A 144,179-nucleotide genomic window follows, 5' to 3' on the forward strand; every position below is an offset into this window, starting at 1 on the left:
CCTTCTCTTCTCTCTTCCCCTACCTCTTCTCATTCCTTTTTTTTGACAGTTAGATTTTTTATTTATTTAATTAACTTTGTAAGGATTATTTATTTATTTATTTATTTATTTTTATAAATTTATTTTTTATTCATGCTCAATTTGCCAACATATAGAATAACACCCAGTGCTCATCCCATTAAGTGTCCCATTCAGTGCCCATCACCCAGTCACCCCCAGCCCCCACCCAACTCCCTTTCTACCACCACTAGTTCGTTTCCCAGAGTTAGGAGCCTCTCATGTTCTGTCTCCCTCTCTGATATTTCCCACTCATTTTTTTCTCCTTTCCTTTTTATTCCCTTTCACTATTTTTTATATTCCCCAAATGAATGAGACCATATAATGTTTGTCCTTCTCTGATTGACTTACTTCACTCAGCATAATACCCTCCAGTTCCATCTACATCGAAGCAAATGGTGGGTATCTGTCGTTTCTAATGGCTGAGTAATATTCCATTGTATACAGAGACCACATCTTTTTTATCCATTCATCTTCCAATGGACACCGAGGCTCCTTTCACAGTTTGGCTATTGTGGACATTGCTGCTAGAAACTTTGGGGTGCAGGTATCCCAGTGTTTCACTGCATCCGTATCTTTGGGGTAAATCTCCAGCCCTGTTCTCTTTCTATATTAACTATTTAATTTTTCTTTAGATGATTCCTCTATTAAAATAGGAGCACACAGTTGGGACACCAGGGTGGCTCAGTAAGTTAAGCATCTGTCTTTGGCTCAGATCATGATCCCAGGATCCCTAGGAACAAGCCCCATGCAGGGCTCCCTGCTCAGCAGGGAATCTGCTTTTCCTTCTCCCTCTGCCCTTCCCCTCCCTTCTTGCTTGCTCTCTCACTCTCTCAAATAAATAAATAAAATCTTAAAAAAATATGAGCACACAAAAATATGAAATTTGTTTGACTTATTTATCATGATGTCCCTAAAACTTAGAAAAGTACTTGGCTATCAGTTAGAAATGGATTGATCAAATAACTCCAGTCTTAATGCAGATTTCCAATGAATTTTCCTTCTTTACCTATCTTTAGAGGTATCTTGAATAATGCTATTACTGGCAACCAAAAGAACCAAGACTAAAATAACACTAACCATTTTCAATATTGTTTGAAATTCAACACACTTAATACACTTAAATACACTATTTTATTATTAAGCTCTATTAAATAGTACAAATTCTCTAGGAAGTCCATTGTTTCTCAAGGTGAAACAATCTAAGTCAGAATGCTTAGGAGGTATCAGTAAGATATTCTGAAGGTGAAGGAGGAGATTTAGGTCACTGGGTGTTGTGAAAGTGGAAGGCCAGGTGAGGTGTTGCAGTGACACAAGGCCATGTATTTAGGGACAGAATGGAGGTGGCAAAAGGAGAAGAGGCCAGCTTCTAAACTCTGAACAGAATCACCTTGTTAACCTGATGCTTACACTTATCCTGTCCGTGGGTAGTGATAGAGATGGGAGGTGTGGAAGAGGTTTCAGGAGAGGGCAGTGAGAAATCACAGAAATTATGAGACTGAATTCACTTTCAAAGCAACTCAATGTCTTTTCCTTCTTCCCAGCTTATTCACAGGTTACATGACCTATGGAATCATTTTTTTTCTTGGGCCTTGGCCTTGTGGAGTACATGCCTCCCATCCAGAGATGTGGTGACAGGGTTAGTACTGCCCGGATCAGCTTCTGTTTTTTCTGTGGACAAACTCAGGTCAGAAGAAGTGTGCTGTGCAGATTGTCTCTTCTACCAAAGAGACAAAAAAGTCAAATGTGAAATACCCCCAGTGAGAAGTGGCTGCAAAAGTTTAACTGTGTGCTAATAGACATTTTGAAAAGAGGAACTCTAATACTTGTTGGAAATCTGACCTGTGTTACACTCCCTTCACTTCTGCACAGTTAGCTCTCTATAGAGTCATATTTATCTTATGGTAGAAACCAATAATAACAGACACCCACCCCACTGTGGAGAAAAGCAATAGAACTCCACAGTTGGAGAGATCATACAATTTTGATTACTCCAGAGTCCTCTGGATGGCTCTTCTTCAACTAGGAATGTGATCATCCCACTATATGCCCAAGTCCAGTGGGAACAAAATCTTCAACAAAACATTTTTGAGTCTTAACGGCAAAAATTATATGTTCAGTTTAGGGGAAAATGGCTATTATAACACAAAACTATTTCTCTAATTTGGGTTTCTTTAGCTTTGTTATTTCTGGAAAATTCTCTGTGCAATAGTCTCAGTTTTCTTGCTATCCAGTCTCTTCCATCTTTTCTGCAAGGTGTTAGAAAACACCTCCTCCTTCTCCAGCTCCCAGCCCTTTGTCATTGGTCCCCCAATCAGTCTCTTATAAAAGAGACTAATAAAAAATAAGATGCTCCATGTTAGCATCTACTCTCAGGGGACCTGAAGTACCACTCACATGGTACTGTGAGTGAGTGGTCTAAGGGAACAGGTGGTCAGATGAGGTTTTAAACACATCTAATGCATTTTCATCCCCAAGTCCCTGAGCTGATCCACTCTCTTGCAGAGTGGGCAGGAAGTGGAGTGGGGGGTGGGGGTATTCACCTTCTTATCTGTGTGGAAACAAAAAGACCACTCAGATGAAAACAAATAGAGTCTATTTATTCAAAACTTGATGTAGCAAGAGAGTCAGCTGCCATCATTTGCAAAGAGACTCCAAGGCAGAAAGAAAAGTAGAGAAGGTGTATAACGAAAAAAGGGGGGGTGGGCTGCAGGTCTCCCCTGCTTGGACAAAGTTGGCATGAGGAAGCTGGAGGCAGACTAACTAATTGAAAGTGAGGCCTGTTATGTGATTGGTTAGGAGAGCATACTTGACCTTCTCTGGTCGATCCTGAGTTGGAAGCAGAAGCAAGAAAGGATCGAAGCTGGTGGTCACAGAGCAAGTCCTAACCACTCTGTGTTAGTTGCTACAATGATTGTGGTTTGGCTTCCTGGGCTGGTTGCTGCAGAAATGATGGTGTCCTCTGTGGTCCCCTTTCCCCACATACCTCCTTGCTGTCCTCCACTGTACCCTCCAGAAGTAGATTTTGAAGGTGCCACAATATAAGGCTGAGTAAACAATAATTCATTGATTTGGGGGACCTTTTTCATAACACAGGATTTAAAACTCTAGCCAGTAGCCCAGGGGGATGGGGTAAACTCATACCAAGGGTGGCTCTTTATAAGCCTGGAGAAAGTGATGGCCAAAGGCAAGTGAAGTGGAAGTGCCTGAGTCTCCCTGGTGGAGGATAGAAGCAGAGAGAGAGATACATTAAAGAGTTAAGGAAGGGTCCAAAGGACATGTCACCTACCAAGACCATGAGGACCGTGCTGCTGAGAGGGATATTAGTACGTTCAGGGGCAGCTCTCAGCAGACTGGAGCTTTTGATAGGAGCAGTGGTCACAGAACTGGGCTCATTCTTATCCAAGGAATGATGAGGCCCTAGAGTGATAGAGACCAGGTGACAGGTTCTAAGTGCCGGAAGCCTGAAGTTGCAATTGAGCATCCATAATGACTCTCAAGGTCAGAGGGGCAGCCAAGGGGCCTTGACCCACAGGGATATGGTCAGTAGAACTTGGCATCCTAAGGGAAGCACAGATGGGCAGCCAGTGAGAGTGCTGCTTAATATCTACCAACAGAAAAGGCAAATATGAAATGCAGAAGGTTGACAGTAGCTGACACAATAAAAATCAGGGTCACTTGTTCAGTTTCTGAACTCAGGCCAATTGTTTTTGTCTTCATAGACTTTATTTTTTAGAGAAGTTTCGGGTTTACAGAGAGTTCTGAGATCCCCTCTCTCCCCTACCCCATAATGTCACGTCTCCACTGTTACAGTATTGTACAGAATAATTTCAGTGCCCTGTAAATAAATTCTCTACTCCATCAATTCATTCCTGCCTTCCTTCCTTCCCTGGAAGCCAGAGCAACCACTGATCTTTTATTATCTCTGCAATGTTGCCTTTTCCAAGACGTCACATAGTCAGAATCAAAGAGTGTATAGCTTTAGACTTACTTCCTTTACTTAGAATAAGCATTTAATCTCCTCTGTGTCTTTACAGGGCTTAATAGTTTATTTCTTCTTATTGCTTGATAATATTCCATTGTGTGGATGTACTACAATTTATTTATTCAGCTTTTGAAGGACATCTTGATTATTTCCAGTTTTCAGTGATTATAAAGTGCTCTAAATATTTACGTGAAAGAGTTGTGTGGACAGTTTTCAACTAATTTGGCTAAATACCAAGGACTGAGATTATTGCATCCTATGGAAAGAGTATGTTTAGTTTTGTAAGAAATTGCCAAACTGTCTTTCAAAGTGACTCATTTTGCATTCTCACCAGCAGGGAATGAGATTGCCTGCTGCTTTGGAGTTTAGCCATTTTAATAGGTGTGTAGTATTATATTATTTTAATTTGCATTTCTCTGAACACATATTATGTTGATCATCCTTTCATATGCTTATTTGCCACCTGTCTATCTTCTTAGGTGAGGTGTCTGTTCATGTCTTTTGCCCTTAAACTATTTTTTCTAGCTTTGTGAAAATAAAATTTACATACCATCAAGTAAGTTTGAGGTACAGAATGTGTTGATCTATTTATAAACTGCAAAGTGATTACCACTATGGCAATTAGTCAATACCTCCATCTTGTCACATAATTACCATTGTCTTTTTGGGGGTAAGATTTAAACTCTACTTTCTTAGCAACGTTAAAGTATATATTATTAACTGTAACCACCAAACTATATATCAGATGGCCAGAACTTATTTTTCTTATAACTGGATATTTGTACTGTCTGACCAACATCTCTCCATTTTTTTTAGCCTGAACCCTCCGGTAACCACCATTCTACTTTATTTTTCTGTTTGGCTTTTTTAGATTCCACATATGAACGATAAACATTATTTGTCTTTCTTTGTCTAACTTATTTTACTTGGCATAATGCCTTCAAGGTCCATGTTGTTGCAAACTACAGGATTTCCTTCCCTTTCTATGGCTATAATAATATCCTACTACTATACATACTATATCTTCTTTATCCATTCATCTGTTGATAGACGCTGAGGTTATTTCCATATCTTGGATTTTCAGATAATGCTTAAATGAACATGGGAGAGCAAATATCTTCAATATCTTATTTTCATTTCCTCTGGATACATTCCCAGAAGTAGGACTACTGGATGTTATGGTATTTGTTTTTATTTTTATTTTCTGAGGAACCTCCATACTGCTTTCCACAATGACTGTGCCAGTTTGCACTCTTACCAACAGTGTAGAAGGGTTATCTTTTTTTCCACAACCTCACCAACACTTATCTCTTTTTGATAATAGCCATTCTAATAGTGTGAGGTGATTTCTCATCATGGTTTTGATTAGAATTTCCCCGATGATTAGTGATGTTAATCACTAATTAACTTTTCATGTACCTGTTAGCATTTGTACATCTTCTTTGGGAAAGTGTCTATTTAGTTTTTTTGACCATTTTTAATTGGATTGTTGTTTTGATATTGAATTTTATGGGTTCTTTACATATTTTGAATATTAACTACTTATCCTATATATATTTTGCAAATATTTTCCCTCATTTGCTTTTTTTTTTTATTTATTTATGATAGTCACAGAGAGAGAGAGAGAGAGAGGCAGAGACACAGGCAGAGGGAGAAGCAGGCTCCATGCACCGGGAGCCCGATGTGGGATTCGATCCCGGGTCTTCAGGATCACGCCCTGGACCAAAGGCAGGCGCCAAACCGCTGCGCCACCCAGGCATCCCCCTCATTTGCTTTTTTTTAAAAAATATTTTATTCATTTGCTTTAGAGAGAGCACATGTGAATGAGAGGAGGGGCAGAGGGAGAAGGAGAAGAGAGTATCTCAAGCAGATTCCATTCTGAGTACAGAGCCTAATGCGGGCTCAATCTCACGACCCTGAGATCATGACCTGAGCTGAAATTTAGAGTTGGATGCCTAACTGATTGAGCCATTCATGTGCCCCTCCTTTATTTTTTAGAAGTCTTTTAGTTTGAGGTAGATCCTTGGTTTGTTTTTGCTTTTGTTGCCTTTGCTTTTAGAAAGAAATCCAAAAAATCACTGCCAAAATTTATGTCAAGGATTGTACCCCTGTGCTTTTTTCTAGAAATTTTATGATTTCAGATGTTACATTCAAGTCTTTAATCCATTTTTCTGTTGACCATTTTTAATTGATTATTTGTTTTTTCGTTATTGAATTTTAAAAGTTCTTAATTAGTATGGATACAAGTTCTTTGTCAGATGTGTGTCTTGCAGGGATTTTCTCCCAATCTGTGAATGTCTTTTTATTTTCTTAAAAGAGTTTTTCAGAGAGAATAAGTTTTTGAATTTTAATGAAATAAAACATATCTGTATTTTTCTTTCCTGCATAGTGCTTTGGATAGTGAGTATTAAAAGTCATTGCTGAAGCAGCTGGCTGTCTCAGTTGATAGAGCATATGACTCTTGATCTGGGGATCATGAGTTTGATTCCCACATTGTGTGTAGAGATTACTTAAAGAAAAAAAAAGCCAAACCTTAAGTTATCTAGATTTTCCCATGTTATTTTCTTGAAATTTTATATTTAGCTTTTTACATTTAGATTTATGACCCATTTTGAGTTAATTTTTGTGAAAAGTCTGAAGTTTATGTTTATATTAATATTTTTTGCATGTGGATGTTTAGTGTTTCCAGTATCATTTGTTGGGAAGATTATCCTTTATTCAGTTGCCTTTACCCCTTTGTCAAAAACCAGTGGACTATATTTTTGTGGGACTATTTCTGGACTCTCCATTCTCTTCCATCATCTATTTGGATCTATAGGTCTATTCTTTCATCAGTACCAGACTGTCTTGATTACTATAGTTTCAAACTAATTTTTAAAGTCAAGTACTCGGGAACCCTGGGTGGCGCAGCGGTTTGGCGCCTGCCTCTGGCCCAGGGCGCGATCCCGGAGACCCGGGATCGAATCCCACGTCGGGCTCCCGGTGCATGGAGCCTGCTTCTCCCTCTGCCTGTGTCTCTGCTTCTCTCTCTCTCTCTTTCTGTGTGACTATCATAAATAAATAAATAAATAAAAATTTAAAGTCAAGTACTCTCAGTCTTCTGACATAGTTCTTCTTCCTCCGTATTGTGTTGGCTATTCTGGGTCTCTGTGTTAACATGTGAAATTTAAAATCACTCTCTGGATAAAATAACTCACTGAAATTTTGAATAGGATTGGATTAAATGTGTACATCAAGTTGGGCAGGACTGTCAACACTGAGGATTCCAATCCACAATCATCGGATATTTCTCTAGTTATTTAGTTCTTTTTATTATTTCTTTCATTAAAATTTTATAAGTTTCCTCATATTTCTCTTGTACATATCGTGTTAGATTTAGACATATGCCTATGTATTCATTTTTGGGGGTACTAATAAACATGTTTTTTTTTTATTTAAAATTTCAAAGCTTATTTTTCATTCCTGGCATATAGGTGAGCAGTTAGTTTTGGATATTAGCTTATAACCTTGCTGCGATCATTTAGTTTCAGGATTTTTTGTGTGTGATTTTTTAAAGATATTCTACATAGAAAATATCATCACCTGTGAACATGACAGTTTTATTTCTTCCTTCCCAATTTATCTTTTATTTTATTTTCTTGTGTTATTACATTAGCTAGAAATTCTAGTATGAGGCTGAATAGGAGTGGCAAGGGGACATTCTTGTCTTGTTTCTGATCTTAGGAGGAAAACATCTAGTTTCTTACCATTAAGTATGATATTAGTTGTGTGTTTGGTAGATATGCTTTATCAAATTGGTAATCTTCCTTTTTTTCTGAAAGTTTTTATTATAAATCGGTATTGGATTTTGTCCAGTGCTTTTTCTGCATCAGTTGTTATGATTAAATGATTTTCATTCTTTAGACCACTGATGTAATAGACTACATTAATTGATTTTGAATGTTGAACCACTTTTACATACCTGGAAAAATCCTAATTTGGTCATGATATATAATTGTTTTTATACATTGATGGACTTTATTTGCTAATAGTTTGTTGAGGATTTTTACATCTATGTTCATGAGAGATATTGATTTGAAATGTCTTTTACTGTCTTTGTCTGGTTTGGGCATTAGGGTAATGTTATCTTCATGAAATGCGTTAGGGGGTATTTTGTCTGTTTCTGTTTTCTGGAAGAGGTTGTAGTGTATTGGAATTATTTCTTGCTTAAATGTTTGGTATAGCTTACTAATGTTATCATCTGGGCCTGGAGCTTTCTGCTTGGAAGGTTATTAGTTGTCATTTGAATTTCTTTATTAAATATAAGCCTGAATTGAGCCGATTTTCATATCTGGAACCCATTGACTGAAAAAGTGTTCAGGTCCCTGGGAAGAATGGTTCTGCAACACCATGAAGAATACACCCTACGCTTATTTTCTAACCTTTTCCCTAAAGTGTCTATGAACACTTACTTGAGTGTACTTTACATTGGGTGTGTTAGGTCCTTCAAGAAGTAGATTCAAGACTGGATTGTAATTTTGGAATCTGAGTTTTTCCTAGACATTCCTTCTAAAGTTTACTCCTTCAGGCCTTGCACATTATTTTGAAACTTTTGAAAAGCTTACAATAAATTACTTTCTGCTTAATCCATTGAAATACTATCTTGTTTGCTAGTGACTCTTAATTGATAATATACTTGTTCACAAGGATGGTTGCCAACTGCAGTTTCTAAAAGAAACTACATCTAGGATGGGGTATCTGACCTGACTGGAGTTTAAAGCAGTAAAAATCCTATTAGCATTTGCCACAGTATTTTGTGGCAAAGAGTGGTAAAATTTCACCTGTGTCAATATGAATTGAAGGATATATTGAAGGTGAAGTTTGGCGAATCAGCTTTTGCTGCTGTGAAAACCATTGTGGTTGAGAATGAGGAATTCAAGAAATGTAGCATTGGCTGGGTACAATTCTTGAAATAAATGACAGATTCAGACTATTAAATCTTGAGGGAGGGCACAGTCAAAGGACCAGGGAACTTTATGGTTCCCTAAAATAACCTTTGTTGATATCGTTGTTATTGTTATAGACTAAGTTTGTTTGTGCAATTTGTTGATTTACAATGTAGTTTGAATTCAAAGACTCCTTAAGCCTCTTGTAGAAAAGCTAGGACATTGCTTATGAGAGTGTGAGATCCTAAGAATTGGAATGGGGAATTGGGGAGCATTTGGATGACTGCAAATACCTCTAATCCCTGCTCCCAGCTTCCCTTGATAAAAGAAGTATCCCTTCCTCCTCTGATAAGCCTGATTCCACCTTGTCTGCCGATATGCAGTCATCCCACTTGTGTGTGCAAGCTTTCCTCATGCCTCATTCTGACCATCCTCATTGCATTCTGAACTATAAGCAGATCTGTGAAAAGCAAATGAATATGCAAACAGGATTTGCAACTATTTGCTAAATCATACCAATAGAAAATGGGAAATATGTGTGAAAATAAAGAGCCTAGTTCAGGTAAGAATAAATATAATTTTGAATTCAGTCGAAGATCTCTTTATTTTTGATCATTGAGAGGTTCTAACTAGTTGCTCAGTTTGACTCACTGACACCTAGACTTTATGGAGGCTTACATTAAATTAATTGGAGATATTAATAATGAAGAGGCAGAAGTTTAAGACGTAGGAATGTTAAAAAAAAAAGACTTAGGAATGTTGGAGTGGATTGTTTGGTAACCAAGACCAAATGGTAACCAGTATAATTTTTGGTGTGGTTTGTTTATTCTTCTCCTATTCTATATGAAATGAGATAGCTTATACAACCATTTATTAAAAAAACATTTAGAAGTCATTTGTTGAGAACGTCAGCATTCATATGAAATGCTAAATGGTTGAACTATTCAGACCTCACATGAAGTGGAGATGATGGTATTTCAAAGTGATCCCGGCCAGTAACCAAACGTAATTGTTAGAGGCAAGGATAGCATGATTACTATAATGTTGTCATAATAGTCAGCAAAGCCAGGTACTTTAAAGACCTTTGGTGGGCTAATGAAACTTGAGATCCATAGCTATAATAGAGGTAGGCCACTTAGGAAAATCCTACATGGCTTGATTTAAAAACAACAACAACAAAAACTCTTTTGGGTTGGGTGCCTATGCTGTTTGATGATAATGGTTTACTAGAAAATGGGAAATACCCAGATGCTGGTTCTAATCTGATATTAATTCTTGGGTATCCAGAAAATCACCATGGTTCTATCAGTCAGACATGGGACATATGAAGGTTAAGTGATACATGGAACTTAGATCCAAGTCTACTTCCCAGTGGCTTATAGATTCTACAAGACCATTTTGTGGTTTTCTACTGATGAATGGGTAGTTGCAATAGATGTACCCAGTGATTGGTAGTATCTTCACACTGATTCCCAATACATTAAATGAGTTCTATATGGGAGTGTGTCAGGAGGTCCTCAAAAGCATCCCTAGGCTCAATGATTTGATAGGAGACTCACAGGACTCAGCATATAGTTGTACCCATGGGAATGGTTTATTACAGTAAAAGGATACAGAGCAAGATGAACAAAGGGAAAGGATGCATGTAGCAATGTCTAGAGGAAACCAGGGGCATAGTACCAGAGTCTTCTCCCAGTGTAGTCACACAGGCACACTTAACTACAGCAATGAGTTGTGACAATCAGGGGAGATCCTAAGATATTCAGCGCCTTGGATTTTTTTTAAAGATTTTATTTATTAATTCATGAGAGACACACAGAAAGAGATGCAGAGACATAGGCAGAGGGAGAAGCAGACTCCATGCAGGAAGCCGGATGTGGGACTTGATCCTGGGATCACGCTCTGAGCCAAAGGCAGATGCTCAACCACTGAGCCACCCAGGCATCCCAATGCCTTGGATTTTTTTATTGGTGGTTGGTCATGTAGATAGTTTCTGCCTGGCACATATTAAAATTCTAGACTCCAAGAAGGAAAGCAGGTGTTCAGCATAAACTATATTTTTGTTTGCACAACTTAGGTATAGTGAGGGACTCAATCAGAATGGTGGGAACTGGTAGTCCCAGATGCTGGCCAAGGGCCAACATTCAAAGTCTGTCTTTTGAAGGCTATCACCCAGTCCTGCTACTTCTTTCTTCATAGGTAGGAATAAACAAAGGGAAACCCCCTGCCCCCAGGGAAATTGTGGAGATTGGTGCCACCATGGGCACAAATTCCTGTCAATAAGTTTGACCTGCCTTTTTGTCTTTTGCAAGAGTGGAAAATAATGGATGATTATTTAAAGTATAACTAGCTTAGGTATCTGATAACAATGCTCTTCCACATGCAGTTTCTTTACTGAGCAAGTCAGCAAAGTTCTGCCTGTGGAAAATGCATTTATTTTCTCTATTCCAATAAGCAGAGAACTCTAGAAATATTTTGTTTTCAATTATGAGTGACAAAAATATGCCTTCACTGCTATACTTCAGAGCACGATCAAGTCACTTGCTCCCTGTCATGTATGGATGCCAGGATTGTCTCACCATTGTACAGGACAGCATACTCATCATACTCATCTACTACAGACATGGCAATAATCTGACAGGATTTGGGGATGCCTGGGTGGCTCAGGGCTTGAGCATCTGCCTTCAGCTCAGGGCATGATACTGGGGTCCTGGGATCGAGTCCCACATCAGGCTCCCTGCAGGGAGCCTGCTTCTCCCTCTGCCTATGTCTCTGTCTCTTTCTGTGTCTCTCATGAATAAATACAATCTTAAAAAAATCTGACAGAATTTGGTAAGCACAGGTTAGCAGATTTTTAAAATACTTTGGAAAGGTTCATATATGTCAGAGGTTAGGTAATAAACCCCATAGGCATACAGTGTTCAAAAACATTGATGAAGTTACTTGTAGTAAAGAAAGAACTCTCAGAATGAGAAAAATTTTGTGTTGTTTTCCATATTATACCTCTAAGAAAGGTCTAGAAAACTTGGTTGGGTCATTTGAGTTTCAGATGCAAGCTATGTAAACCAAAACATGAAGCTGTGTGGTGCCCAATATGAGGCAGTGTTCTTAAGTTTGTTAAAACTTGAGGGTGATGTGCCTCTTTGTCTGCTTGACAAGAGTATGTCTGACTCTGTCAGAGACTCACATTATCTGTCCTGATCATTTTGGAGTAAATCCAGCAAATAGGTATTTGCTATTGGGGACAGTTTAAGATTGAATTCCTGACCACTAGACTAACAATGACCCTGCAACTTAAGCCACCTGAAAAAAGTTGAATGTGATTTTTTAAAAAAGATTTTATTTATTTATTTATGAGAGACACAGAGAAAGAGAGGCAGAGACAGAGGCAGAGGAAGAAGCAGGCTCCTCGCAGGGAGCCCGATGTGGGACTCGATCCCAGGACCCCGGGATCATGCTCTGAGCAGAAGGTAGACGCTCAACTGCTGAGCCACCCAGGTGTCCCAAGTTGAATGTGATGCAATTTGAGTGTGCCCAGCAACATTTCATCATCCGGAGAAGCAGTATAAACAATACCAGAACTGAGTAGAGCCTGAAATCTCAGATAAGTGCCAAAAGCGGATGGCTCACACTCTCAGGGTGTCTGTTCACAATGCTGTATCATTTATATATATATATATATTTTTTTTTTTAATTTTCACCTTTCAAAAAATTCATTTTTATTTTCTGATTTTTCATTGAATGTAATTGTCAGCAGAGAAAGTCATCTGGGTAACACCAGGTCTTTGAAATACATTGAAATGTATTTAATATACATTTCATAATATAAATTAATAAAAATTAGTTTTATGAACTAGTATTTTATTTCCATGTATTCCTGTTGGGTGCAGAATTTACAATATATCCTTTATTTAGGGTCTGTCAAAAACAGACTCCCTCAGTTTTTAATCATTTCAAAATTACTTTATCCCCCATCCTGAATAAACATTCAAATCACCTGTAAGTCTAAGTTCATTGTGTTTTTTTTCTTATCACTATGAAAACATTATTCCATTATCTTACATTTGCGACCTATACCATTATCTTAGTTCTACTGTTGCTGTTGAAAAGCTATCCACCAGTCTGAATAATATTCCTTTGTAGTTATGTTTTGTCTCTCTAATTGATTTTAAGAACTTCATTTCTCTTTGGAATTCTTCAATTTAATTACAAAATATTTATTAATATATTTTTAATTTATCCTGCACCCTGATTCATAGAATTCATGACTTTTTTCATTTCTGAAAAATTTTCATTTCAAATACTGCCTCTCCCTATTTTCTTTTATCTTCCCTATATGGTTACCTAGTCATGGGTCAGACTCTATCATTTATCTTCCAGCTTCTTAAACTATATTTCTTTCTCATATTTGTATACATCTCTTTGTTGCATTTGTATATTTTTTCATAAATGTCTTCCAATTGAATTTTAGTATGCACTTCTGGGTTGTTGTTGTTGTTGTTTCCCTGTTTATACCATCTCCATTGTTTTCATTTGAAATGGTTATGTTTTCCCTGGTAACTTTTACAAAATCATGCCTGGTCTTTTCTTCTTTGTGCTTATTTTTATATTTGATACATACATTTTTTAATACTAGTCATCACATGATACCAATGTATGAAATCTTTGGGTATTTAATTGTGCCCTTGTTCATTTGATTATTTATGATAGCTCTGAATCATAGAGACATGTTTGTCATTTGCCAGTTAATTTTTCACTGTGAACCTTTTTTTTTTTTAAAGATTTTATTTATTTATTCATAAGAGACAGAGAAAGAGAGGCAGAGACACAGGCAGAGGGAGAAGCAGGCTCCATGCAGGAAGCCTGATATGGGACTCGATCCCAGGTCTCCAGGATCACACCCTGGGCTGAAGGCAGGCACTAAACCGCTGAGCCACCCAGGCTGCCCTTCATGTGAGCCCTTATTTGGATGACCTTAATCTGTGGGAATCCTGACAGGGTCTTACAAAGGTGCCAGGAATTTTTTTCCCTAGCAAATTCTTCCTCTGGGTTTATGCAAAGGTATCAGTTCTAATTCCTTATCTTATGCAGACCTAAATTCTTTTGTTACCTGTCTCAGTTCCACTTTCAAGACTGGGGCTCTGGGTTGCTTTTATCTGTTGTACAGCTTCACTCTTTCCTCACATTCTTGAATCTTCTTTAGCATTAATTCTGGAATTTTTTTTTTTTTTAGTTTGTTTTGTTTTTTGTTTGTTTGTTTTTGTACCTTTGTTTGTTTGTTGTGATCTTACCACCATGAGATCAAGACCTGAACCGATATCAGGATTTGGACACTTAAGTGAGTCACCCAGGTGCCCCTAGAATTGTTCTGAAAATAGTATTCAGGCTGGTCATTTAGTAATAAACTCTCTGTTATATTGGCTTTACCTCCTCCCATCTCCCTTTCAATTCTTGGGATTTGTTTACATTTTGCAGCCTCAGGACGCAGTTATATATTATATATTTAAAAGCATTTTATATTCCACTTCCTTCCACATCTAATATTTTTATAGTTGAAAGTTGTCTCATATATTTTTATAAAAAATACAACTCACTGTTTTTTCCAAACTAAATGCAGCATGTGTACATTTTCATAAATATCTTATATCTCCTTTCTGAGGCTGTATGTTTTTTAAATCCGGAGACTATCTTATTCTTCACTGTATCCCTCCTATCTTCCTGACCCCTTTCCCAGTGTCTAGCATAAACAGGTGTTCAGTCTTTAAAAAGGAGAGAGAGAGAGGGAGAGAGAGAGAGAGAGAGAGAGAGAGAGAGAGAGAGAGAGAAACAGTGTGTCCACTTGAAAATGAATTGGCTCTGTCACTTTTGAATATCTTGCTGTTTGGAATTCTCAGAGATTTTTTAATGCCTCATGAAAATTTTTGGCTATATACATCAATTAAGATGATATGATCATTTTTTCCCCTGTCTTGGGTCATATCCGAGTTCCATCATTTAATACTTATGGGATCTTGGGCAATTGACTAATGATTTTTAAGACACAACAGCACATAATGTTTTGGACATAATGAGAAAATGTGTCTGTAGTACCTAGCACAGTGTTAGAACATTGGCATCTACAAGGTGTTTTTCCTGTCCTCAAAAAACTGGGCAAAGAAAACCCTCGTTGCTATCAGTATCTATTTATTCCTGTCCTTTTTGGTACATGTAGAGAAAAAGTGATACAGAAATTAGCAATTGAAAATAATTTTATTTTTTGGTAACAAAATATAAATTTGTCTTATAAAATATTATGCCACTGGATTATGCTGATTTACTTTGGGTGATTCCAGTTCATTTCTTGTCTAAATGATGAATTCCACTTGAAACAGTATATGTTAGTGTTATTTTTAGTAGGCAGAACCATTAATAAAGGAGTTTCCCAGCTGAAACGAGGCAATAAACAGCAGTGATGGCAACAAAATATGTGTTTTTTTTTTCTAAATGGAAAACAGTGAACATATACAATGTTATGGGCCCTGAATTCAGAATCAGGATATAAAACTGGAATGTTTTGGGGTTTTTGCATGTCTCTTTACGCTGTTGCTTTTTTCCTCCTCTTCCCCTCTAGTCTTCTTTCTTTTCCTCGTTCTTTATTCCTCTCTCTCATTTTTCACTCTCTTCTTCCTTTTCCTTCTTTCCTTCCTTCCTTCCTTCCTTCCTTCCTTCCTTCCTTCCTTCCTTCCTTCCTTCTTTCCTTCCCCCTTCCATAACTGGAGGCCATGTACCTCTCTCTCCCCTTGGGAAATGGGAAAACAACATTAAACACAAGAATTGTTTATTTTTTATATACTGGTGTTTTAAAATTTCACGTCTTTATTACATTTATTTATATGTGCCTAGTCAAACTCAACATGATTGCAAATCTCTCATTAATTCCATTCAACTAGCAATTAATTCTTGAGCAACTACTATCTGCCAGGAACTGTGCTAGTAGCTGGGGATACAATAGTGGAAAAGATACTGTCCTGCTTTATTCTCACAGACTAGTGGAGGCATCACTGAAGCAAACAGACAATGACCATCCCAGAGCTACAGGTGCTGAGACGGCTGGGGACAGTAGTCTGTGAAAGCATCCAGGAGTGAAACTTAGCTCAGCCTTGGAGAAACAGCCAAGATTTAGAGAAAGTCCCTTAAGCTGAAAAATAAAGAAAAAATAGTGTTAATTTTCTCTCTAGTGATTGGAGTGGTGAAGAGATCTCAGATCTGGAGTTAAGAGATGGTATGGTCAGTAAACTGCCAGCAGAGTAATTTGGAAATATTATGGGGGAGAGCATGAGGGAAGGCATAGCAATGAACCTGGAAAGGCAAGCTGTGTTTGTAAGTCCTGCTAAGGAATATGACATCTACACTGATTTCAGAGGAAAATACATAGGAAGACATTTGTACTTTAAAATTATGACTGCAGGATGGGAAATGAGTGTGGGTGGCAGCAACATCTGGTTTGGGGTGTGGCTGAGATGAGAATTGATAGAGTCTTTACCTGAAATACAGAATGCAGACTAGATGGTTGATAGGTAGAGTGAGTGAGAGTAGCCCACGAATATTGTATACTTTCTTGGCAGCGAATGGGACAAGGTACGGTTCATTGAAATATAGAACATGGGTAATAGCTGGTTGGGTGGGTAGGAGAAGGGATGGAGAGTTTAGTTTTGGAGATTTAAGCTGCCTGTCTGTGTGGTGCATGTACATGTGTGTGTGCTCATAGAAAAGGCTCATAATAAAGATTTGAGGAAAATATCATATCAGGACTTCAGATATGGATTTAGGACAATGTATAGATTATGCTCATAATCACAAGAGTGACGAAAAAGCCTAGAAAATAATGTATCATCTGAGCAGAAAGATTAACATGGAACTATAAGGATAATCAACATTTAAGAGACACACAAAGGAGAAAGTAGATTAGGTATTAATATTTATTTATAAAACAGAGGTAAGGAGAAGAAATATTTTTGAAATTGGAGTAAAACACAGAACAAGGAAATGCCAGATTACATGGAGGGCTCAACAATAAGGCAACATGATGGATTTTCCTCCCAGAATCCTGGATGTCTATACTTTAGACTTTAATGTATATATATTGTGGGTCTTTTTTTCTAGAATATGGGGAAGATCTTACTTTCACAATATTTTTATTAAATGTGCAGATGCATGCTTGTCCCTGATCTATGGTCCTGAATGTCTCTACCTTCCCTAATTGCTTCCTATAGTCTCATCGGGTGTCTTGTTCCTTGCCATTATATTGCAGAAATAAAAGAGAGTAGTTGAAAAAGAACTTGGATGTGCCTTTAAGAAATCAAATATAAAAGAATATCTTCAATATTCAACTTCGTATAATTTCTATGGTTATGCAGCTTCATAGAATTTTATTATGAATACATTAGCGTGTCCTGAGCTTCAGTATACTGTTCATTCTGAATATGCATTCTGAAATCATGTTTCAGTTGTAGAAGTAGATTAAGATGAATTGACAAGAGGATCAGTGTGCTACAGAAGAAAGAACACTGCTCTCTGCAGTAGGAAATTTGAATTCTAGTTTCTAACACCAAATTAGTGTATTTTCTCATAAATACTCTTAACTTCTTTGGGCCTAAGTTATGTGATTTGTAAAACAGTGGCCTCTAATGTCCCTTCCACTTTTAAAATCCTGTGGTTCTCTGGGCACCTGGGAGACTCAGTCAGTTAAACATCTGCTTTCAGTTCAGGTCATGATTCCAGAGTCCTGGGATCAAGCCCCAAGTAGGGCTTCCTGCCCAGCAAGGAGTCTGCTTCCCCCTCTACCTCTGTCCCTCCCCCTCTCACCCCATTTGTGCTCTCGCTCTCTCGCGCTCTCTCTCTCTCAAATAAATAAATAAATTCTTTGAAAAAGTCCTGTGGTACAATCTAAGCAAGCAATGTGAAGTTTCCCTTCAATAACTATGGTACACATTTTGTGCTAATAGAGAAATTCTAATAATCGGACCTGAGATATTTGAATGAATTTTAGTGACCTCAATAATGTTCTAAATTACATGAATGTGATTAAGTAAGTATGGAAAGTAGTACAGAATGTTGCTGTGTTCCTTATAACTTTATTGTGGTCCTCTCCTGGCTCCCCGCTCCATTTATGTGCCTGCCCTTTGTTTCTTAAAATTTTCTTTCAGGAGATGACATGATCATAAAGGCTTAACTTGTTTAAATATGGTATACACAGGACAATAAATAATCCATGTTTTGCTAGATACAGAAATGGTGCAATTGCTCAAGCTAAATATTTTCTAAAGACACTCCTCTGAAAGAGTGAATGAACTGCTCTGGGAGTCATTTGTTAGGGTTGCAGATAGTTACCAAGAGTCTAGTGGTAAGAGGCAAATCTGGAAAATAAAGAGTACAGAAAAGAGAAAGAATGTTTCTAATTATGGATTCACCTATTATAATTGCCTGATTTCCCAGAGACATATCAAGTGATGCTCTTCTGCTTGGCCAAAATGTTAGCATTCTCAAGGAATGAAGCTTTTTGTTTCCTTTGGATTTCTTGTGTTTTCCTCTCTACATGGATTCAGCAAGGAACTGAAGCCTTTCAGTTTGGCAATGGCTTGTCCTTGCCTCCTGACAACGTGTGTGATTTCACAGATCAGTGTGAGGACAAGAGTGATGAACAGCCATGTAAGTGTGATTCTTTTCCTTTGTCCAATTTCAGTTCCCTGAACACCTTCAGACCAGGGGCTGATGGGCAGCCCAGGGAGATTCGGCTAGCTACCTGGCCCTCGTGGATTTCACTCATATGCCTTTAGCATAAATCAGAAACTCAAATATACTTTGCAATAAAGAGATGTGTTCACATACCAAAATTACTCTAATTAAACAATATCAAGCTGCTAAGATTCTAGGTGGAGGGAATGTATTTTAAACAGTTTTTACTGATTATAAAGGAGGAAATGATATGCAGTAATGTAGCTTTTAATATATGGAAGCAAAATTCAAAAGCAGCTCATTACTAAAGCTTTAAAATGCTTTGGTGGAAATGATGAGCTTAAATTTGGATTCAATATGGAGATGTTTGAAATGAATTTTAAGTTGCAGGAGTACATTTCATTTTTGCTTGTATGACGTTACCTCCAAGTGAGTTTTACCAATTGCACACAGAGTACAACACTGGCTTGTATCCTTTGATTCTGGGATGCAGGAAACTGCATGTGCCAGCTTCAGAGAGTGCAAGACCTCGATTCAGATCCTGCATGAACCATGTACTAATTGTGTGATCTTGAACCTCCATCTCATCACAAGAGATTGTAAAGTGAAATAAATTGACTCTCAGTGGCAGGAAAATGCTCCGTTGCTTATTGGTATCATATGAAAAAAGGAAACTGTTCACCACCCCAAGATGTGAGTAAAGACATGTATGTTTCTGTAGTTTCTCTTGCAATCTGACATCCTGAAGGAAAACTGCATTTCTCCATTGGAACAAGTGCAATCACTTTTCATAGACAATGTTTTCATGAAATGAAATGGGTTCATTGTTGGTTCATAATAACCTCTGATTCAATTATTTGGATCGACTAATTCTAGTATTTTCAAGCACCTTTGTCAAACAGATTTTCCAGTTTATATTCAGATACTATGTTAATTCATGTTGATAGAATTCTTTATTTTCTTCAGCTAAAATAAGTTTCTATGTATTCAGTCTTGCTATTGTTGGCCTTCTACTTACATATTCACTTGTTATTACATTAGAACGAGAAGATTGAATCCTGAAAAATTTCTTCTCTGTGGAAGAAAACAAGCTATTGATTTGTCTCCCATAGTTTGGGATGGCGATCATTCTATTAGTAACTGCTAAATACCGAATACAACCGAAGACAGGGATTCATTTATATTTGTCCAATTTGCCCAGAGAGGCTGAATGTGGGTGTGCTGCCCTTTCTCTGACCTGTCTGGGAAAGCCCTTGCTATTCTTTGGTGAGCAGCAAAGAGGAACCACTTGGATGGTTTGACAAGAAGTGCAAAGTCCCTTCTCTTACTAATCTCTGTGAGGCTTCCTTTAGCACGCTTGCTGTGATAACATGCATGGTCCTGCTTGGGGAAAAGGTTAATGTGGAAGAGGAGAAAGCTGCTGAGTGCAAAAGGTCTCGGCTGCATGGCAAATTCTAATAACTTGCGGCCGTGGAGGGAAACGAAGGAACAGATCTGTCGAATAAACAGATTTCATTTTAAATGTTACATTAGGAGATCACCTTTTGGCTTTTTCACTTTTCATTTTCATTTCTGAGAACTATCCGCTTTGGTATTTTATTTAAAATGTGGACCATAATCTGTAGATAAAATTGAGAATCACTTTGAAGTGTGAGTTTCTTCCGTATACCACAGGAGGCGAAAATACTGTGCAGGAATAATGATGGCCAAGCAGTTTTTTTCATAAAAATTTGTGACGTTAAAACTTATGGATGAGTTTTTTTTTTTAAAGATAACTTTGGAATGATGTTAAAATAGTGCCTTTTTGAAAACAAAAAATCAACCAGGGCCCCTTTTTAGCATCCAAATGGTGTGACCTTTAAAGAAATAGATTACCATGCTGACTTTTTGTAATGAAATTGGCCTCATTGAAGTTGAATTTCAGATGCTACTGATTCTATTAATAGGTTTTTGAGAATTTTCCTATTACATGATGGTCCTCTTTTTCAGAATACTTGAACCTTTGTTTTAAATTGGAATTTATTTTAAAGAGACTGAATCTTTACAGTGAAGTAAATTCTATTTATACAAGATATTGAGCATTTAATATGTAGTGATTAAGAAAAATAATTTTCAGGTTTAACAACTGTTTGGTTCCAGTGTTGACAAGAACCTCTCTTCATTATAATTTACTGATGTCCTGAGCCAGGGAAATAAATCATGGTTCCAAACATTGCATTGTCTGCTTCCATGCTGATCACCATTGCCTAGTCTCCCTTATTCTCTTTGATTTATATTTGTTTATTTAAAGATCTGAGCCATTATATCAAGTACAGAGAGAGTCTAGCTTCTCTCCTAGCAATTTCTCAAAATTATTTGGTATACAAAGGCTTTACCTTGTGCATTTTTGCTTAACAATAAATACAGTAGTCTTGCTTATATTGCTACCATTCAGATCCAAGTAAACCAGAAGAGTATAAACTACTGTTGAGATATATCCCATGAAATGGATCCTCACCTGTTGAGGTGCTGCCAGAAAATATTTTTAGATAATTGCTTTTGCATACCTGAAGTCAGTAGTAAAATTAACTGTTACATACATTCACTTTTAGAGCTAACTCATGACTCAAAAGAAAAAAAAATGTATTCAGTTAATCTGACATTTTTTCTCTCCTACCTACCTACTTGCCACACCTAGGAACTTTCCATTTGGTCTAGTATTTTTATAAGGAGATAGGAATCTATTTTTGTACTTTGATTTGATGGAATATGTCATAAGATTTTGAGATTTTACCTTATTTCTTTTACAAACCTTTTGGATTTAGGGACAATAATTTTTTTCAAAAGGTAGTTACTTCATATAAATCTAAATTTATGAGAAATATGTAAAAAAAATTACCTTAGGGGTGCATTCTCAAAATCTGAGAGGTGATAGTGTTTAATTAGGTGATGCTAAGTACAAATGTTATTTCTTCAAAGGATGACATGTCAACTACTTTAAAAAAGTAATTGGTTCATTGAATTATTTGAAAGTAAAGAATTAATAAATTAAAATGTGAGATTTCATTCACAATGCTTATCTTATTACTATATTGTATGCAAAATGTTTGTTGCATATTTTCATGAAACAGCCAAAAATCCTAAGCAAAATGTCTGTTTGGGCTACTCTAACAAATACCATATACTGTGTGGCCTAAGTAAAAAGAACACTTAATTCTCATGGTTCTGGAGGCTGAGAAGTCTAGGATCAAAGTACTGGCAGATTTGGTGTCTGATGAGGACTCCTCTGGTTTGCAGAGAGCTGTTTCTTCTTTTTGTTTTTAAAAGAATTATTTACTTATTTGAGTGAGAGAGTGCACATGTACAGAGTAGGGGAGGGACAGAAGGAGAGGGAAAGAGAGTCTCCACACTAAGCAAGGAGCAGGACATGGGGCTCAATATTAAGACCTGGAGATCATGACCTGAGCAGAATCCAAGAGTCTGACACTCAACAACCCAGGTGCTGCTGCAGATAGCTGTTTTTTCACTGTGGCTTCACATGGTGGGGAGAGAGAGAGTTTTGGTTTCTCTTCCTCTTCTATAAAAGCATTAATTTCATTATCCACCTCTAAATACGTTAACCCCGGGGATTAGGATTCAACATAGGAATTTTGAAGGGATACAGATATTTAGTCCATAGCACAATAAAATCTAAGAAATATAATAAATGTATAGAGCTTAGCTGAAGAAAATTATACAAAATTACTGATGTATGGAAGAAAGACTCATGACAAGACTATTTTCTTAACAGAGTGTTTCAGTAGTGTAAATATATACATTTTCACAGTTATGAAATCAATCTAGTTAAATTCTAAAACAGGATATCACCATGATAAATTCTGGAATCTGATTAAAGTGACTTACAAGTTTATCCAGAAAAATGAGTGAAAACAGCTAGAAAGAGGGAGAATCAAATGATTAAAATGGGGAATAACTTTTATTAGTAGGTTTATAATAGGTATCATGTAAACTATTCCAAAATGTGAAAGTTCAAAATAAGAAAAGAATCTGATTGCTATAAATATTAAGATTTCTATATATAAGGAATATTAAGAAATATAATATCTATCATATATTAAAAAATAATAGTGGCATTCCAAGTCAGTTTATAGCACTCCCTATAAGCCGAGCACTGCTAAGAAATTTCCATAGAGTATCTCATTTAATCTTCACCAAACATCAAAATAGTAATAACTATTATTGTTCTCAATTTACAGCTTGGAAAAAAGAAGCTCAGATTAAGTAAACTAAAATGCCAAGGGATACAGAGTTATTCAGTGGAGAAACTGGAATTCACAACCAGTTTTGTCTGATTCTGGAACCCTTAATTATTTTTTTAAGATTTTATTTATTTATTTGAGAGGGACAGAGAAAGAGAGAGAGAAAGAGGGAGAATGCACAAGTGAGGGGGGTGCAGAGAAGCAGATTCCCCACGAGCTGGGAGCCCAAGGTGGGGCTCCTTCCCAGGACACTGAGATCATGACCTGAGCCAAAGGCAGACACTTACCAACTGAGCCACCCAGACGCCCCCCTGGAATCCTTAATTCCAACCACCATACAACACTGACTATGTTTTCATTTGTTACAAATGAAAATTAGGCAATTTTATGAAACAAATTTCTTATTTACTTCACACATCAAAGTTTCCAAAAGGTAACGTGTTAAACGTAGAAAATAAAACCGTAGTCTTTATTATTCTTTACAGTAAGTCTTGAAGTCAGGAAAAGTTTCTCTTTGCTTTGAGGTGTAATAAATCCTCAAAATATATTTGTTGAAATTGGTATGGAATAAATATTTGAATGAGGAAAGGCCTTTTTATGCATTACATGTAAGAAGAAAGTACAAAAATCAGAAAATTAGAATATATAAAATAACAGTTTTAATGTATCAAGAGCATTGTAAATAAAATGAAAGAGGAACAATGTTTTCAATGTATTTGACAAATAGTTATCTTCCAGGTAAATATATCAAATAAAAGATGCATTATCTCACAGAAATATGGGTAAAATTCCTGAAAAAGCAATTCACAAAACTTACAGAAAGGGAAACAACCATATATGATGAAGTGATCAACTTCACTGTTAATCATGTGCACAGTTGAAAATCAGAAGCTTCCAATATTTTAAAAATTAAATACACATAAATTACTTAAAAGAATGTCCATGGTTGTGAAGGGTATGAAAAAATAGCATTTTTATATACTGTAGGCAAGGGTGTTAATAAAATCTTACATTTTTGATAATATCTTTGAAATATGAATAAAGATTTTAAAAGTGTTCATGCCCTTTGGCTAGTAATTTCATTTTTAGGAATGTATTCTAGGAAAAAATTTAGAAAGAGTTCATGTCAAAAGTCTCATCACAGCACTATTTAAGATGGTGGAGATTTGAAATAATATAATTTTATAATATTAGGTCAATGCTTAAATAAGTTATGATACATCTTTACCATGGACATTTGTGTAGCCATCTGTCAATTTTTGGTGCTATTCAAAAATGGGGAAAAGCTCATGATATATTGTCAAAAGAAAAGTTATGATTACTGATCAATGCATACTCTTAAAAATAGTGTGGCAATTGCATAAAATACTAGGTAGAAAAATGTCTAGGTGTTAGACTTAAAAGTGACTTTTCTTTTTTTGTACATATTTATATTGCAACTTTTCCAAAATAGGATTTGTTGCTTTAAAAAATCAGAATAAAATGGCACTTTAAAATTAATAAAAAGCTTTCTATTAACTGCTCTATTCTGTTTATTATAGAAATGAAAGCAAAAAAAAAAAAAAAAGAAAGAAAGAAATGAAAGCAAAGTCATATTAGACCTGTAGGCCACATTGATGCCAAGCAGAATTCCTTTTTTCTATTTTGCCTTTTAATTCTCAAAACTCAACTGTGATATATGATTGACAGTGAAGTGATCACTTCAACATATGTGTTTTTTTTTTCTTTCTGTGTTTTGTGAATTGCCTTTTCGGGAATTTTATCCATATTTCTATGAGATAACTTCTATGAGATAATAAATCTTTTATTTAATATATTTACCTGGAAGAAAACTATTTGTCAAATATATTGAAAGCATTGTTCCTCTTTCTTTTTATTTACAATGCTTTGTTACACTCAATCTGTTATTTTATATATTCTAAATTTCTGATTTTTGTATTTGCTTCTGCCTGGATATCACAGGCATAACTGCAAGCTCAGAACTCTACTGTGGGCTCCACTGGCGGTTGCAAACAGTGAGAATTTTTCCTCCAGTTGGGTGATGAGCATTCAGGAGGGCACGTGATGTGATGAGTACTGGGTGTTACACACCACTGATGAATTATTGAACTCTACCTATGAAACTAATGATGTACTGTATGTTGGCTAATTGAATATAAATAAATAAATAAATAAATAAATAAATAAATAAATAATAGAAAAGGAGTGTAAAATACAGCCTTCTAGTTATGGAATGATAGGTCATGGGGATAAAAGGGACAGCATAGGGAATATAATCAATGATATTGTAACAGCATCATATGGTGACAGATGGTAGATACACTTGTGAGGAAAGCATAATGTATGTGTTGAATCATTGTGTTGTACACCTGAAACAAATGTAACATTGGCTGCCAACTATACTCAAATAAGGAAAGGTTTAACCAGAACAAAAGAGAATTATCTTAATTGGGTCTAAATCCCTATTTAATGGGGTCTAACGGGTCTAATCCGCAGAGGAATCCCCATTTTGAGGGAGTTGGATAAAATATACTGATGTGGTTTCAGAAGGGAACAGATCCTCATTCCAGAATTCTAGTCCTTAAAATGACCCAAGAGTGTTTTAGGTTCTAGATTCATAAGACCTGTACAAAAATACCTAAAATCTTCAAAGGCTCCAGTCTGCCTACATGGCTGTTATCCTTCCAGAGCTGCCAACAGTTTCATTAATATTTTGAAGGAGGTCATAGAAAAGCAAAATATTAACTTCATGAGGACAGGAAATTTACCTTATTCACTCCATTTCCTAGAAGACTGGTACATAGAGTCAATAAGTGTAAGATAGACTGAGTAATTACTGGTTTGCTAACTGGCTGGATTTGTCAGCTGCACTGTTTTCCTTCATTGTGGAATTCAATACAACCACTCAGTCCTGCAATGTAGTCTGCTCTTGTTTTGCTGCTCAAGTGTGCAAATTGACATCATCCAAGGAGGACATTAAGTTTATGAGTTCCCTTAAAAAATGTCAGGCACCTAAAAAAAAAAAAAAAAAAAAGTCAGACACCTGTTGACATCAATTGGCAAACTGTTTCTTCCACAAGCAAAGTATCTTCTGAAGCCCAAATATATACATAGCTAGAATTTCTGCAATTCTTGTTACCCCACATGCCTTTTCTGTTTGTCAATAAACATCATTTCTAGGGGAGCAGGTTGACACTAAAGGCTCAGCTAGGAATCTTAAGAGAAGGGTAGCATTCTGTTGTCAAATTACCAGATTTATGAAAGCAAGAACCTTGAATCAAAGCTTTTAAATGAGTTTCCATGAAAAAAATGGGAATAATATAATACAATGTTATTTATTACCCAGAAATAATTGTGACTTTACAGTGAATAAGTCTTCAAATGCTTGATTGGATTTAGAAGAAAAATTTTACTTATTTTGAAAGAAATTAAAAATCTGTTTAGGGAAAAAAATATGACAAGAGTTTTTTTTCCCCCTAAATTAGTTTATGTGATGCAGAGTTTCTTCATGCAAGATGATATAACTTTCTATTAGAGTCCTTGTATTCACCATTATAGAAACTACTGAAAAGCCATAAGGTACCTTGGCTAAGCTGCTCCTCTGGAATGGAAAATTATATGTAAATAGCTATGCAACATTTATAATACTCGAGTGAATACTGCTGCAGACTGGAGTTAATGCCATGCCTTGTCAATATTTCTTCAGAAATCACCAGACACAAACACGCCTTTGAACTTCTTTGAAGGTTATTAATCCTAAAACAATGTTAAAATTAAAATAAGGTTTCACAGTCCTTTTCTCATTGTCTTAGATACCATCAATGACTCAGCTCACAATCTCAATGTCAAAGACAGTCTCAATGATTTGAGAATAAAGGTGACTATAAGATAAAGAATCCATCCAAAAATAATATTGGATAATTCTGGTGTGAGCCACGAGAGTGCTAATTCCATTTGCTATCACATAACTTTGTGAGTTAGGGTTTTTCCTGTTTTTGTCTCAATGAAAATGTTAAAATTAATTCAGTGTGAAAGATAAATATTTCCTTGTAAAGATTAATTAATATTTTTAATTTTCCAGGCCAAATAATAGCAATCTTTCCTTGAAATTTACTTTTGAGTGTAATTAAATTTTACTTTTATTTAATTGGAATATTTTAGATTCATCTCATCCTTTGTAGGAACTGGCCATTAATTTTTACATTAAATGAGAGTGAGAGACAATTTTTTGTGAAAATGTTTTTATCTACATGAAGGAAATAATTTTCTAAATAGAAAAATGAATGGTATGTAAAATACTGTGGTAATGTAATACCTAGATTTTCTCAAAATTGGAAGGAACTAAAAACACTTAAGAAACTTGGAATAGAACAAAATTAGTGCAATAAAGGCTATATACGAAAAACCCATAGCTAACATCATACTCAATGGGGAAAGATTGAAAGCTTTTTCTCTAAGACCTGGAACATCTTTCATCTCTTCTATCAACATAGTACTGGAGGTCCCAGCCAGAGCATTTAGACAAGAAAAGTATCCAGATTGGAAATAAATAAGTGAAATCATCTGTTCACAGAAAATGTGATCTTAATGTAGATAACTCTAAAGATTCTTTAAAACAAAAACAAACTTGTTGGAACAAATAAACAAATTTAGCAAAGTTGCAAGATACAAAATCAATACCCCAAAATCAGTTGTGTTTCTGTACACTAATGAACAATATGGAAAGGAAATTAAAAAAACACTCCATTTACAGAAGCATCAAACAGAATGAAATATTTAGGAATCACCTCAACAGATACAGAAAAATCACTTGATAAAATTCAACATCCATTTATGATAAAAAACAAAATGGTTATAGAAGGAATGTACAACAACATAATAAAGGCCATATATGACAAACTTCCAGCTAACATCATACTCAATGGGGAAAAACTGAAAACTTTCCCTCTAATATCAGGAAAGATTTTCCTATAAGATAAGGATTCCCACTCTTGCTACTTCTATTCAAAATAGTGCTGGAAGTACTGGCCACAGCATCTAGACAAGAAAAAGAAATAAAAGGTATCTAAATTGGAAAGGAAGAACTAAGACCGTCACTATTGTCAGATGACATGATACTGTATATAGAAAATCCTAAAGATTACACACACACACACACACACAAACACACAAACATTAGAACTACAAAATGAATTCAGTAAAGTTGAAGGATACAAAATTAATATACAGAAATCTGTTGTGTTTCTACAAATAACAAACTATTAGAAAGAGAAATTAAGAAAACAGTCCAGTTTACAATTGCATCAAAAAGAATAAAATACCTAGGAATAACTTCAACAAAGGTGGTAGAAGACCTGCTCTGAAAGTATAGAATAAAACATTGATGAAATTGAAGGTGATACAAATGAATAGAAAGACATATTATGTTCATGGATTAGAAAAATAAATATTATTAAATGTCCATAGTACCCAAAGCAATTTACAGATTCAGTGCAATTCCTATCAAAATACCAGTGGCATTTTCCACAGAACTAGAACATATAAAGCTAAAATTTGTGTGGATCCACAGAAAAACCCAAACATCCAAAGCAATCTTGAGAAAGAACAAAGCTAGAGGTATCATGCTTCCAGATTTAAAGCTATACTACAAAGCTTTTATAATCAAAACATGGTGCTGCAGACACAAAAACAAACATAAATCAATGGGACAAAATAGAAGGTCCAGAAATAAATGAATACTTATATAGTCAATTAGTATATGACAAAGAAAGCATACACCATGAGGAAAAGACCGTTTCTTTAATGGATTGTGTTGGGAAAATTGGATTGCTACATGTAAAAGAATGAAAATGGAACACTTTTATATATAACATATACAAAAATGAACTAAAAATGGATTAAAGACTTAAGTGTAAGACCTAAAACCAGAAAACTCCTGGAAGAAAACATAGGCAGTAAGCTCTTTGACAGGTCTTACAAATACTTTTTTGTATCTGTTTCCTTAGGCAAAGACAGCAAAAGCAAAAATAAACAAATGGGACTACATCAAAAGAAAAAGCTTTTCCACAGTGAAGGAAAGCATTAGCATAATGAAAGAACAACTAACGGAATGGGAGAAGATATTCACAAATAATATATCTGATAGGGGTTAACATTTAATATATATGAAAAACTCATACAGTGCAATATCAAAAAACAAACATTCTAATTAAGAACATTTTTCCAAAGAAGACATACATTTGGCTGATGGGTACGTAAAAAGATGCTCACCATCACTAATCAGGGAAATGCAAATCAAAACAACAATGAAATACCATCTCACACCTGTCAGAATGGCTATTATCAAAAGATAATAAGTAACAAATGGTGAGAATGTGTGGAAAAGGGAGTCCTTCTACACTGTTGGTGGGAATGTAAATTGGCACAGTTACTGTGGAAAACAGTATGGAAGTCTCTCAAAAAGCTAAAAATAGAACTATCATATGATCCCCAAATTCCACTTCTAGGTGGTTATTTAAAGAAAATGAAAAGACTAATTTAAAAAGATATATGCACCCCTATCTATGTTCATCACAGCATGATTTACAATAGCCAAGATATGGAAGCCACCCATATCCACTAATAGATGAATGATAAAAAGATGTGGTATGTATATATAATGAAATATTACTGAGCCATAAAAAAGAACGAAATCTTGTCATTTATAAAATGGATAAACGTAAAGGGTATTATGCTAAGTGAAATAAGTCAGACAGAGAAAGACAAATACCATATGGTTTTATGTATGTGGATTCTAAAAAGCAAAATGAGTGAATAAACAAAACAAAACAGAAACAGACTTGTAGACGATAAACTGTTAGCTGCCAGAGGGTAGAGGAATGGGGAAATGGATGAAATGTTTGAAGGGAATTAAGAGGTACAGTCTTGGGAAGTGGGTGGGGGGATGGGATAATTGAGTGATGGGCAGTAAGGAGGGCACTAGATATAATGAGCTCTGGGTATTATATGCAATTGATGAATTGCTAAACTCTACCTTGAAACTAATAATACACTATATATTAACTAACTTGAATTTAAATTTAAAAAGAGGTATAGTATTCCAGTTATAAAATATAAAATAAATAAGACATGATGTAATATACAACATAGGGAATATAGTCAATAATGTAAAATTTCGTATGATGACAGATGACAACTAGGCTTATTGTGGTGATCATTTTGTAATGTGTTTAAATATTAAATCACTAAGTTGTACACCTGAAACTAACATAATATTCTATGTAAATGATACTTCAATAAAAAGTACATACTTTGCCTCTAAAAAATAAAGCATAACCAAGGAGACAACCCATATACCTAGAAAAGTAAACATTGTTGCTGAAAGAAATTAAAGAAGACACAAATAAGTGGAGAGACATCTCATGTTCATGGATAGGAAGATTCAATATTGTTTAGATGTCAATATTACCAAAAGTCATGTACAGAGTCAATATAACCCCTATCAAAATCCCAAGAATATTTTCTGCAGAAATAGTACAATCCATTCCAGAAAGCATATGGAATCTCAAAGGATGCCAAATAACCAAAACAACCTTGAAAAATAACCAAGCTATTTCCTGATTTCAAAACTTATTACAAAGCTATGGTAATTGAAAGAGTGTGGCATTGGCATAAAGACAGACATGGGCCAATAGAACAGAATAGAGAGCCAAGAAATAAGTTTTTATATGTGGGCAAATAATTTTTGATGAGGGTGTCAGGACCATTCAGTGGAGAAAGAACAGCCTTTTCAACAAATAGTGTTGTAAAAACTGTATATCTATGTGCAAAAAGATTAAAGTTGGATCCTTGCCTTCTACCATATACAAAATTAACTCACATACAAAATTAATTCAGTGGATTGAAAACCTAAATGTAAGGAAACTATAAAACTCTTAGAAAAAAAACACAGAGGAAAAGCTTCATAATACTGGATTTGGCAGTAATTTCTTAGATGACATGAAAACCATATATATCAAAAGAAAAACTAGATAAATTAGAATTCATCAAAATGAAAAACTTTTGTGTATCAAAGGACAAAAAGGACTATAAAGATGAAAAGGCAACCCATTGAATAAGAGAAATTATTTGCAAATCATATATCTGATATGAGATTGATAATGCACAATATATAAAGATCTCTCTCAATTCAACAAAAGCAACAAACAACCAGATTTAAAAATGGGCAAAGGACTTGAAAAGATATTTTTCCAAAGACAATATACAAATGTGCCTAGGCACATGAAAAGATGTTCAATATCACTGATCATTAAGGAAAAGCAAATCAAAACCAAAATGAGATACCACCTCATATCCATTAGAATGGCTATTATAAGCAAACAAAACCCAACCAATATCAGGTGTTGGTAAAGATGTTGAAATATTGGAACACTTGTGCACTTTGGTGGGAATGTAAATTTTTTTTAGCTTTTCTGTGAAATAGAATGGCAACTTCTCAAATAATTAAAAATAGAATTATCACATGACACAACAATTCTACTTCTGGAGATATATCCAAAAGAAATGACAGCAGGGAGTCTAATAGATATTTATACTCCAGTGTTGGTAGCAGCATTATTCCCAATAGTCAAAAGGTGAAAGCAACCCAAATACCCATTCAGAAGGTGAATTGGATAAACAAAATGTGGTATATATGTAAAAAGGAATATTATTCAGTTTCAAAGAGGAAACGAATTCTGACATATGCTATAACATGGATGAAACTTGAGGACATAATACTAAGTGAAATAAGCAAGTCACAAAAGGACAAATACTGTATGATTCCACTTACATGAGGTATATAGAGTAGTCAAATCCATAGTGACAGAAAAGAAGGGTGGGTGCCAGTAAAATGATGGACTGGGGGAGGAGAGAATGGGTTGTCAGTGTTTAATGTATATGGAATTTCAGTTGGAAAAAATGAAAAGCTCAGGGGTTGGATGGTGGTGATGGTTGCATAACAACGTGAATGTATTTAATACCACAGAGCAGTCCTAAGAATGGTTAAAAGGTAAATTTTATGTCATGTATATTTTGCCACAACTTTTCAGAAAGAGCAGGACTCGTTGTTAAGACTACAATTGGACCTCATAGATTTTTTAAGAGGAAGAGAGATATGCATTAGTAATATAGGCCCAGGCAAAATTGTGAGATATGTGGTTTGCATTTAATATCTTTGCATCTCCCTTTCTAGATTTTTCCTAATTCTTCTATTTTTTTCTGTCTTCTAAGAACTTTTTATTGTGATGATCTATCCCTACCATCCTTAATTCTGAGTTCTGCACCATTACCACTACTTAAATTTTATTCTATTCTTACTCATTTTTTCAGAAGTATGCCCTAAATTAACTGTCACTTGGGGATATAATATAATATTTTTCTGCCCGTGAAGGTGTTAATGATTGAATCTAAGAGAAACTCTTCAGTGAATTTTAAATGAGAGAGTCTGGCACTGGGGATAATTTGGCCTTCCAAAGAACCTCAGATCACAACGTGGAGACACCCTCCCTCTTTGACTATAGTACGCCCCACCTTTGGGATCACAAAATTGAAAAAAATGAGTTCCACGTATTCAAAAAGCCCAGGAACATGGATTCTACTGATAAGTTCCTGCACACCATTCCTCATTGTTCCATATCCTATCGAATTGTGGCCTTAGTCAACACAATTTAGTGATGGCTGTGGTAGCAGAAATCTCTATGCAGGCAGATTTTAGCATAGCAAATGGTTTCAGATTTGAATGTAGATGTGTGGCATATGGAATTAAAAGGCAAATCAGCTCCAGGGCAAGAAACATTGTTCAAATGGTTTAAAATATGCATTTCTCTGTTGGGGGAGAATAAATAGAAATTTTTTCGTTGCAGTTATTGAATAATCTAGCGGTTATTAGAAGTTTGTGGTTTTTATAAGAAACACTTGAAAATGTATGCTCATTAGATTCATTTTATAACAAAAAGAACCCCTGTTGAGATTATTCAGAAAGAAAAAAAGCATTCTGTTTAGCTATTTTTCTAGTTTTAACACTTCCAGAAATCATTATGATTATCTTTCTGTATTAAAAAGAACAAAATATCATGAACAGACATCAACTAATTGTAATGCAAAGTAATTTCTTGGTATTTAAAAAGTGTTTGACACTTATGTGAGGATGTATGTACATTTCATATACATAATCACTGAAATATGGTGATAAAAAATTTTAGAGTATTTTAGAATCACAAATAGATTGTAAAAATTGCTAGGAACTATAGGAAACTTGAAGATATATTTATGCAGATACATATGCATAACTAATATACTATGCTAGTTCAATTAGCATAGCTAATTGAATGACACGCACACATATATACAAATAATTTTATAATTTAGTTCATTTTTTTGTTCAACCAGATTCTCCAGATCACGAGAGGTCCATGAGGTAATAATTGGGATATTCCAGCTATTCTAAATATTTCAAAGGCCTTATAGCAATTGTAAATTTAGCCATGGTATGATTTACAGACTAATAAAATTTCTTAGCTTTTGGATAGAATGACATCAATTCTGTCTGGAAATACCGGTTCCCTCAAGCTGACTAGAAATTCTGATAGACCTCTAACTCTGGATTTTTGATCAAAATAGGACAGTGGACTAATAATTAGGCCTCAGAACAGAGCTTTAAGAACTCATGTTCTGAAGTCAGAAAGACTAGGGTTCTAATCTTAGCCCCAGCACTCACTAGCTGTCCTATGTTGGGCAGTTACTTTATGTCCATAACACATAGTCTAAGTTTCCTCACTTTTTAAAAGATTTTAATTAATTAATTAGGTAATTAATTTGAGAGTGCACATGTGTAGGGGGAGGGCAGAGAGAGAGGCAGACTCCCTGCTGAGCACGGAGCCCTACCTGGGACTCTATCTCAGGACCCTGGGATCATGACCCGAGTCCAATGCAGATGCTTAACTGACTGAGCCGCCCAGATGCCCCAGCTTCCTCACTTTTTTTAAATAAAGACTTTATTTATTCATGAGAGACGACACACACACACAGAGGCAGAGACACAGGCAGAGGGAGAAGCAGGCTCCCTGTGGGGAGCCCGATGTGGGATTCGATCCCAGGACCCCGGGATCATGACCTGAGCCAAAGGCAGATGCTCAACCACTGAGCCACCCAGATGCTCCAGCTTCCTCACCTTTACAATGGAGAAAAAAAAATGCCTGCTTCATAAGGCTGTTGTAAGGAATAAATCAACTACTGCAGGTACAATGAATGCCTAGCACAGAACAAACTACCTCGATAAATTGTAGCTATTAAGATTCCTGTTATTACAGAATACAGTTGGTCTATGAAATCTTTCAAGATAAGGATCTAGGAATAAAATAAATGAAATAGAGCATTGGTAATAAACCGAGTTTACTTAACGTCATTTAAAAGTGGTGTTTCTGAGTCAGCTTTCAATACTCATATGTATGATCTCAGGAACATGATCCATTATTATCAAATAATATTTTGCCCAAAATGTGCTTAAGTAAAAATTATGATTTTGTGACTGGGTTGCCAACACCGCCTCAATATTCACCAGCATATTTCCTCCCACAGTGGCTAATGCAACCAGTCAGGGAAGGACAAACTTGTCAAAAAAAAATCTCCACCGTTGCTAAGAACTATCACCCATCAGGGGCTATTTATGTTTGAGATAACCTATTTTTGAGAGAATGATATTTGCAGATGTTGGATAATGAAATAAAACCCTACCTGGTGGTTATTGTAAACAAGCAAATGTCCAAATCCTTCAGCTTCTGCCAAGCCTCTTAGATCCCTTAAACTTGGAAATAAAAACAAAAAGAACCCCAGAAATAGTCTGTTGTTGATAGAAGCACCAAGAATTCTAGGAACATTGATATTCAACAGGAAGGTGCTTATGTTTTGTTTAACACCAGGGGTGCCTCCCAGCCAAGGATGGTTGACTTTTAGTGGGAGGGTCCTCATATTCCATCTGCCCACACCTGAGACTCTGATATGCCTGGGAGGCTGGAATATCCAGGTGGAGTTGAAAGTATGATCTTAATAATAATTCCTCATATTTTATGGTTCTAAGAGTTGTATTTTATATAAATTATGTCATTAGATTCTCATAGCAATCATCTGAGGGAGAGAGGGCAGGATGTCATTATTCTAATCTTACAAGGGAAGAAAAGGGCTTGCTATGGTTAAGTGGCTTAGCTAAGGCACTCGGGTAATAGGAGACAAAACCAGGATTAGATCCTCAGTCCTCTGACCTCGCGTGGCCTTCTTTCTGTTTGACCACACTGGTTTTTGTGTGTGGCGATTTATTAGAATGTCATGTGCAAAAAAGCTTTGCATTAATAAAGTAGACTTAAAATGTGGAAAATAATCCTTATGTTAATCTACATTTGCCATTTGTTGCTAAGCTGTTTTTTTTTTCCCTATTATTGTCTGATTTCTTAAGAAGCCAAATGGGATTGTGAAAGCTAATTTCTTTTTTCTCTCATTAGGTTCCAATTATGAAAGATGTGATTTTGAGAGTGGTCTCTGTAATATGACACGAGATCAGAGTTTGCAACTTGGTTGGACAAAAAGAAATGGGATGACTGGTCTCTCACCTCCACTTTATGATCACAATGGTGATATGTCTGGTAAATGCTTTGAATTTTTTCTGTTTGCTTCTTTCTTCCTTGTCAAGTGGTTGACTATGGCAGAGGAATGTTGGCTGATATTTAGATGTCAATTGTTATAATTTCTAATATTATGCATTCTTTAAACATTTTCAGGTTATTTATGATATAAAATATCACACTGGATTCTCATTACTTGCATTCCTGGGATCCTGAAGGTCTATCTAGACAATAATTGGGGGTATTCTAGCTGTTTTGGCTCTTTATGGAAAATGTAAAATTTAACATGATAGTACTATATAGGTTAATTCATTAAATTATTTTTGCCTATATTGCTTTTGGCTATACTGATTTTAGCTCTAATAACACTTGTTTTCTCAGGCTATCTAGAGAGCTCTGATCAGTTGCTCACTAACCTTTGAGGTGGCTCTGGAGCCAGACATTTATTCATTCCTTTATTTGATAATTAATGAACTTCATTCATTCACCATTTTATACCAGGTGATTAAGATATTTTAGTGAGCAATAATCAACTCTGTGCCTTCCCTCATCGGATGGGCTTACACGTGATATGAAAAAACAATGTAGTATATTGCCTGGTATAACTAATTGAAGGCTGGTGATTTTTTATAAAAATGATACTTCTCTCAAATAAATACACCCTAATTAGAAATGTGAGTATTTTCCCTAGAGATAATTTAAATCAAACCAACGTTCAGGTATCAGGTATTAATTGTTTGGAGATGTTTACATAAATACTACACATGTGGATTAGAATCCCAGTTCCATCACTTAGTAGCTGTATGATCTTGAACAATTTACTTTAAGCCATGGTTTTCTCAACTCCAAGAGGGACAATGATGATACTTAGTTCATAGGTAGTTGATGTAGGAGCTAAATGAGATATTGTTGGTAAAACTTGCCATGAAACATCTGACATTCAAAAAAAGTTGATATTTGGTACATTTCTGGATAATTTTGGTGTTCCTAAATTTCACTTCTAGGTAAGTGAACTGGAGTTTATTACTTTGCTTGGCTTTGATGGCAAAAATACTTCTTTGTAAAAAAATCTTTGACACTTGTTAGGAATAAGCCAACTTTATGATAAACCAGGGATCAGCTTTACAAATAGGACCAAAGACTCACTGCAAAACAAAATTTTTACGATGTGTTCAGTTACATTAGATGGGGATGATATTGAATCTGGCTTCCACCTTTTAACCATTACAAAACCTTGCAAATTGTTTGACTCTGTATATCTCTCCTTTAGAACCTCCCCACCACTTTTTTCTTTTACTTCAAGACTTTTCACAGCATACATTTACTTATCCTGGTCTTCTTGGGCAGGATACCTGAAATTTTCTCCTTTTGCTGCATGTGTCTCTTATTCTCTTCTCCTTGTGTGCCTCCTCATCTTTGACTTAGACAACTGGGATCTCTGTCATTGTGCTTCTTGCTCCCCTTTCCTTCCCTCCTCCCTCTCTTCCTTTGATCTTTTTTTTTTTTTTTTTTTGATGAACAACAATTTTATTTTTCACACTTCAAGGCTAATGAATAACCATTACTAATCCTATTTAAAAAAACCCAACATCTCAATAGGAAAGGATAACTATATTTACTCATTAAATACCATTTAAGTTTTCTACAGCACAACTTGAAAATACCCAGCATGTACGTTTAATCTCAGTACAATGGATTTAAGACCAAGGTTACATGTTACAAGCATCAAGGCTAGATTACACATTATCATAGTCATCATCATCATCATCATCATCATCATCATCTTCTCGTTTTCTTTTCAATGCATTTGATGATTCATTGGAAGTATTTTGTGATGACACCATGTTTGTAGTGATAAGAATGTTTTTGGACCCAATTAATGATGGATTAATCAGAACATTCTGAACTGCGGATGTCGCAGGAATTGATGCTTTTACAGTTGGGGACTGTGATGTGGGCATCTGTACTATAAACCTCTGCCCTGTGAGGGACATGGGAGTCCCTACTTTAGTTGACACTGACATGGTTTGTGGGGTTGGTGTACCAAGAGTGGGAGTACTTGGTCGGCTAGTAACAGAACTAACACTTAACCGTGGAACTGTTATTCTTCCGCAGAAGCTGATGTCTTTTTTTGTAAAGACTTAAGTCTATAGTTTGGAGCCGTCAAGCAATATCTATCAGGTGGCAACCTAGGGCCTGAATATGGCTTGATTAACAGCAAAGGAGTTTGATTTCTTTGCCTTGCAATATCCAATAAAAAATATCTTGGGGGAGGAGAGGTAAGACTGGTCAGCAGGACACTGAATGGCCAGCCGCACATCGTCTGCATCAACAGTAGCCTTCTTAGCATGGCTTGAATAAATTTTTGCATCATCTAGGATTGAGGTTACATATCGGAAGGCAAACTCCAACATCTGATTTATAACTCTTGGCTCATATTCTGTAATCCCCAGATCCTTCAGGATTTGTGCCATCATCTGTGCATCTTTCGGCATGCTCTTGGCTCCATGATATCTGTTGATCAGACTTCCTGAGCTCAGTCACCCACATTAATGTATTTCAGTCCTGATCTCGATGCAAGTTCTTTGCCTAGTGTGGTTTTTCCAACCCCCCGGGGTACCGGTGAGCAGGATGTTCGGAAGCAACTGGTCCTCGGCGCGCTGGCTCTGGCCCTCTTCCTTCGTTCTTTTCTTACTTCCTACTCTTTTCTCATTTTGTCATGCTTATTCTTTGAATGGCCAGTCAAGAAATAAAATGGTAGTGATTACATCTAAATTGAGATGTTTTATAGGCGCACACCATTGTATCCACATGACTTGGTTTGAGTTCAGATCTCTGGAGTCAAACTGGATGATTTTGAACCCTGGTCATCAAGCTGCTAGTCTCATGTATTCTCAGTTTCCTCACCTGTGAAAAGTGGGAATAATAATAAGACAAGCCAGGAATCCCTGGGTGGCTCAGCGGTTTAGCGCCTGCCTTTGGCCCAGGGCACGATCCTGTAGTCCCGGGATCGAGTCCCGCGTCAGGCTCCTGGCATGGAGTCTGCTTCTCCCTCTGCCTGTGTCTCTGCCTCTCTTTCTCTATGCCTATCATAAATAAATAAATCTTAAAAAAATAATAAGCCTCATAGGGAGAAGGGGGCAAAATATTGCCTGACATAATTGTTGAAGGCTGGTGATTTCAACAATAGTGATGCATCTCTTGTAACTATAATTAAATTAAATAATTAAATTAAATGTTAAATGTGACTTATTTCCCTAGATATTATTTTAAATAAGCAAATGTTCTGTCTTTAGATATTAGCTGTTTGAAAATGTTTATAGAAAAATTATCTTGTTGGAATCTTGTCTCCATTCAAAAATCCTTATTTCATGAGTATTAATGAAATTTTTTATTAAGTTACTCTTGAAATAATTTGCTAGTGCTCCAAAATAATATTTTCCATCATGTAATCAATGCCCTGAGAAGTTTTCAGAGCTAAGTTTGAAAATCTATTAGAACATTAAAAACATCACTGTGTCAATATTTGAAGTCTACTAAAGCTTGTGGCAGAGTGATTAAAATATAATATTGATTTTTTTAAAGTATATAGCATTGCATTTAGATGAAATGATAATCACTACAAAAGTTCAAATACAACTTTGCAACAATGGTAAGCTTTATATTAAAAAAGATTCCTTTTTATTGCTGAGTAGAATGCAATTGTGTAAGTTAATTCATCCATTCTCTTATTGGTGGACACCTGTGTTTTTTCCTGTTATGGAATATCATGAATAAAACTTCTATAAACATTCCTCAATAAATCTTTGTGTCCTTATGTTTTTAATTCTCTCAGGTAAATACCTAGAAGCGAAATGCTGTCTCAACGAATGTCCAGTTTTATGAGAATTGCCAGAGCTTTTTCTAAGGTGCTTATAATTTGTTTGATTAAGTGTATGGTTAGCTTGTTTAGACTCAAATTGAAGACCCTGTTTTGTTTGTTGCAGGTGGTGGTTCAAAGATCAATTCAGTACTTTTAACCTTTACTAGATGTGCTCCCTGCCTGCACATGCATATTTTAAGTTTAGCCAGAGATTTGGGTATTTATGGAACATAGGCGACCTCTTCTTCTGGTTCTCTTCTTTCTAGAATTCTTCCTTTATTTATGGTAGACTTGGCTGTCCTAGCTTCTTCTGGGTCAAGGAGATAGCAGCCTTTCTATCAGAATTTTAGCCACACACACCAGGTACAACTGCAGCCTGACTTCAGGCCAAAGCCTAAAAGAATGTAACATGTTCTGATGCCTTCCTCCAAGTTTCTGTTCCCATAAAGTATGCCTCTTTGGTTTATCTTTAAAGCCTCCCAAGGCTTTTTTTTTTTTTTTTTTGAAGGACCACAAGCTTTATTAAAAGTAAGTAAAGGTAACATATAATATATACAGATGGCACATGGTGCCAATTTTATTTGCAGATATTACAATACTCCAATGCATGTTTACAAGTTACACCTTTGCCACAGCCTTGGCTAAATCTTGAACTAGTGCAGAATTTAGCTGTGCCAGAGTGCTGATCTTAGCATGCTTAGAGGCAGCATACTTGTTCTTGATAGTCATGTGCTTTGTAAGCCCACGATTCACCATGACTATATTCTTAGCCAGGTGTTGCATGACATTTAGAAGGGATTCTTCAGTGTAGGACAGATAATGCTGTAGAGTTGGTGTCCATTCACCATTATCGAGAATTTTCAGCGCTAAGCAAAAAGCTCCTGCTGCAATCTGAGAAGGAGGAAAGTGTACCATATCGTAGTCCAACATAGATAGCTCCATCAGGTATTTGGCCAAAGTATGTTGCTCAACATCAACCTCTCCAACCTTTTAGATCTTTCTGAATAAACATTATATTTATCACTGAGTGTTGTCATATCAGCATGGCCTAAACTGTTCCATGCTGCCCTTTGTAATGGGCACTAGGAACCATAATACATTTCTTAATACTTGGCAAGCTGCATTATTTAGACAGTGAGTTGTATTATTTTACTGATAAGAAACAGCAAAAGACAAAAACCGGAAAAAAAGAATCTCATACTCACTTTCTAGGTTAAGTTTTTGTAGCCTTTATAATCTTAATATCTGTTTATTTTGATAACAGTAAAAAATTAATGTTCATTTATTCTTTATTATTTTTAAAACTTGTTATTGAGCATTTATTTTCTCTACATATTATTCTAGGACCTGCATATATAAGAGTGAAGAAGAACAAAGCTCTTCTCCCCCGTGAATTCATAATCTAGTGAGGGAGACATAAACTTTATACCTTTTCTATTCTAGGAATCTGCATACTTTTCCTTCAAATACCAGATAGTAAATAGTTTTGGCTTTTTAGATTATTCACGTGTCCCAGTTACTCAACCCTGCCATTATACTGTGGAAACAGCCATAGACAATACATAAAGATTGAACATGGCTATGTTACAATAAAACTGTATTGATGGACTCTAGAATTTATAATTCATATAATTTTCACATGTCAGCAAATATTTCTGTTTTGAACTTTTTCAATCATTTACATATGTAAAAACCCTTAGTTTTGAGGCCATACAAAATCAGGTGGCAGGTGGGATTGGTCAATGAGCCATAGTTTGCTATCTCTCACTCTGTTCAATAAACATTAATTGAGCATTTTTTGCATCTGATAATATGCACTATGGAGATATGTGAGTTAAGGATCAGATTTCTCCTCCAAGAACTAACAGATAAGTTATCTTAATTTTAGTGGTTGGCAGTCATTTTTGTAGCAAACATAGGTAAGGCATACCTTGACATATACTCTGATTCTGTATAAGAATCAATTCTATTATGCTGTTTCTTGCAAATTCATCTGAATTTTCAGTGAAGGAGATTTTATTATAGTAGGTAAGCCTGTGACTTACAAAAAAAATGCAAGCAAAATTTGTATTTCTGAAATGAAATTCAGAGTATTGTTCCATTTCAATATTGTAGTAACACTATTTTAAAAGTAAAAAATAGACATGAAAAAATTTATTTGCTATATTTATGTACATGTATTTATGTGTGGTGGTGACAATTGTGAATTTAATTTCAATTCAGAAGATTTTATTAACCCCAGAGTGTGTAAGACATCATGATAAAGCTATGACTGTTATAAAGACTATGACGGTATATGCTGCATATGATATGATCTCTTTGAAAAGCATTCTTGACAATAACACAATTAATTATAACACAGAGGAAATTTTAAAAGTGCTGCAATGTTAGCCTGAGCATATTGCTCTGTGGACATAAGCAAATTCTTACCCTGGAAAGAAGCCCACTCCAACTGCAAACTGGTGTCATCACTTTAAGACTTGAGAAAGGACTTGAAAGATGAATGGTATTTCAATGGACAGAGAAGTGAGAGACATGATATTTGAAAATGAAAGAACCACGTAAGGACCATGTAGAGATACTTGGTGTGCTCAGGCGGTCTGCTCTGAGGATACTGTCTTTGGAAATGAAAATTAAGCCAAATGTATATTTGGGAATATCAAGAACTATGTCATCCAAAGGTTACTGATTTTGTTCATCAGTATCATTGCCTTCCCTCTTTCCCCCTTCTATCCAACCCAGTTGACAATCCTAAATCTGTTTCTGTCTGACCAGGCTGCAGAAATGAGAGATGTTGATGGATGTGTGGCAGTGACTGAGGAGTTGCACAAAGAATTTCAAAAGTGTATATATTTGATCCTTAATGATTCACTCTGCCTCAAGTAGTATTTTGCAGAGAGCTTTATTTCTTCCACAAATTATTTGATTGTCAAGCTAATCATATCAAGGTCCTTGATGTGTGCCCGCATGTTGTGTGCATTTTAAATTAGTGAGCTGCATGAAGTTTTCATAATTCCTGAACAAAATTGATGCCTATTTCTTATTAGATAATATAATATCTGTTTATTTTCCCATTTCTTTTACTTCAAATTCTGAGTAATACATCAGTCAGGAAATCATAGTTGACAACTTAGATGATTATTTGAATTAACTGATATGACGTCAATGAAATTTTTCCATATAACAAAAGTAGTCAAGCTGTCAAATGTTTTAAAGTAAATATTATTATTCTACTGATTTGAGCTAAATAATAATACATTCTGTAATATCTCTGTAGAAATACAGAAATTTATTATTCCACTGATTTGAGCTAAACAATAATACATTTTATAATTTCTCTGTAGACATACAGAAATGTTTTCATATATATCATTTGTTTTTCTTTTGGCAGGAATTTTATTCTTTACAGGCAGATGGCTTATTTATTTGAAATTTATATAAGTGTATATTCAAATTAATTCACTCACAAGTGAAAAAAATCCATACTCAACAGAAATACATAAAATCAACTAACAGTGAATTAAAATAAATGTAATACAAGTTTCAAAGAATATACCTTTTTTCATTTTTTTAAATATTTTATTTATTTATTTATTCATGAGAGACACAGAGAGAAAGAGAGGCAGAGACACAGGCAGAGGGAGAAGCAGGCTCCACGCAGGGAGCCTGACGTGGGACCCAATCCTGGGACTCCAGGATCATGCCCCGGCCGAAGGCAGGTGCTAAACCCGCTGAGCTACTCAGGGATCCGCCCCCCACCTTAAAAAAAAAAAAAAAGAATATATAGCCATAAATAGCCAGTAGACTGAGATTCTCTCAAATGAAAGCAGGCAGGGAATTTTACGAATTAAAGCAATTGGAAAGGACACAGTGGATTTCAATTCTTTGCAAATGAAGTCTGGCAACCCGATGAGTACATACATTGATTCAATGTGTGTTATAACTGAATTAGTCAAGGAAGAATTTACAAGGACATAACTAGTTTAGGCTTCATAGACTGGTCAACACCTTAAAATGGAGCAAGTGGGACAGGAGAACCAAACTAGTGCCTTCCTGACCTAGTGCCTACCTAATGGTGGTAGCAGAATTCTAAAAATGTACCCTCCAAATTTCCCATCCCGTAGTTATTCAATCAAAATGAATCCAGGTACTTTTGTGGAAGGACTTTATAGATGTACTATGGTTACTCATCAGCAGACCTTTAATTCAACCTGGACTATTCAACCGATGTAATCACATAGTGACCTTCTGTATACAAGATCATGTTATTTGCAAGTAGAGATCGTTTTACTTTCTGTTTCCATTCTGGATGCCTTTTATTTCATTTCCTTATCTAATTCCCTGGCTAGAAACTCCAGTATAATTTTGAATAGAAGTGGTAATGCCAGATATCCTTATCTTATTCCTACTAGGGTGACAATTTTTACTCTTTCACCATCAGGCATATTGTTAGGTGAGAGTTTTCTGTAAAAGTCATTTGTCTGGTAAGCATGTTCCCTTCTGTAACTAGCATGTTGAATGGTTTCATCATGAGAATTTGTCAGGTGTGTTTTCTGCATCTGTTGAAATGATCATGTGATTTTTATCCTTTATTTGATCAATATAGCATTTTATAGTGATTGGTTTTCATATGTTAAACTAACTTTGCATTCCTGAGATAAATTCTACTTAGTCCTGGTGAATAATCCTTTTTGTATCTTGCTTGATGAGATTTATTATATTTTGTTTAGGATTTTTACATTTATATTAATCAAGATATCGATCTATAGTTTTTTTTTTGTTTTTTTATTGTCATATGCTTGTCTGGTTTTGGTACCAAGGTAATACCAAATAATAATGGCCTCGCAGAATGAGTTGAGAAGTATTCTTTCCTTTTCCACTTTGTGCAAGAGTTTGTGAAGTATTGGTTTTAATTCTTATTTAAATGTTTTGTAGAATTCACTGGTGGTTAATCCTTCTGTGACTGAGAATTTCTTTGTGGAAAGTTTTTTGATGACTGATTAATTCTCCTTATTTGTTACAGTTTATTCAGATTTTATATTTCTTCTTGAATTAGTTTTGGTCCTGAGTCAATGTTTCTGTCTTTCTAGGAATTTTTCATATCATCTATTTATGTTATCCAATTTGTTAGCTGCAATCATTGATAATATTACCGTATAGTTATGTTGCTATAACATTGGTAGTTCTGACCCTTGTTTCACTATTCGTTTAGCAATTTCCCCCCCTATTAATCAGTCCAGTAACAGGCTTGTTAATTGTGTTGATCTTTTCAAGAACCAAATTTTGGTTTAATTTGTTTCTGTTGTCTGTTTTTTAATTTCATGTATCTCTGCTCTAATATCAAATCAAAGCTGGGCTTGCTTTGGGGTTAGTCTGCTCTTCTTTTGAACTTTGTAAAGTGGAAGGTTAGACTGTGATTTAAAAACTTACTTTTTTTAATTTAGTAATTTACTAAATTACTTCTATTTATTTCTAAGCACTGATTTACTGTGTCCCATACATTTTGATACAGTGATTTTTATTTTCATTCATATCAAGAATTTTCTAATATCCCTTCTGGTTTTTCCTTTGATCCATTGGTTATTTAAGGAGTATGTTTTTTGATTTCCACATATTTGGGGATTTCCCACATTTATTTCTGCTATTGACTCAAATCACTCTATTGTGGTCATAGAACACACTTGTTTAATTCATATCTTGTTAAATGTGATAGTTGATAGTTGTTTTATGGCCTGAAATATGATCTTTTCTGGAGAATATTCTGTGTACACTGTAGAAACATATGAATTTTACTGTCGTTGGATGGAGTGTTCTATATGTGTCTGTTAGGTCCAATATGTGTATTGTGTTGCTCAAGTTTTTTGTTTCCTTACTGATCTTCTATGTGTTCTATCTTTGAAAGTGGGGTACCAAAGTCTCCAACTATTATTGTTGAATTTGTCTATTTTCACTTTGCTTTTATTAGCTTTTGTTTCATATAATTTACAGCTCTGTTTTGAGGTGCATGTTTATAATTATTATATTTTCTTGATGACTTGATCCTTTTATCATTATAAAATGTACTTGTTTATCTCTAATAACAATTTTCTCATGTGTTAAATCTTTTTTCCCCCTGAATTTCCAACTCTCCGTTACTTATTGTTTATATATTATGGTTTTACGTCCTTTTATTTTCATCCTTTTTGGGTGGTTGTATTGTTGGATCATATATTTATACAACATGCCAACCTCAGAGTTTTGATTAGAGATTTTAATCAGTTTACAAATAGCATGACTACTGATAAGATGGTATTTACACCGGGCACCTACTGTTTGTTTTCTCTGTCTCCTGTCTTTCTTGCTACTCTTTTCCTCCATTACTGTTTTCTGTTACATAGATATTTTGTAGTATATCATGTTAACTTACTTTTTCACTATGTATTTCTTGAATTACTTTATTAGTGATTGTCCTAGAGATAATAACAATCTAGGTTGGATTATAATCAATCTAACTGCAATAGCGTATGAAATAAGTGTGCCTTATCCATCTCCATTCTCCATACTTCACTCTGTTACTGACTAACGTACATCTTTTTGTATTGTGTGCCCATCAACAGTGAATTATAATTTTTGTTTTTATCAACTATAAAAACCAATTATAATGATAGTTATTGATTTGTATAGTTTCTATCTCTTGATGTTCCAGATATTCTATTTTATTAATACTCTCTCTTTTGTGAGCCATCATTCTCATGGTTTCTTTAGCATTTTAGACATGATTTCCATTGGCTCTTTGAAATATTTAAAATAGCTGATTTAAGGTCTTTATCCAATAGAGAGACACTTTCCATTGATTACTTTTTTCCTTCAGTATACGTCATATTTTCATGTTTCTTTACATTTATCACAATTTCTTTTGAAACATGGACATTTAAAACAATATAATATGGCAAATCTGAAAGTCTGGTCTCTTCCACATTTTTTGTTGTTGTCTAATTTGTTGTTTTTGTTTATTTTAGTGACTTTTCTAGACCAATTCTGTAGTCTTTATCCTTGTCATGTGTAGCCACTGAAATCTCTGCTTGGTCAGCTTCGTGGTCAATTCATGATTGAAAACAGAGTTCTTTAAATGCCTGGAATCAATAAATCTCCCAGTGTTTGTTGAGGGACTTTGTGTGCATGTTGAGGGACACCTTTAACAAAACCAGGCAGTTGATAACTCTTAATCTTAGCTTTCTGCTTTCACAGATGCTCAAAGTCATTCAGAAATGAGAGCTTAGGGCCTTTTCAGGTCTTTCCAGAGCATGTGCATAGCCATGTGCAAGTACATGTCCATCTAGATTTGCAGGAAAAATAGGAATATTTCAAAGCCATGTCCTATGGGATATCCCATTCCCTAGAGTTTGCTTTAATCTTTTTGGTTCAACTATTTAGGCTCCAACTGTTATACACTACCTCAGGCAACTCTAAAATTAAAATGTTTACCTTGCATTTCCTCCATTTCCCAAGTGCTAAGTGATTAATAGGAATGAGTGAGAGCAGAAAGGAACATAAATCCTATTGCATGTTACAGAGTAGCCAACTGACTTAAATGCGTGCTGGGAAGAGACCTTTTGCACTGGACAAGTTATTAATGTGGTGAAGTTCGGACAGCCTTGTAAGTGGGGTCTTAAGGGAAATACCAGACATGTCAAATAATCACAATTATTTGGTAATGATGCTTTGAGAGCTCTAACTCTATTTTGCTTATTGCTGTGGCTTCTGTTTTTCAAAGCTGTTATGAAGCTGGAAGTAGGCAGTGGGAATAGGATAAGTTAAAAAACCATAAGGGGTACCTGGGAGGCTCAGTCAGTTGAGCATCTGACCCTTGATTTCGGCTCAGGTCTTGATCTCAGGGTTGTGGGTTCAAGCCTCATGTTGAACTCTGCTCTGGATGTGGAGCCTACTTAAAAAAACAAAAACAAAACCCACAAAACTCGCCATTTTTTTTTTATTGCCTTTATGGAGGGATAAATTTGAGAGGTCTTTACATTGGCATTTTTGTTAACATCACCCTCATGTTTATAGTCAAGTTTTATGATCCACTAAAGTGATTCCTCTAGCTCTTCATCACTGAAGCAGGCTTAAATTGACACGGCTACATTCATTTATAAGTTACCAGCAATTTTAAGAGATTGCTATTCAAGGATATCCTTTAAGAGATACAGTTCTAGAAAATATGTGGTTGTGTTGAACTTGTTAGTTTAATGAGAAGATATGAGGCAAAACTTATGATTTAATGGAAACAATTCAATAAATAGAAATTACCAACTGGAAAAAAGATTATATCAAAGACTATTATTTCCTCCCTGTTATCTGGACTTAGTCATATTTCTGTCATAGATGAGCACACTTTTGCCTTTCCAAAAGTTTTGACTTTCTAACCTTTGCTTCAGGCCTTAGACCTTGTCATGATGATCCATTCCTGCAGCCTGATTATTGGGGAAATGCTCTTGAGTACTGATATTATCTCACTGTCAAAATACTCAATTTTTTTAAGTTCCTTTGAGCCAGTTGGTTGCTCTATAACATGCAATAGGATTTATGTTCCTTCTGCTCACACTCATTCCTATTAATCACTTAGCACTTGGGAAATGGAGGAAATACAAGGTTGCCTGTCAATAGTGGAAGAAAGTGAGACTGAAAATTTTGCCTTATCTTTCCTGAGGATCAAGGCTGATAGAATTCACTGCCAAAGTTGTTGGATTTAGCCCTCCACACTTGATTCATGATTTTTGTTGCTTTCATATTTTATATACTTTATTTTCTTTCTTTTTTCTTTTTTTGATCATCAATCTCAGTTTATGTTGGGATTTTATTTCACCACTTACCCAGCAAATGAGGAAAAAATATTCTTTGAAAGCCCTTTAATGTAAACATTTAACATTATCAATAAAATCATACTGTTTGTTCTTATTTTGTCATTTTGATAGCTAACACTTCACCATGAGATTATGTGACATATGTTTTAAAGATAGACTATTTGGTGGCTTACATGGATGAAGGCATAAAATGGGAATTTATGAATCATATGAACAAACTGAGATGGATATGATAAAGATTAATATGAAACCTAAAATGGTAAAAAAAAAAAAAAAGAAACTTAAATTGGTGACAGTGATGTTTGCGTATGTGTGTGATTATTGTTAATAGGCTACTTCAGAGGGTAAGAGGGGTGTGTGCAGAAAACCCTGGGTACATTTTGGTTATCAGCTGCTTAAGCCTCTTCTCAATGGTTAGAAGTAGTAGTAGGAAGTGGTGTAAGATGAAGGACGTGTGGGAAAAACTTATGCCACCAAGGATGTGCTTCTTTCTTTTTTACTCATAGACATGATGACTAAACTGCTTTGGAAAACAAGAGTCTTCCATAAGAGTATTTTTCTCTAAGGAACATCTTTACCAGTGAATTAAATTCTATACTCACACTATAGGGAGCAAGGTAAAATTGACTGTGCATTTAAAAAAATGCTTCCTATTGCCACTAAATTGGAATTAAAGGTAGAAATCAGATGTTCGTATTGGGTGCATTTTGAGCATTGTTTTTGTTTTTGGCCATAGAAAGGAAGTTTATTCCTAGACAAAGGTCAAAAGATCTCAAGCTGTTTCTGAATTTAAAACTTTACTTAAAAAATATCTATTATCTATCTATCTATCTATCTATCTATCTATCTATCTATCTATCCATCATCTATCTATCATCTATCATCTATCTATCTATCTAATTTAGAGTGTGAGAGGAGTGGAGGGGAAGGGGTAGAGGGAGAGAGGAAACCTCAAGTTGACTCCAAGCTGAGCATGGGACTGGATATGGGGCTTGATCTCAGCCCTGAGATCATGACCTGAGCTGAGATCAAGAGTCAGTTGCTTAACTGACTGAGCCACACAGGTGCCCCCAAAACTTTACTTTTTATGATAACCTGAAGATTAATCTTCATGTGATTTTTGACAAAATACAGAATAACTTATAGTGTTGTAACATGTACCAAATGATAGTTTGTTAATTTATAAAATATACTGCTTAAATATTTAAATAATCTATTATTTTATTATACATTCTACTCTATTTAATAGAGCCAAATCTAATTTTTAAGTTCAAACTCTTTAAAATAAATATAATTAATTTAAGTAATTTCCTTGATAAATGAAAACTTTTTGCCTATCTCAGGGATGATTTAAACAGTGAGTACCTATAAATAATAATTTAGGGACTGTTGAATACTATTACCATTTGCATTGCTGATAATATTGAAATAATACTTATTTTAAAAACAATATATAGTATATAATAAATATAATAGCTCATTGTATTATTTGATTATTCATTTGCTTAGCTTTTGCTTTGCCTTCTAAAAATGAAGCAAGAGCAAATTAATGATTGTCCACTTGTATTACTGTGATACCAGCTCTTCATCTACATTATGTTTATATAATTATCACAGAGAGTACATTCTGAGAATGGTTTCCTGTTATTGCAGGGATTTCAATTATGCCTCTGACCATATTTATGGGAATCATTAATGTCATTATTTTCTACTTAATTAGTGTATAATATTGGAATCAGTGTAAGGAAGAAGAGGTTTCTTAGGCTTCATAATTTTACTATTGATTCTCTCAATGATGTGACAATTAAATTTGATTTCCAATCCAGCTTTAAACTCATAGAATAACTTGGTAGATGGGTTATCATAATCATCAACATTATTTTTTCATTCCTTTTGACAAATAGCAAAATACTGAATAGAGTAGTAGAGCACAGTGGTTCCCCGATGATACACTATAACCCTGTCAAGGTTTGTAGGAAATTTATGAAAACCCGGGAAATGTTCCATTCATGTTGCAGCCTTCTAAACAGTAACAGTCCATTAGCATAGTCTGTACTGCAACATGTGGGAGAGCATTAGGGCTCTGCATTGTTTTCCATGATCCCAGGAAAAGCTGGGACTATTAGATCTAATTCTTTCTAGAGTAAACCACAACAATTTCTTTTATTTTGGTGGCCATCACAGTGCAATGTTTTCCCTAGATACTATCTTTGCAGGGCTATAACTTTCTATGTTATAGAGGATAAAGTAGGTCATGGACTGCAGTGTATAATTATGTTATAGGGAGTATAATTGCAATGAGCTATCTTGCTGGAGAATATAATGATATAAAGCTATCAGTCAGACCATTTGCAAAAGTGAATGGTGTGGTTAAATGTTTCATTCTTTAAACAAAAATATATTGACCTAATGCGGATATGGGCCTGAATTATTATTTCCTGGTGTACTAAGTAAGTTTACCAAGCATTCCTCTCACTGTAACATGCTGATTTTTTTTGCCAACAGCCCACTTCCTCTCACTGGTCTCCAAAATGGATTCTACATCCACAAACCTAAGAAGTAGAGTTTTTCTTCCAACGAATAACCAACATGCCTGTCAGGTATTTGAAAACATACACCATTTTAAATACCTTTCACATTTGGGAACTTCTGTTTTGTAATTGTTTGGACATTACTTATTTTTCATAGATCACATTTTATTACTTCTCCAGCCATGTGAGTGGCAAATTAATGGCTGGCCTTCAAACTACATGTGATGGTCCCATTCAGAATTTATGGCAAAACACTGCTGCTCTCCAGAGTCAGTGGGAGAGAAATGTCATGAACATCCAGAGCAACCAGAAATTTCAGGTTTGTGTTCCTGTTTTCTTTTTTCTTTCTTTCTTTCTTTTTTTTTTGTTTCCTGTTTTCTAATCATATCATTGAAGGAAAAAAATGAGAAAATATAGGTCTTTAACTGATGTGGAAAACAAAGGCAAAAGACAAATTATTACATTTCCTTACTATCTACAGCTCGTTGACAAGTCCTTGAGATGGGCAGAGTGACATTCCTCTAGGGACTTAGCTTCTTCCATGTTAATACTTTGCTAAGGGCAAAAGGCAATCTTAGCCTGGCTCTCAGGACCCTATAAGTCTACCTTTTATCTCTACTTCCCAAGATACATGTTGGCAGTCAAAATCCCAAGCATATGACCCACTGATAAACCTCTGAAAGGTCTTATGACTCAGGTTTTATTAGACGGTAATGAATGATCTTTTTCCAACAATAGCTAGCCACCCCCCCCCCCCCAAGGTCCTGGAAACCTTGTTTCCAAAATTTTTTAGAGACTTAGGCTCTCATTAACCCCCTTCCAACTTGAAGGTATGTAATGGGCCACTCCTCATGGTCCCACTACAGCCCATTCTGCCCATGAGTCCAGTACTGCTTTAATAAAACTCCCTTTATGCACCAAAGACATCTCAGGAATTCTTTTTTGGCTGTCAGCTTTGAACCCTAATGTCTTTTCTACATCATTAATCATTTAAAAATAGGATGGTCACTCTCCCAATTGGCCAAGGAGTGAGGGATTTGCCAGGATCTTCAAGCACTGAAACCAGAGTCTCAGGAAATTGAGATGGCCAGTCTACCTAAAAGACACTTTTAAAAGAAGTTTTTAAATTTATGTATAAAAACTAAAGTTGATATATATTAACATATATTTATATGTCAGTAAAATATCACTTTCTAATTATCCTCTTAATTTCTTAAATTCCCTTCATTTTCTATTTCTCTTACTATTCCAACCTCCCCTTTCTTTTCATTTCTTATTCTTAAGAATTTCTTATCTTCCAGACTTTTCTCACACTTTTGAGAGAACAGGGTTATATTGGGTAATGAGGAAATATACTCTTTGATTTAAATACTAATTCCAAATGCTGTTGAAGTAGAATAATTGTCATATTCATTTCATGGCTAAACTCAAATTATTCAGTACAGCCTTTATTTTCCAAAATAATTTTGAGAATGAGAGCCCATAGCCCATAAAAGACAAAATTATTTATGCAGCCTAATAAAACTTATGTATGGTGGAAATTATAATCTAATGATTACTACAGGAGTTCTTGGTAAAGTATTGCATATTTTTATATTTGGGAAAGCGAAAAAATTTTCCCATTAAAAACAGGATCTTAAAGCTTTTTATTCTGAATGAATTTGCTTTTTAAAGCTGGTTTGTAGGCTGATTTAGCCAACTCAACTGAAGCAGGTTTTCTTTATCATCTATTATTTGAATAGTATAATAATCAATTTTATAATTTTGATACAGAATAGAAAATCATCTGTTATGTGATGGATTTAGCACTTGCTTAGCTATAGGGATTGAATTGGATTGAATTTTAACTTGTTATTTTGAATGATAAGAGGAAAGATGGGAGAATGAGCAGGATTTCTATTGTAAAATTGAATTGTGAGATATAAGAATGACACATTTTCTTAATTGATCTGTCATAAATTCACTGTAGTTTGAAATTTCAGGCTTTTGTAAACTAAATGGGGATCCAAAGAGGATCAAAGAAAATCACTTAGTAGAGGGTTAAATGACACTTGGATGATAGGACTTCAGAGGAACTGTATGGTTGGAAACATAATTCTGTCATTTGAAGCTTTGCAGTCTATTGAAGTCAAATATAGTGGTGTGGGGTGAGAATGGGGCAAGGTATCTTAAACCATCAGGCATTTAAGTCTTCCAGTGAATGATTGATTGATTGATTTAACAAAGACTCACTTGGGACACTCAGGATATGCCTGGTGGAATTCAGGAAACGTTCCTAATGCATGTAAAGAAAAGATTTTTCTCCCAGCTTTATTGAGATATTATTGATATATGTGTAAGTTTAAGGTATACACTGTGATGATTCGATGTATGTACATTATGGAATGGTTACCACAATAAAGTTAGTTAACATTTCAATCACATCACCTAATTACAATTTTTTTCATGCAGTAAAAACATTTAGGATCTTCTCTCTTAGCAACTTGCAAGTATATAATATAGTAACATTAGCTATATTCACCATGCTGCTTATTAGATACCCAGAATTTACTCATTTTATAGCTGAAGGTTTGTACCCTTTGACCAACATTTCCCCATTTCCCCCACCATCCAGACCCTGGCAAATAATCACTCTGTTTTTATGAATTTGGATTCTATAGGTTGCACATATAAGTGAATCATAAAATATTTGTCTTTCTCTGACATATTTCACTTAGCATAATACCTTAAAAGTTTCAGCCATGCTGTCATAAATTACAGGATTTCCTTCCTTTCTTGGCTGAATTATACCCTGGTATGTGTACACCACATTTTCTTTATCCATTCTTCTGTTGATGGACACTTAAGTTGTTTCTATGTCTTGGTTATTGTAAATAATGTTTCAATAAATATGAAAGTGCAGATATCTCTTTGAGATAGTGATTTTAGTTCTGTTGATTACATACCCAGAAGTGGGATTGCTGGATCATATGGTAGTTCAATTTTTAGTTTTTTGAACTGCCATGCTGTTTTTCATAATGGCTGCACCAGTTTACATTCCGACCAACAGTTAATAAGGGTTCCTTTACTCCACATCCTTCTAGACACATTATCTCTTGTATTTTTGATAATAGCCATTCTAGGAGGTATGAAATACATCTCACTGTGGTTTTGATTTACATTTCCCTGATGATCAGTAATATTGAGTATCTTCATGTACCTGCTGGCTATTTGTATGTCTTCTTTGGAATGCTGTCTATATTTGGAACGATGTTCTCTAACTATTTATTTATGTGGGTATTTTGTTTAATTTTTTGCTATTGAGTTGTATGAGTTTCCTATATATTTTGGATATTAACTCCTTATCTGGTAGATGATTTGTAAGGAGAAGATTTTTTATAGGCATATTGAAGATAGCCTATGTGTTCCTGGCTTTGAGGTTTGTCTGTGTATGTGTGTGCAGACTGAGAACCTTGAGCATTAGATAATGCATCTAATTTGTTGTGTATATTCACATGTCATTAACTGCTAGAGAAGTTTCTGGTTTATTTCTTTTTTTTTTTTTAAGGATTTTATGTATTATTTATTTGAAAGAGAGAGAGGGCACGAGTGGGGGTGAAGGGCAAAGAGAGAGAGAGAGGGAAAGCAGACTCCCCACTGAGCAAGGAGTCCAATGTAGGGCTCCATCCCAGGACCCCAAGATCATGACTTGAGCTGAAGACAGATGTTCAACCCACTGAGCCACCCAGGCACTGCTAGTTTGTTTCTTAACACTTCTCTTCTTTCTCCCCTATGTCTCTCTGTCTTCTCTCAATAAGAAAGTAAAACAGAATAAAACAAAAGAACAATAAAACAGAGCCGAGAGTGCTTTTGAGGGGATTAAGTCACATTGACTGGAGCTGAAAGCTCCTTCTGTCTGTATGCTCATACAAACTTTCATTTGTATAAGAAATAAGATTTTGTCTGCGTGTAAACATTGTCACTGTTTAACCCATTTCTTCCGACTTTGAACCAGAATGGATGGTAAAAGAATCCTAACCTATCTTTGCCAACCTTTGTGCCTTCTCATCTCGGCCTCTAACTTAAGGTCGAAGTCTTTACTGGTGAGCAGCCCAATGTTGGGTAGAGCTGGAACCTACAGAGTCTTGTGTGTTAAACCTTTTAAAACCACCTCCCTGTTTTTTCTAGCCATCCGTTCCCAAATGTTACATTGCAGGGGCTGATGATTAAATATGTGTAGCAGCTAAATATAAAACTTAAAACTCCCAAATATATCACCTCCAGGGCCATTCAGCTATAGCTGAGGCAGCGAGGTTATTCACTCGAGTGCTTTAAAATGCAGCAGTGGCTCCAGCAAAAGCAGATGCATGTGCAGTATATTAACTTGTTTGCCAAAATACTTTATTGCTGATACGAAAACAGTGCCTCTACCTTAGAGGCTTTGTACAACTTAGGAAACCCTATGACTCTCTTGGGATCCTTAGGCGACACCAATCTTTAAGATTGCAGGTATGTTTCAGTTCTGTCCTGTCAGCAAGAGAGCAGATGTTCACATGCTTTTGTTTAGCTAGGCCACAGAGATGTGCTGTGCTTGTCATACTGCCGGCCACCCTGTTGTAGCTTGGCCCTGAAAAGCTTAAGCAAGAGGCTTATTTGGGGGCATTTTGGAATCACCATCTCCAGACAATATCTGGTGCCTCACCAGTTTAAAAGCCTCTGAGAATTACTCTGTTTTCTGCAATTGCCCCTCCACGCTGCCTTCTGATTGTTTTAAAACCATTCATGCTACCTTTAGAAATATCCAAATAAGAGATTTTAGTTTCAGCTGGACCCTGGTTTTGCATGGGTTTCCAAGAAAGCCTTTGGATCTGACCGTTGTCAGGTGAGAGGGCTTTGTTACCTTTTTCTGTAAAGTACTGGGTCCATGCCTTAATGAAATCGAAGCCCATTCATCTCTGAGTGCATGCTGCAAGAAATAAGGAATGGTGTTTATGTATCTAGTCAGCAAAGATAACAGCATTTAAGAAAGTTTCTGAAGATGGTTAAGGAGTAATAACATTTAGTATTTACTGAGCACTTACGATATGTGAGGCATTGCATTTAGTCTTTTGTACATATTATTTATTGGCCCTCCATGGATGGCAGTCTTCCGAATCAGAACTGTAATTCACCCTGCTGTTCATGTTTGGTTTACAAGTTTCAGAGAGTGAAAGAACCTATTACATACCATCCAGATTAGACCCCAGGATAGTTTGATTTCACATCTCAATCATTTACTCACTGAGCCATGATCGTTTTTTTTTTTTTTTTATCACGTTAAAACATCATAATGATTTATAAAATATAGATGGGGAAAAAATCCAACTTCTGGATTTGGCCAAATGTGTTGCAGATGACTCATTAAACATTCTTTTGTCTGCTGTGTTGGATAAAACAACATTATTACACATTATTCTGCTGATTAACTGCAATTGCATTTCTCAAAATTGTGGACTTAAGCAATTAATTTTGCTATTGTCCTAAAATATTTGCAGAAGCAGAGAATAAACCAGGCTACACATATAGCAGAAACTTTGTCTCAAATGCAAGTAAAACCTTCCCTCACTCTCTTTTTCTTTGTTATTTTTTTAAAGATTTTGTTTATTTATTTGAGAGCAAGAGAGGGAGAGAGCATGAGTGAAAGGGAGGAGGAAAAGGAGAAGCAGGCTCTCCTCTGAGTAAGTAGTCCGATGCAGGACTTGATCCCAGGACCCCTGGAATCATGACCTGAACCAAAGGCAGACACTTAACCAACTGAGCCATCCAGGTGCCCCCTTTTTTTTGTTCTTTAAGGTGCTTTACATATTGGCTTTATAGTTAGGAAGGAAGGAATACTGTATTACTAAATATATCACTGACTGTGGCTTTCACGTTGAATGTTTAGATTCTCAAAGTAAATGAGAAGTCAGACCTGAATTTTAAAAAGATATTGAGGCATTTTTAATATGCTGTTATCTACTTGTCATTTCTTTGATCATCCATTCCAACACACCAAAGGGTTCTTAGCAGCCTTGTAGTCAGAAACAATAGATTTTATTAACACAGACAAAGGTGAGTTATTCATAAAATAAATACAAATCGCAAATTAAAAGAAATGCTACTCTCAAACCTTTCTAAATCATAATCAGAGTCATTTTCCCTTGTAATTCAAGAATATTTACCATGTGAAACAGGTGATGGCAAAAAAATCACCATCATCTTTTTGTATTTCCCGTGTTTGCTTGAGAAATCGTATTGAATGTACACTACTGATTAAGAAAACTTTCATGCAATAAATACAACTACAAGCATTTCTGTTCATGTAGTTACTAGTGTCATCCAAGTGAGTTTATGTCCATTATTTGGCTACTGTCAAATTGAAGATTTAAATCTTGAAGCAGTTGAGCACTGACTCCTTGCCTTCCTCAGAGACCATCTTCTCTTAAAATGTTTGCAGTGAAAGCAATTTGTTATTTACTATTGGATCAGTGCAGGCCATACTTGACTTCCATGATCATTATCTGTGTTATATGTTAGTGTAGCCCTAACATAGTTAAAATGAGGTGGATGTTTCGAAAAACACACTTGCCAAAGTTTGAGGGAAAGCAGAGAATGCTAGACCTCTCTTGTTTTAGAAATACGACCACCATATGCCAACATGGCTTCCAACCCTAGACCTGACTTTTTAAAAAAATCATCTTGAGATTCAACTTTCTTGAGCTAGTTCAACCCATCCATCTTTTCAGGATCCCAACGAAAAATATCTGGAAAGTCTTTCTGTTTAGATATATTTAATTAGAATGTCAAGTTATGCCTGATGGATCTTATGTTTTATAGCTACACAGACCCATTGGTGAATTTCCCTATATTCAGAGATAGAGCCTTCTCCCCAAGAAAGACATTTCCTCTTGTTGGAACAGTGGCCTCAAATGGCAGCCAATTTTCACAGTTAGATGGAGTTAGCTTGCAATTGAATCGAATCAAACAAATAAATATATTGCAAACTCCATTGGAGAGAATTGAAGGTGAGAAGGTCATTTAAAAGCATTTTCCTCAGATCAGGAGTGAAGATACAGGAGTGGAAGTAGGAATGGAAAGAAGAGAGGGGGGAGGAGGGGCAAGACGGCGGAAGAGTAGGGTCCCCAAATCACCTGTCCCCAACAAATTACCTAGATAACCTTCAAATCATCCTGAAAATCTACGAATTCGGCCTGAGATTTAAAGAGAGAACAGCTGGAATGCTCCAGGGAGAAGAGTTCGCGCTTCTACCAAGGTAGGAAGATGGGGAAAAAGAAATAAAGAAACAAAAGGCCTCCAAGGGGGAGGGGCCCCGCGAGGAGCCGGGCTGAGGCCGGGGCGAGTGTCCCCAGGACAGGAGAGCCCCGTCCCGGAGGAGCAGGAGCTGCACCAACCTTCCCGGGCGGAAAGGCCTCCCGGGGAATTGGAGCAGGATCCCCAGAAAGGCGGGGATGCCCTCGGGCTCCCGGGGACACTAACAGACACCTGCGCCCCGGGGGAGTGCGCCGAGCTCCCTAAGGGCTGCAGCGCGCACGGCGGGACCCGGAGCAGCTCGGAGGGGCTCGGGCGGCGGCTCCGCGGAGGGGGCTGCGGGGCGGGAGCGCGAATCCAACAGCGCAGGCCCCGGAGCACAGGGCGCCGGGACACAGCCCAGGATCCGGCCTACCCCCGGGACAGGCAGAGGCCGGGAGGGCCCAGGACAGCGAGGACGCTCCTGCCCTGAGCTGAGCAGATCAGCGGCCCGCCCCGGAGCCTCCAGGCCCTGCAGACGGAGAGCCCCGGAGCTACTGCGGGAGCTGACTCCAGGGCTGCAGAGCTGCCCCCGCCACTGCGGTTGTTCCTCCTGGGGCCTCACGGGGTAAACAACCCCCACTGAGCCCTGCACCAGGCAGGGGGCAGAGCAGCTCCCCCAACTGCTAACACCTGAAAATCAGCACAGCAGGCCCCTCCCCCAGAAGACCAGCTAGAGGGACAAGTTCCAGGGGAACTCAAGGGACTTAAAGTATACAGAATCAGAAGATACTCTCTCGTGTTGTTGTTGTTGTTTTGTTTTGTTTTGTGTTTTTGTTTCTTTCTTTCTTTTTGATTTCTGATTGCTTCCCCCACTCCACCTCCTTTTTTTTCACCTTTCTTTCTTTATCTTTCTCTTTTTCTTCTCTTTTTTCCCTCTTTTTCTTCTTTCTCTTTTTTCTTTTTCTCTTTTCTTTCCTTCTCTCTCTCTCTTTTTCTCCTTTTCCCAATACAACTTGTTTTTGGCCACCCTGCACTGAGCAAAATGACTAGAAGGAAAACCTCACCTCAAAACAAAGAATCAGAAACAGTCCTCTCTCCCACAGAGTTACAAAATCTGGATTACAATTCAATGTCAGAAAGCCAATTCAGAAGCACTATTATACAGCTACTGGTGGCTCTAGAAAAAACCATAAAGGACTCAAGAGACTTTATGACTGCAAAATTTAGATCCAATCAGGCAGAAATTAAAAATCAATTAAATGAGATGCAATCCAAGCTAGAAGTCCTAACGACGAGGCTTAACGAGGTGGAAGAACGAGTGAGTGACATAGAAGACAAGTTGATGGCAAAGAGGGAAACTGAGGAAAAAAGAGACAGACAATTAAGAGACCATGAAGACAGATTAAGGGAAATAAACGACAGCCTGTGGAAGAAAAACCTACGTTTAATTGGGGTTCCCGAGGGCGCCGAAAGGGCCAGAGGGCCAGAATATGTATTTGAACAAATCCTAGCTGAAAACTTTCCTAATCTGGGAAGGGAAACAGGCATTCAGATCCAGGAAATAGAGAGATCCCCCCCCGAAAATAAATAAAAACCGTTCAACACCTGGACATTTAATAGTGAAGCTTGCAAATTCCAAAGATAAGGAGAAGATCCTTAAAGCAGCAAGAGAAAAAAAAGTCCCTGACTTTTATGGGGAGGAATATTAGGGTAACAGCAGATCTCTCCACAGAGACCTGGCAGGCCAGAAAGGGCTGGCAGGATATATTCAGGGTCCTAAATGAGAAGAACATGCAACCAAGAATACTTTATCCAGCAAGGCTCTCATTCAAAATGGAAGGAGAGATAAAGAGCTTCCAAGACAGGCAGGAACTGAAAGAATATGTGACCTCCAAACCAGCTCTGCAAGAAATTTTAAGGGGGACTCTTAAAATTCCCCTTTAAGAAGAAGTCCAGTGGAACAATCCACAAAAACAAGGACTTAATAGATATCAGGATGACACTAAACTCATATCTGTCAATAGTAACTCTGAACATGAACGGACTTAATGACCCCATCAAAAGGCGCAGGGTATCAGACTGGATAAAAAGCAGGACCCATCTATTTGCTGTCTACAAGAGACCCAATTTAGACAGAAGGACACCTACAACCTGAAAATAAAAGGTTGGAGAACCATTTACCATTCAAATGATCCTCAAAAGAAAGCAGGGGTAGCCATCCTCATATCAGATAAATTAAAATTTACCCCGAAGACTATAGTGAGAGATGAAGAGGGACACTATCTCATATTCAAAGGATGTATCCAACAAGAGGACTTAACAATCCTCAGTATATATGCCCCGAATGTGGGAGCTGCCAAGTATTTAAACCAATCAATAACCAAACTGAAGAAATACTTAGATAATAATACACTTATACTTGGTGACTTCAATCTACTGCTTTCTACACTCAATAGGTCTTCTAAGCACAACATCTACAAAGAAATGAGAGCTTTAAATGATACACTGGACCAGATGGATTTCACAGATATCTACAGAACTTTACATCCAAACTCAACTGAATACACATTCTTCTCAAGTGCACATGGAACTTTCTCCAGAATAGACCACATACTGGGTCACAAATCGGGTCTGAACAGATACCAAAAGATCGGGATAGTCCCCTGTATATTCTCAGACCATAATGCCTTGAAATTAGAACTAAACCACAACAAGAAGTTTGGAAGGACCACAAACACTTGGAGGTTAAGGACTATCCTGCTAAAAGATGACAAGGTCAACCAGGAAATGAAGGAAGAATTAAAAAGATTCATGGAAACTAATGAGAATGAAGATACAACTGTTCAAAATCTTTGGGATGCAGCAAAAGCAGTCCTGAGGGGGAAATACATCGCAATACAAGCATCCATTCAAAAACTGGAAAGAACTCAAATACAAAAGCTCACCTTACACATAAAGGAGCTAGAGAAAAAGCAGCAAATGGACCCCACGCCCAGCAGAAAAAGAGAGTTAATTAAAATTCGAGCAGAAGTAAATGAAATCGAGATCAAAAGAACTGTGGAACAGATCAACAGAACCAGGAGTTGGTTCTTTGAAAGAATTAATAAGATAGATAAACCATTGGCCAGCCTTATTAAAAAGAAGAGAGAGAAGACTCAAATTAATAAAATCATGAATGAGAAAGGAGAGATCACTACCAACACCAAGGAAATACAAACGATTTTAAAAACATATTATGAACAGCTCTACACCAATAAATTAGGCAATCTAGAAGAAATGGACGCATTCCTGGAAAGCCACAAACTACCAAAACTGGAGCAGGAAGAAATAGAAAACCTGAACAGGCCAATAACCAGGGAGGAAATTGAAGCAGTCATCAAAAACCTCCCAAGACACAAGAGTCCAGGGCCAGATGGCTTCCCAGGGGAATTCTATCAAATGTTTAAAGAAGAAACCATACCTATTTTACTAAAGCTGTTTGGAAAGATAGAAAGAGATGGAGTACTTCCAAATTCATCCTATGAGGCCAGCATCACCTTAATTCCGAAACCAGACCAAGACCCCACCAAAAAGGAGAATTACAGACCAATATCCCTGATGAACATGGATGCAAAAATTCTCGACAAGATACTAGCCAATAGGATCCAACAACACATTAAGAAAATTATTCACCATGACCAAGTAGGATTTATCCCCGGGACACAAGGCTGGTTCAACACTCATAAAACAATCAATGTGATTCATCATATCAGCAAGAGAAAAACCAAGAACCATATGATCCTCTCATTAGATGCAGAGAAAGCATTTGACAAAATACAGCATCCATTACTGATCAAAACACTTCAGAGTGTAGGGATCGAGGGAACTTTCCTCGACATCTTAAAAGCCATCTACAAAAAGCCCACAGCAAATATCATTCTCAATGGGGAAGCACTGGGAGCCTTTGCCCTAAGATCAGGAACAAGACAGGGATGTCCACTCTCACCACTGCTATTCAACATCGTACTGGAAGTCCGAGCCTCAGCAATCAGACAACAAAAAGACATTGAAGGCATTCAAATTGGCAAAGAAGAAGTCAAACTCTCTCTCTTCACCGATGACATGATACTCTACATAGAAACCCAAAAGCCTCCACTCCAAGATTGCTAGAACTCATACAGCAATTTGGTAGCATGGCAGGATACAAAATCAATGCCCAGAAATCAATGGCATTTCTATACACTAACAATGAGACTGAAGAAAGAGAAATTAAGGAGTCAATCCCATTTACAATTGCACCCAAAAGGATAAGGTACCTAGGAATAAACCTAACCAAAGAGGTAAAGGATCTATACCCTAAAAACTATAGAACACTTCTGAAAGAAATTGAGGAAGACACAAAGAGATGGAAAAATATTCCATGCTCATGGATTGGCAGAATTAATATTGTGAAAATGTCAATTTTGCCCAGGGCAATTTACACGTTTAATGCAATCCCTATCAAAATACCATGGACTTTCTTCAGAGAGTTAGAACAAATTATTTTAAGATTTGTATGGAATCAGAGAAGACCCCGAATAGCCAGGGGAATTTTAAAAAAGAAAACCATAGCTGGGGGCATCACAATGCCAGATTTCAGGTTGTACTACAAAGCTGTGGTCATCAAGACAGTGTGGTACTGGCACAAAAACAGACACATAGATCAATGGAACAGAATAGAGAATCCAGAAGTGGACCCTGAACTTTATGGTCAACTAATATTCGATAAAGGAGGAAAGACTATCCATTGGAAGAAAGACAGTCTCTTCAATAAATGGTGCTGGGAAAATTGGACATCCACATGCAGAAGAATGAAACTGGACCACTCTCTTTCACCATACACAAAGATAAACTCAAAATGGATGAAAGATCTAAATGTGAGACAAGATTTCATGAAAATCCTAGAGGAGAACACAGGCAACACCCTTTTTGAACTTGGCCACAGCAACTTCTTGCAAGATACATCCATGAAGGCAAGAGAAACAAAAGCAAAAATGAACTATTGGGACTTCATCAAGATAAGAAGCTTCTGCACAGCAAAAGAAACAGTCAACAAAACTAAAAGACAACCTACAGAATGGGAGAAGATATTGGCAAATGACCTATCAGATAAAGGGCTAGTTTCCAAGATCTGTAAAGAACTTATTAAACTCAACACCAAAGAAACAAACAATCCAATCATGAAATGGGCAAAAAGACATGAAGAGAAATCTCACAGAGGAAGACATGGACATGGCCAACACGCACATGAGAAAATGCTCTGCATCACTTGCCATCAGGGAAATACAAATCAAAACCACAATGAGATACCACTTCCCACCAGTGAGAATGGGGAAAATTAACAAGGCAGGAAACCACAAATGTTGGAGAGGATGTGGAGAAAAGGGAACCCTCTTACACTGTTGGTGGGAATGTGAACTGGTGCAGCCACTCTGGAAAACTGTGTGGAGGTTCCTCAAAGAGTTAAAAATAGACCTGCCCTACGACCCAGCAATTGCACTGCTGGGGATTTACCCCAAAGATACAGACGCAATGAAACGCTGGGACACCTGCACCCCGATGTTTCTAGCAGCAATGTCTACAATAGCGAAACTGTGGAAGGAGCCTCGGTGACCACCGAAAGATGAATGGATTAAGAAGATGTGGTCTATGTATACAACGGAATATTACTCAGCCATTAGAAACGACAAATACCCACCATTTGCTTCAATGTGGATGGAACTGGAGGGTATTATGCTGAGTGCAGTAAGTCAATCGGAGAAGGACAAAAAGTGTATGTTCTCATTCATTTGGGGAATATAAATAATAGTGAAAGGGAATATAAAGGAAGGGAGAAGAAATGTTGGGAAATATCAGGAAGGGAGACAGAACATAAAGACTCCTAACTCTGGGAAACGAACTAGGGGTGGTGGAGGGGGAGGAGGGTGGGGGGTGGGGGGGAATGAGTGACGGGCACTGAGGGGCACGCTTGACGGGATGAGCACTGGGTGTTATTCTATATGTTGGTAAATTGAACACCAATAAAAATTAATTTATTAAAAAAATAAAAAAGGAAAGAAGAGAGGGTTTAACAGATCTTAATGGATTGGATGTGAGGCTGGAAGAGAAAGTGATTCAGCAAGCTGCTTTGTAGTTTTGGGCATCAAAAAGTGCCCGTCTTCATGTGCCACTGGCAGAGAATGGGAGTCGTGGGACAAGTTCTGTGTAAGGGGGAAAAAACATTATGACTTAGAAATGACTTTGTGTCATCTGGTGAAATTGTCCAGTAGACTGTGGAAATATGGGCAGAGAGCTCAGACATTGGTGATATAAATTTGTGTTTCATCAGCCTCAGTAACAGTTGAAACCCTGAAGATCAATGGGTTTGAGGAGAGAGTGTGGAAAAAGAAGGAAGAGATTGGTGATTAGTTTATGATTATTTTTGCTTCTCTCTTTAAATATGGCTACTACTGGTGTGTTCTTAGTTCAGCAAGAACAGGTGAAAAGACTTTCAAGAAGGATAAAGTGTTAATCTGTAGGTAATATATTTTTTAATGTACAAATACACTATTCACACAGTAACTTACATACTTTAATAACTGTGTTATAATAGGTAACACTTATTTAATACTGACCATACACCAAGTGCTGAAATACATGTAATAACTCATTTATCCTTGCATAAATCTTCTCCTATAGGTAATGACTTATTATTATTATTGTAAGGTTTTATTTATTTATTTGAGGGACAGAGAAAGAGAAAAAGCACAAACTGGGGGGAGAGGCAAAGGGAGAGAAAGAATCAGACTCTCTGCTGAGCAGGGAGCCCTATGCAATGTGGGGCTCTATCTCAGGATCCTGGGATCACAACCTGAGCCTGCTTAACTGACTGAGTCACCCAGGTGCCCCAATAACTTATTATTATCAGTACCTTTTTTATAAAGAAGTAAACTGAGGTACAGAAATGCTAAACAAATAACTTCTCTATGTTGCTATTTGGTGAGTGTAGCTGGGATCTGAACCCAAGTAGTCTGTTTCCAAACACATACTTTAATCACTGTGCTCTACTGCTCTCATATAAAACAATCCTTATATGACAATCTTTTCTCCCCCTTTTCTCTAATAGCAAAGCAAAAATTGCAAAACAATTTTAAATATTTATAAGTTAGGTTACAAAAGGGATGCAAAATGTTTGCAGTATAACTATTATATTCATACGGCTAAAGCCATTCATCAAATCTTATGCCAATACAAACATAAAATTATTCCATGACTAAGAGTAGCCCAAATTGGGGCACCTGGGTGGCTTTGTTGGTTAAGCATTTGACTCTTGATCTCAGCTCAGGTCTTGATCTTGGCATCCTGAGTTCAGGCCCCATGTAGGGCTCTACACTGGGCATAGAGCCTACTTACAAAAAAAAAAAAAAAAGAATTAGGGGCACCTGGGTAGCTCAGTGGTTGAGCATCTGCCTTTGGCTCAGGGTGTGATCCCGGAGTCCTAGGATCAAGTCCTATATCAGGCTCCCCAGAGGGAGCCTGCTTCTCCCTCTACCTATGTCTCTGCCTCTCTGTGTCTCTCATGAATAAATAAGTAAAATCTTTCAAAAAATAAAATGTTGGGCAGCCCGGGTGGCTCTGCCACATTAGCGCTGCCTTCAGCCTAGGGCATGATCCTGGAGACCCAGGATAGAGTCCCATGTCAGGCTCCCTACATGGAGCCTGCTTCTCCCTCTCTGCCTCTGTCTCTGCCTCTCTCTCTCTCTCTCGAATAAATAAAACCTTAAAAATATTAAATTGGAAGTGATATCCACTAATTTTGTTACCAAATGAAATCTACAAACTAAATTTTTAGAAACTGTCAAAAGAATGACTTTAAAATTGCAAGCCAAGTAGTTAAGTTTATGGAAAACTCTGGGAGAAGTAGTAAGATAAAATACTGAGAAAATATCAATCAGTATGCATGTAAAACTCTCCCATTTTATTCATGATTCTGACACTCATAACACTGTAAAGGGATTTTGCAAAAGTTGATCTGCAAGGTGCCACAAATAAACCTTGAGACTAACTTTTTATAACTGTTGTCTTCTCGATAGGGTTTACCTGAGGTTAGTCACATTCAATCTGCTTTCTTATATGTATTCCCCAAGAGATATGGTCTCTACCAGAGATCACACAAATCTGTACTGAAAATATTTGGAGTTGGATACTACCGTTTGCCAAGTACTTTTCCCATCCTATTTCTATTTTTCCTCAAAATTTTCTATTTCAAATGTATAACCAGAGCTCAGCTTTTCAGATGCCAAGTGAAATGTTTTGCCTACACAACAATCTTTGATAGGTCCTTTCCAACATGGGCCTGCTTTACAAGCAGTCACATGATTATTCTGTTTTATGTGAAGAAAAGATGATGCTCTTAAGGCTCCATGTTGACATATTACTCGATAGGTTGTGGATGTTTCATATCATATTTTAATAGTCTAGTAGATAGCATCTGGTTTGAAAGGAAATATATCAGTATGTCATGTAGTACAGGAAAGAAAAGAGAATGTGGCACGGTAAAATGATCTGCTAGGGTCTACTGTATGCAGACCAGGTGACAAGCTGAGAAGTTGTGCTGACATTTTGAAATAATAAAATGTTTATATTATAAGCAAGCCTGAACAATCCACACAAGGTTAATGCATCTATGAATTAAGCCTCAAACATCACTGGTATTCATTAGTGAGGTTGGGATAATACTCTCCACCAACACACCAATTTTCTGTTGATTTAAATAAGTAGGAAATTAGAAAGTAGTTTCTTCCTAAATTTCTCAGATTTATTATACCGGAGTATTATCTCTTGGTGCAGAGTTGGGCTGGATTCATATCACAATATCACATTCACTTATTTGGTTTTAAAGATTTCTTTATTCATTTGAGGAGGGACAGCATGAGTAGGGGGAAGGGCAGAGGGAGAGGGAGAGAGAGAATCCTCAAGCTGACTCCTCGCTGAGCTTGGAGCCCAACATGGGAATCAATCTTAGGCACCTGTGATCATGACCGAGCCCAAATCAAGAGTCAGACACTGAACCAACTCTCACATTCACTTCACTTTAATAATAAGTCACTGAACATTCATTTCTAATCACTATCCCAAGTTTTGTTTAGATAATAGCAGAAGATGCACAGGAGGATATAGCACAAGGACATCTAAAGCAAGTCTGTGAGCAAAATCTAGAGAAGCAGAGGTGTAAATGGGGCACAGTTGTAAAATGCAAAGACCCAGAGATCAAGGTGGAGCTGAGTCCAAGAGCTGGTAAACACTAAATAGTATGAAAACATATGAACCAAACAGAGATGATTAAAAAAACAGATAAATATTGCTTCCTTTCACGAACATTTTACATAATCTCTGTTAGATGTTTGACATACAGAGATGACCATATTTTCTTGTCCTTGAGAGTGTATGTGTGGATCTCTTTCCACTTGGAATTAGCATGGTTATCAAAGTGCTTAAAGGAAATGATACATTTTTTATTTGTAGGCTCTGTGCTGTAAGACTGTGAGACAGTGATATTCCTTGCTTTGTGCTTTTTTTTCTTGTGTGGTTGTTTTTCAAGGTCAAATAATTTCAACTCCTGAACAAAATGAAGTCATAGCTATTGATGATATATCTTTCAATTCAGGCTGCTTGCCTGCAAATGATAAGAACTTTTTCTCATTTTGATCCTTATTGTATATATAAATTCAGTGCATTTTAAGCATTGTGTAATGACTTTCATCTGCTCTTTTTTTTCTTTTGGCCTGATGTTTTAAAGCAGGCTATTTTCCATTGTATAACAATGTCTAGGTTTATGCCAGAAGTGAGAATAGGCTATTTTTCCACCAAGTCTAATGCTATAAAGAGTTGAAGGGGTAATTTAGTCTCAGATTTGGAACTTTGTAGCAATGTTCACAAAGGCTAGTTAAATCTTACCAAGAGATCTCCCTGCCCTCTAGGAGACAGGTGAAAACTGGCTTCTCTAGGCTTGAAATTGTCTTCATGGGAATTGATTTAACTATTCCACTGAAAGACACAAATGGAGAGAGATATTGGTTATAATCTATTTTCTATTTTGACTGAAACAACTAGATCAATAAGGCACATATATCAAATCTAAAAATTATCCATATTGATCCTTCAATTATATTAACTGAATACTATTCAATTCACTATGCATATTTTTTCTCAATAGAAACGTTTAATGTTAAAAATATCAAGTAGATAAAATTAATTTAGTTTAATAATCAAGCAAGAATCATATATACAATTATAGAGAGTTGACAGATTTATTTTCTTTTTTAATGTTATTGTATTGTAATCTGATATATCATAATAAAAGTACCTATTTTGTAGAGAGGATTCTAAGTTCTAATTTGGTACAAAGATATGGTAGTTGCAGTAAATTATATTTCAAGAACCGAAGAGATGAGTTGATCTACCTAAAGGTGACCAAGGAATTTTGACAAAGGATGCCTATATTATGCTTTGATTTTAAACAGCACTTCTGCTGGTATTATAAGAGCATTTATAGGAATGTGTCTCTTGCCACTTGAATCATGATAGGATTTTATAGGAGCTTCTGACAGCTCCGTCCCATACTGGAATACAAAAAGATTTCCTTCATCTTTATATTATCACTTCTCAGCATATTTTAGGTAAGAAATCACTACATGATAAATTGAAATATAGATAAATTAATTTGGAGAATTTTATGGGAGCAGACTGTAAGCTCCACCTATTTCTAGAAGTAAATAATTGAAGTATAAATTTCAATGCTTTTTCACTAATAGAAGATAACATTTATGGGATTTATTGGAAGGGAAGCAATAGATTAGGATAAGCACACTGTTGACCGCAGGCAAAGCAGACACAACTACTGACTGCTCTACCATTCATGCTCTCTCTTCTGTTACCCTGCATGACATTCCTGGGTCCAGTGCACGGTCAGCTTATGCTTGGCTTTTTATAAGGCAGCTAGTCCCTAACTGATCACTTCAGCAGTATCTTTATATACCTCATTTTTATAGTTTCTACAGAAACTGAGGTCTGCCAAAAAAAATGATCCCCAGCTAGTCCTATGTAATGCTCAACCCAGCTAATCACCCTCAAAAGAAAATAAGGAATGAAATCAGCTATGGACTGGACTTTCCTAACTGTAAGGAAAATTAGGACCTGGCCTCTGCCATTGAAACTTTGCATTACAAATGTACATGTGGGAGGATGCTAGGATTGTGCTTGGGACTTGACATCACCTGTAATAGAACTCTACTATCATTTCACAGACAACCTTTCTCTCCATCTTTGGACATGGGACCCAGAGACAGTTCCTTGATTACCCATGATCCATATACTGGCCAATGTAGATGCACCATAATAAATATTCGGAAGACAAATGACAGATTTTTAGTAAGCACTTAAAATAACTCTTATAAGATCACTGTAGAAGTGAAAAAGCAATAGTCACAGGAGTGAGATCACAGAAAGTTGGACATTCAATGAAAGATCGTGGTCAAATAGAGAAATATTGATGTCTATAATTTCTAAGACAATAGTTCTGTATAATGATATGGCCATATTGTTTTTGAGGTGGTGTGGAAATAGTTTACTAAAGATGATGAGGCATGAATTTTAAAGCTAATTTATTGGCTAGGCCTTTCACATTGACATTAAATTTATACAACATTATAAGGTTTGGGGCTAGAGAAGATTTTGAAACCCCAAACTGAAGTCTTCATGAATATGGATGCATGGAGACCCAGGGCAGTAAATTGGATGTCATGAGCCAAAATGTTTCTACACATGGAAGAATAAATGAATCAAAACTGGGGATTTGGAAGAATGTCAAGTTTAATTTTAGGCCCTAAAATTAAAGGGTGTTTTAATGGGAAGGGATGTCATCCCTTGGGAGAATTACAAAAGAAAGTAGTCTCTTTTTTGGAAAAAGCCAATATTCAGGTAAGATCACAATATGTTCTTTGAAGGTGAGGGTGCAAGAAGTTTTTTGTTTTTCCAGCTAGAATGAGGGTTGATGGTATATTTAAACTATTGGGAGGAAAACACAGCAGCATGAGGATTAATAATGGAGGAAAAGAATAAAGTGTCATGGAATACGATTGGTATTTGGATGGAGTTGCATTTTGTAAATGGTAGAAACGTGAGAGATGGTAGTATTATGTAACATTAAATTTCCAAGTGATGCTCTCTAGTCAAGTTCAGAGGCTATCATGATAAACTAACCCTAGACACTAGTCAGTCTCCAGAATCACAAAGAAAAGTGATTGATTCTGAGCTTTACTTCAGACCATTAGATGGAAATCACTGAGTATGATGCCTGCATTTTAAATAAGGTTCTTAGGACATTTTTTGTGAAGCCAGCTAACCTCAGGTTTAAGAACCAAACTAGCTTTTGGGATGGCTGAATGGCTTGATCAGTTAAGCCTCTGACTCTTGATTTTGGCTCAGGTCATGATCTCAGGGTCATGGAACCTGCTCTCTCTCTCCCTCTGCACCACCCCCACCCCCCAACATATGCACTCTCTTGCTCTTAAAAAAAGTATCAAAACAAAGAACCAACCTAGCATTTGGGAACCGTGAAGCCTGGTCTAATGTTGATTACTGAACTTGGCAGTAAGTGCCCTGAAACAGGATTGTAGCTGATTAGAGAGTGGTTTCAGCCTCGTGCAGTCCTGATGGTGATGGTCAGGGTACATCTGATCAGGGTGCAGAGCCAACTCAACCACTTCCAGACATCACCATCAGAAATCTTGCTCCAGTAGAGGGTAGAGTTAGGAGTGCATTTGGATGCAAGAAAAGAGGAGTTTTCTTGGATGACTTAAGAAAACAGAGGAGATGGACAGTTATGACGTAGATTCTTCGACTCTGATACTGTTAAAATCAAGGACTAAGGGATATCCTGACATTTGCTTCATGCTTCTCACCTTATCTTCTTAAAACGACTTTTGAGGTTCTATACATCTCACATCCAGGATAGAAAGTACAGAGAAATGAGAAAGGACAATTTTTTTGTCCATACCATTGGCAATTGTCATGCAGGTACCTTGGTTGTTAGGCAGACTAATAAAATTGAATATTTGAATTCAGCCTCTGCGGTTGAGGCAGGCAAGGAGAACAGGTTGATGAGCTGATTGAGCAAATATATTTTCCAGAGAAACTCAATATCAGCATACTTAGAAATAAATTCCAGTTTTCTTTCAAAATCTGTTCCCTTGCCTAGATTCCCTTTTTAAATTACTGACATCTGGTCTCACTCAGTAGCCTAGGAGTCATTCTTAAATCATTCTCCCCTTTTCCTACTCCTGTATGAATTAAGTTAAAAAATAGTAGAGAGGGAGTGTCCTTACATTTTTCACATTATCTCCTCTTTTTTATAATTATTATTTATCCAACTATGACTTCATTTAAGCATGTATTTTTCCCCCTGGATTTTTAAAAACTCTGGTTTTGGTCTCTTCAACTCTACTATCCAGTACTATCTATTATCCATCAGATTGTACTTTCTGACATGCAAATATGACCAATCTATACTTGTTAAAATCTGTCAATAACTCTTATTGCCTTCATGATAGAATTGAAATTTCTTAAGAATTCTTATGAATTCAAATTTCTAAGCTCATCATGATCCTACTCTTGCACACCAGCCTCATTTCCTCCTTCACAGTCCTCCAAGAATCTCCATACTCTGGCCAGAATAAACTTCTTGTGGGGTCAGCAACACAGTGTCATCTTATTCTTGGGAATCTGTGTAAACCTTGCTCCCTCTGCCCATTTCGTGGCTTTTTTTTTTTTTTTTTTTTTTGCCTGTCCTCCTAGTACCTGTTCTATGTGTTCTTACATACTGAGAAGACTGAGTGGAAGTCTTTTTTCTGGGAAGCCTTCTTTTACAAAAAATACCCCCCCATGCTCTACACACACACACACACACACACACACACACACACACACAAACACACATACATACAGAGTATTAATATATTTCCATAGCTAAATGTTGAGTTTCTTGAGGAAACAGTTACTAGTGTCTTATTCCTTTGTGGATCTCCAGCACAGAGCATGCACTTAATGAATATATGTCAACTAAATGACTCAACACTGAACACATGCAATATTTGGGAATTCAAATGAATTCCTCTGTCTTCTGAGCTGTAGCTCCATTTCACAGTGCTCCATTTCACAGAAGATGGATTTATTTATTTTTTAACATTTTATTTATTTATTCATGAGAGACAGAGAGAGAGAGAGGCAGAGACACAGGCAGAGGGAGAAGCAAGCTCCCTGCAGGGAGCCCAATGCAGGACTTGATCCCAGCACCCCAGGATCACACCCTGAGCTGAAGGCAGACACTCAACCACTGAGCCATCCAGGCATCCCAGAACACAGACTTAAAAAAAATATCATGGAACTATTTTTTAGCAGTACTTATATTTATGCTAAGAATATATATTATTTTTTGGCTTTTGTTTTAAACTCAGAAATTAAGGTATGTCCTCAAGCTATCTAATGTGATTTTATGAGACTTATAGCTTCCAAAATCATGAGAAAATAAATTTATGTTGTTTAAGCCACCAAACCTGTGATGCTTTGTTATGGCAGCCCTAGCAAACTATTACAGGGCTTTCCTGAGCTAATTCTATAATATAGGAATACTTTCTCATCTGTAGCCACCTAAGTCTCTGCTTGGGAGAGATGGTAGTCTCTACTTTCTGTAGAGATTGTAGTATTCCCATCATTATGGAAGTGAGACTATAGAGATGCATTTTTTAAATGTTAAAACTAAGTAATTCTGGATTCTATATTTGTTGAAAATATCCTTCAGGAGTTAAGGTAAAAGAAAGATATTCTCAGAAGAAAAACTAACATAATTCATCACCAGAAAATGTACTCTAAAAGAAATGTTAAGGCAGGTTTCCTGGCTGAAAAAAAATTCCAGAGAAAAATTTTATTGGTAGGAATAAAGAACAACTGAAGTCATAAATATCAGAGAATATAATGGAATTATCTTCTCCTCTAAAGATTTTTGTTGTACACAGGACTCTTGAAAACAGACATTTGAACATCCTTTTGGTGAGTTCAAAGTATGTAGATGTAGCACATATGATAAGTATACCATGAAATTGGGAGAATCAATTTAAGATGTCTACATTTTATTTGAAATGTTAACAAACTCTACATAGAGTGTTAAACTAAGGTGCACATATCATCCCTAGAGTGAACACTAAACATTTATAAGTAAAGGAAAATAGATACACTAAAGTTGAGCATAAAAATATTAAAATAGAGAAACAATCCACTAGAAGAAAAAGGAAAACAGATGGTGAAGGCAAAATGATAGTAGAGTGGTAGTAAAGAGCACAAAGTACAATAAATGTAGAGAACACAAACTCTGCAACACTAAAAAAAGAAAATAACCCAACTAAAAAATGGGCAGATTATCTATGTAGACACTTTTCCAAAGAAGACATACAGAAGACCAACATTAAAAGATGCTCAACACCACTCATGATCAGGGAAATGAATATAAAAAAACACAATAAGATATTATTTATGCCTGTTGGAATGGCTAAAGTAAAAAATGATAAGAAATAAATATTAGGGAAGGTGTGGAGGAAGAGAAATGTACATTGGTGCAGCTACTATGGAAAAATATTGGGATTCCTCAAAAAATTAAAAATGTATGTGGAATAGAAAAAAATGAATAAACAAAAAGCAGAAATGTATCTATAAACACAGAGAACAGACTGATGGATGCCAGAGGGGAAGGGGGTGGAGGGATTGGTAAAATGCGTGAAGGGGAGTGGAATGAATAAGTCACGAGGCTAAAGGGTACAGTGTAGAGAATATAGTCAATGGTACAGTAACCATGTTCTGTGGTGACAGATGGTAGCTACACTTTTGGTGAGCATTAGGATAACGTATAGATTTATGGAATCACTAGGTTGTACACCTGAAAGTAATGTAATGTTATGTGTCAACTACACTTAAAAAAAGAACAACAAATAGAGAATTTTTAATAGTAAGGGGATTAAAAGAAGGTGATATGGCTATATTAATATCAAACAAGATGTGCTTCAGAACAAGGAAAATTAATAGGAATAAAGAAGGACATTATATAATGATAAAAGGGTAAATTCACTAGAAAGGCAGAATAGTTTTCAATATGTATGCACCTAAAAACAGTATGAAGAAATAAAAGAAGAAATAGGAAAATCTACAATTACACAAGGAGCCTTGAATACACATCTCTCAGTTAATAATAGAAAAAACACACCCCCCAAATCAGCAAGAATTTGCAAAACTTAAGGAAAAAAGCCCTAAAATGTGTAGGGAACCACAAAAGACCCCAGATAGCCAAAGCAATCCTGAGAAAGAACAATGCCAGAGGCCTCATACTTCCTGATTTTAAATTAGACTACAAAGCTATACTAATTAAAACCAATTTGCTACTGGCTTAAAAAGTGACACATAGAGCAATGGAACACAATAGAGAACCCAGAAATAAAACACTGTAGGTAGATAAACTAATATTTGATAGGGAGTCAAGAATGCTTCATAGAGAAAGGATAATATCTTCAATAAATGGTGTTGGGAAAACTGGATGGCCACATGGTGAAAAATGAAATCAGACTCATCTTATTCCATGAACAAAAATCAATCCTAAATGGATTAAAAACTTAAACATAAGATCTGGAACCATAAAACCTGTAGAGAAAGCATAGGGGAAAAATCTCCGTGACATTAATCTCAGCAACCTTTTTTGGGGGGATATGACACCAAAAGAAAAACCAGCAAGTGAGACTATACATCAAATCAAAAAGCTTCTGCACAGCAAAAGAAACAACAAAATAAAAAGGCAATATCTACCTACTTGATATAATTGATATATTTTTTTAATTTTTTATTTTTTTATGATAGTCACAGAGAGAGAGAGAGAGAGAGAGACAGAGACAGAGACAGAGACACAGGCAGAGGGAGAAGCAGGCTCCATGCACCGGGAGCCCGACGTGGGATTCGATTCCGGGTCTCCAGGATCGCGCCCTGGGCCAAAGGCAGGCGCCAAACCGCTGCGCCACCCAGGGATCCCCTATAATTGATATTTTTAAAAAGTAATTTAAGACTTAAATTCCTTTTAAGTGCATGTGGAACATTTACTAAGATGGACTGCAGCCTGGGCCCAGTGGCAAGGCTATAGGGAGGCAAGTGACCTACTCCTGCAGATGCAGAATTCAAGGGGATGGTAAAAACTTGTTGTTAGGGAACAAACTGTGTCCCCTCCAAATTTCACATGTGGAAGCTCTAATCCCCAGTGTGATTATATTGGAAATAGTATCTAGATAATTAAGATTAAATAAGATCATAAGGGTGGGGTCCTAATATGACAGGAAGGACTGTGGCCTTATAAAAAGAGGAGATCTCTCTCTCTCTCTCTCTCTCTCTCTCTCTCTCTCTCTCTCTCTCCCCCCCCCCCCCCACTCTTTCCCTCTTCCTCTCCACCACCATGTCTTTCTCTCTCCCTCTCTCACCCTCTCCCTCTGTCATGTGAGGACACAGTGAGAAAGTAGCCATGTACAAGCCAGGAAGAGGACCCTTATGGGAACCCAAACACGCCTTATACTTTCAGCCTCCAGAACTGTGAGAATATAAATTTTTGTTCCTTAAGCCATCTAATTTATGGCAATTTGTTATAGCAGCCTGAGCAGAGTGAGACAAGCACTAATTAAGGTAAATAATATTTTAATACCACGTATTAAAAGCTCACAATTAATAAAAAATCAATGATGAACAAAATATGAAAGTGTTAAATGAAGATAGTATTACTGAAATTTCCAGTTTCCAATATGGCTTAGCAGTACTACTGGGGCTGCAGAACAAACCTTAAGGATGTTAAAACAATTGAAATAGTAAAATGTATCTCCTCTGAGAAAAATGAAATTAAACTACAAATCTGAGACATCCACAGTCATTTGGAAATTAAATATCACACATTTAAATAAAACATACTTTGAAATAGCCAAATATTTTTAACTGAAAGTAAATGAAAATACAACTTACTAAAATTTGTAAAATATAGCTAAAGCAGTGCTTAGAAAAAAAATAATTGACATAAAATTTTTATTAGAAAAGAAAAAAGCTCTCAAGTCAGTAACTTTAACTATCTATCTAATGAAAGTAAAAAAGAAGAACTTTTAAAAGCTAAATCAAGCAGTGGGAAAATAATACATATAAAGAATAAATAATAGAATTTAAGATGGGAAAGTATTAGAGAAAGTTATCAAAACCAAAAGCTGGTCCTTTGAAGAGGTACCAAAATTGATAAAGTTCTACCTGAGAAGAAGGTAGAGAAAAAGAGAAAAGACACACATTTGGAGTGAAATAGTGCTAATATCAAAGACTCTGCAGGTATTAAGAGAATGATAGTAATAAGGAAATACTACAAAAAATTCTATGCACATAAATCCAACAATTTGTAATACAATCAAAGGAAATTCTTACATATAAATCCAACAAAATAGGGGCAACGGGGTGGCTCAGTGTTTGAGCAGCTGCCTTTGGCTCAGCTCCCAATCCTTGGGTCCTGGATAGAGTTCTGCATCAGGTTCCCCACAGGGAGTCTGCTTCTCCCTCTCCCTGTGTCTCTGCCTTTCTCTCTGTGTCTCTCATGAATCAGTAAATAAAATCTAAAATAAATAAATAAATCAAACAAAAAATATGCTGGATTTGTATTCTGAAAACTACAAAGTAATGATCAAAGGCATCAAGAAGATCTGACTAAATAAATAGAGTATTGACTGAAAAATCATGGGTCTATATTTGCCAAAACTCATAGAACCAGATAACCAAAAGTCTGGATTTTATTCTATGAAAGTTAAGTACATTTAATGAACAAACAGTAACTTTTTAAAACTGAAACAATTCTGATGGCGAGGAAGCTGCCACAGAGTACTAAGTAGTATTATCTTTAAAGAAAAAGCATAACTTTATTGTTTTGCTGTGATATTTCTCTTTACTATCAAAATGTGAACAATTTTAAAAAATGCTTATGGTATAGGTATCTCTATAAAATCTGAACATTTGGTAAGTTGGACAATTCAACTAAATTCTTTTTTTTTATTAGATAAATGTTTTAGATTATTCTCATAACTTCAAACAGCATCATTCTAACTATTGCCCTTTTCTAAGAAAATTCACTGCACATTCATTGAAAGGAATATCTTTTTAGACTTTACCAAAGTATCGTGTATGAAAAAAAAGTGAAGCTTTATGACTATGAATAAATATGTGTTTAGCCACTGATTTTTGAATAAATTTCTTATTATAATTTTTATAAAAATTGCATGCTGTGGCTCATAATCAGAATATTGTGAAAATTCTCTGAATATATTTAGATTGATTTGCCAGGATGTTGCCTTTGTCTCATTTATAAAGGCCTCAAATACACAAATCATCCTTTAATGAGAATCTGAATGGTGCATACATATTATCCAGTTAAATAACTAAGCACCTAGTTACCTTTTTTGTCTTATTAACTTCTAACTACCTTTTAAGATCTAACAACCGTTCCTTGAAATTCATTACTAATTTAAGAAAATTGATTAAGAAATTATCTAAAGCCCCTGGAGTCAAAAGTGGATGTCAATTATAGCTTTTACTGCAATGGCCATGAGACTTGGACTTCATTATGTCCCGTCGGAGAGAGAGTCTGGCCAATTTTGCATAACCTGCTTGTACAAGATGAGATTTGAAGGAAATGTGCCTTTATTGGTATAAAGACCTTAAAATGGTTGGCAGAGCTTCATCCTGATGATCATGTATCACGGATGGAGGACTTGAAAATACTCAATTTTCTGCAGCTAGATTGTGGTGCCATGAAAAAAATGAGAAAGAGAGTGGGCATGTAGAAAAAATGTGTAATAGTTTTGAACTCTCAGATTCAATACGCTAAAATAAAAAGAGATGTCCAGATTAACTGATTGTTGACTTATACTCCCATCTGCTGTTTTTATGGTTACAAATTCCAGTTTGGGGGATGAAGGCAATAAAAATGGTCGATGTTGGTGAAAGATACTTAATGCCAATTGACACAAGTTACATTTATAATATCTTGTGATTTATACTTGACTTTTTCTATTTTTGTTTATAGTGTTTTTGTGAGTTTTTTGTCTTCTATAAATAGTGAAAAATTAGAGATAATATATGATAGTTAGTTGAACTATAGCCAATAATTATTTAGCTCTAGGGGGCAGCAGATCTGCAGCTATACATGAATCTATAAAAATTACGGTTTTAATTGTCTCACATTGTTATTGTGCAATCTTAGCTTCATTTATTACCTACCCTCCCTTAATTGCATATGCAGTTTTATTTTCAGTGGATCTCACAATTGAGAGGCTTTGCATACTCATCATTTATGAGCTTCCATTATAAGAAATCAGCTTATGAATGTTGTTCATAAATTGTTTTATAACCAGTTGCTTCAATTTTATTTCAAATAAAAGTGTAAACAATTTACATGCAATCTATGATATTTTCAAGTGTTTTGTTGAATTGTTCTTAGGTCATATGTTTATTCAGTCCTTAAACAAGTAAATATTGAGCACCTATGTTGTGTCAAGAGTTGTTTCAGACAATGGGGAGATAGCAGTAAAAAACAAACAGCAATCCCTGTGTTCATGGAACTTACCTTTTAGCAAAAGGGAGAAAGACACTAAGTAGATAAATTTAAAAAAATTTATGTCAAGTGGTAATATGTGCTATGGAGAACAATAAAATAGAAAGCCAAGATAAGAAGTGCCACAGGTGAAGGTAAGATGAGGTTTTTAAATAGAGTAGTCAGGCATGGTACATGGAGAACATATTTCTGAGCAAAAAAGAATCCCCAAGGAGTTGAGGGAAAGAGCCATGTGCAATTTGGAAGGAATCATAAATTCAAAGGTCCTGAGGCAAGAGTCATCCTGGTTTGTATGAGAAAGATCATGGTAAGGGCTTCTGCATTTATTCTGTGAAGGACAGAAACCCATGTAAAAATTTTGAGCAGAGGAGATATGATTTGACTCCCATATTTAAAGGTCAGAAGGCCACAAGGGCAGCAACAAGGGGGAAAATATATTATTAGTGTAACCAGAAAGAGCAATATTCCCTTGAGTCAGAATTGGTAGTAGTAATAGCAGAGGCTGTAAGACAGTGAGATTCTGGATGTATTTTATAGATAAAACAAAGATTTGCTGATGGATGACACGATGGATGAGAGCAAGAGATGGGTCATGAATCCAGATCTCTTCCTGAAATGGGAGGGATGGAGTTGTCACAAGCTGAGATGGGAAGAAAAGCAGGAGGAAAAAGTATAAGCAGACAGAATCAGAACTTTGGTTTTAGATCCATTTCTATCGAGATACGTGTTAGCTGTCCACGTGAAATGGCTGAGATAGCAATGGGATATGTATATTGGAGTCCAGGGAAGTTGGGCCTGAAATATCTTATGAGGAATTGGCATTTAGGAAATTTTTTTTATTTATTTATTTTTAATTTTTATTTATTTATGATAGTCGCACAGAGAGAGAGAGAGAGAGAGGGGCAGAGACACAGGCAGAGGGAGAAGCAGGCTCCATGCACCGGGAGCCCGATGTGGGATTCGATCCCGGGTCTCCAGGATCGCGCCCTGGGCCAAAGGCAGGCGCCAAACCGCTGCGCCACCCAGGGATCCCTTAGGAAATGTTTTAAATGCATGAGACAAGGTGACATTAAGATTGTGGAAAAAAAAAAAAAAGATTGTGGGTGTAGAGAAGAGATCCAAGAACTGAGCTCTGGGGCATTCTCATGTTACTTTGTGTACTATGGAGGAAATGAGGACAAACAGCAGAGGAGATGGAGAATGAAAAACTAGAAATTTAAGAGGAAAACCAAGAGAGAATTAAGTATCAGAACCTAGTGAAGAAAAGGTTTCAGGAAAGAGAGAGTGATCAACTATGTTCAATATTACTGACACATAAGGTATGCTCAGGAGGAAAAATTAAATGTTGGATTTAGCAATATAGAGGTCATTCATGATAGATGCACTTTCTGTGGATTGGGGTAAAGTACAGAAAAGGAAAGAAGTCCTGATATGTGCTACAACATGAATGAACCTTGAAAACATTATGCTAAGAAGTCAAACACAAAACACCATATATTGTATGATTCTATTTATATGAAATGTCCAGAATCGGCAAATATATAGAGATGGAAAGGAGATTTGTGGTTGTCAGGGTCTGAGGAGGAGTAGGGAATGGGGAGTGACTTACATGAATATGGGTTTTATTTTGGGATGAGGAAAACGTTTTGGAATTAGTGGTAATAATTGTACAATATTGTGAATGTATAAAAGCCATTGAATTGTCCACTTTAAAATGGTCATAATGGTGAGTTTTATGTTCTGTGAATTTTACTTCATTAAAAAAATATTTTAAAAAAAGCTCACTGGAAAGAATTGGTGTCAGAGTCCATGTAAATAGGCAGAACATAGGAAGTTAGTTGGAGAGGGCCACAGGGTCAGAGGGTTCTCTTAAGATGGGTACAATTTTGGTGCCTTTGTGTGAAGTGAAAGAAAACCTGTCGATGTAAAGGAGGGGAGGAAATTGCTGGAAAATTCCCAAAACAGGGAGGAAGAGATGATTTTCTGTAGAAACATGGGCAGCAGTGCAAGGAGATGGGTTTTGGTTCTTGGAGGTCTTTGTGCTGTTTTCTCTCATTTTTCCCCCAAAAAATGTGAAACAAGATGATTAGCAGAGAATGATAATAGGGGAGGAGGAGTTGGCTGTGGAAGGAGGGAGGGATAAAGGGTTTGAATAGCTGGCTAGGAATGGAGGAAAAGGAAAGAAAGGGGAATGTGTTAGGCTGGCCACAAGCAATGGAGTGAGTGGTCACAGATTTTAGTCATCATGGTGGTGAGCTCTCCTTCACTAACCTTCAGCCACACAAATGTAGACTGGAATGGTGGTGAGTTTCCTGGAGGTGTCAGCTTATTGCTAATGATGCCTTTGGCTGCAAATACCTGGAGCACTCACCTGGGCCCATGCTGCTAATGCAAACCCCCACATACATTTCCCCAACCAGAGCTCTTGGGGCTGACCCAGACCTTGTGGCTATGGTTAGGATTGCAGGATGCACCCCAGCGATAGCCATCAGAGAACTTTGAAAAAAAAAAACAAGGTTCATTACTCATAGGTCTTGGAGGATACCCAGCACATCCAAGTCCAAGGGCCATACAGCGAGGTCATGGAGAGAGGGCGAGCATCGAGTTCTGTCTTCATTGGGTCCAAGGGCGGCGGGCCTAGGGTTTTGAGGACTCACTCTATTGGTGAATTGAAAATGTGTGGGACTTAAAGGGCAGGAAGGGAGAAGCAGGGTTACTCAAGTCATCCATTATCTAGGCCACCCAGGGCTTTCTAAAAGGGGAACTCCAGGGCAGCCCTGATGGCTCAGTGGTTTAGCGACTGCCTTCTGCCCAGGGCGTGATCCTGGAGACCTGGGATCGAGTCCCTGTCGGGCTCCCTGCATGGAGCCTGCTTCTCCCTCTGCCTGCTTCTCCCTCTGCCTGTGTCTCTGCCTCTCTCTTTCCTCTCTGTGCTTCTCATGAATAAATGGCTTATTTGAGATGGAGGTCTTTGAAATGGAGCCCATCAAAAGCTTAACATCAAGCAGCTCATTTGTTAAAAAGAAAACCACAAGCCTAGGTGTCACCTGGGCAAGGCTAAGTTACCAAACTAGGGCTTAATATCTAACCTAATTACAGTTTCAGCTTCCTCAGAAAAGTGTCTTAACCTGCCAATCAGGAATTTTCTGATCAGCACTAATGAGCTGCTCTGTCACACGGACCCTTCTCTATCCCCCAAGGGAAGATGAAGCAATCTACCTAATAAGACCCCTTGGCCTTCTCCAAGGGAAGGTGACTTTGCCTGGAACAAGCCTTTCTTCTCTTTTGCGAATAACTCCTCACCCCACTCTCCTTCCTATAAAAACCTTCCATTTTGTACAGCTCCACAGAGTCCTGCTCTACTTGCTAGATGGGATGCTGCCCAATTCATGAATCTGCTTAATAAAGCCAACTAGATCTTTAAATTCACTCTGTTGAATTCATGTTCTTTGACACAGTATGATAAAAAAAAAAGCTATTTATGGGAGACTTACAGTATGCACCAGATTGTACTTAACAGAGTTTTTGCCCTGATGGTATGAGGAATCATAGGAGCACCGACTGATGGCTCTAACACATCCTTGAGAAAGGACATGAGAACAGGAAAGAGGATGAAAGGAATTAGAAAACTGTAGGACCAATAGGTTGTGGGGCCTAGTGCTGTCAAAAAAATTGTTAGAGCTGAGATACTGGAAGGAATGAGTGGAGAGACAGAGGTGATGGTTGGGGAGTGGACCACTCAAAGTTAAGGTAAAGGAAATGTTGTCATCACTAATAATGACAGTAGTCAAAGGAGCAGTGGCAGAGGTCATTTTACTGAACCTTTCTTCATGATCATCAATGAGAAAAAAGCAAGAAATTAAGAGGCAAGATGAAACTAGAGGTGAAAATTATAGTGACAGTGAGTCAAGAGCCAAAATCTTCAGGGTGGGTAGTGGTGGCACCAGTGTCTGTGGATGACTGTCACAAGCTGGCATAGTGAGGTATGTCACTGAATGTCAGGAGACTCACAGCTTAAGAATTTTTGGAGAGGAGATAGAATTGTCTGGAAGTGGCAACAGGGCACTTTGCAGCCTTGTATTGGGAGGGCAATGGAGGGAAAAAGAGACACCATGGGAGAGGATTGCAGGGCAGTACTTCCAGTAGATCAGCTTCCACTTAAAGAGGATGGCCTATGTTTTAGTTGATATGTGTACAATTATCCTCCTGATTATAGGTTTTTGTTTCCATGTGAAGCCATGTTACTTCTGGAGAGACATGGAAGCTCAGTCATCACCCCAGAGACCTGGTTAAAAACCCAGAAGCATGGGCATGGTCATACTGTTCTGTCTCTCTATGTGTAATGTTGCATGAGGGGAGATGTGGCCACAGAGAGAAGCTGGGTGGGAGTGCTTTCTAGAACAAATGCTAACATTTTAAGAAATACATGTGGCTTTCCAGATGCACCTAAATCTCACTTCTTTCCAATCTTTAAATTTAACAGATGAAATTTTACCATGTCAAGCATTGAATACAGAGCAGGAACTGTGCCATCTAGATACAAGACTCTGCAGTTTTGATTCTACAGATGAAGGATTGAGGTGTGAGTGTTAAATTGAGCTAATTGTTTTTCATTTTTATGCAGATTTTTAAAAATATTTATCTCTAATGTTTGAAAATGTCATGATGATGAGTGTAGATGTGAACCTATTTTTATTTACAATTTTCAATGCTCAGAATGCATTCATTTTATCATTTGTGGAAATGGTGTGTTACTATTTTTAAGTGATTCTCTTCTCATCCCTCTGTTTTGGTCTTCTGGAGCTTCTATTAAATGTTTGTCCTAGGGGCCTCTGTGTTAGTGCTTTCTATTTGTTGCATTTGATCTTTGTCCCTACCTTTGTCTTCCACTCCTGTTATTCCTTTGTACTTTTTAATGAGGATTTTATATGCTCCTTTTTTGTTTCCTTTTTTAGTATTTCAATTATAATTCCTTTTCTACCCTTTCTTTTTTTTTTCAATACAAGCAAGTGGTTTAATAGAAGATTCCAGATGAATAAAACAATTCATTTGCATGATGGAATGTGACTGGCACACTTGGCTGAGGTGACCAAACAGTGATCCAAATTACTCTTTACTACATACGCATCTTCAAATTGGTGCCTTTGCACATACAGAGTCCTTCTATTTAAAGCATATTTGACCCTATTAGTGCCTATTGAAACCTTACCCATCCATCCCTTTCAGGCTGTCTGAAATGAGATCTCAATACAGACTTCTAATTTCCTTTCTAATTTCTTCTAGTTTCTTAAAAGGAAACTTTGTCCTTTAGGGATGCCTATAATATTGTGTCCCTCTTTTTATTTTTTACATAATTTTCCATCTTGCCCTATTAGTGCCTATTGAAACCTTACCCATCCATCCCTTTCAGGCTGTCTGAAATGAGATCTCAATACAGACTTCTAATTTCCTTTCTAATTTCTTCTAGTTTCTTAAAAGGAAACTTTGTCCTTTAGGGATGCCTATAATATTGTGTCCCTCTTTTTATTTTTTACATAATTTTCCATCTTGCCTTTTCTTCCCTTTCTTAGTGCGTTCTCTGAGTTTGCAAAAAACATTTACTACTAATCTGATTCCATTTCCAAATAACTTCATACTCCTTCATGTAGTGCAAGTATCTTATAATAACAAAATATTCCTCACTGCTTCCTCCTGTCCCTTGTATTGTTGTCATTCATTTCACTTATATGCAAACTATAATCATCAAATACATTGTGGCTGTTACTATTTTGAACAAACTGTTCTCTTTGAGATAAATTAAGAAAATTAAAATTAAAAGATTTTTCAGACCTTGGAAACAACTGATGTGTTTTATTTACTGCTTTCCTAATACTGTTCCTTTCTTTATTGAGATCTAAGTTTCTAATGGGTATCATTTTCCTTCTCTTTGAAGAATTTCTTTTAACAATACTTACATTCAAAGCCATTGTTTCCTTGTTTCTTCCTGTTTAGATAATTTGTCCACTGATATAAGTAGGGTGTTAAGGCCCCTGTTATTATATTAATATGAATTAGTTCATGTTTGTTATTAATTGCTTTATACATTTGGTTGCTTTCATGTTGAATGAATAAATATTTACAACTGTTACATCTTTTTGTTGGATTATCCCCTTTATTAGGATGGTGCCCTTCTTCATCTCTTGTTATAGTCTTTGGATTAAAATGTAGTTTGTCTAGGGGTGCCTGAGTGACTCAGGCACTTGAGCATACAACTTTTGGTTTTGGCTAAGGTCATGATCTCAGATCAAGCCCCATCTCAGGATCCACATTCAGTGCAGAGTCTGCTTGAGATTCTCTCTCTGTTGCACTGCCCCTCTCCCTGCTCACATGCTCAATTTCTAAAATAAATGCATAAATCTTTTTTAAAAATACAATCTAATTTGTCTTATATAAGTATTGCTACTCCTGCTTTCTTCTGGCATACATTTGCATGGTAAATGTTTCTGCATCCACTCACCTTTAATCTACAGGAGCCGTTAGGTCTAAAATAAGTCTCTTTTAGACATCATATAGGCATTATCCATTCTGAAAATCTCTGTCTTTTTAATAGAGCATTTAGTCCATTTACATCCAAAGTAAGTATTGATAGATATGTATTTATTGCCATTTTATTACTGTTTTGTTGTTGCTTCTGGAGATTTTCTCTGATCCTTTCTTGCCTTTGTCACTTTTGGTCTCTTTTATACTCAAGGAGTCCCCTTTAATATTTCTTGCAGGTTTAGTGGTCACAGACTCCTTTAGTTTTTGTTTCTTGGGGTAACTCTTTATCTTCCCTCCTATTCTGAATGACAGCCTTGCTGGAATAGAGTATTCTTGGCTGCACATTTTTCCCATTATAGCACTTTGAATATGTCATAGCACTTCCTTCTGGCTCGCAGAGTTTCTATTGAGAAATCTCCAGCTAGCCTTATGAGTTTTCCCTTGTAAGTTAAGGACTTCTTTTAAGATTTTTTTCTTTATCATTATATGTTGCAAACTTGATTACAAAATGTCTTAGTGTTGGCCTATTTTGTTGATCTTGATGAGAATTCTCTGAGCTTCCTGGATCTGGATATCTCTTGCCTTCCCCAGATCAGGGAAGTTTTCTGCTATTATTTCTTGAAATAAATTTCTGTCCCCCTTTGCTCTCCTCTTCTTCCAAACTCCTATAACCTGATTGTTATTATGTTTGATGGAGTCACTGAGTGCCCTAAGTCTATTCTCATGTTGTGTAATTCTTTCTCTCTATTATTCAGTTTCATTACTTTCCATTATTTTGTCTTCTACATCACTAATTTGTTCCTCTGATTCTTCCAGCCTGCTGTTCGTTGCATCAAGTCTGTTTCCAGCCTCATTTATTGTACTCTTCATCTCTGATTGATTCTTTTAAAACTCTGTTATCTCAATGTTAAGTGTCTTACTGATGTCTTTTAGTCTTTTCTCAAGCACAGTGAGTATCCTTATGATTGTTGCTTTTTTTAAAAGATTTTATTTAGTTATTCATGAGAGACACACACAGAGAGAGGCAGAGGCAGAGGCAGAGGGAGAAGCAGGACCCATGCAGGGAGCCCAATGTGGGACTTGATCCTGGGGCTGCAGGATCATGACCTGAGCCAAAGGCAGATGCTCAACTGGTGAGCCACCCAGGCATCCCTGATTGTTGCTTTAAATTTCTCATTCAGGCGTGTTACTTATATCTGTTTTACTTAGATCTCTGGCTGCAGCCTTATCACTTTTGAAGAATGGTTTTGCTGGATATAGAATTCTGAGTTTAGTTTTTTTTTAAGACTAAATATTTTATTCTATATTCGTATTGTTTTGATGGTTTCTAAATAGAAGTCCAATATAATTCTAATCACTATTCCTCTTGGTAAGATTTCTTTATCTCCTTTGGTTTTCTTTAAGATTGTCTCTTTGTTTTTGATCTTTTGAAGTTTAAATATGACACGCTTATATATGTAGGTTTTTGGGTATTTATCTTACTTGGTGTATTCTGAGTTTCCTGGATCTGTGAGTTGAAGTCTGGCATTAATTTAGAGAAAATTGTCAGTCAATATTGTTTCAGATATTGCTTATTGCTTTTGTTCCTTTCTTTCTTCTTCTTGTATTCCCATTATATGTACGTTAAACCTTTTGTAGTCGTTCCACAGTCCTTGAATATTATATTCCTTTTTTTCCACTTAAAAATTATCTTGCTTTTTAGTTTTGAAAATTTCTGTTGACATATTCTCCAGCTTAGAGATTCATTTCTCAGCTGTACCAAGTGTACTTAATGACCCTATTAAAGTCAATCTTCATTCTGTTATAGTGTTTTGTTTTGACCTCTAGAGAACATAATAGGTCATTTTAAAATTCTTTCTTAGAATATCCATATCTCTGACTACATTGTCCATCTTTTTATGCATGTTTCTACTTTTTTCTGTTAGAGCCGGGTCGGTTTTGACACTTGCTATGTCTCTTCAAACTAAGTGTTTTGTTGTTGTTGTTGTTGGTTGGTTTTCTTTTTCTTTTTCTTTTTCTTTTTCTTTTTTTTCCATTCAGTATGCTTTGTAATGTTTTTATGAAGGCCAGACATAATGTGCTGTATAAAGTGAACTAAAGTCAATAGGTATTTAGCATGACCTATTATGTTTATGTAGCTAGAAATTAGAATTTTTATTGTTTGCTGCAGGTTCAGATGTGTAAGGCTAAAATTTCATCTGATATCCTTGTTTTTGTCTTACCTGTTGAATTTAGAGACATCCTAAAATAGGTTTAAGACCTACAGTTATTTGAATAGTATTACTCTATTATTATGCAGGACCCCCTTTTATGTGAGTTGTGGTAAGTTGTAAGGAGGAAGAGAAACATTCTAGAATCCTATGATTGTATCTCATTCTTTTAGTGAGATTGTTCCTCTGTTAAGTGACCTTCGAAAGTGCTTCCTCTCCCAACCTTAGGTGAGACAGTAAGGCTAGAGGGGACTGGATCCAGGTATTTTCTTCCCCTCATGTAGAAGGCTGGAATATCCTGGAGTTGATATTTCTCTTTTCCCAAGTCAGTTAGACTTTGGTCAAACTCAAGTTAGTAAAGTGGTGAAAAGTAGTTTCTTTTGAGTATAAGCCTTGCTATTAATAGATGAATAATCCAGGTGTTTTTTGATGTCTATTTCCCCAAGACTAACCCCAGTAACACTACTAGTTTAGGGTTTTATACTTTGTGATAATCCTTGGAATTTTGCACACCCTGTCACTTAGTCATAGCCCAAGGTAGTGAATGTCGGTATATTTTCCACATTGGATTTTGAGCATAATTCTCCACCTCTAGTCTTTGACTTCATTGAGAGAGGCTGACGCTTCCTCTAGCTTTTGTTTTCAGCATTCAAATTAGTCAGAATCTAAACTACCACAGCCTGGATCTGGTCTCAAAGTTCAAGAATTCTGTGGTTTCAGCCATCCCAATCACTTGGTAGAACTGTTCTTTCCTTATCTTTTGAGATATTTTATGTTGCAATTGATCTGTCTCAGCTTTTGTAAAAATGTCTTTATCTTATGTATCATTTCTTTGTGTATAAGTCAGATGCAAAGTGTTAACTTACAATGGTATTTTGCTTACAGTTTTACATTTCTAAGTAAATAAGAGTTTTTACCTAATTTACATTCATAGTTTTTAGAAATTATAGGGAATATTCACTAACTTACAAAGAAATAACACATTGAAAAATTTTACTATTGAAAAGTGAAGTTGTAAAATCATAGAAATATCTTTGTATCTCTGCATTGTATATATTATAAATTTAAGAACAGTGCAAATTGGTTTTAGGTATCAGGATAAAATTGATTGACAATATTTTTATGTACTATAAAATCCATAGGTGCAGTTTAATAGGACTGTGGTATCTGATACTTTCATGTGGTTAGGTAAGAAAGAGGATCTGTTTAAATTATATTTCCTTAAACTATAAAGGTTTTTCTAAAAGTAAAAGATAGAAAAAAATAAAAGGGGAAAGAATTCTGGGAAGAAAGGTAAGGAATTCTTGGTTAAATAAAGATTGCATTTTGACATTTAAAAGAAAATGATAATTTGGTAGCATGGAGATTTTTATATCAGTGGATATCTTTTTAGAAGAATATTGAATTGAAATTTCAGGAACAAGCAGCAGATATCAATGTATTTTAAAATCACATATAGAAATGAAAACCTATAATTTGTAGTTGATATAATCATTTTAAAATATCATATCCCTAAAATAATAAGTAAATAAAACATCACATTTCTTTAAGTAAAATATTTGTCTTTCAAACCTGATTTTGAAAAGTTCAGAAATACAATAATTTTCTTCCAACAAAAAGGAACTAATTTTTTTCTAAATTACTTCCCTTTCCTTTATTTTTCAGGTTACTATATATGGGTAGGAGTTAAGGATGCTTCTACTCTTAACCATTTAGACAGCAGAGCTTATTTAAATAGCTCTGTATGTCACTGCCTCCGCAAGAGCTGCCATCCTCAATTCTATTACTCCATGGAAAACAGTGCTCTGAGAGTAAGACTATATAATAATAAGGGGAGAAGAAACTTGGATTTATTTCAAAATCATTGAATAAGTGAAATTCCATTTTGGCAACTTGTGTTTCTATTTCTCAGTTGTGTGCAGGCTTTAGATATTCTTTAACTTAACTTCATTTAGTATACCTTTGAAAAGAAATATTAAGAACCTGGTTTAAGACCTACTGTCATATAGGTGTGCCTGGGTGGCTCAGTTGTTTAAGTGTCTGACTTTTGATCTCACATTGATGTCAGGGTTGTGAGTTCAAGCTCAGTGTTAATTTCCATGCCTGGCATGGAACCTGCTTTAAAAAAAAATACTCTCATGTAGAACATGTAATGTGATAATTTGCACAGTATTATTTTGAAAAATTGTTAAAATTCATGGAAGTATTATAAAGAAATTATAGGTCTAATTAAAAACAAACAAGATATTTGAGGTTCTGTATAGTGGCTCTGTACTGACATTCTGATGGAATCTGTTTTTGATTTTAGATCCATATATCACTAGAGCTATACTTATGATGGGAACAAATTACTTGTATGGTACCAGTAGATACAGTTTTAGACACTGGTAATTACTGATTAAATACAAACAAATGAGTCATTGGAATGAGAAAAAATGGCTTACTGAGTAGAATGAAAGTTGCTGTGGTAATGCTAGCAAATAAGACAAATCGAAACTTTTTTTTATTCCCCTCTAACTTTGATTGAAAACAATCCTCCATAAGTGGTAAATATTTGAGACACTGAGAATTTCTATCGAGAAGAAAATTATTTATAGATAGAAGTAAAAGAAAGAAAATCACAGGAGTAAATAGTGATCATTCTAGCAATGGGAGACATTTGATAAAAATTGCAGGAATTCTAACAGGAAAAAGGAAAACAGTAAAAATATCCCAGTCAGATTCTTTTGGCTTCAGCTGCTTCAAATAAATCTAGTTGAAACTTCCTCCTGACATTGGCCAGATTCATTTTCCAACAAAAGCTTATCATATGTTCTTATCAAGCATCACTAACCATCTGTCAATAACATTTTCTTCTCATCCATTTGCTTCTGCAATCTGAATTAATCCTCAGGTATGACCTATTACCTGCCTATTATTGTGAGAACTGAAAAGAGGAGTTCTCTTTTTCTTCCTAGTTCTATCACATCACCCATTTCTTTTTTCTTTTGTGTCATTTTCTTCAGTCCAGTCTTTTTTCTTCTTCCTCTTCTTTTCTAGAACATTCACAGAGTTCAAAAGCATGAAATTGGATGAATATACTCATTAGATAGCCTAATACATTTTGTTTGTTTTCATGAATGAGACACAATTTCTAGCGTTCTGAAACTGTGTTATATTTGTATGACATATCTTCATAGTATTTGACACAAGAATAATTTCGTTGAGTTTATATTACAGTTAAAGATGCTTTAAAAATATGTGGTTCTGTGATAGTACTTTTCACATGACAGATAATTATTATTCACTGAATGTTGAGTGAATTATCTTAAACAAGTAGAAATTTGTGTCATATATCTTCTAATCCTAAGTTATCTTAATCTACCATGAACATCAGTGATGGGTTAGAAACTTTGGGACTGTATAGAAGATATCATCAACAAATTGACTTTAGATACCACATCATATAATAAGAATAGAGTTATCAAAACTCCATCTCCTGCATTATAAGAAGTTTACTATGGAGAACTGATCTAATGTACTAATCAAAATTAGTTGGGGGGTATATCCTAGAATACTCAGTGGTTTGGTTTATTAGTTTACCTAGTATTCTGCAAGGCAGGGTTCTACCTTTTCTTACACTGTTTGCTCTACTCTATACATATAACACATATTGATCACCAATGTAAAATTTGCATCAAAATACATTTAAATTGCAAGTTGAAGTTTTATCACAAAGTTAAAAATGACTCCAAACCTAACATTTAAATGATCATTTTACATCTTCCTTGGATAGAATGAAGAAAGCAACCATTAAGGTATACACAGGTAAATCAAGAAATATCTAGTGATGATGCTAAAAGTAGCTTTCTTTATTTTCAGTAGACATTAGAACTTGAGAAGTAGAAAACACAGGTGAAAGGCAAGTTCTTAAGTAAAGAGTTGATTCTTAGGGTCAGCTTAAATGTGTAGCAGTGCTAATCCTTGAGCTTAGTTCTCTGTCTCACATCTATGAAATCATAATCATAGCAACAGCCTATCTTTTATCCTGAAGAGAGTTTCCACATCAGTGAGCCAAGGGTAGTGGGGTACCCAGCTTGTGGTACCTTTTAGATTATTTTTAAAATTCCCAGTGACAAATAGGAAGAAGACATAGCTGGGGCAGGGAAAAAAATACTTTAGAAAGTATCTTTTCTTGTATGAAACAGTTTTTAAAGGCCATAGTAAGCTTTCCTTGCAGGAATGTCTTTGCCAAAGTACATGATCCTAGTCCCACATTTATTCAAAAGTGATTTAAATGGAAGAGAAACAACAACCTAGAATTTAATATCTTTGATTTCCTCACTGAAAGAGGGAAGGATAAGCTAAGGTCTCCAAGAGATAGAGCAATTCTTTCCTTGAAAGGTAAAATGGCATTATTGATCCTAGTCTGGAGGAGTAAAGACATTTTAAGAATTTTTATTGATTGACTGATTGATTTTAAGGTAATAGAAAATTAGAACATCACTTGAAAGGTTTTTCTGAGCCAAGGGGTTTCTTTTTCACATTGACACCTGTTGAAAGTACCTAGGTAAGAGTCTGAGAATGAGAACAGAATAAAATAAAAGTTGATTTTATTTAGTTGGAGTAAACTCATTTTCTTTTTCATTACTTATGTTGTGAAGCAGGAAAATGTGATATAAAAATCTGTACTTCATAATATACTGTTAACTTAGTGTACAAAAAGCTGTTAAAGTTTAGAAAAGAATTCTGCTTGCTTTTCAAAAAAATGTAAACACATTCTTCTTTTGGTAGAACAGAGGGGAATTAATTAGTCTTAGAGGAAAAAAGAGTACAAATTGCTCTAAGTTATTTTCATAAGATAGAAGTGAAGGGACATGATGAATGCAACATGCCAAGCAGTTTCACTTAAAGCATCTGTGGAGGATTTAAGTGTATCAATGCTAAGTAGCTGAAGTTGGATAGGAAATTATTGAAAGAAAAATTAGTTGTGTGTCCCAGCTTTGTGTAGCTCTAGTTCATCCTGAAGTGACCCAGAAGCTCTCAGCTCAAAATATGTCTACCATGGATGGTTCACTGTCATGTGGAAGTCTTAACAGCTGATATGAATAAGTAATAAAATGAAGTACATTTTAATGGGTTTAGACTATCTTCTGAAATATTTAAGACTTGGAAATTGGAGTAGACATCAGAGGGTAAAGGACTAAGTTGAAAATAGATTCATTTTTAGAAAATGTTGGCTATGAATGAAATAAGTGAAGCCAGGAGATTAATGCTTCTAAGAGTCTGAAAAAGTGTGTCATATGTCATTTGAATTGCAACTAGATGTCACCTTCCAGTGCTGTTTTCTCTCTCACAGTAGAAGGAGGGCACAGACGGTCTCAGAGCTCAACCTGAGAAACATTTATGCCACTCTGTATTTTCACTATATTGATATATGAAAAAAATCAATGCATCCTATGGGTAAACATTATGAAAAATATGGTCTATCTTTACTAGAGAAATGTCAAATTAACCTGCATGTTTGATGGAATCTAAAGAAATTATTATTTCAGAGCATAAAAGCATGGTCACAAATCATAAAGCACAACAACATATGCAAAATTTTGGACTACATTATAGACTTCTATCGTGTATCTTATCTCTTAGTATAAGTAGTACAAGTAGAATGTAATTTTGCATACACTTTGCAACCTGGAAAATTATCATTTTACAGATGCATGACATAGCATGCTCTGGAAGGCACAAAAAGGTCTTTGATAGAATGACAAGAGAGTCAAATAGAAATATAATCTCCAGAAAATAACTGTATTGTTTGGAACTTGGAATGAATTCTCCCATAGAAAAAGATATGTATATAAATTGAGATTGTCCAGAAAAACATATCTGATAACATTGTTTTTTTTAAATATTAAATTTTGGCTTGTCATTATTTTTAAATATTAAGTGTTTTTAATATTAAGTGTTTGCGTGCTGTTTCTTTTCTAATGTCGTGGAAATATTATAAAATGTAGTAATGTTAGTGGGATGAACATTTAGTAGCTGGCTTTATGAATTTCTATTTAGAATTGTATTTTTGGAGTACAATACTTTATTTAAGATTTCACTCAAGTGTTTGTCCTGTCCTTACTTTCCATCATAAAAAAATAAGCAGCTTTACCATGTAGACATGCTTTATTTCCTTCTTATTTTTTTTAAAGTTTGTTTTTATAGAGCAGATTTAGGTTCCTAGCAAAATGAGGTGGAGAAGTACAAAGATTTCCCATTTTCCTGCTGTCCCCACACATGTACAATCTCCCTATTATCAGCATCCTCCATCAGGGTGGTACCTTTGTTATAAATGATGAACCTGCTTTGGCACATTATCATCACTCAAAGTCCATAGTTTACATTACGGTTCCAGCTTGGGGTTGTGCATCCCATGGGTTGGACAAATGTATGATGACATGTGTCGACCATATGTTATCATACAGAGCATTTTAACTGCCCTAAAAAAATTCTCTGGGCTCTGCCTTTTCATCTTTCCCTGACTCCATTTTATTGTTCCTTTAAAAAATGTTATATACCTTTTTACCAATACTTTAGGCTTCCCAGTACTTCACATTATACAGGTAAGGTGAAGTCTGTTGAAATGTAATGTAAGGGAGTACATATGTAAATATGGGAGTGGAATTTGGGGAATGAGTAATGTTGTTTTACTTGAATCAAAGGAGGAAGAAATCTTTTGGACATTCAATACATCAACTGACAGAAAATGGGTGAAAGCAGAGATGTTAATACCAGAAAGCCTGAAGACAGTTAAGGTACAAAATGGAAAAAAAAAAAAAAAAAAAAACCGAATCTCCTTTTCTATTATAAGTTTAACTTGTAACTTTGCAGTAGTGAATTTTATCCATTGTTAAATTTAAATTAGGATTTAAATTAAGGATGTGGATTTGTATATTTGGAGAGAGAAACTGCCTACTTATTTTCATTGTCTGTAGCCTTTCCATGGCCATGTTTGCCCTGAGTAGGAGAGCCAGAGTATGACAACTCCTGTTTAGAGCTGCTTCATTTTACGTGGGCTCCCTTCCTGGCCCCTCCATCCCCATTACTATACATTGCGAACAAGGAAGCAAATGGCATTATGAAGCAGATAAATAATACATTGGTATTAAAAATCCATAAAGGCTATACAAATGTTTTGAATGCAGTAATTCACATCTTTGAAAAACATGGTTGTATCTGCCTGGGCAAAGATGTATCCAAAATGTACATATGCTCAGTGGGATGCTGTCTCTTAAAAAAAATTAACTTGGGACTTTGTGTTGTATATAGAGTTGAGATTGTGTAGAAAAGTATCTTTGTTAACTTCTTAAAACCTTCATATTAAATGTTCACCTGTCATTTCCTTCTTTTCTAATATCATAGCAATATTGCAAAATGTAATGTCAGTGGGATCAACATTTAAATAGCTGGTATTATTAATTGGAAATCGTAATATATTTTTGAAGTGCAGTATTTTATTTAAAATTCTATTACTGGGCAGCCCCGGTGGCGCAGCGGTTTGGCGCTGCCTGCAGCCTGGGGTGTGATCCTGGGGACCTGGGATAGAGTCCCGCATCCGGCTTCTTGCGTGGAGCCTGCTTCTCCCTCTCCCTGTGTCTCTGCCTCTCTCTGTGTGTGTCTATGAATAAATAAATAAAATGTAAAAAAGTAAAAAATAAAATTCTATCACTTTTGTGATGTATAATGTATGGATATGTTCATGCAGGATTGCGAGTGTAAAATAATAAGACTGATTGTATGTGTGGCTCATGAAACCAATTTCATTCCTTTATGGTAATACCACACATATACATTTTGCTAGGTGTTGAGAGGGAGAACCCAAATGATACTGAACTGTAACCATGAAGATTTTTAGAATCCCATTTACTGCTGAGATTGGAATTTCTGAACCATAGCATTTTTCTATTAATCACAGTAAAGTTGAGGTTTATATCATAGCCTATTGAATTAACATTTGACACTATTTTAATTTTCTAAGCTGATATTTATCTTTATAACTTCTGAAAGAGGTACTAAATGATTGGAGTTTCACTCTTTTTATAAAAACTGAATATTAAACTTTATTTTGTTATTTAACTGAGAAATAAACTGAAATATAAAGAGAGTAATTTGGGAGTTATCCTAGATGTCCAGGGGCATATTAAATGTAATTAACTTTCAATAATAGCACCCTTTGGAAATCTAACTTTAAATTCATCAGTTTTTGAAACCGAAACTGTTATCATTTATGCATATCAGATCTCTTGCTGCTATGAAAATATATAGCTGTAGATCCAATAATCTATATATATATTTATATTATGATATTCACTATGGGGAATGTATACAGCAGCATACACTATTTTCCTATTATTACATATGATTTAAATTTAATATTATTTTCTAGGCTAAATTGTTAAATGTATTTGTAATCTGAAACTTGATCTTGAGTAATTCTTAAATATATATACATATATATATATATTCCTCATATTTTTGCAAAGGAGAAAAATCTACTCAGATTTTCTATTTTTCATCCTAGTATCTTATTTATATATGAATTACACCTAGTTCATTCATTGCTGTTCAATAGTATTTTCTGTCATAATGGAAAATTTAAGTATCTGCGCTTTCCAGTATGGTAGTCAATAGCCACAAATGGCTACTGAACACTTGCAATGTCTCTGGTATTTTTGAGGAACTGAATTTTAATTTTATTTTAGTAAATTTAAATTGAAATAGCCTTTTGTGGCTGTGGCTACTATATTGTTGGGCAGCAGAGAATCAGTTATTTGGTAGAGTCTATTCAGCTCTTCATTTCTCCTCTTCACTCTTGTGTTAGGTAATCATTGCTTTTAGTAGAACCTCAAGAAATATTACTTTGAAAATATCTTACATTGGAATAGCAAGTATGGTTGCTTTACTTACTAATACTGTATACCTCCAAAAAAAGCTAGCGATTCAACTGGAGAAAATGAGATTGATTTCTTTTAATTGGCACTTCTTTGTTGGAGAAATTATTTTTGTGAAAATAGATTTTTATATTTAGTCTTTTAAATGTTCTATTCTTTTCTTGTGTCCCTTACTATTTGCCTAGTATTTCCCTACCTGCATTCCAGTGCTAATTTCAGTAGTATAAAACCCAGATGCAGTTATAGCTCTTGGTGTAAAAGTAGTGATAATGCTTATTCTTTTCCCTGAATAGTAAAGAAAGAGAGCCATGAAAATGATGCTCAAGTAACAAGTTTGAAGTCAGGGACAATGCCAGTGGTTAAGTGGCATTTTGCATTTCACTTGATCATGAGTGGTTTCTCAGTAGGCCTTGGTGGATGTACTCTTTCTACTCCTTATAAATTCCCTTTGGAGACATCATATTATGAATTGCTGACTTTTCTTAAGTGTAGGGTTTTTTTTTTTTCCATTCAGACCAATTATGCATGTGAGTCAGGCTTTATGAGTAGGAATTTTATTGGTTGTACTTGCTGGCTGTTTTAACAGGTGTTTTTTTCAATAATTATTAAATGTTTATTCCTTTTTTTTTTGGAGGAGTCTCTTAAAGGAGATTTTAAACTCATAAATTTTTTATGTTTTGCTTTTTGAAGATTATATTTGAAGGGACTATATTGAGCCAGAAAGGTTTTATTGGGTTGAATCAGCTCTGGATCTATGCCTGTGCACTTGCCCCGTCCAGAAAGCTTTGCTCAGCTGATGAATTCACTTGTACCAGCGGCCAGTGCATTGCCCAAGAATCGGTCTGTGACTCTTGGCGGGACTGTTCTGATGACAGTGATGAAGATCCTGCAACTTGCTGTAAGTGAATTAATGGTTTATTTGTCCACATACTCACATTCATGACTGTGGTTGGATTTAAAAGTCTTTGCTTTCAGTGAGGTAAAGGTAATATGTATGAAATAAAATGAACATTCTCATTCTGAAGCTATTAGTACTACTATTCTTTGTGGGGGTTTCTATGCTAATTTAAGCCTTTGATGCTTTATGTTAACACTACAAACTCTATTTGTTCAAAAAAGGAATAATTGTGGTGTGTGTACTTTGGTTAAAGAGGAAAATGGATGGGAGAGGAAAGCTCTTTATACTTTTCTCTTAGGAGACATATATTATGAATTGCTGACCTTTATTAAAGTATAGGGCGTTTTCGATTTTGACCAATTATGTAGAAAGCTGTGGGGAGGGGTAAAAGAGGAAGGGTTGCCTAGAAGGCAGCCATGATGACTATAGAAATCATGTCAATCACGGTTGCTATTCATGACTAGGCAAAATTTAGGTTCAACACCTGCCTTTTAGGACTTTTATGGAGAGTCTTTGATAGGAGTGATGACAAGAAATCTAATTATTATTCCAATGTAGTTGTATCTGAAAGGTAATATAATTTAATTTACAACCCACATGATGGTTCTCATATGAGGTAACTTAGCAACTATGATATTTGTGTCTCTTTGGAAACGATGGATTCTAACTAAATGAATCCAAATCCCATATCACCAAGTGGGTCTTCTTAATTATTAAAAATTTGACATTTATTTTGCTGCACTGTTTTATTTTAGTGATGTATTTTATTGAACAAGAGAAAAATATTGCAACAAGATAAATGTCACCTTTTTAATGAAAAGTTCTTGGTATAAAATGCTTCTGTTGATGGGTATTTTTAATTTCATTAGTTCCTCAGACACCTAATTTTAACCCTAGTTTTAAACAAAACAATCTACTTCCCAATATGATTTCAGCGGAATTTTTGGGTGCTTTTCTCACTCAAAAAATTATGTGAGGACCATTCATTTTCTCTAATGTGACTGGCAATTTCTTTCCTATGCTTTAAATTTTCTTATAAGCTATTTGGTCCACTTCTTTTGGAGAGATTTATCTTTCTAATGGTTTGAATTATTCTCACTTTCAATAGTTGAAAGTAAATATATCTCCTCTCTTTTCAATTGTACATATTGACTTAGCTTTTTTTCTCCTCCCCACTCCCCCCTGCAGTGAGGAGGTTCTTTATGCTCTCCTCTTAATTGGTTTTCTTAATCAAATTCCACCTGGACTGTTAGTAGGTGTTTTAGCATTTGATTTCGAATATATTTTCCCATTTCTCTTCCTTTGTTGAAGTTCCACTGGTTACATATTTGGGAATTTTCAAGTGGATTATATGTTGATACCGTTCTGCTATTTGCTTTTTTTTTTTTTTTTTTTGAATGAAGGGACAGATGTCCATGCTTATCAACAAATAGTGTTAGTGTTTAAATTTTCCAACTTATGTAACTTCATTTGAACAAAGAAAACCTGGTGTGCGTGCTTGCTTGAGATCAACTTCCTATAGCTGTTATGAAATGAAAATGTAGCCATTTTACAGATTACAAAACATTTATGTATTTTAATGCATATATATCCATCTATTTTGATGTCAACGTGAGTATTTCATGTCAATATTTTTACAGTCGTGTTTGAGAAAATTATTTATACAGCAATGGAATGATTAGAATTGATATGACATTACACTATTTTCTGCACTAAGATATTTAATACATTTGTGCATATGTACACATGTTTATATATATTTTTACCAAATAGGAGAAACTTCCCTTTGAAATTTAAAACCACTTTGAAACATTCTACACATATTGTTTTTAAAAAATATTTTATTTATTTATTCATTCACTTGAGAGAGATTGAATACACAAGCAGAGGGGTAGAGGGAATCCGCAGACTCAACCCTGAGTGGGGAAGTCAATGCGGGGCTGATCTTTATTTTATTTATTCATGAGAGACCCAGAGAGAGAGGCAGAGACATAGGCAGAGGGAGAAGCAGGCTCCCTGAGGGGGACCCCGATTCCTGACTCCATCTCAGGATCCTGGGATCATGCCCTGAGCTGAAGGCAGATGCTCAACTACTGAGCCACTCAGGCGTCCTTCTACACGTACTTTTAAATTTTTGTTTTACAAATTGACTCCGTAATGCAGACTTTTGTTATAAACAGAATTCTTAAGTTCATCAAGTGAATGAAACATGCTTCTATACCGTCTTTCTGACCTTTCAAAGAAGCTAAAACGCCCGTAACTTTTTCCAAAGAGCATCGCTATAGTACCAAACGATAGATTCTAAAAAGTTGTATTGAGGCATAATTGCCTTACCACAAATACGCACAAGCAACGCCTGCAGTTCGTGGAGCCTGGAGGCTCCCTGATGCTTGGTGTCCCTGCCTTAGGGAGGAAGGACACTTAGCGTGCGCTTGGCGGGGGACGCGGCGGGGCCCGGGGGGCGGGGCTAGGGCCGCACCTGCCTCCCCGCAGCGGGCGGCCGACCGGGGGGCACCCTCTGGCCGCAGGTGAGCGCTCCGCGCGCTCCCCCTCCCGCCCCGGGCCGCGCCCGAGAAGCAGCGCCGCGAGGTGCAGGTGTCGAGCCCGCCCGGGGCGGGGCGGCCGCGGTGCAGGCAGGGCGGCGACCCCGCAGGGCAGCCCCTCCCCGAGCCGCGCCCCCGCGCCCCGAGCGCTGCCGCCGCGCCTCCTCCGGGAAGGCGGCGAGACTGCGGGCGAGCGAGCGCGGGCCGGGGTGCGGGGAGCCCGGGAGCCCGGGAGCCCGGTGACGCAGGGAGCCGCCCCCCTCCCCACGCGCGCGCGAGACGTGGAGACCCCCGAGCCCCCAGCCGGGCACCGATGGGCGGTTACCGCTGCAGGGACCGCAGCATCCCGTGGCGGGGAGGCGGCGCGCGCGCTGCGTAGGGGCGCCCGCAGCAGGGTCTACCTTCAGGGACTTTGCAGGACTTGTCAGAAGCCTTAGAACGCCTCCCGAGGGGAGATCTCCCCTGTCAAAGTTGTAGACAGACTAGATGCTCCTGCTCAGTAAAACTTCGCCACTCAGGCCCCAGAAGTCCCCATCATGGAGATGTGTGTGGGAGTCCCAGGGGCCAACACCTGTGACAGCACTTTCAGCCTCATTTACACCATTTAAATGAACGTGGAAAACGTTCCTGCAAAACGGGCGTTAGAGAGCAGAAAAGTGACTTTTTTTTTTCTTTTTTCATACCCCTTTTCTGCCTTTTCGGAAAATCGTGTATGAAAGGCCGTATTTTTTCAGCACAGCTTTCAATAAAAGCATTGCAAAATAATTAGGGGGGGGTGCCCAATACAAGATTGTTGACTGGAGGCTGTGTGCTGTGCAGAATTCTGAATTAATTCATCTTGCATGACTGAAACTTCATAGCCATTGAACAAAAACTCACCATTTCCCTGTACCCCCTAGCTCCTGGTAGCCACTGTTCTACACTCTGCTTCTAGGAGCTTGAGTATTTTAGATAGCCACGTAAATGGAGTCTTTATGCTAAGCAAAATACGCCAATCACGGGACAAATACTGCATGATTCCAAGGGAAAGATATTTGACAGTTATTACTATGCTCCTGTATAAGATAGGAGCTTACATTGCAATGTATCTTTAAATATTTCTCTTATTTATTTATTTATTTATGATAGTCAGAGAGAGAGAGAGAGAGAGAGAGAGAGAGAGAGAGAGGCAGAGACACAGGCAGAGGGAGAAGCAGGCTCCATGCACCGGGAGCCCGGCGCAGGATTCGATCACAGGTCTCCAGGATCTCACGCCCTGGGCCAAAGGCAGGCGCTAAACCGCTGCGCCACCCAGGGATCCCTCTTTAATTATTTCTAATAAAATAAATATAATAGACCTTGTTCCAAACATACCAAAGGGTATATACATTGGCTAGCTGAAAAATTTACATATAAAATATTCCTAATTTTCAGACACATGCTACAATATGAATGGACCTAAAAGACATTATGTTAAATGAAATAAGTCACAAAAGGACAAATATTGTATAATTCTACTTATATAAGGTACGTGGAGGAGTCAGATTCATAGAAACAAAGCAGAATGGAGGCCAGGGGAGAAGGGGGAGGGAAAGATGGTACATTGGTGTTGAATGGGTATTGAGTTTCACTTTGCAAAAATGAAGTTCTGGAGATGCATGATGGTGATGGATGCACAAAAGTGTGAATGTACTTGCTGCTGAACTGTACATTTAAAGTAGTTAAAAAGGGGGATCCCTGGGTGGCGCAGCGGTTTAGCGCCTACCTTTGGCCCAGGGCACGATCCTGGAGACCCAGGATCGAATCCCACGTCGGGCTCCCGGTGCATGGAGCCTGCTTCTCCCTCTGCCTCTCTCTCTCTCTCTGTGTGTGTGTGTGACTATCATAAATAAAAATTTAAAAAATAGTTAAAAAGGTTAATTTTATGCCACCAATGTTTTATCACAAAAAAAGAAAAAATATACAAATTTTTCAGTTGTGGCATGGAAAAAGACTATTTTTTTCCAAAAAAAAAAGGGGGGGGAAGGATAGACAGATTTATGTTCAAATCAAAATTATGTGGGAAATTCTGGAGGATAAAAAGTTCTTTTAATTGTAGGAATTTTTTAGAGCTTTTAAAATGCTAATACACCTGGGTGACTCAGTCAGTTAAGCATCTGACTCTTTTTTTTTTTTTTAATTTTTATTTATTTATTTATGATAGTCACAGAGAGATAGAGAGAGGCAGAGACACAGGCAGAGGGAGAAGCAGGCTCCATGCACCGGGAGCCCGACGTGGGATTCGATCCCGGGTCTCCAGGATCGCGCCCTGAGCCAAAGGCAGGCGCCAAACCGCTGCGCCACCCAGGGATCCCGCATCTGACTCTTGATTTCAGCTCAGGTCATGATCTCAGGGTGGTGGGATCACACTTCAAGTCAGGCTCCACTCTCAGTGTGGAGTCGGCTTGAAATTCTCTTTCCCTCTCCTACTTACCCCTGCATGCGTGTGCCTGCTCTCTCACTCTCTTGCTTTCTAAATAAATATTTTTTTAAAGATTTAAAAAAGAAAATGCTGTAAAAATGGTGACACTTTACAGAAGAAGTTGGTACAATATTCAAGTGAAAGTTGGTACAGTATTCAAGGGAAAGACTCTTAAACTAAGAATCCAATGCAGTGCATTTAATATATTCTGTGATGCTGTCTCTGAATTTTTTTATTTTGAAAAAAAATTGTGCTAAAAATTTCCTATTTTATATATATATATATATATATATATATATATATATATATATTTACACATATATATGAGAAAAGATCCTGTGGTTTCTCAATAAATATTAACAAAATGCTTATATCATATTAAGACCTAGTATATGCTTATTGAATGGAACATTCTCCATTTATCCCTATACATATTTTTTCTAATATAACAGAAAATTGATTTACTTCTGAACTAGAAGATTCATAAATATTTTAATTTTCATGATCCAGAAGAATTTCCCCAGCTACCAGAGTGAATTTTTTCTCTCCTGCCAATATAATGCAGTGGTTAAATATGCAAGAGAAAGCTTTGTCATAATTTTAAAATATTACTCAAGTGAACTCAGCAAAATTTCACTAAAATTATGAACGGTGGCATTTCTCATGCTCTGATTAGAAATTGTGAAGTGTGTCCTACAATCACAGAAAGTTAAAAGCAACAAAATAATCAAAATCACTGTTTGTAATGAATATATCTACTTATGAATTGATGCTTTTTTAGATTTTATAGACAGGTAGCATTTATTCTATATGGCATAATCAGCATTTATTAGTGGCCAGAATGTGTCACTAATGACACATTGGATCTCCTGGTTTTCTTCAGATATTTATAACTACACTTTAAACTTTTTGAATTATGTAGGGAAATTTTAATGGAAGAATCTAAACTTTGGTGACTGAAATTTGATATATATTTTATAGTGCAGTTAGGTTCTAGAATATTTAGCTTTAAAAAATGTCCTTTGAAGTATATTGAGATAAATGTCATTATCTCATAGCTGAGCAATTCACCAAGATTTTTATAGAGATGACTGCATCGTTTTGCTTTCATATATTTTGAAGGTGATGGATTTTAAAAACTAATTTTCATTTTTCAAAGGACAGGGTGTTGCATGTTTTGTGGGAAGTGCAATGATTGACATTTTACTTGGTGAAATACCTGGATAGTTAAATCAACTTTTCTTCTAAAGCCACACTTCAACATTGATCCAATCCAAAGTTATTTTGTCTTGACATCTTCGCATCTTTGCAGTTCAGTGACCTAGGTACAGTTGTGAAGAGCCTGTGGAAGGATTTGGTGATTTGGGTCACGTTGTACTTTCCATACATTCTTACTGGCCTTATTGCCATTTCCGTACGCTGCCTCATTGAGGAATACGATGGTTACTTCTAACTTCAGTGGTCACCTGCAGTGCATAAGATTGTTATTTGCACAGATTTATTTCCTTTGTGTATTAATATACAGTTTTTTTTAAAAAAAATTATTTATTTGAGAGAGAATGAATGGGGGAGGTGTGAGGGAGAGAGAGAATCTTTTTTTTTTTTAATTTTTCTATTTATGATAGTTACAGAGAGACAGAGACACAGGCAGAGAGAGAGAAGCAGGCTCCATGCACCGGGAGCCCGACGTGGGATTCGATCCCGGGTCTCCAGGATCGCGCCCTGGGCCAAAGGCAGGCGCCAAACCGCTGCGCCACCCAGGGATCCTGGTAGAGAGAGAATCTTAAATAGACTCCCTGTTGATCGTGGAGTCCCACATGGGGCTGGATCTCACCATCCTGAGATCACAATCCTAGCTGAAACCAAGAGTCGGATCCTTAACTGACTGAGCCACTCAGAATCCCCCAATGTATAATTTATTGACCCCCAACTGAGCAATATTGAATTTATCAGCTGAATAGGAACACTTGAGAGGAAAAAAAAAAAGAAGAGGTATTACTTATTATGCTGGGACAATAGGCATAAACTGTGGTGACCCAGATGTGTGGTCACCCTACCCATGGAAGATTTTCTTCTTTTCTTCTTTTTTTTTTTTTATGGAAGATTTTCTATTCCAGGAAAGTGTACTCCAGGGAAGAAAGGTACCCTTGGAAGTAGGTGGAAGGGTTTCTTGATCAGGTCCAAAACCAAGTATTTGGAACCTTTAAGCACATTTCAGAGGTCAGATATGTATTTTGAGTCTTGAGTATTTCTGCACTCTACCAATTGACTTAGAAGAGGCAAGGTTCATAGAGAACCAAGGAACAAGACCAGAGGATTTTCCTGATGCCCAGAGAGACCATCACAGCTGGTCTTTGGTGATTAAGTCTATGGCAAAAAAGAGAAGAGAGTCTTCTTTGAGGAGTAACTTTTTGTCAGTGATATCCTATAAACCCTGTAGGCAGAGCTGAGTAAAGAAAATCACATTCCGAAGCAATAGATTTTCAGCTAGGTATATGGGTGAGTGACATTTCCTTGTATATTGATTCACCATTAGGTGATACACAACATTTTTTCATTATCATACTGCACTTAATTCATGTTTATTTTGGGGGAAATCTATTTAAGGAGAATAAAGTATTTGCTTGTAAGGAAAAAAATTAGTATTCTATATCCATTATATGACTAGCTAAACAAGCATGGCTCTGAGATCTAAAGGTTGACATGTAGAGAAATTTTAAGTGGCAGTATTACTTGCATAGTGGACTTGAGTGTTTTAAGAATTGCCATGTTAGTAATGAACTATCTTGTCATGAAACCAGGCGTCCCTGTTTATAGAAATTTGAAGATCCTTTGATAGTTAAGATACAATGAGCTTACTCATTATAATGGTCAAATTGGTCATATTATAATTTTTTAAAAGATTTTATTCATTTATTTGCTTACTTATTAGAGAGCCTGAGTGAGGGGAGGGTGTGCAGAGAGGGACAGAGAATCTCAAGCCGACTCTGAGCCAAGCCTGGAGCCTGATGCAGGGCTCGATCACACAGCACTGAGATCATGACCTGTGCCAAAATCAAGAGTTGGTCACTTAACAAGTTGAGTCCCCTGGGTGCCTGAATTTGGTCACATTATTTAAAATTGAAAATAATAGGAGCAGGCATATGATGATGGAATCCCTGGTTTCAGGAGGCTTCATAGTATATAAGCTTTGGTGTCAGACATTTTAAAGCCTGGATGTTCTATTTACTAAATTTACCACAGACAAGTTGCTTAGAGCAGCTTTTCTCTTTAGCGGATGATTACACTTACTGTGGAGGGTATTTGAAAGGTCTAATGGTAATATATGTTAAAAAAAAAAAACTACAACCCACAAACCTGGCACATACTGGGAACTTCTGGTAACATGTCTATTGTTCTTATTACTAAAGATAGCATTTTGATCCTAGGGAGCTTGTTAAGACTTTGGATGTAGTCTGGCCAAGAATTATTTTGTCCCCTTTCTCCCAGTGTTGTAAAAAAGCTTATGCATGAAAAGGAATATAGGGGTGGTGGAAGGGGAGGAGGGCAGGGGGTGGGGGTGAATGGGTGATGGGCACTGAGGGGGGCACTTGACAGGATGAGCACTGGGTGTTATTCTGTATGTTGGCAAATTGAACACCAATAAAAATAAATTTATTATTAAAAAAAGAAATAATTTTTTACATTGTACTGATTTATTCCCCAAGCTATTATCTAAGATAGCCTGATACTATGATTCTTATTTCAGTCAAAGGGAATTTAAACACATAAAAACTAAATCCTCAAAAGCACACATCAAGGTTTTAGAATTTCTAGGTTACTGCTCAGTCTTGCTAGTGTATCTCACTAATTTGGTGGTGAAACTGGTAAAGACCCATGAAGCTAATAACCCCAAGCACCCGCTTAATCTAGAACTAGTTCCTCTTTTCTTGAGTTATTTCTTTGCATTATTTTTTTTTCTTCAAGTTTTTATTTAAATTCTAGTCAACATAGTGTTATTAGTTTTAGGTGTAGAATTTAGTGATTTATCACTTACACTACTCAGTGCTCATCACAAATGCCCTCCTTAATCCCCATCACTTGTTTAACCCCCATGCCCCACCCACCCTCACTTTGTTCAGCGTCTGCTTCCAGCTTTGCCTCTTTTTTTCCCCCACCTTATGTTCATCTGTTTTCTTAAATTCTACATATGAGTGAAATCATATAGTATTTGTCTTTCTCCGACTGGCTTATTTTGCTCAGCATAGTACTCTCTAGTTCCATCCATGTCATTATAAATGGCAAGGTTTCGATCTTTTTTTATGGCTGAATAATAGTTCAGTGTGTGTGTGAGTGTGTGTATGTACATACCATATATTCTTTAAGCATTCATCAGTCAATGGACATTTGGGCTCTCTCCATAATTTGGAAACTGTTGATAATGCTGCTATAAACATCGAGGGGCTGGTATCCCTTCAAATCAGTATTTTTGTGTCCTTTGGGTAAATACCAAGTAGGGCTATTGCTGGATCCTTAAAGGTAGTTCTATTTTTAACTTTTTGAGGAAACTCCATATGGTTTTTTTTTTTTTTTTTTGTGATCAAAGAAATTTAACTATTTCCCAACTATTTAGTTGTGTATTAAGAGGCAAACAAAAGCGAGGGTCAGAGTATCTAATTTACCTGCAATTCCAAAGTGCCTAGACTTTTTTTTTTTTTTTTGAGAAATTGTTAAAATAGCATAAGGGAATGAATACCAAGGTGCCAGCCACAAACTATTCAGCTGTCCAGAATCCATACCGCTCTTTCAAATGGATCTTTTTAAAACTACTAACTCGGCAGGCAAATCTTGTTAGTCTTGGCAGATGAATCAGTTAACTCCCTGAAAAGCTGTAGTTTCACCTTGCATCTCTAAGTACAATAGAGATGGCCAGCTAGGATGAAATGTTCCAGACTTTTAGTTAGAAGCATATAGAAGGGTGATACCTCACCCAACACATGGAAAGTTATGCTGTTGGAAAAAGTAAAACTATTCGGATAATCAGAAAACATTTATTATAAAGTGAAATGATCATTCAGCCCTCCAGAGTTGATTGGCTAATATGAAATCAGTGTTTCAGGAATTAAGTGTCCTACCTAATTTCTCTTCACTGGTTTTCCATGTGGAGCAGCAAATCATCTCACGTGTGACTTTGAGTCTGGTTTCTGCAGCTGGGAGCCATTTCTCACAGAAGATTCACACTGGGAAGTCACGAAAGGATTGGCCAGTGGAGAGAACCACCTTCCGGATGCTGATCACATGGCAAACACAAGTCATGATAGGATATTTTCCTCCTAAAAAACATTTTGTTGCCTTTCTTTCATGTTGCCAAATGATGATACTATCCGTTTTCATTTCTAGTTATAGACCATATGCGTGAGACTCTGGTGTGTCTTGCTGGAAACTCTCCAACATGATAATTTGAAATTAATTGGGTTTCCTGAAAAGAGTATTATTTCAATAATCAAGATTTTTGTTTTCTCACTTTTTACAAGGTTGGGTTGAAGGCATGGCGAGGGGGACAGGTCTTCCGATAATTTCCTCTAATTTCCTCATGTACAGTAGCCTTGCTTTCTTTTTGGAGCAACCCAATTTTTGCAAAACAGGAAAAAATAGTTTAATCTTCTTTCTGGAAATAGAGAACAGAGGTTTAGCACTATCTATAAAAATAAATCGACAAATACTTGAATGCAATGTAATCACTCTGAAAGCTTCTTTGTAACAATCTTCTTTCTCGTGTATTTTTTTAAAAGTATTTTTATTTTTTAAATTTTTATTTATTTATGATAGTCACACAGAGAGAGAGAGAGGCAGAGACACAGGCAGAGGGAGAAGCAGGCTCCATGCACCGGGAGCCAATGTGGGACTCAAACCCAGGTCTCCAGGATCGCGCCCTGGGCCAAAGGCAGGTGCTAAACCACTGTGCCACCCAGGGATCCCCTTTCTCGTGTATTTTTAACCACCATTACAATTTTTACATCGCTTCTTAAAATAGAGCAAAGGACACATAACATTTCAATAAGGATTTGTGAATCTCCAAGGAAATCAGAAAGGTTTTGTTCTTTTTCTCATTTGTGTGGATGTCATTGCCTAGGTACAGGAATCTCATATTAACTTTATAATAATACAACTGTACTGTCGATCTTCTTTAAGCTCATATAGCCCCCTTGGAGATTATTCTATTTATTTCTCCTTTGAGATTTCCAAAGAGGTATGCTTGAACTAACAGTGTTGACAGTATTTTAAATTACAACCATTGGAAACTGGAGTTGGTGGGGAAGCATGCAAGGGAATAGGGAGTGAGACTTTGGCTATCCATCTGTTGTCTAAAACTGTAAACCCAGTTTAGTTGACAAGGCTGTAAGGTCCTAATTTTTCTTTTTGTACCAATGAACCTTATTTTTTTAAGATTCTGTGGTGGATTAAAGTGTGAATCAGGACTAATTATTGGAACTCTAAGTTAATAGTCCATTTTCCTCAAGCTCATATACTGTTTCTTTTTCTTTTCTAAAACCAATTACTGGGATCCCTGGGTGGCGCAGTGGTTTGGCGCCTGCCTTTGGCCCAGGGCGCGATCCTGGAGACCCGGGATCGAATCCCACATCGGGCTCCCGGTGCATGGAGCCTGCTTCTCCCTCTGCCTGTGTCTCTGCCTCTCTCTCTCTCTCACTGTGTGCCTATCATAAATAAATAAAAATTAAAAAAAAAAAAATAAAACCAATTACTGAGAATATATCCTATATTAGACCATATTATCCTATATTAGACCTGGGGTACACAGATGGAAGCCATTCTCCCTGCCTTTGGGGTGGTCTGAGGGCTAGTAACCAAAGCAAATAAATGAGGATTTGCAATAAGATATAATAAATGTTTTATATGAGATGGAGGGTGACTCAGGTGGAATCAAGATGCTTTCCTGAAGGAGGTGACTCCTGAACTGAGCATGAAGGGAAATGAGAAGTTGCCAGAAAGGGTGAAATAAGGAAGGAGAGCTGCCAAGGGAGATGTTCTAATTGAGGGAATATGCTAGAAGAGGATGGGAGAGTTGCAGGTGGTTCTAGTTGAGAGACACATGCTTGGGCAGAGTACAGAAATGACGAAGCAGGCGAGGAAAGAGGGGAATTACAGAGGGCTTAGGAATGTGAAATTTCTCTGGAGGACCATGGTGACCATTCAGTCTATGAAAGCATGTGACCAATTAGTTTTGTTCTAAAAGGCGGAGTCGCAACACTTTCTGTAAGGCCGGAAGCATGTCGATGATCCTGCAAACGAAGCTTCTCCAGTGGCTCAGAGGCTGGGACTTGGCTTGGTGGGGGGTGGGGGGTAGAAGGCTGCAGTTAAGAAGCGTTTTTTATTTTGCATATTTATTTTATTTATTCATGAGAGACACAGAAAGAGGCAGAGACATAGGCAGAGGTAGAAACAGGCTCCCTGTGGGGAGCCTGATGTGGGACTCGATCCCAGGACCCCATCATCACAGCCTGAGCTGAAGGCAGACGCTCAACCACTGAGCCAACCAGGCAGCCCTGCAGTTATGTTTAAGAGGTGTCTGGGAAGACTGAGACGCTGAGACCAAGGGCCATCCTCATTGGGAGCTTGCCTGTTGGTGTGTTCAGATTGGCCCTGCACCTGGGTCCCTGGGAGAGATGGGCTTGCTGTTTTGGGAGCCATGAAGCTCTGCCTTTGGCTAAATGGCTAAGTGTGACTCTTTCTACATGTATGTTTATCAAAGTGTTGGGAGTGGGCTGTGTTACAAATAAATCAGTTTTCTGTTAAAAAAAATAATCTTGCTGAGATGAGGGGAATAGAGAGTGTGCAAGAATTGGGTAGAAAACCATGAATGGGTGGAAGTCCTAGGGAAACAATATGCAGGGCTAAACCAATGCAGTGATTCTAGAAGCTATTCAGTGCCTATGGTGGCCTTAGGTGACGTCTCCCACAGCAGGGTGGCAGGGAGCACTGGTTGCCCAAGGCTAAGTCAGGATGTTGTTGACATTGCACAAATCTGCTAAATGCCTTTGTACTCTTTTTTTTTCCAGCTAGAAAATAGGGAAAATCAAAGTATCCTTTAGGTAAAATTATTATGTGGATTAAATGAAGTAATGCCTGGGAAGGTTTTTTGTAGAGTAAAAGCCTATTCAATGTTAAAAGCTATTTGTTGTGCATTCTGGTCAGAAAACTAGGAATACCACCAGGACTTTGACAATTAGAAAACATTTATAAGCAGTCTTCTGACATCTTATAATTACTGTTTAATGATGATTTATGCTAAAAATGATTCTAAAAGGTCCCCTTTGTTAAATATTGAAGGATGCATTTTTCTTTATCTGTGATATAAACAATGTTAACAAGTAACAATAAACTGATAGAACTAGGGATGGCTTTTAAAATTGAAAGTGAGAGCAGCAAAGAAATTACAGCTGTTCTCTAGAAAGGGTAAATCAGGGGCATCTTGGTGGCTCAATGGGTGAGCATCTACTTTGATCCAGGTTGTGATCCCAGGGTCATCGGATGGAGTCCCGCATCTGACTCCCCAGAAGGGAGACTGCTTCTCCCTCTGCCTATGTTTCTGCCTCGCTCTCTGTATCTCTCATGAATAAATAAATAAAATCTCAAAAAAAAGGGGGGCACATCAGGGAGTACCTCGGCCATCCAGTCTGTTCTTCTTCACCTATCATTGTCGTTATCAAACTTAAAGATGATCACTAGTGGTCTTACATCATAAATGAGGAGGGGAAAAATCAGTACCAGGAAGTGCAAGGACAAATGAAGTGGGAATTCTGGGAGAAAGGCAGCAGGGTCAGACTCATGGTTCCCACATTTAAGACTGTAGACTTATATCGACCTATTATGTTCTTAGACATTTGTGTCTGTGGGTTACGGCTCTTTAAAAACCTGTTTAATAGTCAGTATTTTTCCTCCTATATGTACACTCCTAAATGTAACTTTATGTAAGAGATGAATAGCTTGACATTATCTAGCTCTTCTTTTTAGGGTAAAATCTTGATTTTTCTAACCTTCCTTCTTTGGTTGGTTCTTATTTTCCAGTTCTTAGTTGTTACCTTATTAAATATCCAAACAGGCAACTCATGTTAATTATCTTGGACTTTTATCTATGCTCATGCCCACGTATGTATATATAATAGATATGTATACATTTAAAGTTATAGGTATTTTGGCGACTGTTTGTTTTTACCAAAGAATGAGATCTTATTGTAGCTATTATCTCTATCTTGTTTCCTTTATTAAGATAGCTCATGGCAATTCCTCCAAGTCATCAGTCCTTTTGTATTTTACTTTTTCTGTTTTTTATATATATTTAATGTATTTATATTATAATATTTATATTATAACATATTATATAAATATTTAAATTATATAATATATAATTTAATTATATAATATATAATGATATATATTTTTATTAGTGGTGTGACCTCTTGGAAGACTTTATTATGGGAAGGGCATTACACAAATGATGGCACAGCCTGCCTCCTTCAGTATCAGGGACCCTGCCATTCATGGCACCCCACCCAGGTATCTGAGGGCCTTGTCCATCTGTTAAAGTACAACTTAAATGCAATAAAATTCAACCTTCACTGAGTTTGAACAAACATACATAATTGTGTAACCATCAGAAAACTCTAGATATAACGGAGTTCCATTCCTCCCTCCCAAAGCTTAGTAGTCCACGTCTGTCTCATTTCCAGCCACTGACATCCACTGATCTGATTTCTATCCCTATGGTTTAGCCTTTTCCACAACGTCCTATACATAGGATCCTGCAGTATGTGGCCTTTGGAGTCTATCTGTCTTGCAGTTAGCTGAATGGATTCGAGACTCATCCATGTTGTTGACTGCAGTGGTAGTTCCTTCCTTTTTGACTGCTGAGTAGTAATCCATTACATCGATAAAGCACAGTTTGTTTATCCATTGATCAGTTGGAGGGTATTTGGGTCCTTCCTAAATGTTGGTCACTATGGATATTCTGCAAAATTTGCATACAAGTTTTTGTTTGGACATAAGTTTTCGTTTGACTTGAGTGCTCCATCCAATCCCTTTGTATAATTTTTTTTTTCATTTTGGTGATAGGTACAAGAGCCTTCCATTTCTGGCCCATTGTGACCTCTGGGAAATGTTCCAGTGGCCCATTTCAGATAGTTTTCTCACTTCCATGCACTGGTCAGTTGCTCAGGTGGGGATTTGGGGAAAGAGGAGACTCTGCAGATCTCTGGACCTCTCTCTCTTTGCAGCTCTGTCATCCTGGTATGCTGCCTTACGGACTCTAGGCACTTGAGTCTCCCCAAAGTAGCACCTCCATCTTTTCAACTTAAAGACACCACCATACTCCTTCTGGCTCCTACCTTTCTACATAGAGCTAGAAATTCTATTTAGGTGGTAAGCTAGGGAAATAGTATGGCTTAGCTCATTGTTTTTCCTCTTTGAGAGATCATTATCCTGTGTTCCTATATTTTCATTGTGCTACATAAACCAAGGTCTAATGCATTGTGTATGGGTGTCTTTTTCTGTGTGTTTTGTTTTGTTTTTGGCTAGTTCAAGACGACTGAATCTTGTCCCTGATAGTCAACATTGCCTAGAAGTGGAAGCAGCCTAATTTGTTGCTTGCTTAAATTCTTTGGTCTGGATATGGCAAAATGTATCTATCCTATTGAGTGACAATATCATGAGAGTGCTGCAAGATCCATTCTTGTACACATTTTCTTATATAGGATGCTTTCATTTCCACGCAGTAAATGACTATGACTGGCACTATATATTTTTAAGATGTACTTTCCCCTTAAATCTTAATACTTAAAATTCCACTAACGAAATAGGAGTGCCTTTTTTCATTTGTCTATCAGCAATAGGCATTATATTCTCTAAAATTATTCTAATCTGTGGGTATAAAGTGATTTCTTATTTGTAACCCTTATATTTTATTGACAAATGATCTTTTCAAATGTCTCTAATTTCTCAGTTTATTTAGGTCATCTCTAATTTCTCTAAATGTTCTGAAACTTTTGGTGTGTAGATTTAAAAAACACTAATTTTTTTTAGGTTTTTGATATGCTTACAGCTATTATAAGTTATATTAACTTTTTTGGTGTTGCCATTATATAGAAATGGAATTATATTTTTAAATATTGATCTTGTATCCAATAACTGCTAATTTTATTATAGTTAAGAGTGTGTGTGTGTATATATATATATATATATATATAATTTTTAAAATTTTTTACTTTCTAGGTTCACAATTATTTTTTCTGCAAATGATGATTTTTATTTCCTTGTTTCTAAATCTTAAGCCTTCTGTTTTCTTTGTTTCATTGAACTGGCTAGTGACTCTGGACAAATGTTAAATACAACTGGTGATAGCTGCTATACTTCTTATTTCAGAAGAAAATTTTCAGTAATTCAACCTTAAGTGCTATATTTGCTGAAAAATTGTTTTGCTTTATTAGATAAAAACGTTCCCTTCTATTCATAGTGTATTTTTGTGTGTGTATATATGAGCCTATGTTAAAATTTGTCAGATTTTTTTCTGTATCATTATAATCATATTATCATCATTATCTTTTGTGTTTGTTCATAAGGTGAATTTTTTAAAAATTAAACCACCTTTGCATTTATGAACCAAATCTTACTTGGTTTTGTTTATGGTATTCATGATTTTTATTATATATGATAATATTGGTTCATGATATTTGTATCTATATCTATAAATCTGGTTTCTACATGTTTTCAGATCATGTAGAGTCCCTTCTAGACCATTGCATTAAAAGCAGGTGCTGGGATCCCTGGGTGGCGCAGCGGTTTGGCGCCTGCCTTTGGCCCAGGGCGCGATCCTGGAGACCTGGGATCGAATCCCACATCGGGCTCCCGGTGTATGGAGCCTGCTTCTCCCTCTGCCTATGTCTCTGCTTCTCTCTCTTTCTCTCTCTGTGACTATCATAAATAAATAAATATTTAAAAAAAAATAAAAAAAAAATAAAAGCAGGTGCATGCTTTGCAAAAGGTAAGGTTGTGGTTGGCACGGACAGTGTAATGCATGGAGGCTGACCCCCTCATTCTTTAATTATTGTACTATGTAGTCATGTCACCCTTCTGGGTTTGTGGGTGTACAGGAATTTTACATGGAACAATTCAGATTACCAGGAACAATCTCCTTGATATACTATTATCCCATTGTTCTCTTAGTATATTCTGCATAGAAGACTTATAAGAAAGTAAATCCAGAGACATTTTCCTAGAAGTCCTTTTGTTTTCTAAATATTAAAATTCTCTTAGGATTTTATTTAGCTTTCAAATACATTTTCATTAAATTAATATTTTAATATCTTTTCATCTAAAACTATATTATTTCTATTTAATTAGAGGGTTTATGGTCTTCCACAAGTTTTTATAATTTTCTTCATTAAAGTTCTGTTCTTTTCTTGTTAAACTTATTCAAACATATTTTTTTGTATTGCTGTAACTGTGAGGAGAATATTTCTCACCATTTCTAAATCTAGGGTCTTATTCTAAAGTTAAAAAAAATGATATCTGTTTCTATTTACTTTACCAAATTCTCTTATTAATACTTGTAATTATTTAAAAATAGAAGCCTTGGGAGTTTCTACTTTTACTATTTTATTATTGGCAAAACATGAGAACTCTATTTTCTATTATGTTTACTATAATTTATTATTTTCAAGACTATCAGATTCACTAGGCCTATAAGATAATGTTAGTCTAAGGTAATATCTGTAATTAATAAGGATAGAAATCTCTGGTTTCTTATTTAATTAAAATAGCTCTGTTGTTTGCCATTTGGGATATTATTTTGGAGTTGATCTTAGTCTTCATTTAATTGTTTACTTTTAATATTTTCTTTTTTTAAAATTGGGAATGGCTATTTTTTTCTTCAGTCTTCTCATTATTTGTTGATCTGAGTCTGATTTTACCCTTTGATTTGTTGATCTGATTGACTATGTTGATAGAGCAGCTAAATTAAACTCAGCTTCCATTCTTGGAAAGCTCTGATTAGTCAGGACATATTTTTTTATAAGGATCTCAAATGTAATTGATAACTTTATAATTAGAATTTTATATCTATGGTCATGAGTGACAAACCGCTGCACCACCCAGGGATCCCGGTGTTGGGATCTTACAGCTCATATAAGAGGTACCTGGCTGATGCAGTCAGTAGAGCATGTGACTCAGGGTCACAGGGTCATGAGTTTAAACCACATTGGGTGTGGAGCCTACTTAAAAAAGCCCATATAAACTGGTTCTATTTTTTTAATTCAGAGATGATACTGCTCATTTGCAACTTTGATTGCTTGGTTAAACAGGTGGTGGTAGCTATAAAATAATACAGTTTATTTTGGAAATCCTTTCCTTTCTGTGTAGTGAGCATTGCCCTGTATCTAGGAAAATCACTTTCTGAATATGGTATTTTTCAGTCAAAATACTGTGCTTTCCAAGTTGTGTATCACTTCCTGATTATCAAAGGGCAGAATCAGGCCTTGACATTGTTCCACATAACCTTCCTTGTAAATTTTTAATATTCAATGAAACTACCCCTGACAGCAGTTCAGAATGTGTGATCTTTTGAGCTGCTAAGAGATGTTATCCCCCTGTACATTTGCCATGAGCACATCCACTGTAGTTAAAATCTAAAAGCAGTTATTTTGTTAATGCTCAGATTAGATCTTTAATTAAGCTTTCATCCCCAGTAGCACAGACAACAATGTGAAACACGTAAGCCCCAGGAGAAACCAAACTCATTCCACAGGCTCACGTCCTTTGTGAAGAAACTTAAAAATAATGCTCTCATGAGAATTTCATGAGGGCATGTTGAATATCTAATTATAAGCTTACAAGCTTCATTTAATTTGATTTCAGAATTTATATCCATGTGATTTTTCCTTTTTTTTTTTTTTTTTTGGTAGGATCATTCATTTATTTCAGATCACATCAATCTCCAAGAGTGACCAAACTTGGAAGCCCTATTCTTATAAAAGCACTCACTGCTTCCACCCCATGTCAAGTAACCAGTTGTTGGAATTTCCATTGGCCATTCTGTGGTGTAAACTGTTAGGTGTGGGTTACTTATGCCAGTAAATGCCTGCTATGTTTTACTGCCATTTTCATGATGAACTGAGGATTTATATGAGCTATTTCAACATGAAATGTCATGTCCTTCCAAAGACCATTTGCAACATATAACTTAAATGGTTCTTTTTTGGGGCCTATCAAAGAATATTTCTGTCATTTTGTATTCTTCCCATATAGTCCTTCTAGTAACCCAAAGCTGTGGCTACATATTGCCAAAACTGCTGATCATTTTGGCCACAAGTTTAATTATGTAAAATAAAATAAGCCAAACAAGGGCTTGCGGAAAGTAAGATGAAAAGGGGAATAAAGATGGATTAAGTATGTGCAGAAAAAATTTATTACATTTTGTGAAATTTTATTTTTTTTTCAGTTAGTCTTGGCGGTGCCCAGTAAACATAGACCATACAGATTCTGCCCATTTCGCCAGCACAATAGAGAGAAGAAAGCAAAGAAGGGCTTCTGAGTCAGGCCGACTTGGTTCAAACCTCAGTTCTGTCACAGATTATATTTACTCTGAGGCTCTGTGTCTGCACTGGAAGCATAATATTAGTGTACCTTTTTCCCATGGTTGTCAGGATTTTTTTTTATAAAAGGTTTTATTCATGAGAGACACAGAGAGACATAGGCAGAGGGAGAAGCAGGCTCCCTACAGGGAGCCTGATATGGGACTGAATCCCAGGGCCCCAGGATTACAACCTAAGCTGAAGGCAGACACTCATCCATTGAGCCACCCAGGTGCCCCATTTGTCAGGATTAAAATGTCATTAAATAAAGTATCTGCCACATAATAGGTGTTCACTAAACAGAATTCTGCTATTTTCCATAGAACTAACACCCACATTTGATGTTTCTGTTCAGCTTGCCTTCTTTTCAGTCCTTTAGAGAGTTCTAGAAAGCCTCTAAGCCCTCAGGATTTCAGTGTATTTTATTTTTTTTAGTTATCAGAAGACAATGCATATCGATACTGCTGCACACTAAATTCATCATCCATAAATGTGGGGGTCCAGCAGTTTATGCAGGCATTCCTGGTGACAAATTATATATTGTTCAGAGGAATAAATCTAATTATATGTTCAGCTTGATATAAATCTAAATGGGAGTGTTCAGATCTCTTAGTGGATTGTCCTCTGTCTCTCTTTTTTTCCCCCTTGTTATTCCCTGCCCATTTCTCTGTGGGGATTACATTTAAAGTAACTGCCTGGACTCCACTTCCACTTCACCCAGTGCACTCTATACTTGCTCTCCTTTGTTTGATTTCAATTAAATCCTGTGTGATAGATATAGATTTTTTTTTTTGAGAACTCCTGAAGCATTTACTTGCTCTGTAAAAGTAGTTTACAAGCTTGCTTAGCTTTAATTCAAGGTCATATGCCAAAGTGATGTGATCACCATTGTTATATACATAAGGCATTGGATACAAAACAATAAAATGTATTAAGTCTAGCTGTTCTGCAGAAATTTGAAAGCAAACATTAAGGCTTTTTAGAAATTTCTGAGATGAAATCAGAAATCATAAACATCTTCTCTTTTTGAAAGATGATCTACATTTTCCATTGTTGTATACTGGTGGCCATTAATTTGTGGTCATTGGGAGTGTTTCAACATATGATTGTTTCCACTTGGGAGCATTTTTTCTCTATTGTTGCTTAAACTTGGAACTTAGCTGTGGTGGGGCCTCAGTGAAATCCTCAGCAGTTTAGACCCTTGCTGATTTATTTCTCAGAACCAAGTACTCAACCTCCCAAGGCCTCAAATACTGAGTTAGTGGTTTGCTTTGCTTTTTAGAAAAGTGTTTTGAAGAGCCGTCAACAGATGGCCAGAAGAGGTGTTTGTTTTTTACTCTTTTGTCTGTATCTGCTTGAATGTTAGGACTTCTGAGTTGGAGGGAGGGATATTTGGGTTACTTGATCATACTTGTTGGTTTAGGAAGTAGAATTAGATAGCGAGAGAAGGTTATTTATAGTCTGACATACACATAACTTAATGTTCTTTCCCAAAGGAGTATGCTAAGAATATAGTATTACTTTTTTTACAAGTCTGTGGTAATATGGAATACTTTCTTTCATAAAAGTCACAGAATAAGCAAACAAACCGAATTCTTATCTTCTTGAGTAATCAGAAAATCCAGCCAGTCTTCCTAATTGGAACATATTAATAATAGTTATATTAGTGGAATAGCAGATGTTTGTCATTATAAAATGGTAAAGTTAGGCAGGGAGATAACTGATCCTGGGTGCTTTGATATGATTAAAGTCTTCATTTTATGAAATTACATTTTTTCCCTAACTAATCACATGAAGCTAATACAGTTTGGAATGTTTTTTTGAAAGGACTTTAAAACCAGGAAGCTTTCTTTTGAGTCTCCTTTTGTAATAACAAGCTAGTAATTTTCTGTGAATTATCTTGTGCTTTTTGTATAGCCAGCACATGGCATCAACATGCACAAATTTTCCTACACCCACTCATTCCTTGCTCAAGATGCGAACTTTAAAAGCTTCAAAAGTCCCTTCAAGTTACTGTTGGAAACTTGGCATTTTTCCATGGAATGGCCAGGAGATAGGACAAACAGAACACATGGGAGCCAGAAGCTACTATTTCTTACTTATGTTGAGATACTGTTACTGTTTTGAATTAACTAGGAAATATCAAATATGAAGGAGATTTATGGTAGGTATTAATACCTTCTGAGTTCTCATATTTGAGTTACTGTACAAAATTACTTTTAGGACTTCACAATTAAAGACAGGAAGATTGATTACACAAAGCTTCTGCTTTCCAACCTTCTTTGCGTTTGTCTATTAAAAATAAAAAAAAAACCTCCCCAACTTGTTTTGCACTTGTTTTAATATTCTTTAAAAAATAATAAAATTTTTAAAAGACTGAATGAGGTTATCAGGGTAAAAGTAGATGAGGCAAGAAATGGGTTGGTTCCACAAATAAAGTTTATTAGAGCCAAGCTATATGTTTGAACTAAGTTTTCCAGCAACCAATAGAGACAGATGAATCATCATTTGGTTTATATTCAAGGCAGTAAAAATAACAAAATAAAGCAAAAAAAAATAGTTCTCCTGAGAATCATCTCCTGAGTGTATGCAGAGATAACAATGTAAACATTCTTTCTCTGATTCAGTACACGCATATTGCTTACCTGTTCTTCGCTGATTACAGTCCTCAATGCTGGGAATAGGGACAACCTAAGTACATGCTTTGCCCTAATGAAATGACAATTTAGGCATTCTGACAGCAATTCAGTGTTAAGTGCTCCAAGAGGGTAAGTACACCATGACAATAATAATAATAATTCTCTTGAGTTTTGAAACGCCATGTCTTAAAATGTTCCTCAACTAGAGTGATGAACTCACGTCGAGAAATTTAGTAAAAAAACAAACAAACAAATAAATAAAATAATAATAAAAATTGTGGAGTGGAGCTTGCAATGGTACAATCACACTTCATTCTCTGATTATTCTGTTTAATCCAAGGATAGACATTAGAGTATGGGATGTATTCTAGAGAGGGCAACAGTATATGGGGGAAAAGCTGAACAATTACTCTCCACCTGTACATGAGCAAAACACATGGAGGCTAATCATTTAAATGAAAACATTACATTTTACCGAAGATTCTAATTAAGCTTATTCAGATGAAGAATACTCAAGCAAAAACATAATTATGACTAGGAGTCAGGAAAGTCACTGTGGTAATGTTGAGAGGGTGTGTGTGTGTTTGTGTGTGTGATGAATGAATGATCCCCCTCCCAACACGAACTTAGTCCCAGTTGAATTTTGAGGAGCTACATATATCTTCTTTTCTCTCTCTTTTTCTTTTTTCTTTTTCCTTCTTTTTTTAAAACTATTATTCTAGATCTTAAAGGTAAAACAGAAGGTAAAACAGATGTTTCATATACTAGACAGACTCTGACATGAATCAGAGAAAGCAGAGATAGCTGAGCTGTTTGGAATACAATTGAGAGAGGGTATGAAGATCTGGCCAAGGGAGTCTGAGATAGGGGAGTAGTTGGAAGAAAAATTCTAGGACAACTGAGGAAAGAAACAGACCCGTTGAAGAGTAGAGTTTCAGTTGGGCACAGACCAAAATCAAATGAAATAGAGGAAGAAATTATTTTAAACTCATTAATAATGCCCTGTTAGGTCCTTCATAGAGTGAAGTATCAGAGAGCCTAGTTACTCCTGTGTGGAGCTGGCTACTCCTCTGGGCAATGTCACAAAGCCCTGCAGGAACCAAAGAGCAAGTGGTGTGGCCAAGGCCATCATACTTTCCAGCTTATTCACCTGTACTCATAACCTGTACAATAACTATTAATACAAAAAAACCATCATTTCCTTTTGTAAAAATGAATGATTGGCTATTTAAAAAATATATAAAATAATGCACAGAGAATACAATTTAAACCAATAGATTAGTCCGAGCTTCATTTTTCCCCCTCTAATTTGCAATTAAAGGAACTGCATTGTTGAAAGTTTTTTTAACCATATGAAATTGCTTTGAACATAGTAATTCAGTGTCTATATAAACTGTGTCTTAGTGAAAAGCCAAGAGAAATAATATTATTTAATATTAACATTTATCTTACTACTTTTTAATGAATCAGGTGTGAATCATAAAAATAATTCCATTTTGAAATAAGTAGTAAATCTTAAATAGTTATACTTTTAACTAAACAGGTATATATATATATAATACCTGTTTCATAGTTTTTTAAAGATAATTTTCTGTGGCAATGGAAGTTTTTCTCTGCTATGTCCAATCTGATAGCCACTAACTACATATAGCTATTGAGCACTTAACATGTAATGAGTGTAACCAAGGAACTGGATTTTTTATTTAGTTTCATTTTAATTAAGTTACATATGAATAGCCACACACTTTTCACACCTTTGCCGATATACACATTATAGTTAAATATTCCCTTTTCTAATACTTTTTTTTAAAGATTTTATTTACTTGAGAGCATGAGTGGTGGGAAGGGGCAGAGGGAGCATCAGGTTCCCCACTGAGCAGCAGTATCAGGGCTCAATCCCAGGACCCTGAGATTGTGAGCTGACCTGAAGACAGATGCTTAACTGATTGAGCCACCCAGGTGTCCCTGTTCCCTTTCTTTTCAACTCCTCCTCTCCCCCCATCAAACTCTGGAGTCCCTAAAGACCCCTAATACTTTATACCTTTTCTGACACAGAGCAGCTTCTTTCACTCTCTGGGAAAGTACAGATGTTTACTGAAGCATTGATGCTAATAGTCCTACTCATCCTTTTTCTTCTTTTAAAAAAATATCTATTAACTGAAGACCTACTAAACACAAACTGCTTTAATAGATTCTGCGAGGACTTCATGCATACATCATGATTTTGGGTTCATGGCTTAGTGTTCTACTAGTGTGTATTAGCTTGAAAGCCACAGAGATTGCACACTTGACAAGTGCCTATCTGAAATCACAGCTGTATTAATAACTTTGTTCAGTGATTTCACCCTTATGAATATTAAACTTGAAAAAAAATCTATGGAAGGTTTCTTGGTCTATAATAAGCTAAAAGCTTGGTCTATAATTAGCTAAGGAGCTAATAAGCTCCTTAATTGTCTACAATGCCAAGTCTGTTAAAGGAGTAAATTAAATATAGCTTAAGTTCTTATCCTATTAAATATAGATCCCATTGGGATTTACTTTATTTTTTAAAGATTTTATTTTTTTGAGAGAGAGAGCACAGTAAGAGTGGGAGAGAGGGGCAGATGGAGAGGGGGGAGGGGCAGACTCCCAGCTGAGCAGGAAGCTCGACATGGGGCTCAATCCCAGGACTCTGAGATCATGACCTGAGTCAAAGACAGATGCTTAACTGACTGAGCTATCCAGGTGCCCTGGTATTTATTCTTAATACACTATTAGAATACATTAGCATTGGTGATGTACTGAATGACAGTTTGACAGCTTGCTATTCTGATGGGGCAAATGTATTTCTTTTACCACTAAGGTTAAAGCTCTGTTTTGCTTATTTATAAGCATGGACCAGGGATCCCTGGGTGGCTCAGTGGTTTAGCACCTGCCTTTGGCCCAGGATGTGATCCTGGAGTCCTGGGATCGAGTCTCATGTCAGGCTTCTGCATGGAGCCTGCTTCTCTCTCTGCCTGTGTCTCTGCCTCACTCTCTCTCTCTGTGTCTCTCATGAATAAATAAATAAAATCTTTAAAAAGTAATAAGCTTGGACCATGCTGAAACTTTGCAGGGATCTAGTAGGTAATTGTGGTTGAGGAACCTAAATCTTCCCCTCCCATAGAATCTAATCAAGCACTTCCATTTGACTTTACATTTCTCACTTACCTGCCTTGCTTATCTGAGTTTAGCAGAGCATGGTAGTAAAGTCTGAAATGTAGTAGACAACCAGAAAATATTTTTTGATCAAGTGGTGGCAATTGAGTAGACACTTAAAAAAAAAAAGTGTACCACTTCGGAACAGAGAATACTTCTTTAAGCTAGATGACTTTTTAAAAGAGCATCTAAAATTTTGGGGGGACTTCAGGGGGTGCCTGGGTGGCTCAGTTGGTTAAGCATCTGGCTCTTGATTTTTGGCTCAGACCGTGATCTTAGGGTTGTGAGATTGAGCCCCGCCTTGGGCTCCACACTCAGTAGGGAGTCTGCTTGAGATTCTCACTCTCCCTCAGCCCCTCCCCCTGCTCGTGCTCACTCTCTGTCAAATCTTAACAAATATATATTTTTTTACTTGAATTTCTTCTGAAATTGGTACCATGAAATGGGAGGTATCTGTCCATGTAACAAAACCATAGCAGTGAAGGAAAAAAAAACCAAGACTTTAAAATATAGTGCAACAGAAAAGGAATCCCTTTGAATCCAAAGAGAAAGATTTTATTTCTGAGACTCTTCATCTCTGAATGTTGTGCTTTCTTAGAAAGTCCTAAAGTGCACTTTTTGAAGATATGAGAAGAAAAAAATAGTCTAAACTTGTGTTTATGGAGATTTTGTCAATGTGTTTTATAGAGTGAATCATCCAGCCATTGGGGGAATTAATTTCTGCCTCACATAGTACCTTTTACTTAGAAAATGCTCAGTAAACATTGATTGAATAAATGAGAGTCCTGAATTCCATGTTGTAGCTATTGCTGTCAGCACTAAAATAATTCTTTACATTTTTTTTTACTACCTAGTTAGGCACTCAAAACCTTAGATTAATTATGTCATCCCTAATAGTGACTAGGAGGTGAAATGATCACCTCCCTCCTCAAGGATAGTTTATTACTTGATTAAATTATGAATTAACAGTGTTATATGAGCTCCCAAGTTCTTTGATAGTGTCCCCATGAGAAAGAATTAATGAAAAGGACTCCTTACAGTTTTCTTTTACCTGAGAAAATAATTTTTCAAGAAAATATTTTTTTTTGGTTTGGTATTTGAGACATCAAGGAAAAAGTATAAGTAAAGCCTGAATTTATACACTAAGAATGTGTACCTCCCCAGATTTATAAGAAACGAGAGAAGAGTCCTTCCACAGAAGGAAAGACCATGGAAACTTCTGTGGGAACAAGGTGGTACTGCCCATGATGGTGTGGACAAATAATGTGTCCTCAAACTTGTCTTAGTGTTGTGCTAATGTCCTATTTCTTTAGACATCTTGGTGGCATGTGTTAAAAATACTAGTTAGAAGAATCACTTTGAGCCCACCTGCCTTTTCTTTCTTTTCTTTTCTTTCTCTTTCTTTCTTTCTTTCTTCTTTCTTTCTTTCTTTCTTTCTTTCTTTCTTTCTTTCTTTTCTTTTCTTTTCTTTTCTTTCTTTTCTTTTCTTTTTTTTTCTTTTCTTTTCTTCTCATTTTTCTTTTCTTTTTTCTTTTCTTTTCTTTCTTTTCTTTTTTTCTTTCTTTCATTAGAGAGTAAGCAAGAAGTCAATCACAGGGACAGAGGGAGAAGGAGAAGCAGGCTCCCCTGCTGAATAGGAAGCCTGATGTAGGGCTCAGTCCCAGGACCCTGAGATCATGACTTGAGCCAAAGGCAGACATTTAACCAACTGAACCACCCAGGCACCTGCACTTTAAGCCTTTTCTTAAGGAGAGAGTGCAAAGGCAGACAAAATAATTAATTAGCATTTTCTGGGCTTGTATATTTGGAGGAAACAATAATTGAGATTATATAACAGAAGGGATAGTCTGTGATATTTTTAATTATAGAAAAGCTGTTGGATACAGGTAAATGGGATATTTATGTCATTCAAAAACATTTCCAACAGGTGTGATTTTGGTATCATTTGTCTCAGCATTCACATCTCTCAGTTTTTACAAGAACATCACTGGATGGGGATTTGCAAAAGCAAGGTGATCTAATTGGAATCTCCAAATCTCAGTGGAAACAAGCAAAAATTAATCTCTACGTGAAGCCTGGAGAATCAACCTTACCTTTTCAGGTAAGCAATCACATAAGAAATTAATGCAACTCATCAGGTGATGCTAATGTAATACTAATTTATTTCTCAGAGAACAATGTAACACATATATAACACATATATCCCATAGATTTATCAGATATCAATAATGCAAACATATTGACAATCAGGGATGAGTACAGATGTTAATTGACTGAGTGCTCAAGACTTACGTGTGGACACTTAGTGAAAGTAGAGATAAGAATTGAATAGGAGGACAAGAAAAAAACCCAAAGAGCTAAATACAATGACAGAGAGAGAAGTAATTTAATAGGAAAATATTTATTTTTTAAAAGTGGAGATGGCAGATTATATGAGGTGGTGAAAAAACCTAGCTTGGACTATGTTCACATTTTAATTCTAATGCCTAATTTTCTGCTGCCTATTAATATTGAGAATTTTTATGAATCTTTTATATCATTTTCTTGGTTAGTGATAAAAGAAGGCAACTGTAGGTAATCTGGTGCCCACATTTCCACCCTTTTGGATATGGCTTCCTTCTCGATGACATTTGAAAGGAGTGATTTTAGGAACTAGATTGGGTGATAGAATATAGCAGAAAACACACAGCCTTTGGAATTAGGTGGTCTGACTCTTGATCTCTGCTCAGGTCCTGGGTTGCCAAGTGACTGTTATATCTTTGAGCCTCACATTTACCTATCTGTTAAAACCATAGTTATGGTAAAAGCAATACTTAAGGGAAGTCTGAGTATTAAAGCTAAAATGGTGGCCATAAACATCAGCTCTGGAGTCCAGGGTTCAAGCCAATTGTACAATCATGGGGAAGTTGCTTAATCCCTCTGTGCTTGTTGTTTCTTCTGTTAAATAGGGGGTGAAGTTCATTGTTGGGGTGTTAGGAGCTGCTAATAAATAATGTACCTCATTGGTCCTCATCTCTGAACCAGTTAAGATAAATAAGTCAAACAGAAAAATATTTTAGAGAAGGTGGTTTTAGAATCTGCAGCCATATGTTTAAATAACGCTTCACCTCAGAATAAACATATTCACCCAAAGAACAACAAATTCTGCCAAAGAAATCCAGGACTCATACTTTGGGGGAAACCTATTACTATTAGCCAGAGCTAACATCAGAGTGAATGTGTCCAAAGAGAGTGGGAGTTGAATGGGAGACACACAGCATGAGTTTAGCACATCCAGTTTGTTCTTCTAACATCACAAATCACTTAAATCCTCCTCTCAATGGGAGAGACTAAGAGCCCAGTAACAGCAGTGTTATTGCAGGGAAGTTCCTGCTCATGGAAGTAGGAGGAAGAGAGAATAAATGTGGACTCCAGCCAATATTCTCTTCTTTCTAGAACTATTGTGAGGATTGAATGATTTTTATATATGAAGCACATAGAAGATATTCTGGCATAAACACACAAAATTCTTATTATTGCTGTGTTTATGACTTGGACATTATCTGGGCATAGTAGACACTCAGTAAATATTAGTTTTGAAAGGAAGTCTCCTTTTGACCAGAACTCTAGGTTCAGAGATTAGAAGCTATTTTACCCAGGTCTCTAAACTCCCTGATTCTCAAGGACCATATTTATGACTGCACTCCCATGTCTAATACAAGAATACTATGAACTGTAACTCTTAATAGGAAAATAGTAAAGGCCAGTCATGGAATCATGTAAATGCCAATCTCCATTACATGTGACAGAACAAATAAACTCAGAACAGTCTGATCCCTTGCTTCATTTATTTATATTCTGTATAACATTATTTTCATTAGGTTTGCATTTAGTTAGAATGAAACTCAGCGTGAAGATTTTTGAGAGTCCATTGTTAATGGACATTATTGGGAATTAAACAGAATGTCCTTTTCCACACAGAAACGTGCACTTGAATAATTATTCCTATTTTCCTTATGATTGCCCAAATGTAGAAGCTTCCCAAGTTGTACTTCAGTAGGTGAATGGATAAATAAGCTGTTACCTCCAGACAATGGAATATCATTCAGCACTAAAAAGAAATAAGCTATCAAGCCATGAAAAAACATGGCGGAACCTCAGGTGCATATTACTAAGTGCAAGAAGCCAACCTGAAAAGGCTACTTTCTAAGTAGCCAACTATATAGCATTCTGAAAAGGCAAAATCAGGGAGAAAGTAAAAAGATCAGTGGTTGCCAGGGGTTGGGTGCAAGGAGAGAGGAGGCATCAATAGATAGAGCAGAGAGGATTTTTTAAAGATTTTATTATTTATTCATGAGAAACACACACAGAGAGAGGCAGATAAATAGGCAGAGGGGGGAGAAGCAGGGTCCATGCAAGGAGCCTGATGTGGGACTTGACCCCGGGTCTCCAGGATCATACCCTGACCCAAAGGCAGATGCTCAACCACTGAGCCACACAGGTGTCCTGAGCAGAGAGGATTTTTAGGGCAGTCAAAATAGTCTGTATGATAATATGATTGATGATGGACAAATGTTATACATTGTCCAAGCCCATAGAATGTACAATATCAAGAATGGACCATAATGTAGACAATGGGCCTTGGGTGATTTTTGTGGTTCATCATTTGTAACACATGTCCCACTCCAGTAGGAGATGAATTTTTTGGTTTGTTTTTTTCCTTTGTTTTCCAAGAGAGTGTGGGGTAGGGGGATGGAGGGAGAGGGAGAGAGAATCCTATGCAGGCTTCACTCCCAGCGTAGAGCCCAATGTGGGGCTTGATTTCACAACCCTGAGATCATGACATGAGCTGAGATCAAGAGTTGGATGCTCAACTGAGCCATCTAGGCACCCCGGGAGATGTTGATAATGGGGAGACTGTGTGTGTGTTGGGCCAGAAGTTATAGGAGAAAATTCTATACTTTCTCCTCAGTTTTGCAGTGAACCTAAAGCTGGTCTAAAGGTCTTAATTAAAAAAAATGAAACTAAACCAGAATGTCTTCTGCTAGAACCAGTTATTTTAGAAACATTTTGAGTTGAAACGCCTGCCATTCCTTTCTGAGCCTGCAGGCACTCATTAACCTATCACCATTATTGAAGGTAACCTCTTTATTCCTCTGGAGTATTTCTTCCTTTGGGGTTCTGGTTCGCATTTTGCTTTGCAGTGCAAAGTGAAACTGCTCTTTATTATCTGGGGCATACCAACTGGTTTGTAGGTTGACCAATGGTTTGATAGGATTTTATAATTGGGCAGCAGTGGATTTGTGATGTGTTTCTAAAAAAACAAAACAAAACAAAACAAAAACAAAAACAAAAACAAAAAACCTGCTCTGCTAGATCTTCATTCCTGTCTGTGGAGTCTCAGCTCACCATGTTGACTTTTCTCTCTCCCCAGTTGGAGTTCCTAATCTACCCCTAATCAGCCTCTGCTTAATTGTGATGGCCTTTGAGGGGAGCACATGGTTCTGGGTTCTTGCTATAAGTCTTATTTCACCCCTGAGAAGTTTTTAGTCTCTGCTCTGTCCCCCTTAGTCCTATTACTTGGCTGTAGTATGTTTGTTTTAGAAACTGCAGGTGAATAAGAAACAGAAATAAGAATTCCTTCAGTTTTCATCATTTAAGAAGCCCATTATAGGTCCACAATCTCTCTTTTTAAAAAATAAAAGATTTGACAATGAGCGAGAGAGAACAAAAGCAGACTCCCTGCTGAGCATGGAGCCTGATGTGGAGCTCAATCCCAGGACCATGAGATCATAACCTGAGCCAAAGGCAGATGCTTAACCAACTAAGCCACCAGGGCACCCTAGGTCCAATCTCTAACCAAAAATTTGGAAAATTAAAATTTAGAAAACGGTAAGCTTTTGAAAAAACAATTTAGAAGAAAAACTTAACCTCACCTGAACCTGTGTGAGGTCTTTAGGCAGTTCATTTAGGGAGATGTTTTTGATTAGATACTACTGCCCCCAGTCTCTACTGAGGGTATCACGTCATATACACGGTGTATCTCAAATTAACATTCTCAACTCCAACCTGTTCAAATTTCAAAACCCAGCGGGCCCCAAAGACTTGAGGCAAGGAATTGCAGGCCAGTGTTCACATTCTGGTGTGAATCAGTCCAGATTTCATGTAGACACACACACACGATACATAAATATACACAGTCACACATAGATATGTACACAGGGTAGCATTTAATATATTATCACTATATATAAAATATTTCGAATAAGTAGACAATACAGAGAGGGGCAGATATCTTTGTATTCACATATCAGAATGATCTATTAGCATTTTGTTTCCTTATAACGTTAATACGTGTTTGCACTTAAAGATACAGGTCCTCTTTGTACCCATTTCTATTCCTTTTCTTCTGCTGGAAGAAAAATTGCAGATCTTATGTTGTCCTTAACCTATTTTCTGAAAATGCATTTTTAAAAACATGAAAATATGCATAAGGATTCTAGCTAGGTGCAATTCTACTTCATTCTTTTAGCAACAACAGTTGCAAAAGGTACTCTATAAATAGTCAATCTAGCTTTTAAATATTCAAATATTTAAAGTTTATGTTCTTGGGAATGGGCTTCTTTGGCACTTTAGTGGACCGAATCATTTAAGAGTGACCTCAGTAACCACCTGACTATCCTTCAATGTGACTAAACTGTGAACATATTTAGACAGTGGAGTCTAATCCAAACACCGGGAAGGAGAAAGGCATCAACCTGGATGACGTCTGTGTCCCCTTCTAGCCATGAACTTCTAATGCAGTGTGGTACTTTTGATGTCTCTTGTAGACATCACAACAGATTACAAATCACTTTGAGTTTCTTAGAAAATAGGCACCCTTACTTAGGTAGGGCTTTTATTCTTCCTGCTGGAAAAGGGTAAGGCTTGTTCTTTATAAGAACAATAAAATTTTTAAAAAATATTTTGTTTATTTATTCATGAGAGACACACAGAGAGGCAGAGACACAGGCAGAGGGAGAAGCAGGCTCCCTGTGGGGAACCTGATGCAGGACTCGATCCTGGGACTCCGGGATCACACCCTGAGTCAAAGGCAGATGCTAAATCACTGAGCCGCCCAGGCATCCCAAGAACAGCAAATTAACACCATTTCAGTATCTCTCCCTTTCTTATATATTTTTTTTTATTGGAAGGCTATAAGTCAAATAGTTAATAGTATTATTTTCCATCTGTTTTAACTTGGTCTGCTCATTGGATATTTTGAGCTTTTACAGAAATATATTCACTTCATTTACAATTTCTTTTTCCCTTAACTGCTCTTAGTTTTAATATTTAAAGGTGGTTCTTTCTCTGAGTACTGTCCATTGATTTCCAGCTGATCTACTTTTCTTGAGTTTCCTATTAATACATAATTGTATCATATTTTAGACTTCATTTTGAAATGACCCTTTTGTGAGATTTTCCACAATGATTGATACCATGTTCATTCTTTATCAGTCCATGATATAAATCAATAATAATTTCCTGACATTATTTGAAGATTCAGTGAAGGGTAAGATTTATAATACAATAGTAAAAACTGGTCTAGTCTATAAAGTTACAATGTCCTCAGCCTTCTTTATTTAGGACTGCATTGAATATTGTTACAGCAGACAGCTTTGTTCTGCAGCATCTACTAATGACTAGTTATTTATTTTTTTATTTTATTCTAGCAGTGCAGTATAGCCTAATCATTAATGGTTCAGGTTACATATTTTTCTTATTAAATACATGACCTTCAACCAATTACTTCACCTTTGGAGCTTCTGTTTCTTTTGCTTTAAAATGGATGAAAATAATACCATCTTCACAGGGTTTAAACAAGTGAATGTGTTTGGTTTGCAGTAAGCTTTAAATAAGTTTGTGGTTGCTCTTATTATTGACACCATCATTCAAAAATTAATATATTCCAGTTTTTCTTTTTTTAAAAAAATATTTATTTATTCGTGAGAGACACACAGAGGCAGAGACACAGGCAGAAGGAGAAGCAGGCTTCCTGAGGGGAGCCCAGTATGGGACTTGATCCCAGGATCCTGAGGTGAAGGCAGGCAGTCAACTGCTGAGCCACCCAGGCATCCCTATATTTCAGTTTTTCTTATTCCTACTTTCTCCATTGCCTCTTAGATTCACATATTTTCTTGTTATTCCTTTAAAAAAAAAAAACGAGATATCAAAGAACCAAAATCTTAAATATGCTAATTGAGTATTTCTCTGGAAATGCTTACCTTGGTTTTTCAGATATATATATTTAAAAAAAAAAGTATTATCATTTGATTGTAAGCAACATTTATAAGTTGTTTGGTTCCTGAAAACAAAAACAAGGCATGAATTTGCTCTTTCAGGAAGTACTATATTATCACTGAATAAAACAAATTATCAGCAAGATCCTTAAAAGGAGTTTTAGAAGGGAGAGCCCTCTGCATATAACTTGGAATTTAAATTCCCAGATTTCCTTAAGAATCTTAAAAAATGAGGTTTTCCACTTTTCCTTCATTTGTAACTGAAATACACATGGTTGAAACATTTCTTCTGCATGAACTCTTTCTCACTGATTATTAATTGGTCCTGTATTTCCCAAGGGAAAACTGCCTTTGGTCACAAATCAAAAGATTGGCTTAGTTGAAATAAGCAATAAAAAACAAATAGCCAAAAAGATTTTGGAATCATCAAATGGTATATTTACAGATATAAGTTGTTTTTATTCTTTTTTAAATTTGGAAGATTTCAATTCATGGTAGAATTAGAATTTCTCATTTTAGAGTTCTGTGTTTAATTATAAAGAAGTAAACAAGCAGAGGTTAGATGACCTCATATTTTTATTTGGCTTTGGAAGTAGTTTTATTTTAACATTTTAATGTGAATATCTACAAGTCTGGTGCTTTCTTTCAGACAAACTGATATAACCATATTTTATAGACCTATTCCACAGTTCTATTTCAACTTGTAGAGTCCCACCTACTCCATATACCTCTCTAGAGGCACAGAGAAGTGCCCCAAACATTCTTGGTCCTCACTTTTTAAAAGGTGTGCAGGGCTTAAAATACAATGGTCAATAAAGGCTTGTCTAATGGGTTTGAAGAATTAAGTATCTGAATTTTAATTGATTTCAGTCTGGGATGAGTTCTAGTAATAAGGAAAAATCTTTCAAAATTAAAGCTGTCCAAAATAAATTACAATAACTTAATGGTTTAGGCATAATATATTTTTCAGTAGCAATGCCTGTGGATATTTTATCAAAATCCTTCTTTAAAAACTGTTTCCTGCCTTATGTATGAAGGCCAGATTTCTTAGTTGGTTAAGACTCTACCAAAAAACAGTTCAAAACAGAATTTTAAAAATCTTAAAATTATAGACATCTCATTACAAAGTACCAGAAATTGCAGATAAAGGCAATGGTCTCTCCTGGCCTCCTTCACCTCTTATTATGTCTTTATCTTGAGGTTAGTGTAGACATTAGTTCATTTTTACTTCTGGACCCTATTCTATTTATGTGATGTATATGTATGAACCACTGTATCTAGTAATCTAAGCCATTATGTTTTTAGCCTAAGTAGTATCCTATCATAAACTTTTTTTCTGTAATTTTTCACTTAGAAACACATGTTGAGGTTCTTTCCATATTAGCACATAGAGACAGTATTTTTTAACTGGAATGGTTATCCATGGTCTGTATAACTATTTATTTATTTATTTATTTATTTATTTATTTATTTATTTATGATTCACCTTTAAATTGTTTCCATTTATTTACTCTCAAAACCAACATTGAGGTAAACATTCCTGAACAGGCCTTCATGTACATGTCTATGAGTGTCTCTTTAGACTAAATGCTGAGAAGTGGGGTTAATTTTTGTACTTTGTGCTATTTTTCTTCTTAATAAATAACATCAAATTGCCCTCTAATTGGGCTGCACCATTTCTTACAATCAGTTCCATCTATTACTTAATTTATTGTCCTCTTAAAATCCTATATTCCTAGGTATAGGAGGAAAACATTTTCCCTGGACCTTTCGTGGTTCCTTGCTGGGTCTGAAAATTAAACTAACAAAGCAGATTGAAGGAGAAAGCATACAAAATTATTTAATGTCTTACATGACGCTGGAGCCTTAATAAGGACAAAAAGACCAGTTAATAAAGAAATTGTTAATTCTAAGCCTTTTTATGCAAGGTTTGAAGAAGAGTGGACAGTCATGGAAAGATATGATGGATCAAAGCGTATAAGCTAAGTGTAATAAACTGGGAGAAACTTAGCCAGGCTAAAATTTGGCTTCCTCTGCTTATGTGTCCTTTCATCTTCCAAAATAAGGATGCTTCCTTTCTCCAGTTATACAGAGGACACCTCTCACATGAGGGCATTATGATCCACTGCAGCGGAAAAAATCTGAAAGTCCATCCTGGACATACTGTGTCTTAAATTCCTTCAGCTTGAAATATTCATTATACCATGGTGTGTCATATTTGGGGATAGCTCGTCTCCAAACCCATCATCCTATAACCTCCAAAGTGTTCTAAATGTACCATACATTATAACCTCTCATTGTTTTTGCTTGTGATGTTGCCAGTTTCTCTAACAGAATCTGAAACAGCAATTATAACTGAGGAGGTATTATTAGATAATCATTGGTTGTTAGGTAATTAGTATTTTACCAACTTCTTTTCAAATTTTACCTCACATTCTCAGCAAAAGTAGTAAAGTGTTTTTCTTCTCTTCTCCTGGTATCCTATACATATCTTTTTGTATAGCAATTCTGCTGTGGTTTAGTTGTTAATGCATCATACCAAGTAAATTGTAAGATCTTTGGGATGTGAAGTCCTCTCTGGTAAGATGGAGATGTACCACCTACTGTGTCCCGGACTAATGGTCCTGCTACATATCTTTAAGACTCCAGATATAATTTTTCTCTCTCTTTTTTAAAGTGGTAGATTAACAACATAATAATGTGATTAACAAGAAAGAAAACAAATTAGATCAGTCATTATTCAGAGTGTTAGAATAAATTAAACTGAAATAGATGCCTGAGTGCTTTAACTTATGAATATTTTTAACCACTGTACGTGGTTATTGATTCTGTTTTACCTCACTAAGTAGGTATCCACATATGTATATATAATATATATTAGTATTTAAATATTCTGATATTAAAATGAATCATTGCCTCCAGCAGACCCATTACAAATGAATTCATATCTCAATTAAATTGAGTTGTAAACCACACAGTTGATTACCCCAAAGAGCTCATTTTAAATGCATACGACTCTTAATAGCTCCAATGGGAAGGCAACCCTTCAGGAGTGATGAATGTTTCAACTTTTAATGGAAACAAGGTTACCTAAGACATTAAGGTTACATAAGATTCTGTCAAAGCTGTTATGACTTTATAAATTTATAATTTGAATGTTCTGGTCAAAACAGTTTTCTAAAATTAGGAAGGTGGGACAAATGCAAATAAGCTTCTTTAAACAAAGATATATGATTGTAAGACATTTATGGTATATTTTTAATAATTTGTTTTTCTGTAATTGTAGTTGATTTTAGAAGCTACTGTTTTATCATCAAATGCTACTGTTGCTCTAGATGACTTAGTATGACCCAGGAATGTGAAATTTCTGATAAATCACTTCCAGATACCAGCATACTAAAGAAAGGTAAGTTTTTTCTAGTGTTCACTGAAGTTTTGAACATTGAAATAATTACTTCCTCCTGCTACCAAAATTTAAAACATATTAGAGTCTCCAGTAATATAGCTTACTAATAGTGAATACCAGGATGTAGGTTATATCACATATCCTCAAAAACTAAAACATATTAATTACTAGAGCGAATACCAGGATGTAGGTTATATCACATATTCTCAAAGACTAAAACATATTACTAGAGTATCTATATGCTATATCACAGCCTAGGCCTTAGAGACACTTCCAATAATATTCTGTGCTTGTGGCTAAAATTTACACAGTTTTTTTAGTTATAAAAATTATGAAAGTATTTTTAATTATTTTACATAATTAAAAATACTTCTATAAAATTTAATTGTATTTTAATTTTGTTTGGCACTTCGAATGAGTATATAATGAAATTCATATTTCAGAACCACCTAGGAGTTAAAAAAAAAAAAACTTACTGTGTTTGGAAAAGTGACTTAAGGCCAGCCAAAAATTTGTCTTGATCCTGAAATTCTGTTTAAATTAAAAACATAATATTTTCAAGTAATAAATGGAATTTGTCTAATTCTTTGACTAAATATTTTGTAGAGCATTGCAATTAAGGGGCAGAATGATTGTCATAAAAATGAATCCCAGAAAGTCAAGTAGGCATTTTTGAAAGTCTATCCATTATTTAGGTTCTGAGAATGAATTGAAATAGTATGCATTGTGCCTGCAGTTACTTTGTCATTTTAACACTGATTGATGTTTCTCTTTGATCACTCCTATCCCAGAGTCTGTTAGTGGATAGACAACATTAAACATTTTGCCTGAAAATGCTCATACTTTATTTTTCTTTATCCATATACATGAACATTATTTTCATTTAGAAGTTAGGCACGTTGTATCTTCTGAAGTTATGTTTCATTAAATGATATTTAGTAAGTGGAGAAGTTGAATTATTACCTGAGCTTAAGGCAGTGATCAATGATAATATAGGAGATAAAAGTCTGGATTGGGAACTAGATTAAAGAACTTTTAATTAGTAATCCTTTACTCAAGACTTCTTTCATTGTTGAGATTGTATAATTCTTTGTACTAACTTTGTATGGTGCTGTGTGTTTATTCAGAATGTGTGTTCTGAACTTATAATAAACCTTTCTAACCTATGTGTATGTATTTGGTTCTGATAGACATTGAAGAATGGAGGGATGTAGAACAAGAGATTTAATGATTAGTGAGCTTTGAGGGTTAACCAGCATTACCTTATTTCTGTTTCTTAATTAAACATTTTCCTTCTCTAATCAAATACCACATCACCAGAATTGGAATAACAGAAAGTTGACATCGAATAGAATGTAACTGGAGGCAAGAGAGTGGTTAAAAGTTTTAAATTATCACCAAAATTAACCTTAGCAGAAGTCTCTGAGAGTGCATGATCTCACAGAGAATTCTTTTCAGAAGTTAAATCAAAACTCAACTTTTGTGTGCTTCAATTTGAACACTGTCTTTGCTGGTTAGAGTATAATTCTAATTAGATCAAAAGTATAGGAATTTATCCTGAAAGGCCAACTGTTGTACATGAGGACAAAAGAAAACCTTTCTTACTGTTTTTGCAAATTTTTCCAATAGATAATTATAAGATCTTTTTTGTGGAGTTTAGTATTACCCAGCAGAAGTTCAGGGATGCGATTAAAATAGGCGTTAAAAAATAAGGCAAATCCCACTGGTATTAAATTATGTTTTATATGCGGGGCAGAATGGCCAGAGATTAATCTAGACCTTGTGTTTAATTAAAGCCTTTGAAGGCTTTAATCGGCATGCAAATGGCTGTCACACTTCAGAGCAATCCTAGAGCCTTCCCTATACATTTGAAGCAACATGGAATGAAAACAGAAAACTATACTCTAACTCTGCCTTTTTATTATCTAACTTCTGTGTCCTTAGCATATTTAAAAACTAGTGCTCATAAAATAATTATGTATTCCATTTATTTATTGAAGGAGAAGAGTATGTTTTGTCATCTCCATCTCTTAATTTTGAAGTTGGATTTGTATTATGTGAGGATACAGGCTACATTTCATCCAGCAAATTCTGTGATTTTTCCATCTGACATCCCAAATGGAACAGATGAAGCCAGTTGTGGTGAGCCAGAACTTTAATCACTTAGTCATGTTACTACTTTGTCATTTGGCTGAGATTTGTGTGTGCAGTGGTTTCCCGTCCCTCTTATCCAAGGGGATACATTCCGAGACCCCCACGGATGCCTGAAACCACAGATATGTATGTATGCTATGTTTTTTTCCTATATGTACATATCTATGATAAAACTTAATTTGTAAGTTAGGAACAGTAGAAGATTAACAATAGTAGAACAATTATAACAGTGTACTGCTATGTAAGTTATGTGAATGTAGTCTCTCAAAATATTTTACTATAATTACACTTGTGATGATATGAGTTGATAAAATGCTTACTTGATGAGATGCAGTGAGGTGAGCAATGTAGTCCTTATGATGTACAGTTAGCCTACTATTGAGTTTAAAAAAATTAATTCTGACATAGTTAACATACAGTGTTATATTAGTTTCAGGTTTATAATATAGTGATTCAACAGTTGCATGTGACACCGACACCCATTCCTCATTAGAACAAGTGCTCTCCTTATTCCCCATCACGTGTTTCATTTATTCCCACCTGGTGACCTGTAACCATCAGTCTGTTCTCTGGAGTTAAGAGTCTGTTTCTTGGTTTTTCTCTCTTTTTCCCTTTGCTCATTTGTTTTATTTCTTAAATCCCACAGATGAGTGAAATCTATGGTATTTCTTTTTCTCTGACTTATTTTGCTTAGCATTATGATCTCTAGCTTTATCCATTTTATTAGAAGTGGTGAGTTTTTATTGTTTTTTATGGCTGAATAGTATTCCACTGTATATCTATACCACATCTTCTTTTTAAAATATTTTTTATTGGAGTTCAATTTGCCAACATATAGCATAATACACAGTGCTCATCCCGTCAAGTGCCCCGCTTAGTGCCTGTCACCAGTCACCCCATCCCCCTGCCCACCTTCCCTTTCCACTACCCCTTGTTTGTTTCCCAAAAACAAACAGAGAGTTAGGGGTCTCTCATGTTCTGTCTCCCACGCTGATATTTCCCACTAATTTCCTCTCCTTTCCCCTTTATTCCCTTTCACTATTTTTTATATTCCCCAAATGAATGAGACCATATAATGTTTGTCCTTCTCTGATTGACTTACTTCACTCAGTATAATACCCTTCAGTTCTCTCCACATTGAAGCAAATGGTGGGTGTTTGTCATTTCTAATGGCTGGTAAAATTCCATTGTATACATAGACCACAGCTTCTTTATCCATCTTTCGATGGACACTGAGGCTCCTTCCATAGTTTGGCTATTGTGTACATTGCTGCTATAAATATTGCGGTGTAGGTGTCCCAGAGTTTCACTGCATCTGTATCTTTGGAGTAAATCCCCAGCAATACAATTGCCGGGTCATAGGGCAGGTCTATTTTTAACTCTTTGAGGAACCTCCACACAGTTTCCAGAGTGGCTGCACCAGTTCAAATTCCCACCAACAGTGCAAGAGGGTTCCCCTGTCTCCACATCCTCTCCAACATTTGTAGTTTCCTGCCTTGTTAATTTTCACCATTTTCACTGGTGTGAGGTGGTATCTCATTGTGGTTCTGATTTGTATTTCCCTGATGACAAGTGATGCAGAGCATTCTCTCATGTGCTTGTTGGCCATGTCTATGTCTTTTTGGTGAAATTTCTGTTCATGTCTTTTGCGCATTTCATGATTGGATTGTTTGTTTCTTTGCTCTTGAGTTTAATAAGTTCTTTATAGATCTTGAATACTAGCCCTTTGTCTGATAGGTCATTTGCAAATATCTTCTCCCATTCTGTAGGTTGTCTTTTAGTTTTGTTGACTGTTTCTTTTGCTGTGCAGAAGCTTTTTATCTTGATGAAGTCCCAGTAATTCATTTTTGCTTTTGTTTCCTTTGCCTTCATTACATGTATCTTGTAAGAGTTGCTGTGGCCAAGTTCAAAAAGGGTATTGCCTGTGTTCTCCTCTAGGATTTTGATGGATTCTTGTCTCATATTTAGATCTTTCATCCATTTTTAGTTTATCTTTGAGTTTATCTTATACCACATCTTCTTTATCTACTCATTAGTCAATGGATATTGGGCTGTTTTCCATAGTTTGACTATGGAAGTTTGGCTATTTGTAATAATTCTGCTATAAACATATGGGCACATCTCTCTTTTTATATTTGTGTTCTTTGGATGACTACTGAGTATTGGGATTACTGGATCATAGGGTAGTTCTATTTTTAGCTTTTTGAAGAAGTTTCATACTGTTTTCCACAGTAGCTGCACCAGTTTGCATTCCTACCAACCATGTACAAGGGTTCCTTTCTTTTTTTTCCACATCCTTGCCAATATTTGTTTCCTGTGTTTTTGATTTTAGATACTCTGGCAAATATGAGGTAGTATCATGTAGTTTTGATTTGTACTTCCTTGATGATGAAAGATGTTCAGCATTTTTTTGTACCTATTGGCCATCTGGATGCTGCCTTTGGAGAAATGTCTGTTCATGTCTCCTGCCCATTTTTTTCCCTGCCCATTTTTAAATTGGATTACTTGGCTTTATTTTTTGGTGTGGAGTATAAGTTATTTTTATGTTTTGGATATTTAATCTTTTTCAGATAAACCATTTACAAATATCTTCTCCCATTCAATAGATTGCACCTAATATAATAAGATACCAGGGAATAAACTTAACCAAACAGTTGAAGGGCCTGTCCCTCTCAAAACTATAAAACACTGGTGAAAGAAATTGAATACAACACAAATAAATGGAAAAATATTCTTTGCCCATGGATTGGAAGAACAAATATTGTTGAAATATCTATACTATCCAAAACAATCTACAGATTTAATACAGTCCCTATGAAAATGCCAAGAGTGTTTTTCATAGAAATAAAAAAAATTCTAAAATATATATGGAATCACAAAAGACTCCAAATGGTCAAAGCAATTTTTAAAACAAAAGCTGAAAGCATCACAATTCTGGACTTCAAGTTCTATTACAAAGCTGTAGGAGTCAAAACCGTATGGTACTGGCACAAAAACAGACACAATGACCAATGACCAATAGAAAACGCAGAAATAAACCTACAACTATATGATCAGTTAATCTTCAATAAAAGGGGCAAGAGTATCCAGTTGGAAAAAGACAGTCTCTTCAACAAAGGGGACTGGGAAAATTGGTCAGCGACATGTAAACAAATGAAACTGTACCACTTTCTTATACCATACATGAAAATAAACTCAAAATGAATTAAAGACATAAATGTGAGACCTGAAACCATAAAAATCCTAGAAAAGAGCACAGGCTTTCTTACATCTCTGACATAAGCCAAAACATTTTTTCTAGATATGTCTTCTGAGACAAGGGAGATAAAAGCAAAAATAAAGTATTGGGAATATATGAAAATAAAAAGTTTTTGCACAGCAGAGGAAACAATCAAAACAAAAGGCAACCTACTATTGACCTTTTGACCATACATCAGAAAAAAGATCATCTGCTTCCTGCAGTGCAGTTGACCTTGGGTAACTGTGAAACCACAGAGAACAAAACCACAGACAAGAGGGGAATACTGTCATATTTACTCTCTGAATGTAAAGTGCACACTACTCAAGTGAATATTTAATGAAGTCAGCCAGAATGGAGACCTTTATAAAACTAAAATGACTTGCAGTTGAAAGCAAACCAGATTAGCTTTAAAACAGTAGCAAAAAATGAAAACACCTCTTTAACTTTTGGTTTTGCTGTGTTGGAGTATAGAATTTGAAATAAATGCAAGATAGAACTCAGAAGACAAGAACAAGGGTATAGTATAAAAATTCCTTCACTGATTTTTTTTCGTATATATAAGAATGCTAGCTCTTACTCTAAACAATTGCCATTCAAGTAAAATTAATGGCAGAAGACTATATAATACTGAAGAATATTCTTTCAAACTATAGTGTACCAATAAATAAGTTGGTCATAAAACTATAGATCTTGCTTGGTTCTATGTTTTCAAATCTTTAAAGGTCTCTTTTAAGTTTTTCCTTTCTGAAGGCAGTGCATCCATTCTTTCTGCATTATACTTATATGACTCTAAAGTTATCCTACTGTCCCTTGAAAATTATTAAGTAAAAGGAGGGGATGGTGTTGGTGGACAATGTTTTTGCAAAATTATTTAATTCCTGTTGAAGATCTTTAAGTCAGGCAAGAGGGAAGGTTATAGGAATATCACATTTTATTGATTTACCCATACCTGAAATGAAACTCAAGTAGTTTTGAGTCAAGATAATATAGGGGCATGGTTATTTTTATGAAGTTTGGTGGAGCATACTGTTGGAAAGACTCTTTCAGCAATCCATGCAGAATGCAGATCAGAGCGATGAGAAAAAGGGTGCCTGGGTAGCTCAGTTGTTTAGGCATCTGCCTTCGGCTTGGGTCGTGATCCCAGGGTCCTGGGATCGAGCCCCACATTGAGCCTGCTTCTCCCTCTGCCTCTCTCTCTGCCTTTCTCTCTCTCTCTTTCTCTCTCTCTCGTGACTAAATAAAATATTTTAAAAAAGAGAGTTGAGAAAAATCAGGGACATTGTTGGGTTGTGATATGTTGGCAAAGGTAGCTGTACTCTGACTCATCACAAACCTACATGAGCATCTATTCTATACCAAGAGATTCAGTAAATAATAAAATGTGATGATTTTCCTCAAGAAGCTGAGTCCTTTGAGTAAGAAATAGTTTGTATATAGTAGGGTTGTACTGTAATTAGAATAGAGGTGGGGGGGATCCCTGGGTGGCGCAGCGGTTTAGCGCCTGGAGACCCGGGATCGAATCCCACGTCGGGCTGCCGGTGCATGGAGCCCACTTCTCCCTCTGCCTGTGTCTCTGCCTCTCTCTCTCTCTCTCTCTGTGACTATCATAAATAAATAAAAATTGAAAAAAAAAAATAGAGGTGGGAGATCCCTGGGTGGCTCAGCGGTTTCACGCCTGCCTTAAGCCCAGGGCGCGATCCTGGAGTCCCGGGATCGAGTCCCGTGTCGGGCTCCCGGCATGGAGCCCGCTTCTCCCTCGTCTCTGCGCCTCTCTCTCTCTCTCTCTCTCTGTCTATCATAAATAAATAAAAATTTTAAAAAAGAATAGAGGTGTAAACAAGGTGCTGTTACAACTCTAAGGATTGGAGAATTTGTTCTTTAGAAGGTAGATAATTTTTTTTTTTTAAAAAAAAGAAGAAGGTAGATAATTTCTCAGCAGGAATTTCTTAAATTTTTTTTTGTTTTTGTTACAAGAATTATCTATTGAAAGTTTTGCCAGGGATTACCAGTTGCACACCTGTCTATGAATAGATTAAGACTATTACCAATCTACATGGCTTAAGAACTTTATCTAGGGATGCCTGGGTAGCTCAGCAGTTTAGAGCCTGCCTTCAGCATAGGGCATGATCCTGGAGTTCCGGGATCAAGTCCCACATCGGGCTTCCTGCATGGAGCCTGCTTCTCCTTCTGCCTGTGTCCCTGCCTCTCTCTCTCTGTGTCTCTCATGAATAAATAAATAAATGAAATCTTATTTAAAAAAAGAACTTTATCCATATAACTCCTATAAACATGAAAACCAATCTAAGGGGTCACTATTATTAGCATCACTTTATAGACTTTCTTAACAGTTAGTGTCCATTCAGGAGACAGAAACCACACTAGAAATGTGAACAAGGAAAATGTAATAAAAAGAATAACTATGTAATTTTAAAGAGTAGTTATGTACAATGAGAAACAAAAGAACAATAGGAAGAGAGGAATGACAGATGTGAGGGGTAACTTACTACTTCTAGTGCTGAGACAGACAGTCCAAGGGAGGAATCATTTTGGATGAGAGCACCCCCCTCCCCATATCCAAACAATGAGGTTTAGACTTTATTGGAGAGGGTGTGTTACTGGGACCCATTGGAAGGTAGAAAAATTTGCCGGGATATTGTGACCTAGATTTGGTTAGTGGCTGGTAGGGTAAGGGAGAAATTATCCATCAGGATGCCTGTAAAACTCACTGAAGGAGGACTGTAACTGGGTTGCTTTAAATTGCTGGCAGTCACAGGGCCAAAGCAAACAAGTAAAAAAAAGAAAAAAAGAAAAAAGAAAAAGAAAACCAATAAGTGCACTGGAACCAAAAGGAGAAGCTTCCTACACACTGTGTTTTGTGGCATCTGACTTGTGCTATCTGCTAACAAAGCCAAACATTGTAGGAGCTATTCAGAAGAGAAACGTGTATATGTGTATGCATACCACTACTTCTTTATTCATTAACTTACTGATGGACACTTAGGTTGTTTCCATGTCTTGGCTTTTGTAAATAATGCTGCTGTGACAATGGGGGTGCAGGTATCTTTTTGCATTAGTGTTTTTGTTTCCTTTAGTATATTCTCAGAGGTGGAATTGCTAGGTCCTAACTATATCTTATTTTTTTTAGTTTTTTTTTTTTTTTTGATTCTCCATGCTGTTTTCCATATTGGCTGCATGAATTTACAATCCTATCAGCAAGGATTCCCTTTCCTCCACAGCCATGCCAATAATTGTTCTCTTTTGGTAGAACCCACTCTTTTTCTTTTTTTGCTTCATGTAGGCAACCCTTTTTCTTTTTTAAAAATTTAAATTGAATTAGCCAACATGTAATACATACTTAGCTTTGGATACAGCGTTCAATAATTTATCAATTGCATACTAGCAATTCTAACAGGTGTGAAGGGATATTGTAGCTTTAATTTCCCTAATGACTAGTGATGTTGAATGTCTTTTTTTTAAGATTTTTTTTTATTATTATTCATAAGAGACACACAGAGGCAGAGACAGAAGCAGGCTCCCTGCAGGGAGCCTAATGTGGGACTGGCTCCCAGGATCCTGGGATCATGCCCTGAGCCAAAAGCAGACCCTTAACCCCTGAGCCACCCAGGCATCCCTGTTGAATGTCTTTTCCCATGTGCTAGTTGGCCCATTATATATCTTCTTAGAAGAAATGTCTATTCATGTTCTTTGCCATTTCTTAATGGACTTATTTGGTTTTTGCTATTGAATTTCATGAGTTATGTTTTGTATAGTGATCCCTTAGAAGATAAATGGTTTATAAATGCTTTTTTACCAGTTTGCAGGTAGTCTTTTCACTTTGTGGATAGTTTCTCTAGAGTGCAAAAGATTTTTAGTGTAGTCATACTACATTATTTATTTTTGACTTTGTTGCTTTTGCATTAGATGTTGTATCAAGAAAATGATCCCCAAGACCCATGTTAAGGAAATTTGGTCCTATGCTTTATTTTTGGAATTTCATGTCTCACACTTAAGTCTTAATCCATTTTTGGTTAATATTTATAAGTGGCGTAAGATATGGGTCCAATTTCATTCTTTTACATGTGAATATTTAGTTACCCCAGCATCATTTATTGAAGAGATTGTCTTTTCTTCATACAGTATTCTTGTCTTCCCTGTCAAATATTTGTTGACTTTATGTGTTTGCCCTGTCAAATATTTGTTGACTTTATGTGTTTGGGTCTATTTTTTGGGTTTCTATTCTTTCCATTGATCTTTTGTCTATTTTTGTGCCAGTACCATAGTGTTTTGGTAACTAGAACTTTATAGTATGGCTGGAAATCAGGAAGAGTGATGCCTCCTGCTTTGTTCTTTTTTTTCTCGGGATTTCTTTGCCTATTTGAGATCTCTTTTGGTTCCATA

At 36.3% G+C, this 144,179-nt stretch overlaps 1 protein-coding gene and 1 pseudogene across 1 annotated transcript; one reads left to right on the forward strand and one right to left on the reverse strand.

Annotated features, from left to right (window-relative positions):
• The first annotated feature begins 18,476 nt into the window (after positions 1 to 18,476).
• On the forward strand, positions 18,477 to 93,571 carry LOC140596595 (MAM and LDL-receptor class A domain-containing protein 1-like). Its single transcript, XM_072745124.1, has 6 exons — positions 18,477 to 18,654; positions 35,453 to 35,593; positions 50,780 to 50,874; positions 50,963 to 51,124; positions 83,241 to 83,339; positions 89,152 to 93,571. Exons 1-5 carry the CDS (start codon positions 18,477 to 18,479, stop codon positions 83,265 to 83,267), a joined length of 603 nt encoding a protein of 200 aa, XP_072601225.1. The 3' UTR covers positions 83,268 to 83,339; positions 89,152 to 93,571.
• On the reverse strand, positions 37,308 to 40,349 carry LOC112931137 (transcription initiation factor TFIID subunit 9-like; annotated as a pseudogene).
• Positions 93,572 to 144,179: the final 50,608 nt, after the last annotated feature.

Source organism: Vulpes vulpes, chromosome 2, assembly GCF_048418805.1.
Source record: "Vulpes vulpes isolate BD-2025 chromosome 2, VulVul3, whole genome shotgun sequence".
Lineage (NCBI taxonomy): Eukaryota > Metazoa > Chordata > Mammalia > Carnivora > Canidae > Vulpes > Vulpes vulpes.

What these genes read in the sequence shown, in the direction of transcription:
- LOC140596595 (XM_072745124.1), top strand. Translation starts at nt 18,477, where the DNA reads ATGTTAGCATTCTCAAGGAATGAAGCTTTTTGTTTCCTTTGGATTTCT. An exon ending in TCACAATGGTGATATGTCTG is followed by an intron (nt 35,594 to 50,779) that starts GTAAATGCTTTG and finishes TTTTGCCAACAG; the next exon opens with CCCACTTCCTCTCACTGGTC. An exon ending in AGAGCAACCAGAAATTTCAG is followed by an intron (nt 51,125 to 83,240) that starts GTTTGTGTTCCT and finishes TAAATTTAACAG; the next exon opens with ATGAAATTTTACCATGTCAA.